The 137,938-nt window shown below is 50.0% G+C and overlaps 8 protein-coding genes across 32 annotated transcripts in view; 2 read left to right on the top strand and 6 right to left on the bottom strand.

Moving 5' to 3' along the window:
• The window catches only part of DLGAP3 (DLG associated protein 3), a 24,611-nt gene extending 4,898 nt beyond the window's left edge, over positions 1 to 19,713 (bottom strand). The window contains exons 1-6 of one of the 3 annotated variants that reach the window (XM_061360813.1): positions 19,536 to 19,713; positions 5,889 to 5,972; positions 2,321 to 3,401; positions 1,260 to 1,465; positions 589 to 703; positions 234 to 468 (exon numbers count right to left, since the gene is read on the bottom strand). In XM_061360813.1, the coding sequence (XP_061216797.1) occupies positions 234 to 468; positions 589 to 703; positions 1,260 to 1,465; positions 2,321 to 3,343 (1,579 nt within the window). In that variant the 5' untranslated portion in view covers positions 3,344 to 3,401; positions 5,889 to 5,972; positions 19,536 to 19,713. Of the gene's footprint in view, positions 1 to 233; positions 469 to 588; positions 704 to 1,259; positions 1,466 to 2,320; positions 3,402 to 5,888; positions 5,973 to 17,405; positions 18,005 to 19,535 lie in introns of those variants that run through there. The other 2 variants (XM_061360816.1, XM_061360815.1) reach the window with 2 other exon arrangements.
• Positions 19,714 to 21,895: 2,182 nt separating this feature from the next.
• On the bottom strand, positions 21,896 to 24,214 carry LOC133216245 (platelet-activating factor receptor-like). The gene is made up of 2 exons (XM_061360817.1): positions 23,697 to 24,214; positions 21,896 to 22,905 (listed from the first exon to the last, which is right to left on the bottom strand). Exon 2 carries the CDS (start codon positions 22,894 to 22,896, stop codon positions 21,898 to 21,900), a length of 999 nt encoding a protein of 332 aa, XP_061216801.1. The 5' UTR covers positions 22,897 to 22,905; positions 23,697 to 24,214; the 3' UTR covers positions 21,896 to 21,897.
• Positions 24,215 to 24,873: 659 nt separating this feature from the next.
• On the bottom strand, positions 24,874 to 25,583 carry TMEM35B (transmembrane protein 35B). The gene is made up of 3 exons (XM_061360886.1): positions 25,431 to 25,583; positions 25,112 to 25,292; positions 24,874 to 25,031 (listed from the first exon to the last, which is right to left on the bottom strand). Exons 1-3 carry the CDS (start codon positions 25,536 to 25,538, stop codon positions 24,901 to 24,903), a joined length of 420 nt encoding a protein of 139 aa, XP_061216870.1. The 5' UTR covers positions 25,539 to 25,583; the 3' UTR covers positions 24,874 to 24,900.
• Positions 25,584 to 27,972: 2,389 nt separating this feature from the next.
• On the bottom strand, positions 27,973 to 42,800 carry SFPQ (splicing factor proline and glutamine rich). Of its 14 annotated transcripts, none has more exons than XR_009726585.1 (12): positions 42,033 to 42,797; positions 41,581 to 41,769; positions 41,183 to 41,484; positions 40,975 to 41,070; positions 39,457 to 39,653; positions 39,079 to 39,163; positions 38,663 to 38,780; positions 38,391 to 38,439; positions 38,190 to 38,311; positions 29,150 to 35,608; positions 28,905 to 28,976; positions 27,973 to 28,053 (listed from the first exon to the last, which is right to left on the bottom strand). XR_009726585.1 is itself a non-coding variant. In XM_061360811.1 (11 exons), the coding sequence occupies exons 1-10, from the start codon at positions 42,789 to 42,791 to the stop codon at positions 29,270 to 29,272; spliced, it is 1,938 nt and encodes a 645-aa protein (XP_061216795.1). In that variant the 5' UTR covers positions 42,792 to 42,797; the 3' UTR covers positions 28,480 to 28,971; positions 29,246 to 29,269. The 14 variants fall into 14 exon arrangements, 3 of the variants coding, with proteins under 3 accessions (XP_061216795.1, XP_061216794.1, XP_061216796.1); XR_009726584.1 differs by having other exon boundaries at positions 28,905 to 28,971; XR_009726583.1 differs by having other exon boundaries at positions 29,168 to 35,608.
• A 10,781-nt stretch (positions 42,801 to 53,581) lies between these two features.
• On the top strand, positions 53,582 to 89,697 carry LOC133216241 (zinc finger MYM-type protein 4). Of its 9 annotated transcripts, none has more exons than XM_061360801.1 (29): positions 53,582 to 53,810; positions 64,327 to 64,369; positions 64,763 to 65,299; positions 66,882 to 66,949; positions 67,544 to 67,714; positions 70,444 to 70,522; positions 70,957 to 71,209; positions 71,827 to 72,001; positions 72,112 to 72,324; positions 72,744 to 72,894; positions 73,546 to 73,661; positions 73,790 to 74,062; positions 74,531 to 74,681; positions 74,946 to 75,118; positions 75,484 to 75,634; positions 77,097 to 77,234; positions 77,515 to 77,552; positions 78,101 to 78,245; positions 78,526 to 78,644; positions 79,016 to 79,187; positions 79,761 to 79,814; positions 79,926 to 80,105; positions 80,879 to 80,973; positions 81,515 to 81,686; positions 83,400 to 83,551; positions 84,794 to 84,905; positions 85,975 to 86,223; positions 86,341 to 86,470; positions 87,893 to 89,697. In XM_061360801.1, the coding sequence occupies exons 1-29, from the start codon at positions 53,769 to 53,771 to the stop codon at positions 88,098 to 88,100; spliced, it is 4,560 nt and encodes a 1,519-aa protein (XP_061216785.1). In that variant the 5' UTR covers positions 53,582 to 53,768; the 3' UTR covers positions 88,101 to 89,697. The 9 variants fall into 9 exon arrangements, with proteins under 9 accessions (XP_061216785.1, XP_061216791.1, XP_061216786.1 ...); XM_061360802.1 differs by having other exon boundaries at positions 53,636 to 53,810; positions 72,747 to 72,894; XM_061360803.1 differs by lacking the exon at positions 53,582 to 53,810 and adding an exon at positions 60,481 to 62,746.
• Positions 89,698 to 93,090: 3,393 nt separating this feature from the next.
• LOC133216150 (interferon alpha-inducible protein 27-like protein 2A) lies at positions 93,091 to 94,527 on the bottom strand. The gene is made up of 3 exons (XM_061360597.1): positions 94,429 to 94,527; positions 93,714 to 93,875; positions 93,091 to 93,299 (listed from the first exon to the last, which is right to left on the bottom strand). The coding sequence occupies exons 1-3, from the start codon at positions 94,493 to 94,495 to the stop codon at positions 93,091 to 93,093; spliced, it is 438 nt and encodes a 145-aa protein (XP_061216581.1). The 5' UTR covers positions 94,496 to 94,527.
• Positions 94,528 to 101,130: 6,603 nt separating this feature from the next.
• Positions 101,131 to 135,084, top strand: NCDN (neurochondrin). Its single transcript, XM_061360799.1, has 7 exons — positions 101,131 to 101,146; positions 131,404 to 131,540; positions 131,920 to 132,906; positions 133,126 to 133,352; positions 133,526 to 133,750; positions 133,971 to 134,113; positions 134,381 to 135,084. The coding sequence occupies exons 2-7, from the start codon at positions 131,445 to 131,447 to the stop codon at positions 134,815 to 134,817; spliced, it is 2,115 nt and encodes a 704-aa protein (XP_061216783.1). The 5' UTR covers positions 101,131 to 101,146; positions 131,404 to 131,444; the 3' UTR covers positions 134,818 to 135,084.
• KIAA0319L (KIAA0319 like) lies at positions 103,895 to 131,172 on the bottom strand. Of its 2 annotated transcripts, XM_061360797.1 has the most exons (21): positions 130,940 to 131,172; positions 129,611 to 129,777; positions 124,624 to 125,309; positions 120,034 to 120,325; positions 119,196 to 119,297; positions 118,218 to 118,315; positions 117,003 to 117,090; positions 116,296 to 116,388; positions 115,675 to 115,807; positions 114,733 to 114,961; positions 113,621 to 113,744; positions 112,964 to 113,096; positions 111,834 to 111,982; positions 111,382 to 111,533; positions 111,065 to 111,203; positions 110,729 to 110,888; positions 108,885 to 109,027; positions 107,924 to 108,046; positions 107,361 to 107,451; positions 106,939 to 107,030; positions 103,895 to 105,564 (listed from the first exon to the last, which is right to left on the bottom strand). In XM_061360797.1, the coding sequence occupies exons 2-21, from the start codon at positions 129,750 to 129,752 to the stop codon at positions 105,377 to 105,379; spliced, it is 3,357 nt and encodes a 1,118-aa protein (XP_061216781.1). In that variant the 5' UTR covers positions 129,753 to 129,777; positions 130,940 to 131,172; the 3' UTR covers positions 103,895 to 105,376. The 2 variants fall into 2 exon arrangements, with proteins under 2 accessions (XP_061216781.1, XP_061216782.1); XM_061360798.1 differs by lacking the exons at positions 124,624 to 125,309; positions 130,940 to 131,172 and having other exon boundaries at positions 129,611 to 129,736.
• Positions 135,085 to 137,938: the final 2,854 nt, after the last annotated feature.

The following is a 137,938-nucleotide window of genomic DNA, read 5'->3' as shown; positions in this document are numbered from 1 at the left end:
GGGGCACAGATGGAAGTGGGGAGATGGAGGGAACAGCAGAGAGGTGCTGGGGGCACAGAGCACCCCCTGACCAGGACTGAGCCAGGAGCAGGATGCTCGCACCCTGTGCCAGGGCTGTACAGGGCTGGGGCAGGAGTGAGGACATCAGCAGCCCCTGGCAGGCTCCCAGCTGAAGGCAGGGAGATGTGGGGGTCCCTCGCATGAGCAAGCCCTCACCACCTCCCGGGACTCACAAGTGCTGGGCTTCAGGATGCTGCTGGTGATGGATGGCCCGGCGGGGGCTGACATGGAGAAGAGCGAGAGGCACTCGTCGTCCTGGGAGCAGCCGGCCTGGATGGCCCGCAGGTAGCTGTGGCTCCGCATGCGGAAGCAGCCGGGCAGATCCAGCGCCTCCACGGCCTGAGACTCCACCTCGCCAAACACCGACTCGCAGACGGCCTCGAACTGGTGGTTGAGCTCGTCGTTGATCTGGGGAGAGCAGCGGGTGAGGCTGGGGGTGCTGAGGTGGGGCTGAGCGCGGCAGGAGATGCTATGGGGAACATCTGCGCCTCCCTGCCCCGGCAGTGCCCCGCGGCACTGGGACCGTACCTGGCCGGTGGTGAAGGAGCGCCCGTAGCTCTGTCCCCGCGGGAGCATTCGCGGTGGCGTGCAGCAGCTGGGACAGTTACAGATATATGAATCAGAATAGTGCCTACTTGCAAACCTAATGAGAGACAGCGGGAATAGAAGGGATCGCACCAAAAGCAACAAGTTCAAGCAGAGCATTTGGAAACGCAGCCGTAGTGATGCTCGCTATGGCCACTACCACTGCACCCACTCCTCACTGCCCGAAACGCTGTCCTGGGGGTATGGAGCCATCACCCAGAAGTGCAAGACTGATGGAGAGGTATGTGCCTGCTCCAGGCAGTGGGAATGGGAACAAGGAGCCAGCCTACCACCCTCCAGGACTGGAGCATGTCCCAGTCTTCTCCTTTTGAATGTGCCTCCAGGACTGGGCACGTTTCAGTCATCTCCTCCTGAACGTGCCTCTTTCCCCAGCCTCTGATGTGGCTGCAGCAGCAGGTCCCACCCCAAGGCCCAGCACAGCCATGCCCATCCCAGCACCCACCAAGGGCAGCCACAGCTCAGGGGCAGGGCTCAGCACCGCTGCACTGGGCTATAAGCAAGGATGCTGCTGCTCATCCTCCCAGGGAGCTGCAGCCCATGACCCCATTGCTGCCCGCAGTGCTGCGGTGGCTCTGGGAGGTGATGGCCCTTACTTGGTCCTGGCCTGGTCGGCGCTGGAGGAGCGGCGGTAGCTGTCTCGCCGCGTGGCCGCCCTGGGCAATACTTTGGCGCTGATGTCGGAGTCGGCGCTGTCCTCGTCGCCCATGGCCTTGATGTAGCTGCCGCTGCGCATCCGCCGGCAGGGAATCTCCCCGTCCTTGCCCACCGCCGGGTACCCGCTCCACTCATCCTGGGGCACCTGGAGCGGGAGGCAAGCGTGGGCAGATGCAGTGGCTGCGGTCCCGTGGTGGGGACACCAACCCCGTGCCTGCCACATGGCCTGTGCCGCCCTGTGCCCTGGCGTGCAAACACAAGGCTGGCGCCTGCACTGGCACAACCCCCTGCCCTCCCCACCGCACCCCAGTGCTCTGAGAGAGCCCCTAAACCCAGAGAGCTGAGCCCCCCCAGCAGCTACAGCTCCCTGTGCCCAGTCCCATTCCTACAACACGGGACAACGCAGCCTTTCCCACCTCACAGCCCCCCCGGCAGGCACGGCTGGGCCAAATCCCACCCATGCCAGCACAGCCACCAGCCGCTGGTCCCGCCGGCACCACGGGGTCCTTACCGGGCTGTGGCAGGGGGATGGTGTCCCCCGAGCCCCATGGGGAGGGCAATGGGGCCAGCCCCCTGCCCAGATGCCCCTGCTAATGGCAGAGAGGGGCCCCGGCCACCCCCCTCCCCTGCCCAGCGCAGTGTTGCCAATCCCTGTCTCCTTCCCCCGGGAAAGGAAGAGGAAAGTTAATTAGATTTTAATTGGAAGGGGGGTGACCTAGAAGGGAGCCGGTGACGAGGCAGGGGAGGCACCCAGCCAGGCACCAGCAGGATAAAAGCCACAAGGAGGGAGCAGAGGAGGGGCCGCCGAGCCAGCAGAGCCCCAAATCCATCAGGTACAGGGCAGGAGGCAGATGGGGGACAGCAGGGACCAACGCAGGACACGGGGCAGAGCTGGAGCATCCCCACAGGGCCCTGGGGTTCTGGGGTCCCAGCGCTGGGGGCACCCCATGGCATCACCAGCCACAGCCCCTGGGGTGGCAGCGCCTGCCCAGCCCCTCACCTGCAGGTACTGGTACGCTCGGTCTTTGGCCTTTGATTCCTGAAGCATCAAGGTCTTCTCGGTGCTGCCGGCGCTGGGGTAGGCTTCCCGTGCCTGGCTGACGGTCATGGTGTGCCAGGCGCTCCTCTTGACTGTCTGGCCGTCCAGAGACATGGACATGCCGGCACAAGCCAGGCATTTTCCTTCCCCGCCGCCTTTTAGACTCTTCAAGGTCAAGTCTCTGAAGGCACTTTCGGGAGCGTCCACGCAGTACTGGGTGCCCTGGTCGGCAGCGTGCCGCCCGGACACCATGTAGCTGCTGTCGCTGTCCAGGTTGTCGTCGGAGCTCCACCAGCCCATCATCTTGGACCGGTGCCGGGAGTCCACCTTGCGGTCCTTGCTCTTGCTGCGCTTGCCGTGGCGGGACTGGTGGTGGTGATGGTGGTGGTGATGGTGGTGGTGGTGGTAGCCGTCCCCGCGGCCGTCCATCTTGGCACCGTTGTATTCCCGCTTGGCCGGCGCCTCCAGGGAGTGGGACTTGGCGAAGAGCTTCTGGACGGAGTGGACGAGGTGGCGGATGCGGCTGGGGCTCTCGCTGCGGGGCTCGGCGCCGCCGGCCCGCGGGTACTGCAGGGTGTGGAAGCCGTCGTGGTGCAGCGGGAGCTGCTTCTCGAACTGGTCCAGCAGCGTGGGGGGCAGGCGGTTGATCTTGCTGGCGGGGTGGGCTGCTGTCGCCATGCATTCGTCGCAGGAGTCGTAGGGCTGCTGCGCGTGGTGCATCCTCGGGAAGGTGCTGCTGGCGCTGGCCGAGGGCAGCTCGCTCAAGGGCCCGCCCGGGCACTCGCTGGCCGCGCCGGGGCTCCGCGCCGGGCAGTAGGGATGCTCCAAGGAACACGGCTCGCTGGGGCTGACGGGGTACGGCGGGCGGCCCTCGGGGCCGTGCTGGATGTAGTCGGCGGGATGCTGGCAGTCCTCAGGGATGCAGCGGCAGCGGTGGCCGGAGGAGGGCTGTACCTGGCTACGCTCCCCATGGTAGCCCTTCATGGTGTCAGCACCCGCCCCATAGCTTCGGCATCCTGCAGGGCCGTCCCTGCGGGCTCATCTGCGGGGATAGGGACAGACACAGCGTCACACTCCCCCCTGCACCCCACTGCCAGGAACACACTGCAGCTTCCCCATGGGAACGGACTGAGAGGGCTGGGAAGCTCCCAGGGCAGGATCTGGCCCTGCATGGGCCCCTGGAATGCCAGGAACCTGGTTTTGCATGGGGCAAGGGGGGCACGGTGCCGGCAGCGGGAAGGGGAAGGCGCCGGCAGCAGCGCCGCAGGCAGCACGGGCCTGCAGACGGCGAGGGAGGACACGCTGCCATCATCACAAAGTTGTTTTCTTCTCCGACACCAAATATTATGAAGTGTTTCTCCATGAGGAGATGGCTCTGGCTGGGATTTTCAGCCGCTGCGATTCACGGAGCTGCTAATGAGCTGCCGCGGGGGAGCCGCGCTCGGATGTCTCCATCCAGCCCATCCTCCCTGCACCGTGCCCAGCATGGAGGGAGACCCACAAGTGTCTGCCCCCCAGCTCCCACCGCCCTTCCAGCCCCACGGATGGGATCCAGGGAGCGGGGATGGCTCAGCTGCGTGTGGGCATCCCCACAGCGAAGCAGGAGGATGGATGGGGTTGAGCCAGGCTGGCCCTGGGGACGCTGGAGCTCTGTGCACCCACAGAGGTTTGTTTTCCTCATGGTCCTCAAAGGCTGTGCCTTTGGTATGACTGTCAATGAGGAAATTACTTATTCCCCAGTGTAGCTCAGCTAATTAACAGGCGTTGTTAATGATCTTGTTACCATATGCAGGCAGGGTGCTGTGGGCAGCCCGTATCTAAGACTGACTGCAGGAAAAGGTGACCATGGGATGGCCCCCATGTACACGGGGTCTGCCTGACATGTGGGGATCAGAGGGACACTGGGAAAGCCAGGAGGGGAAGAGGGCTGGAGGCCCCTGATGGTCGCAGGGTGGGAGGTGATGTGTGTGCTGGTGGCATGCAGCAGACTGGATGCAGTAGTGCCTGGGGAACACATCTGCCCTAATCAGCCTCCACCGCCTCCTTCCTTCCAGGCTGGATGCTCCATCCTGTGCCTCTCCCTCTGCCCTCCCACTTGTGCTCCAGCTCTAACGAGGCTCCCCAGTTGCTGCATCTTCACCAAAGGATGCTGCAGCCTCCCGAGACAGCTGCTGCCAGGGGCCGAGCTTGGGATCGGCAGCAGGATGGACACACAGACACACAGGCTCCGGCTCTGCCTCCACCGCTGCAGGCTGAGCTATCAGCTGCTCGGGGAGGGAAGCTCTCCGGTGATCCAAACACTGCTGCTGCAGTGGGGAGAAGGAGTCAGAACAGTGGCGCAGCCACCAGCACGGGCACGGCGGGGCTCTGTGTGCAGCAAGGGCAGGAGTTAAACAAAGCTGGGCCCTGCCACAGCAATCCCACAGCCACCGGTGGAGCAGGAGACGGCAGAGGACGGGGATGAGCCATGGTGAAGGATGCTGCATCCAGGCCGGAACCAGCTCACCAAAGCCATGCAAGCACCTGAGCCCTGGCCAGGGACCAACTGGTGCCTCTGTGGGCATGGGGAAGGGGTTGGGAGCGATGCTGTGGGTCTCAGCAGAGCAGCGTGGCCCAGGGTCCCCAAACCCATTGAAACTTGAAGAGGGAGGAAAAGCCGTCAAGCTTGCTCCTCTGTCCTGTCCAGCACGGGCACTGCAGGCAGGAGGCTGCCACGTGGGACAGGGGGATCCAGCCAGATCCGTGTCCCACTGAAGGCCACTCACACCGCACATCTCTTGGGAAGGAAGGGATTTGTGCCACCAAAACATGGACTCAAAAAGGGGGGGGAGGGGGGGGCAAACCCAGCCTGGCTGAATTTTGTGCCATTTAACACCAGGGTAATTACCACCAGTGAGAACCTACCGCCCACATGATTATGTGCTAGGGTAAACTGGAAGAGCGTAATTACCAGTGCAGATAACTCACTCCTTGCCTTTATTGCACCCAAAGCCTGGAGAAACTCCCACCGGCGATTCCCCAGTGCCACCTCCCAGCTGACATCTGCTCCCCACACGTCTCTCCCCACCACGAGGGTCAGCACAGGGAGGAGAAGGGCCCCATAGCCCCCAGCCACGCTGAAATCCAGCCTCCTGCTTGGTTTCCCATAGGAGCACTTGGCAGAGGCGGTTCTGCTTCCCAGCAGCCACCCAGTGAGATCTCTGCCTTGGAGGCAGCAACGCACTGGGCCCAGGGACATGGGGCAGCCCCAGCAGGAACCAGATCTCTCCTGGGACCTTGTGGCACCCAGGGGCCCCCCAGCCTTCCTCCAGCTTCAGGACTAGCAGTGGGGAGCTGATGGGACTGCAAACCCCCACCACAACCTCTGGGTGCAGGAAACCACCTAGCACAGGGCTAGGCTGGGTTTTCCAACATTTCCAGGTCAAACCCCAAGAGCTGGGGTTGATGGACCCGTACCTGGGGATCCTGACCCCCCCACTCCACGGGCAGCATGTGCAGGGTCCCGGTGAAGCCCATCAGTGGTACTTACCGCCCTGCGCTCAGGGGGATGCTGTCCTCATGGCCCCAGCCACCGATGGCTCCTCCACACTGGATCTCCTGGGGGCAGCAGGCTCTGGGGGAGCAAGACAAAGGGGATGAAGGCCAGGGAGGAAGAGCAAGGATGCTCCTCCCCAGAACCAGCCTGACCCCACTCCCTGTGCATTCTCACACAGCCCAGCCTTCCCTGCTCCCCGGAGGCCACCCCGCACCAGCAGTGACGGGGACGGCTCAGCCACGTGTTTTGCCCAGCTTAGCCCAAAACCATCCCCAGCCCCATCCTCTTATGCAATTCCCTGCCAGCGGGCGCCAGAGCTGGCCCAGCGGCCGCCTCGCCATTGACTTTGATTTGCTCCGCATCCAGCCATATGCTCCACAAAGCCTCCTCCTGCCACCCGGCTCTCCGGTGGGAGCAAAGGGATCTTATCCCCGCCGCTGGCCCGGCACCGGCGGGAGCTCGGCCCGTTCTGCTCGGCAAATGAGCACAAGGGTTTGGCAGCGCGGGTCCTGCTGCGGGGCTCTGCGGCCGGGGATGAAAGCAGGAGAGAACAAACGCGCAGCGGGAGCGCCCGGCACCGCACACGAGCTGGAGCCTGGGGGACAGGAAAGGGCCCTGAAGTGGGTTTCCCACTCAGGAGCTGAGCGGATCTGAACTAGGGCCATGGGAGGAAAACACATAGGGAATATCGCCAGGTCGCTCCCACTGCGCTCCTAATCTGTTGACTTTCCCCCAGCTCACTGTAAGCGAGAAGGGTTGTGGAAAGCAAACATTTTATTTAATTACTAATTGCTCTGTTATTTTATTAGGCTGTATTAGTAAAATTTACTCAGCCTGGAAAAAAAAATATAAAATGAGAGGGGCTTAGTGAGAAATTGCCTAATTTAGCACAAAATTCTGCGCCGAGTCATTATTTTCTTAAAAGTTGAATTAGCTGCAAGAAGCTCGCTGATGTTCATTGGGCACGTCAGGCAGGAAGAGTGCTTAGGGAGAGGTTTGGTACCCCAGGAACGTGGGGTACGGGCTGGCCAGGGGAAGGGGAGCGAGCAGGGTGCAAAGATCGCAGCAAATGCGCTCGATGCAATCCCAAAATGAAACCCGATTCCTGCTAATAGAAGAAAACCGAGGGGCTGCAGGTGGGAGGGCTGCGAGGGGCAGGAACTGACTGGGTGCCGCTGGCAATAAGGGATAAGGCAAGATGCTGGGCAAGTCATGAAGGGCAAACACCCACTGAGGAATTGTGAAGGTGAGGGGGGTGAGAAGCATTTACTGAGGCTGCCGACAGCGGCTGCTGGAGCCGGGCTGGGGGGACCCTGGCACCCCGATGCTCAGCCCTTTCCCTGCACATGGCTCCTCACTGGGCGCTTCCCAGGTACCAAACCAGCGCCCCCAGGCTCAAGCCAGCGCTGCCTCCAGGCACAGGGATGCTGAGGAGAGGCCGTCGGGCGGGAGGGGAGGTTATCAGGTTATTAAGCACAAGATTAATTTTGGCACTGGCTGCCTGGCAGATCCTTCTCCAGGGGTGGGGAGAGCGAGCGTGAGAGGTGCTGCCTCTGCTGATGCAGCGGTTGGTGGGATGAAAAATCCTGCAATGCAGCACTGCTTCTTAATGAGCCATTTGTCTTTGAGCCTTCTTCACTCATTACCATGGCGGGAGAGGGATGGGACTTGCCCCAAATCCCCTTCTGAGCAATTACTCCTGGAGCACAGCGAGGAAATACGGCCACGACGCGCCCCAGCTGCCAGGGATCCCGCACGGCCGCCAGCACCGGGACTCCCTGGCACAGCGCACGTGCCTCCGGCGGCGGCGGCTGCAGGGAGCAGGACCCCTTCATCCAAGGGCCAGCCCGGACACCCTGGTACCCAGTGCCAATGTCCCCAGGGCAGGAGCCACGCTCTGTGGTGCCCTGGAGAGCCAAAGCATCTCAGAGCTGCCAGGACAGAACCAGTGCAGAAGGGAGCCTGGTGCTGCATCCCTACAAAGCCCAGACCTGGATCTTGATGGAAGAGCCACTTCTTCAAAAGCCCTGTACGAGAGGACGGGGCCGGCAGCCAGAGCCCACAGTGAGGTTGGCTTAGAAGGAAAGGTGGCACAGGGAAGGGGCCGTGCCAACATCCATGGCTGGGAGCAAGTGGAGGCAGGGGTGGCAGGGTGAGCTACACCTCCAGCCCCCTCAGCCCTGCAGCGATGCTCGTCCTGCCCATGGGGGCTGGGACACGACACATGGGACCCCCTGCCAGAGGTGAGACCCCACAGCCAGAACAGCAGAAGCCAACTGGGTTGGGAGACCACCCTGGAGGGACCCCCAGGCCAAGCAAGGCCCTGGGGACCCCATCCCACTCCAGCTGTTGCAGGGTTCATGGGCACTGCACTGCACGCATGAGCACCCCTCACCGGTTATGCCCATGGACAGCTTTCCTCCCATGGATGCACTCGACATCTGCCCATGCTGCCAGGGGCCAGCAGCAGCCAGCACGCTACCCCAGTGCCCCTCCAGTGCTTGGGAAGGGGGGGACACGCAGGTGACCACAGGGAGCCCCATGGGACAGAGAGCTGACACCAAACCAACGTACCCAATATTCACCTGCAGCAAAGGGAAGGGATGAGCAGAGGCATCCCCCTGGGGCTCTGCCTGCATCCCAGGTGGACACCTTGCTCCAGTGCCCATCAAAGCCCCAGGCAGGCAGTGGGCTTTGGGCATCCCCAGGAGTTAGACCTGCCCCATCAGAGGGCCCTTTCCAGGCATCTGGGCCCCATGGCAGCCCCCCCATGCATGCCCCAGGCTGTGCCTTTTCTTCCTCCCTGCTCCATCAGCAGGACGGGCCGTGCTGCCTGGGCTTAAAAAGCCACTTACATCCCCGAACACAGTGTAATGACTTAAGCCAGGGATCACTCCAAAGCCGCTTTGGGAGCTCAGGGCAGCGCGGTGTTAGCACCAAGCACAGCAGCAGTGATGATCTCTGCCCGTTCCTGCTCAAGTAACACCCACCCCCACCACTTCCCTTTGCAACACCATCCCAGCCCACGGTTCTTCTTGCAGCAGGGCTGCAGGGGCCAGGATTTCCAGCAAGCAGGACCTGGGAATGGTGAGGAAGCAGAGCCACTGGTCCTTGTGCTGGTAGGGATGCTCTGGGCCATTGTGCCCCATTCCCAGCCTGCATCCCACCTGTGGGTCCCCTCAGGGCCAGGGCTGGGATGGGCACACAGAGCCTGGGGCCCAGCACAGTCCCCGCTCACCAGCGGAGGACCCAAACTGCTGCTTTAATGGATGGGCTTAATTTGCAAAGCTGATGAAAACCTAAATATTTAACTACGTAATTCTGCAGAATGCTCTTAGCACAGCCCCCACCCAGGGCAGAGCGAGGGGGTGCAGGGTGAGCGGGGGCACAGCAGCGATGGGGAACACTCTGGTGGGACCACGCTGGGTGCTGGCATCCCCATCACACACAGCATGGGCACGGTGCCTGCCCTCACAGCAGGCAGCACAGGCAGGGGCAGTGATGGGGCTCTGCCATAGGCACCAGGTCCTGCTCTATCACCAGCCTCTGAAGCATCTCATGGGAGGATGTGGGGAAAAGGAAGCGTGGTCATGGAATCAGAGAATCAACTGAACTGAAAGACCTTTAACATCACCAAGTGCAACCTTTACCCAGCACTGCCAAGGCCACCACTAACCCATGGCACATCTCCACGGTGTGTGAACGCTTGCAGGGTCTGGGGAGCTGCGCAGGGCTGCGGGACGGGCCCTGCAGGGATTACAGCACTGATATTCCTGTGACAGGAGCTCAGAGATAGAAGAGATTTGCAGGATTTAGCAGCACTACACATGGAATATTGAATCCCAGCTGCAGGGAGGAGCGGGGGCCCAGCCCCAGGGGCACGGGAGCTGTGCATCAAGCTGGGGCTGCCCTGCCTCCAGGGAGGCATTTCCAGCTCTAAGGGGAACAATGATTCCAGGGCTGCCACCAGGACCAGGCACCCTCTGCCCCTAACCCCACCAACGGAGCAGCACAGCTCCTGCCACCACGTGGGAGCTCCCTTGGGATAAACCACCTGAGTGGCTCCAGTGCCAGGGATGCTCTGGGGGACTCAGGGGGGACCTGGTCCCCACACGCTGCCCATGGGCCAGCCCAGAGCCAACACTTGGCTGCTCCCTGCCCTGGCAAGGATGTCCCCAACAAGGCTATCCCTGGATGAGGCCATTTGCCAAGGACTGTTCCAGGGAATGGGCCTGGAGGCAGCAGGGAGGGATGACGGAGCTGAGCACCCTCTAGGATGGGGCGGAGAAACCCCAAAGAGGACCCAGACACCCCCTGTGAGGCCAGTGCAGCAGCCAGGCAGCAAAAACCCCCCCCCCAGCCACTGGGAGAGGATCCCAGCCCCACCATGGGGGCCCCTATGGTGCCACCAAGGCAGGCACCCATCCTGCTTCACCGCGCCATGGCTGGGAGCGCAGCAGCGGCGCGGGTGCTGCCACGGGGCGGGCTGGGGGAGGACAGTGGAAGATGAATGAGGGAGTCGGGAGGCTAATGGCATTGTCTGGAAAGTAGGTCGTGTGCTGAGCACGAAGATATTTATATCAGAGCTCGTTCCCCCGCAGAAGCTCCCGAGCCAGGTGCAGGCAGCACCGTGAGCCCATGGCCACAGCCCTGCACCCCACAGCACCCCCTGCCCGGCCCCACACCCAGAGCTGCCACCCACATCCCCCCGGCCCCAGGGCTGCCCGCCACATGCCAGAGCTGGAGCAGGGACTGCAGCAGCCCTTTGCCTTTTGCTGACCTGGCTACAGGTGCCAGGTGAGGGCTGGCACTGGGTTACTTCTGTTTCCATATAACCTTTGCCAAGGTGCAAAATCCCCATGGATGGGATATTCCCATGGATGCTCCCTAAATGGGCTCAGCCAGCCTGCGCCAGGCTGGTCACAGCAGGTCCTGCTCGTCATGCAGCATCATGGTCCATCCCCCCTTCATCAGCCAGTGGAGCTGATGGAGCTCCATCATCCAGACTTCATCCTGAGAGCCAGTGTCACCCCTGTGCTGAGTTTCGGCCAGGCCTCAGCCTTGTATCAAAGCTGAGCCACCTTGCTTCCTGCTGGGGGGAGACCCCTGCTCCGAGTCCCTTCCCTCGCACCTCCGGCCTGCCTAAAAAGCAGAGAAACCATCCCAGAGAACCAAATGCCTGTCAAGAGCTGTTGCCCCTTCCAGCCATGCTGCCCGAATGGCTGCAGACACAACCCAGCCAGCCCTGCTCTCGTGTCCCCATCCCACGCTGGGCAGGCTTGCATCCAGCACAGGAGCAGGTTCATTTCCCATAATAGCTGTGTCGGCTGAATTTACAGCCTTGCTCTGAGTTATTAATAATAATGGCCTCACTCTTAAGTAGGGCTTTTCATCTGCCTCAGAGCCCTTTCCAGAGGACGTCTGCAGCATTATCACCATTTTATCCCTGTTCCAGCGGGCAGGAGGCTGACACAGGGAAGGGGTTGTGCCTGCTGCTGAGCAGCGCAGTGCGCGGCTCCGCAGGGAGCCCATCCTGAACCCCCCTGGGAAGGCTGGAACACCCCAGCCCGATGGGATGCAGGCACCGCGCTCCGGTTCGCTCTGACCGCGCTGCAGTGATTTACAGCGGCAGCAAGCCCGGGCCCCGCCGCACAGATAAATCCACTTCAGGCAGCAATAAACCAGCGTCAGCGCATCGGTAATCCGCAGCGGGGACAGAGCGAGGGGCAAAGCGCTCCGGCCGCCGCTCGCACGCCCGAGCCAATAAATCCCGGTCCTGCCTCAGCAGAGGCGCTGGGGAGGGCTCCAGGGTGGAAATCCCTGGCTGGAGGGGTGGGTTCCAACGAGGATGCCAGCGAGGGAGACCCAGGCACAGGGCAGCAGCATGGGGATGGCCCCAGCACACGGCCCCACGTGGGAGCAGGGACATCCCTATGTGTCACCCCCATGTGATGCCCACCCGGGCACCGCCATCTCTGTGCCGCAGCAGGGCTCTACCAGCGGATTTATCTCCCCTGTAAAAGCGCTTTGATCTGAAGTTATTTTCTGTTTACTAGCAACAAGGTATTGTAAATACATCCTTGCTGATAATTATAGAGTCTGGGCGCACACCTTCATCTCCATCAAATATCAGATGCTACAATTTGCCTGATTTAATGAGATTGGAGGCTGATAAGGCGCTGAGGTAAGCTGTAAACTTGGAGGGGGGAGGAGGGAAATGATTGCAAATGTGCTAAAACGCCTTCATCCCCCTCCTCCTCCTGCCGCTGCCACGTGCCCAGCACCATAGCCCCCAGCCCAGCGCCCGGGCTGGACCCAGGCTGTGCCGGCAGCAGCTTCACGCAGAGATGGGCATTTAGGGCAAATGGAGCTTTTTATACCGTTTACCTCATTAAAACTCCAGGACCTGAGAGCAGCACCGGGGCCTCACCGAGCGGGTCCTGGGCTCAGCCTCGCACGCTCCGCACCCTGTGCCACGGAGGGATGCACGCGTGTGCATGCCTCATGTGCACCACCGGCCATGGCAAGGACCGGCTGGGGTTGGGGGGTCCATGGTGGAGGGGGCCCAGCCCATGGGGAGTGCACACCCAGTGCCACCCACCTGCACGGGCACGGCTGTGACACCACGTCCCTCCCCAGACAGAGGGGTCTGTGTGGCCTCAAGAGAGGGAATGGGGGTCCCCCTCCTGCAGTGATGGGGGGGCCCTGCCTGGGAAGCAGGAGGCTCCTCCTGGTACCGAGCACCACCGTTTCCACAGCAACCTTAAAGGCCTACAGCATCTTCCACCAAGGAACCTGCGCTGGTGGCGCTCCCGGGGGACACCGAGCCCCGTCCATCACCCCAGGCTCAGACCACGGCATCTCCCCCAACCCCATCACCCCTGGCTAGTGCCTGGGCTCACCCAGAGCCCCCCTCCCTGCAATGAGACCCCAAAGCACAGACCCTGTGCACAGAGAGGGATGGGTACCCCCAAACCAGCCCTGCTCCCACCCGGATGGGCACAAGGAGCCAGCAGTGACCTACAAACGTCAGAGTGATGGGGTAATTAATTCCCCTCTTCCTCAGGCCGTTATCAGATGGAAGAAGACATCACCTGAGACTGTTAATTGGGCTAATTATGCCAGGCTCAGATTTTAAATAATTAGTTACTGCTGTCTCCAGCTTTACTTACACCATTTTCCAAAGCCAGGCGGCTCTCAGCTCCCCAGACCCATCAGACAGGGCAGAGTGGGCTGCAGTGGGGGCCCAAATACACCAAGACCCCCATCTGGGGACACTGGGGACAGCATGGTCCCCCCCAGCACCACAGTGGGAGCCCACCTCATGCTCCCACTGGAGCTGGCAGGAGAGGGCCATCCTGTGCCTTAATGGCAACAGGAGGAAACCAGGAGAAGGGGAGGTGAAAGCACAAAGTAAAGGATTAGGGGCAGGAGGCCTCCTCCCCAATCCCCTCCTGCCTCCCTTCATCCAAACGGTGATGCTAAGCTCCCCCCACCAGACCAAGCCACAGTGACCCCCCAGCAGCACCCCAGGGACCTTTGTTTAAGGTCTGACCCCCATGGGGGACAACCTCAGCCCTGCAGTTTCAGCAATGGGATGTCCATGGGGTTTCCTGGCTGCTCTGCACAGACACAAACACCATTGGCACTGGGCAGGAACCAAACAGGCAACACCCGCCCTGCAAAGGGTCAGGGTGGCCAAAGCCATACCCGGTGTCCATGGGCTGCCCACAGGGGTCACCCTCCAGCGGGGAGGTGGGTGCCTGGGACAAGCAGAGCCAGCGCCTCATCCTTCCAAGGAGCACAGCTCCCTCCCAGCCTCACCCCCGTTATTAATAGCCCTCAGTGGCCTCCTCAGGAGCCATTTGCATCTTTGATTGCAACTCCGAGGCGGGGCAGGGCCCTTCAATCAGCCGCTCCCGCAGCCTCATCTGCATGGCACCAGCGCCCTGCTGGGGTGGGCACAGCGTCCCCATCAGCACCGCCCTGGGCCCGCTGCCCCGAGCCCCCCACCCAGAGCCAGCAGCACCCAAGCCCTCAGGCTCGGGAGGTGTCCCCGGGCGCCCTGCCCCGTCCCCGTCCCCGTCCGACCTGTGCAGCGGGGCAATTACCAGCGCCTGGTGGCGGGCACGGCTCTGGGGCGCTTGCCCAGCCCTGTCTGGAGCTGCTGCACATCAAGGGACAGGGGCAGGCGGGGTCACCCCCAAGCCTCAGCATGCACACCAGTACCGCGGGCTGGGACATGCAGTGGATGATGGAGCGATCACACGTGGGGTAATAATGGGGGGACCAGCACCACTGCCACCATGGCCACCACCAACACCACCAGCACGAACCACACTCAGCTGCCCCATTGCCCCGCCAGCAGCCCCAGGCCAGGGACGCGCCAAGCCAAGCAGCGACAGGAGGAGCCGGGCGGCTCCAGGCCCCAGGCAGACGGGGCCGGGAGCTGTGTCCCAGGACGCCTTCGCTCCCCCCGGGCTCCTGGCAACACTTGGCAGGAAAAGGCAACCCAGGGTGAGGCGTGGGATCGAGCCTGGGGAGCGGGGGAGTGGGGAGAGGGCTCTGCTACCTCCCTCCTTCTGCCTCAGTTTCCCCCGCAAGGAAGCACACCGCACGTTACCGGTTGGTGTCCCGGAGAGCAAGGTGGCGGGGGAAATCCACGGGGAGGTACAGAGGGACCCAACTGTCACTGCAGCCGTGCCAAGGAGGGAACTGAACGCAGGCAGGGCTCGAAGCACAGATGCCGGCACCGGCTGTGCCGCTCCGCAGCAGCGGGGCCGTCTGGCAGGCAGAGCCGGGGCTCCCCATGGGCTCCAACCCTGGGAGCCCCAGCGTTCACAGCCCCAGCACACCGGGAGCCCTGCTCCCATGGCACAGCCCCTAGCCCAGTGCAGCCCAGCGGGGAAAGGGAGGAGAGGGAGGCTGGGAGCTCCCCATCCCGGCTCCGTGTGCTCCGAGGCTGTGCCGAGGCTTGTCTGGGCGAGGGCTGGCCGGGAGCCATACGCTGCACACCGAGACGAGGAGGTGGCTGCCAAGGAGGAGGGTTCGGGCAGGAAGGGGTTAGCAGCAGCTCCAAAGGCTGCCGGGGGGCTCCCGCTCTGCTGCGGGGGGACTCGGCTGCGCCGGCACTGGTGGGGTTCTCCCACGAGAGGGGCTCTGCGGGGCATGGACCCCCCTACACGGAGCCGGACCCGCTCCCATCCCGCCCGGCACCCCCTCTTCCTGCCCGCACCATCGCACTCACCCTGCGCCGCGGGCTGCTAAGCCATCGGGTCCGCCTGGGAGCACCGGAGCAGTGCGGCGGCGGCGGCGGCCGGATGCGCTCTCTCCCTACAGCATCCCTGCGGGCTGCCCATGCTCGGCCTCCACGGGACCACCCCCGGCGGTCACGGCCGCGCTCCCGGGCCCGCGCCGGCACCGTCCCGCTTGCGGCGAGGCGGCGGTGGCGGATCCCGCGTCCCCACGCGCCGGGGACACACCCCCGTGCGCCCCCGGGAAGGGGCTGCCCACGCACCGCCCACCGGATGGAGGGAGGGAGGAAGGGAGGAGGGATGAGGGATGAGGGATGAGGGATGAGGGATGAGGGATGAGGGATGGATCACGGACCCACGGCTGCTCCTCACCGCTGCACCCATGTGCACCGCGCCCCACAGCCCCATCGTTCCCACCCCACACTACCCCCACACCCCCCCCCCCCACTGTTTTCTACGTGTAGCTCCCCGACACCCACAAACCCACTGGCACCCCTGGCGTGGGGCTGTCCTGAGCTCCCCCCCACCCAGAGAGGGTCCAGAAGAGACCCGAGCAGGTGAATGTTGTGACATGAAACACAGAACCCATCGCTGGCACTGCTATGGCAGGGACATCCCCATCCAACACATGCAGCATTTCCCCATTAACAGCCCCATCATCCCCCAACCAGGGACCCCTGGTTCCACCACAGCCCCTCCTTGCCCCTCAGTGCCAGGGATGGGACACCAGCAGGTCCCCCACTGGGCATCCCTCCGGGATTTGGTACCTCCATCTCCCACAGTCCTCTTGCACCCCCACACACCCACAGACAGGCTGTTCTGCTCCGCTCTGCCCACCAGAAACTCCAGCTAATTCCCAGCCCAAACAGCTCCTTGCCCTGCCGAGGAGAGGCCAGGCAGGGAGCGGGGCTCCTACCACTGCCTGGGGCCCGAAGCTGCCTGTTTAAGGCCAAACAAACCCTTGGTGAAACACGGAGCACTGGCAAGCACACCGCAAACATCTGCTCTTCCAATGGCATCATGATTCACAGGCTATTAATTGGGGCTTGGCAGCGCTGGGAAGTGTTTGCATCCCCTGGCTTCGCTCAGAGCCACAACTCGCTGCCGACCAGGTCCTGGTGCCGGGGAAGGAGCCAAACCCAGCACTTGGCTGCAGTGGAACTGCACCAGGATGGGGCATGGTGCCCAGCTCCCACCAGCCCCCCGGGAGCAACACAGAATGAGCCCCAGGAAAGCAGCATCAGCACTCGGCGCTTGCCAGGAGCAGCCGGCACCACCAGCACAGTATCACTGCATGGCAGCCCCCGTGCCCACCAGCACCGGGCTGTGGCTTTGGCTCCCTCCCTGCATGGTTTGTGGGTGCTGGTGATGTTCCAGGCTCCAAACAACACTCGGGTCCCCCGGCACTGAGCCACTTGCTCCCCGGGGCATCAAAGGGACCCACAGAGCAGCTCCCTGCTCCAGCAGCAGCAGACAAAGACGAGGAGAAGCCTCCTCCAAGAGGAGCTTTCTCCCATGTGATGGCTCCTTCCTGCTCCAGCATTTGGGGAGGAGGGAGCTGGATGCGGGGGGCACTGACACAGGAGCACAGGGAAGGGGACACTGAGCATCCTCAGCACCCCTGGCCCCACAGAAACAAGGAAGGTACAAGTTCATTCTCCCTAATCTCATGGGCTCTTGCTCCGCTGCCATGTGCCAGCGCCATGGAGGCAGGGAGCACCCAGCCTCCCTATGGCTTCGCTGCATGGCCGGTATGGCCGGGCTGGTGCCATATGGCCCTGGGGATGAGCTGCTGGGCGCTGGGCATGGGGAGCAGGAGACCAATCCTGCCTGGCTTGGGGGAGCAGAAGGGACTCGATCCTGCCCAGCTTGGGGGAGGTGAGTGTGGGGTGCTGAGCTCACAGCCTGTCCCCTTCCTTGGCTCCTGGGGTGCCCCCCCGTGCTGCTGCTCACAGGGGGACTGAACATCATAGGGCCATTGAGAGGGCCGCAGCCCTGAAGCCACTTTGGCTTTACACCCAGTTCTCGGGGCTGGCAGAGCCCCAAGGCCACGCTGATGGGCACTATGCAGGGGCAGCAGCACCAAGCACCGCTCTGCACGTGTCCCCCTCCTCTGCCACCCGCCGTGCCCAGTGCCCCCTGCACCAAAGGGATGTCCCCCCCCTGCCACCCCCATCCACCCATCACCGGGATGTCCCCAGGACACGTCCGGCCCCCGGCCCTCCCCGCGCATCCCCCGGCTGCTGGCATGTCTCACCAGCTATTCTTAGCTCTCCAGCGCTGCTCTCTGCCGGCAATGGAACCGTGCATTACTATTATTGCTGGCTGCCAGCGTCTTGAAGCAGCAGCCAGGATCGTGGTGGGGCTCCCACCCCCCTGGAGCCCTCTCATTCGGCCCCTGCCGGCTCTGCTCTTCAACAGGCTATTTCAGGAACCCGTTGTGATGGGCAGAAGGAGCCCAAGCCCCGCGTTCAGCTCCTGAGCTGGCTCCAGGCTCCTCGTGGCACTGCTCAGATCCACATTTTACCTTCGCCCGTGACAGCAATAAGGGCCAAGAGTCACCTTTGGCTCCAGATCCAAATTTCTGGCTGGGTGGGATCCGGGGTTTTGGATCAGCTTGTCAGGGAGACGGGAATGCCTGCAAAACCTGGATCTGGAGCCCCAGCCCCAGCCGCAGCAGCACCGCTCGCTACAAGACCTCAGTGTGGAGCCTGATCCTGCCTGCGTGGCTGGGCAGACCCATGGAGACCCACACACCAGCACTGCACCAGCCTGGGGGCTCCTGCATGGGCTCTGTGTCCTGCAGGTCCTGGCACGGCTCTGCCTCGGAGCTGGTGATGGAGAGGCTGAAGCAAGGACCCCAGTAACCCCCAGCCCTGCCCAAGGCTGCTGGGGTGCTGGTGCCTGCTCCTCCAGCCCACACGGCACAAGCCCTGGCGCTCAGGAGAGAGATTCGGGCAGCGAGGGCTCAGCACTGACTCACCCAGCCTGGATGGGGACACCAGGGTTGTGTCACCCCGTTCCCACAGCAGGGATGCTCCTGGTGCCCAAGCTCGGTGCGGTAACAACACCCAAAGCAGCCCCACACGCGGCTCATGCCCACGCAGCCCCGCACCAGTACACTCACCACCCCCACAGCCAAGCGGGTCCCTCCAGCTCAGATGCTCCACAGTCCCTTTGATGGCGATTTTCCTCCCTGTCAGCCCTGCTGGTGCTTGAATAACGCTTTGAAAGGGCTGACGTGCTCCTTCCAGCCTCCCCAGCGTGGCTGTGGTCTCCCAGTGGCCATCCCCACACTCCATCCCGCAGCAGACAGGGTGCCCGAGGGCTGGGAGCCGTGGATGTGTGCGGGAGGACAGTGGGAGCACCAGGAACCGAGGGAGATGGGAAATTACATCCATTTCCTAAAGGAGAACCTGTGCTGCTGGCCGGATCCTGCCCTGATTTACACCACCTGGGGCCACCTGCTCCCAGTCCAGACACCCACAGGGGTAACCAGCACCCAGCAGCCCAGCTCTGTCCCCTCCTGCCTGCTCAGGGCTCCGTGCCCACCCCCGGGAGCAGGCAAGGACCTGCTGCTGGTACCACAGCTCCCAGTGCCCATGGCTCCCTGCACCCCATGAGGGAGGCGACGTGCAGGGCTGGATGTCACGGGATGGAGGGAGATGAAGCGGTCCCAGAGCCAACTTGCTCTGCAGGTTCGGCACAGGGTGGAGGGACCAGATTGGCTCCTCCAGCAAAACCCAACCGTCCAGGGAGGTGACAAGAGAGACACCCAGGCCCAGGCCCCCAGAACGCAACCCCTGCCTGCCAGGCTGGGTTCTGCCATGGAGCCTGGATGCACGGTGGAAGCCACAGCTCTGCCCGTGCTCCAGCACCCGCCGGCAGCCCCAGACCCAGCTGGGACGAGGCTCCTGTACCCAGTGCCAACCCTCCCTGCCTCCCACGCTGGCCAGATGGGAGACCACCGGGCTGGGGAGGGGTCCTGGGCCTGCCCAACCCTGGCCAGAGCCCTCCATTAATGAGGGAGGGCACCCGGATGGCTGTTGTATGGCTTGGGGATGCTTGAGGATGCTTAGGGATGCTTGGGGATGGTGGACATCGCCTCCTGGGGAGGAAGCTGGAGGAACCAAGATCTTCAGCGCCCTCCCCAAAGCCTCCCTCAGCAGGAGATGGGGGATGCCCGCACTCCTCCTCCCGCACCCACCGGCAGATCCTGAGCTGAGCACCGCGGTGCCGCTGAGATGCCCCCAGCCATCTTGACAGCTCCCCCCGCAGCAGCACACGGCGGGGATGGATGGGTTCCCGTCCCGGTGCCCCGATGGGGAGACCCGAACCCCCCGCATCCCCCCGGGACCGGTGCCGCACCGGGCACCGCAGCTCTTACCCCGCTCCCGCTGCCTACATCCTCCGTCCGCGGCCGGGCGGCTCCCCGACGGCCCGGCCCGGCTGCTCCCGGCGGGGCTCGGTTGGGAGCGGGGCGGGCGGCAGCATGCGAGTGGCGGCGGCCCCGCAGTGCAGCGCGGATGGGCGCGGAGCGGAGCGGTGCGGAGCGGAGCGGGGCCGCCGCCGCCGCCGCCGCGGCACAGCCAAGACACGGCGGTGGATTTTCACCGGGAGTCAGAGCGGGCGGCGGCGGCGCAAGATGGCTCCGGTGCGGCTCTGCCGCCGCCTCCCGGTACCCCGGACCCCGGCCCCGAGGAGCGGCGCGGAGCGGGGAGACGGGACGGGACGGGGCGGCTGCGGGGCCGGCAGATGCCGATGGCGGGGCTTGGGGCGTGGGTTCTGCTACCGGGAGAGGTGGTACCCAGCGGTGAGCAGCGGGGGCACCCTGGGACCCGCCACTCACCCGTGCCTGGGGGTACCCGGCCTGCCCGGGATGTGCGGGGGTACCAGGACAGCCCCTGGTAACCGGGACAGCCCCAAGGATGCAGCAGACGAGGGGGGCTCGGTGGCTGCCACCCTCGCCCCACACTGTGCAATTTGCTAATAACAATAATAACAGCAACAGCACCAGTACTAATGGCAATGCGTGGGTTAGGAGTGCAGCAGCACAATAACCTGGCTGATGCATTGCTGTGCGGTGGTGGGAGCCATGGCACGTGCCTGGCACTGGTGTCACACTGGGCATGAAGCTGCCGCCGTGGTGTGAGGGAGCCCCTGCCCCAAGCGCGGTGGGACACAGCCCATGCAAGTGCCTGGAGTGGGTTTTTCATCATAGAATCTGAGAACCACAGAATCATGGACGGGTTTGGTTGGATGGGACCTTTAAAGCTCCAACCCCTGCCACAGGCAGGGACCCCTTCCACTGGAGCAGCTTGCTCCAAGCCCCTGTGTCCAACCTGGCCTTGAGCACTGCCAGGGATGGGGCAGCCACAGCAGTCACACCATCGGTCATCCAGCGGGTCTGGATGGACATGAGTGTTCCCCTGGGGTGGCCTGGGGCAGCAGGAGAGCAGCAAGCCATGGGGAGAGCAAAGCCAAGGCACATCCAGGCCCTGCTCCCAGCACTGCGGCTCTGCAGAGCCACCCACGGCCCCCATCACCGCCCGTTCCCAATGAACAGACCCTTCCCTGGACACCAGAGGTGGAGTTGGGGCATGCAGAGAGCCCCCCCCCCCCCAAGTCCTGCTGCCCCCGGGGAGGGGAACCCCAGCCCGCTCCGGGCCCTGCAGCGCCCTGCATTGCCATTGCATGGTTGCTCCTGCTGCATGCGGGGAGCAGAGCTCTGCCCACCCCCCTGCGCAGTTATATAAAGGGATTAACATTTAATAGGAGCTTCAAAAGGGGAAAAAAGGGTCCAGGATGGGGGGGGGGGCAGGGCCAGGTGTGGGGCAGGGGCAGCCTTGGCCATGTCCTGGCTCTGCTGATGTGTGGCACTGGGGTACATGGTGACAGCTCCATCCAGCTCATCCCATGGGCTGCATGGAGCCAGAGCGAAGTGCCTGGGCAGCACAGGCACCCTGTTGTCCTTGCAGCCCACAGGAAGGTGACTGTGCCATGGTCTTCCCGAGTCACCGTGGTGCGCAATCCCCATGGCACACGGAGACCGTGTCCCCCTGGTTCTGGCCTTGCTCTTACACCTTCGCCTCCCTGCTGGCTGTTGAGCAGCCTTTAATGCCCCACCACTGACCAGCACAGCATCACCCACCCATCCCAGTGCCAGGGACACTGGGAGCTGCCCCCAGCACAGGCTCCTGCTGCAGGAGTGGGACTGAGCTGGGGCTGTACCCAGGAGCAGGACCTGCACCCACCAGCAAAGAGACGGGGGAAGCCTTTGGCTCATTCCTGTTTAATCCTAGCCGAGAGCAGGAGGGATGCGGGTGTCAGGCTGGGGAATGCTGGAGAATGGGATCAGCCCAAGCAGCCCCTTCCCAGGCAGCCGAGCTCATGCCATGGGTGTCCGTGATCACACATGTCCCTGAGGGATGGAGACCCCTGGGAGGGGACAGGACCCCCAGGGTGTCCTTCCCATCCTGTCTCACCACATCCCACCATGGCTCTGCCCCCCCCACCGGGTGCGCTGCTCTGCCAGTGCCTGGGAATGCCGGGGGCAGGATCCACACGTGAACAGAAGCCGTGGGCTCGTGAGCACAGAAGGATGCGCAGTGAGCAGAGCAGGGTGGGAGGAGTAGGAGGGGTGCGCAAAGCCAGAGCTCCCCCCCCGCTGCTCCCCATCCCTATCCTGGCACCGGGGACCCCATCCCAATGGGACTGAGGCACCGGGGCAGGCGGGGGGCAGGACCCCGCTATGAGGAGGCGAAGGAGGATGCGCGGGCGCTGGGCACAGGGGGGGCCGGTGGGGGGAGCGGGAGGCACCGGCCCATCTTGCGCAGGGTCTGCCCCAGGTCGTTGCGGAAGTGCCGGATGGAGAAGCAGTAGACGAGGGGGTCGAGGCAGCTGTTGAGGCTCAGCAGGGCCACGCTCAGCGTGTGCAGCACATCCAGGGTGCCGGGGGTCCCGCAGAGCGGCACCGGGGGCCGGGTGCCCACCCAGGGCGCCAGGGTGAGGTGGTAGGGAGCCACGCACACCACGAAGACCAGCAGCATCCCCAGCACCATGGCACGTGCCTGCTGCCGGTGCGAGCCCGGCGAGGCCGCGGCGGGCACCGAGAGCGCGCGGGCGATGGAGGCGTAGGTGCCCAGCAGCACCAGGAAGGCGATGCCGAAGAAGCCCACCATGGCGTAGGCGTACACCCGCTGCCGGCCGTGCTGCTCGAAGCAGGCGGTGGCTCCGGTGCGGGTGCGGAAGGTCTGGTGCGTGGCCAGGGTGGGCACGGCACAGCCCAGCCCCAGCAGCCAGGCCAGGGCAGAGGCCACGGCGGCACCGCGGGGCCCCGTCAGCGGCAGCTCGCGCCGCGCCGCCCGCACCGCGCTGTACCGGTTGAAGCTGATGAGCGCCATGAAGGTGATGGCACTGTAGGTGGCCAGGTAATAGAGGGCACCGGCCAGGCGGCACGCGGCCTCCGAGAGCAGCCAGTTCCCCCCCGCCAGGTAATAGGGGATCCAGAGGGGCAGCGTGAGGTTGAAGAGGATGTCGGCCAGCGTGAGGTTGATGAGGTAGATGCGGATGGCCTTCCTCACCTTGCCGCTCTGCAGGAACACCGCCAGAGCCACCAGGTTGCCCGGCAGCCCCACGCACAGCACCAGGCAGTAGACAGCAGGCACCAGCAGGAACTGCACCGGGTCCCTGGGCACGCAGTGGTCGGGGTGCGCTGCTGGCAGCGGCTCCAGCGCCGAGCCGTTCATCCCGGGATCCTGTGGACATGGGGGCACGGTGAATGGCACAGGACAATGGCACAGGACAATGGCACTGGACAATGGCACAGGACAATGGCACCAGCAGGAGGTGGGGGGGGTCCAGAGGCAGAACCTCCTGCGGGAATGCCGTCGTCTGCCAGAGGGGCTCAGCCTCCAGCCTCGTAGGAGATGAAGGGGTCTGGAATCCTCTCCCAACCCAGCCCATGCCAAAGGGAGCAGCCAGAGGTGCTGTGCTGGCTCCAGCAGGCAGCTGTGGGGCTTAACAGCTCCCAGCACCCCAAATCCCTCCACAGAGCCCATCCATAGGGAAGCCATCCACAAGCACCAGAATGGAGACCCCTTGGATGGAGGGGTACAAGCACGGTGCTGGCGGCCCCCTGCACCCCAAGCCCTGCTCCAGGCAGGTTTGCCGCTGTTGTTTTGCAGTCCTGGCCACAGAAACCCACCCTGTGCCGCAAGGGCTGTATCCAGGGCTGCAGCTTTCACCTCCCATCACTGCCTGCCCACACCTCGCCGACAGCACTGAGTCACCCAGCGGGTGTTTTCCAGCATGGCAGGGCCGGATTCAGCACACGCAGCACCCAGCACCGGGTTGAAGCATGGAGGGCAGGACCTGGTGAGCATGGGGGGTACCAGGGCCCAGCATGGGGGCTTCAGTTGATTTGCAGAGCCTGCTGAGACCCCCAAGGAGCCCCCAGCACCCTCAGTGGTCCCCCTTCCCTTTCCCCCCCCCACCCCTGTTGGCATGGGGGATGCTCCATCCCGCCCAGGCCAAGCTGGGTACTTACCCACGGCGCTGGCCCGGAGTGGCTGCGTCCCTCCGGCTGCTCCGCACTGTCTGATCCGGGCAGGCTGGGGAAGGCTTTAAGTGCTGGGGGAGGCAGGGGCTGCCTGATCCCCCCTCTGCCACCCCAAGCCCCGGTGGGGTCGGTGCCTGCGGGACAGCAGCGGTGGGGAGAGCACCTGCGTGTGTTTGTAACGGGGGATTCCCTGCTGGAGCCATGCTAAGACCCCTGCGCCGGCTGCTGGGGCCGGGGCATGGGGGGCCCCCCAGACCCATCTCGGACCGATTCCCAGGGCCCTTTTCCCACCCACGCCGGGATGAAAGCGGCAGAGGGTCAAGTTTCCACACCCGGCAGCTGGGGGAAAAGAGGGATGCCCTGAAAGGGATCAAAGCTGGAATCTGCCTCCTCGCAGCTCTTTGTGCTTGTGTTGGCTTCAAAGCTGGATTGAGGGGGAGCAGCACCCCCAGGCCCCCCCCACCCCGGACTCTGTGAGGATCCAGCTCAATGCTTTGCAAGGCCTTGCAATTTGTGGATATCCCTTTGGGACACGCAAGGTGGTTCAGGTCCCGCTGTGGGTACAGGGGGTTATCCCAGACAGCCACGCTCCCCTCCCAGCCATCCCAGCTCCCTGCTGGGAGGTGCAGGGGGTTCAAACACAACCCGAGGGGATGGCATTGGCTGTGTCCATCTGGACCCCTGCTGATGTGGAGTCCACTGCAGCAAGATCCCGTGTCTACCCAAGGCACGTGGGCTGGGGGGGTCACGCTGCTGCTGTCACCCCCCTGGATGAGCAGCAAGGGGCCTGGCACATCGCTGGGTGGCTCTGGGTGGCCGGGGAGGCTCCTGTCCCCCTGCACTCCTCCCAGGGACCGCGATGTCCCCTCAGCTCCCACCGAGCTCCCATGGGGGGAGGCAGAAGCAAACGGGGGAGACAAGACTTGAAAAACAAGAGGCTTTATTCCTAAATACGAAAGCCCCCCCCAGGAGAGCAGCGCCAGCCCCGGCCCGGTGCGGCCAAACCCGGGGGAGAGCCGGGCACCTTGCGCCATAGCAACGGAGTGGCTGGAACAGCATCGCCCCAGCCCTGCAGCGTGGGACCCCCGGAGCCAGAGTCCCCGCAGCACTCGGTGCCCCAGCAGGGGGGCACCGCGCAGGACGCGGCGCTGTCCCCCGTAAGGCACCGTCAGGGCCCCGCTTCCCGCCCGCATCACTCGAACTTGTGCTTGGGGGGGTCCGCGTGCCCGCGGATGTTGAGCAGCAGCAGGAGGCCGAGGCAGACGGTGGCCGGGGCGCACATGGCCAGGGGCTCCCGCAGCACCAGCAGCGTGTAGATGGCACCTGGGCGAGGAGAGGAGCAGAGCGTGGGGACGGGGGGTCCCTACCCGAGGACCCCCCCCCGAGGCCCCGCCGGCTCTCACCGATCATGAGGACGCTGAGGATGAAGTTGCTGATCTCCTGCAGCAGCTGCGGCCCGAACGCCAGCAGCAGCCCGGCCGCCGCCTCCACCCAGCCCACAGCCTGCAGGTACCGGCCCGGCTCCGGAGAGAACCCCAGCGCCTTCAGCGGGAACACCTCTGCGAACCGCACGAACTGGGAGCTCTGGGAGCGGAGCAGCCCCGAGCCGGGGTTGGGGGCACGATCCCAGCTCAGCCCCGCTCCCCAGCCCGCTCCCTGTCGCCGGGCGCCCCAAAGGCTCGCAGCACCCATCCCGCCCGCTCCCCGCGGGACCCTGCTCACCATGTGCCGGTGCAGCTCGGCCGAGAGCAGCTCCGAGAGCTTCGCGGCCCCCGCCAGCAGGAAGAAGAGCCCGAGCAGGACGCGGAGGGCGGTGAACGCCGCCGCCATTGCGGGGCCGGGCGAGGCGGGGCGGGGCCGGGGCGGCGCGGCTCGGAGCGGCCCGGGCACAGCAGCTTCACCCCGCGGGGCTGCGGTCCCCCCCCTCCGTCCAGCACCAACCGCGCCCAGACCTGAGCGGGGGGGAAAGGGTGAGAAAATGGGGGAAACCGACCCAAAACCCGGCAGTGGGGGGTGCGGCTGCTGCCAGCCCCGTGCCAGTCCCCGCACAGGGCCGCCGGCTCGGGGGGGGCTGCGGGGCAGCAGCGGGGTTGGGGTGAAGGAGGCGGCTGCCGCCCTCCCCGCGTTCCTAGGCCTGCGTCAGTGCCTGCGCCAGCGCTGGTCCCGGTATCCCGGGTGCCGGCAGCTCGGGGTTGGGAAGCCGAGGCCCGGGGGAGCACGGGCAGCGCTGTAGCTCCAGAGCAAGGTCTGTTAATGCCAGTGAATCATGAAAGCGCAGGAACCGCTTTCCAAGCACTGGGAATGCTGCGTGGCACCAGCACCAGCCCTGGCACAGGGGCTGCAGGCATGAGGGCACAGGTTTTGCTCCTGGCAGAGCATCCTTCAGGGGCTCTGCTGGGAGAGCTGCTCCCGCCTCTGGCCTGTGTGCTACAGAACAAGGGGCAACAGGCCAGGGCCAGCTCCAGCCCTTGGTGCCTCAGAAAGCCGCTGGAAGGGAAACGGGAAAACAACACAAAGAGATGAAAAATCGACATGCAGCTCAGGACAATGGGAGACACCCGCAGCGTGGGCTCCTGCTCTGCTCCCGCAGGAAGCACTGCAGGTTTGCTGTTAACTCTCCTTCCCTTGGGAAGCTGCTCCCAGCTTTGTCCGCACAGCCCAGCCCAGCCCAGCCGGGGCAGAGGCTGGGTTTGTGTAACCATTGCAAAACCACTTCAGTCTGTTTGCATTTCCCAGGGGCCGCCGCTCTCTGTTCATCACCCCAAGCCCCTCATGGCAGAGCTGGCCCAGGGCTCCCTCACCATCCACGCGTTTATGACCTGCTCTCAGCCTGACTTTTAGTTACTGAGGACCCAGTAACCCAGGGGCTGGTGCCCAGCTGTGGATGGAAAACCTGCACCCCATCCCCTCTCCAAGCAACAGAAAGGCATCAGGAGACTTTTCACTATTTCCCAAAACACCTCCCATTTCAGCACACTGCGAAGGAGTGGTAGGAGGTGCAGTTCAGCACACTGAATGCCAGAAACACATAAAGGCTGGAGCAGTTTCACAGAGGAAGCAGCCAGGGCTGCAACAGTGGCAAAGAAATTGGGGCAAGTTACTGGAAAGTAACAGAACTTGAGGGAAAAAGGCTGTGTAAGCCTGCAATAGCTGTGGAGACAAAGACACCGAAAACCAACCCCTTGCGGTGCAGCCATAGAGAAACCACAAAACCGCTTCTGCTGGAGCCTTGTCAGACTCTAGATAATGCCATGAAGGAGTTCAGAGAATGAAATTCCTCAGTTACCCTGCACCTGACTGCAGTACTGCAGGATGAAGTGAAAAGCAGCAGGCAGCAGCTTTTACTGCACCAGGTCCTGGAGAGGATTTAAAGCAGGAGTGAGTTGTGCTCCAGGTGGGCACTAACCCCACAGAACCAGGCACCCAGACACACCTTAAGGATTTCCTATGACTTTGCCAGATTAAATCCCATGTCTTTTCTAGTTTGGCAAGGCAGCTCTGAGCCAAACAGTCATGACTCCTTGTGCTACCGCAGAGCAAAAACCTTATTACAACGCAGCTGCATGGCCAGAGCTACCGCTGGTGTATTTTAACACACTGAACTACTTCGGATTTGAGGGAAGGATTATATTTAACAAGTGACAGCATGGACTACGTATGTGTGCAGTACAGCTGTCCAAAGAGTCAAATGAAGCAACATGAACCTTGGTAGTGGGGGCTGCAAGAGCCAAACCCAGCACTTCCCCAGCTTCCAAACACTCCAACTTTGGTGTCTCAGGTTTAATTACTGGAATCCTCACCAAGAAAACTATTAAAAACCCAACCAGGCACATGTAAACCTTTAGAATTCTAAGACCTAAATAGACAGGCCTCGAGATGGGGGAAGGAATGGGGGAAGCTTCCAGGAATACTTCAAGTGCCTTAGGTGCAAGTGTGGCTTATAAAAACCAGGAACTGCTGCAGTCACTTTGCAGAGGCGCCTGCGGCTGCACGCTCCCAGGAATGCAGCCAGCCTGGGACTGGAGTTTTCTAACTACAGGAGAAGCCCATGGCACAACCCCAGCAGGAAAAAATACGGTGTTGTGTATCAGTCAGTTCTTACTGGAGACGAGGGGTTTCTCTTACAGGACCCAACAACCCCAGCCCTCCCCATGCAGCACTCCCTTTCCACAGCCTCATCTGTGGCAGCATTCCCCACTCACCCACAGTGCACCGGACAGATTTGCTCCCTCACTGAATACACTCTGCAATAAAACAGAAGCTGTTTATAAAAATATTAAATATTTTATTCTTGGAAGTTGCATGTTCCTGGCTCCTCTTCCCTGCATTCAGACTTCATCTTCATCTGCAAGTGCAAAGCACACAATTAGCAAGAGCATTAACAATGCCAGCAGAGATCACGACACAGAATCAGCACATAGCAATGGGCTGTGCACCCATCAAGTGTTCCCGAGGACCACAAATGCTCATGTAAGATGTACAGCATTCACATTTTCATCTGCTTCATAAACTTCAAAGATCTGAAAGAGCCTTATGTTTACTACCCTAAGAACAAGAGGAGCAGTGAGCAGTCACACAGGATTCAATCTCTCTGGCTTTGCATCTCACAGGTTCAACTGTGGTGTATCTGTTACTTACCTGTGACTTGTGAGTTAAGGTACCTTGGCATGTTGCTTCTCACACAAGATTTTAAGTATCTGAAGTTCCCCCTTGTAGTTTTAGTGGTAAATCAGAGGGAAAAGTTCATTAATTCCAGCTCCAAGTTCATTTATTTCCCTAGTCACCATCTGCCTATGCTCTTGTATGTGCCAAGTTTACATTCCAGGTTATTTAGAAAGTTCAACGTTCACTGAAATATTAAAGTTGCTTTTTACCAGCTTCTAGTTTGATTAACACATGAGGAAGCTGCTCTATTGCTCCTTTTTCCTTGCTGACAATCACCCACCCAGTTCACTGAAGCCAGAATACGGAAGTAGTTGTTTGACCACCAACAGCATTCGGGACAGTTTATTTGATGCTGCATGGCTGAAAAGCACTGAACAATGGTTATACCCTTGGTCTACAAAACAAAGATTCAGAAGTTTTATATAAAATGAAGATTAATCAAGGGCAAATTCCAGGCAGGAACTACATAATACTTCCCAGGGTGCTGGGCCACTGAGCTCCCACAGCAGCAGCAGGACACTAACTACTTACTTCTCTTGATTTCTTGGTCCCTCCACGTACCACTGGGCATGGTGCTGGATGTGCTCATGCTCGGCTCCTGAACTGGGAAAACATTTACATGTTACCCCCACAGTGCTTATGAAACCTCTTCTACAAATCCACACCTAGACAGGTTATTTTAACCACTGCTGCCAAGGTACCAAGCCCAGAGAGAGTGCGGGTGGTTGACCCCACAGCTTGACAACAGGTACCATGTTTGAAGTATTCCCTCGTACCCATTTCTCAATATTCACCGATTCAAAGGTGAAGGTCAGTGCCCAGAAGCCTTCATTACTTCACCCGCTCAGAACAATACCAGAAGTTATGCTTACTTCCCATGGATGAGCACAGCGGTTTCACTCAGCTTTCATCTTCACCTAAAGGATAACAACCAAAGTTACTACAGTAATACACAGAAAATTCTGACCATTTCAATACTAACTTAAAAATAAGTTCTTAAAATATATGGACTCGTTAGTTATGAGGGGGGATTTATAAATTATGCCAAAATACTGAGTGGAAGAATAAGGGGCAGAAATAGGCTAACCTAAACACTTGTGAAGAGATGAAGGAATATGCAGGTAGTTGACTCAAGAACTGCACCTTGTCTGAGCACGAACCGTAAATCACCAGTCTGAGTACAAGAAGTTTGATGGCAGCCAGAGGTATACTATCCCTTATGTGAAGGTATTAACAATTTTGTCAAGCTACTTCAACTCTTTTACCCTAGTTTGTCTCCTGTAGTAACACCCTCTTTCTTCCCCTTCATGAAGGAGGGCAATGTCCCTGGACTCCTAACAGCCCTTAGGTTCAATAGTCCTAGAAGTGCTTCGAAAGCTAAAGGAAGACAACAGAGGTTAGCACTGAGTCTACTACTTTGGTCCTCGGCAACAGATTCTTCCACTGTTAAGACCCAGCCTTTTACTGTAGCTAAGAGGAGGGCAAACTGCAATGCTGAGTAGCCAAGGGATGCAGTACACACCTCTAGTTAGGAGGCAAGTCACACCATGGTCACAATGTGATCTGACCAGGCAGGAAGAAGTTTAGTCTCAGACCCACCACCTGGGTTTTATCATGGCCCTCAGGAGCAGAAGTATAGTATGCACGTTTTGTTTTCTATGCTATAGCAACAAACACCATGCATAAGGGATACTATATCTTTGTGCATCCTTTTAACACTCCAGATTCACTTCTAGCCACGCTCCTCCCAACCCCCCCCCGTTAGCTCTTCAGTACTGGTGTTCAGAAGCAACATTTATAGAGATGGGGTATTCACAGACCACTGCGGGACTGCACAGCCAAGTCCTAACGTGTCAATCATTATCTAGCAGCAATGACAGAGGTGGGAGAAGGCCAATCCTCCCTTTTTTTTCCTTTTCCAGTAAGCAGCTATTTAACAGCCCCACTAGCTGGTATGGAGAGGAGAAGAAATCCGAAGCTAATTAGTTAATTCCAAACTTGCTAGTAGTGGAAGAAGCCAAGGAATTACCCACAACAGCATACTTTTTATGCGTCCTTTCCAACATGCTTAGCCTCATTGAACATAATGAAACAAAACACTGGCCTTCCTGATCATGTCACTGCAGCTGGCAATGATTAACAGAGACATGCAACCCCATTACTGCTGGAGTCCTAAAACTACTCACAGGCCTCAGTGTTTAGCTATGGGGGGAAACTGCAAGCAAATCAACACTTTGTATGCTTAATGTTACAGTGAAGCCCCCATACACCCTGTGCTCTCTCCTGACAGCACCAGTATCTGGATCTGAGGGCCTAGCAGTACGCAGATGTATTCTGACACCACACTTCTGAGCTTCAGATAAGCTTTTGAGAAAAAGTGTATTTCACACACAGATAAAACCAAGATGAAACACAATGCAAGCACTTCAATGTCATTTCTGGTACCCATTTGTTACAGACTGACTTAAGAGCAGACATGACTATTGCTTTTAAGTTAACTACCACACCAAGTTTCATTACTGCCGTCAGAGCTCGTATGAGACCCATGGTTCAGTCCCAAACTGCTTGCTCCAAGAGTATCAAAAACCTGCCAGTTCAAGTACGCAGGACAGGGCAGATGTGCCAATAACCCCTCCACGACATTCCTGCAGGTCAAGTCAAGTATCCAGAGCACACTGGAAAAAAACCCTAGGCAGATCTGAGCACTGGCTTAAGGATCAATAATTCAGTTTTGTTACATGATAGTACACATACTGCCATCAGTTTCGCTTCTCAGTTCTAGTCACAGGTAAGAGTAAGCCATCACAAAAAGCCAAACTGACTCTGTGACAAGTGATGTCACTGCTTGACTAGCTGGAGCTGGGCTACACTTGCCATGGTGTAACCAAAGACCTGCTGCTATTATCTTAAAGTGCAGTTGCTACTTCAAGCTTTCAGTGGAACATGAAAGGACAGCCACAGCAGAGGGCAAGACTGGCCAGCAGATTCCCTCTTCAAGCAGCAAGTCTTGCCTGGAAGGTAACACAGAAAGGTCCAAATGTGACAATAATACCAGAAACAAGTATGCAAGGCAGAACTTTGCAGAACAAGCAGGAAAACACGTTACAACACCTCTGAAATAAACTGAACATCAGACAAGAGAGCTAGATCATGTGCTGAAACAAGGGACCTTAAAATTCAGGTTGAAGAGCTAATGCAAAAGAGCTGGAGATCAGTATGTCTGGATGTCTGGAAACACAAGCATGTTAATTCCGGAGCACTAAAGTCGGTGTTTCTAGTAATTAAGAGTTTAGAATTACATCTCCAAGAATGATGAAATTCAGCATTACACTACCAAGATGACTCCACAAGGCAGAAATACAGAATCCCATTACTGTCAGTTAAAGGCAGAGGAATGCTTGTCAAAAAGACAACTGAGATGTCCAATAAGCTCTATAAGCTACTCACAGCGATCATCGTTCAAGCACTTATTTGTATGTCCTCAAAAATGTTGCAAAAATCAGTCTCAGAGCTGACTCTTAGCAAGTTGAAAGTGACTATCACATACTGCACACAAGGCTAAAGCAGGGATTACTAAAGCATTTCCTGTGAGCCAAGACTCTACAAAGGGATGCACTGTAGATGGGCCATGTTGTCACTGCAGAAAGTTTAAACAGTCCTTTTCTAGGCACAGAGAGCAGTCAATCCTGTTGACTAGGTTAAGCGAGTTTAAGATCACATTCCCTCTTCCCCACAGAGCTCATCCAAGAGTATCTTCGTTACATCAGAACTAAGAAAAATCCACACAAGCCGAGTCGTATGTACAAAGGAATCGGGTCTGAAAATACTTATCTAAGAATCACGGTAAGTTGCTTATTGACTCTGAACAAGACAAAGCTTAAAACCGAAAACCACGCAGAGCTTTGATGCAAGCTTAACATACAGGTATGAAGAGTGCTGCACTGTAATTCCACAGTCAGAAGTGTGATGTCAGAATACCCACAGTATAAGATTACATAGAAAGTCACCAAGTTAGATTATATTGCTTGTTACCTACCTGTACGCAGTCGGCAATGAGAATCTTGGAGCAAGCAGGAATACTACATCCGGGTCCTAATGTCCATTGCCATTTGTGGTACTACGTTCCTCACAGTTATGAACTGCAGAAATGCTGGCTAAGTGCAGTTATGTAGCAGGCCACTAGTTATAAGTGTAAATTGCAGTCTCAAAACTCCAGCAAAAACTTGCTGCCACAGTAAATGGTTGCCAAGGAGAAGCCAAGAATTTTTCTACCACAAAAATACCACAAAATCTGAAAAGCAGTTGCAGTTTCTCATCAGCTGTATAAATGATTAGTGTCATGTGTCTACACCAGAAGATAAAAGATTATTCTGCATTCATTTCTGATCAAAGTGTGAAGATCTCTGTATAACGATACCACTTTCTACATGCTGCAGTTTTTAGAAATCTAAGTGTCAAAATGGGCTCACAAATTTGATTAAGCAAGCTAAATTGCAACAGCCAATGTCCTCCAAGTCCAGTACAAAAATGTGTGACGTGATCCAGACTGTCCAAAAACAGATCTGGCCAACAAAGCACTTTTCTAAACGGTTTTAAAGATTCAATTATATAAATCTGGTTTTATGAAAAAAGTCCAAAACCTCAGAGGAACAGATCAAAGGAACATAACTTTCTCACCTCCCACATTTAGCAGATTTTAAAGTTGACATGTTTGCCAGCTTTTAAGACACCACCTTAAAAAAAAGGCTTGAAAAAGAAGTTGGCTAGTTAATTGTATGCCTTTTTAATACATGCAACTCAAAGCAGAACTTGTTTTAGAAGTTCTGCTTCTGCAGCTCCAACAAAGCTAGATTTAGCCCAACTTTCAGATGTTTTGAAAACTGCCAAATCTTTCAGTAGTTACTCATCATGGTTTTGCAACTCAGCTATTTTTAATACCTAGCAACGGGAGCTTACGTATAATACAGGGGTACCAAAAGACAACCTCTGTAAGGTACAAGGACATCAGCATCCTTCACTCTTCCAAGTTACAGAACTACAAAAGAACATACTTTAGGATATGCACCGGCATCTCTTTAATAAAGAATGACATGTAATCTGAAAAATAAACTGAAAAAATTAATTTAATGTTTATGTTCAGAATTCCCCATCTCAGACACCTTCACCTTCTGTGGGTGTCCCACGAACACCCTCCACAACACACAAGCATTGGTTAATACTACTTCAGTAAAGCAAATTGCATCGGTACTGCTGATTTTTAAACTACGTATCAAGTACAAGTACTCCCAAATACCTGCTATGCCATTTAGGAACTGCCAATTGGGTATTTCCTGAAGAGCAATTCGTTGTTATCAACCCCCAAACTTTTCTGGGAAAATAAGCAGCATTCACCAAACAAGCTGAGTCACTCTTTAGTGCACTTGATATTTCAAGTCAGTGTTACCTGGTATCAACAGTTCCCAACAGGCTATTTTTTTCAGTTAAGGAGTAATAGCACTTGCAGCAAGTACTTCAAGAGGGATCACCTGCACTCTAAAATACTGCAATCTGAAACCAAGTTTTAACCACGGAGAAAATTTAGTATAGAATTTAGAATTAGCCAATGCTCAGCACAAGGAATGGGAAAGATCTTGGGAAGGAATTAAAGCTACTCACAGAATGCTCAGTAGTTGGGGAATCATGTGAAGGTACAGCCAAACTAAGTTTACCTACTTTGTGCCAATGCAGGATGCGTCAACCTGCTTAACACCAAGGTCTTTTACACTGGGAAGTCAGGTTCCCAGCTTAGCTGGTACAATGTAATAATAACCAAAGAAACTACCTTATCAATGAGTCCAGAACGCTCTGAAATTCTTCTGGGGCTTAATAAAATGAGCAGCAAGCTAGCGAATTCATCAGATCTTCTACAAGAAAACCTTAAAGGGAGTTTATTCGTACTGCGAAGTATTAACTCTTGAAACTCCAGATTCAGATACTACTTTTGATGCATTATCTCCAAACATCAATAATAAGAGCAATAACCATCATGCAAGCAAGCTGATTGCTGTATTTTACATAGAGGTTTTTAGGCTTTGCCCACCAGCTACACGATTTAAGAATAGTTCCTGCAGTCCCCATAAAACAAATGATTGTATTCTGAACTAGGCAAAGTAGTCTATACTCAGTTACCATGAGGACATAAGCAAGTTAACCTTCATCACTACAGTAACACTTCTGGTCTTTTTGCCAAGCAGTTTCAGGTAAGTATACAATACGAAGCAAGGCCAGATCCTGTAATCTCAGGACAGCTTAAGAGCATATAAATATCACATTAACAATCCTTTAGTTCGGAAGTCAGCCAATACAAGTCATTCTATCAATTTAGTTTAAAATAACCATTGCTAGTCTTCTGCTTAAATTCTTTAAAAGATTCCAAGCAGTAACTGCCAAGGTGGTAAGTGCTACCATCCCACCACCCATTATCCAGAGCTAAAATAGAAACATGATTACATACTGCACTGCTTGCAGTGTAGCTTGATTTAGAGCATCTTGCAGCACTTGCAAGATTTCCATTTGCTTCCTTATTGCAGCACAATTAATGGCTCAAAAAAAGATCTGCACCTACTGCGAAGTTAGGCTACTATTTGACCCAATCTTAAGAGAGAGGCGTTTTGGGAAGAGATCTCACTCTTCCCTGCAGTTCCACACCCTGGTCTAGTTTGACCTCTGCTCAAGACTCTCAGTTTACTGCGGAAGGTGTGGTTTTTTGCCTCATTATGTTTAACCACGAATGGCAAGAAGAGCTACTACATTTAGTTTTCTATTTATTTGAAGCACAGTAAAAAAAAGTTGGTACACTTTGGGAATTCAGTGGCACAAGGTACACTGCCATCAAGTTAGGGACGTTATACATCAAAAAAAACAGCTAAGTTTGTTTTGAAACACTGCATTACATAATTAAATTGTACTCGCCCAAACAGACCACTTACAAATATTAGGTCAGTAAGTTTTCTAACATCCATAAAAACGTAGCTTTCTTACTAAAATGCAAGAATTAAAAAGTTGGTGTCTAAACAAGACAGACAAAAAACAAACTGGAATGAAACTACAGGTCACATCTAAAATCGGGGCTTTTTGTTTGGGCCTTCATATTCTTCTCTCCCTCTACCATATCCTGTTGGTGTTCCAGGCCCCATTCCTCTAGGACCCTGGCCACCCACAGGCCCCGCACCTCCCTGCCCAAAGCGCTCAGGACGCTATTGGAACAGAATTAACAGTTCATTATATGTAGTTGATGTCCATGTGTGTTAAGTATATATTTTTAGAAGGTTCCGTAGTCAAGGTTCGTCGATACAATCACCATTGAGCCGATCCACAGGTACCGGGAACATAGAAAGGAAAAAAGGGTAATTTAAAAATTAGTTTATTGTAATACATGCCTTGAGGTATGTTCCCACTTGATGCATTCTCATACATCTGTTACAAAGAACAGATCCTCCCTGCAGTGCTAGAAACGTAAGCATTAGTGCAGATGTGAATTAACAATTTTTCCAAATGAGCTCTAGCAATTTTCAATCAAGTTAATGCAAATAGCTTGCAAACTTCTCACCTTTAGTGCAGTAAAAGCTTAGATTCCATCACTGTCATTTCCAAAGAAGCCTAGCCAGAGAACGTATCTTCAGTTCACTGAAGTGTGAGCTGACATTCATAAAATGTCATTGTAAACAGAATGCCTACTCACCAGTTAATGGCATGTGCTGCAATAGAGACCATGTGCTTTTCAAGATGGGGTTAAGACTACGGTCTGCTGACTAAACTGCAGAGGCCTTAGGCAGTAACCAGAAGTGATTGTGAGCACTACTGGATTGCAAGAAGAAAAACAAAAAGTGTGAAAAAAAGCTCGTGACCAGTGATTTAGCTGTACCTAACCACCACAATGCTCGAGCAAAGGACACTTCGGAACTGCTGCTGGAGAATACACAAACGTGTTCAAAGAGCTATTTATCCAGTGTTTCCAGTTACAACTCTGCACAAAGGGTTGTGTGCATCCAGTCAGTATATCCCTTCCCACCCCACCTTCAACACAAGCTCTTGGAAAATTCACAACTTCACAGCACTGAAAGGTTTCACACCAAGATGTAAAAGCTACATCGCCCTGCAATAAAGCAGAGACTTCAGGTATTTTTCACTAGTACCTCTAGTTGCATGTATTTTGTTTAGTTACTGTCTGAGTAGGTGTGATCAGCATTCAACCTATAGAACAAATTATAAACTCAAAGACAGCTTTAAACTTCCACTTCAGGCAATTTTCCCCACTACCGAGTATAGAACAGTGGTAGGTTGGTTGTTACAAAAAGTATCTGCAACTGAAAATTCACACCTCAAGTTCTTGACTTCTGAAAGTCAGTCTGAATCCTTCCAAGAAAGGAACTTCAGAAGGATTACCTAGGTTCTCTCTGCCTAATTCACAGCAGCTTCAGCTTTTCCCCAATTCTATTTAAAAAGTATTGGCCCAGTAACTGTGATATCACTGTGTGGCAGAGATCCCCATCCTAGGAAATTCAAGGCAGTTAAACCGTCTTACTGTTACAGCTTTTGACCATAGCACGTTTTCAAGTGTTACACAAGTTCAGCATGCACCTGTACCATGATTGTACACAGCATTCACCACAGACTGCCTAACTGCTCACGGGAAACTTAGGATCTGCTTCAGTATCAGTAGATTAAATACATAAAGGCCAACAGCATTGAGTCACTGATGCTCTGAAAAGTTATCATTCCGAAGATATGGTACCCCCAAAAAACAGAAGATTCCTGACAAGCTACTATGGTAGCTTACCACATTAAGCCAGAGGCCTAAACCCACCCAAAAATCATTTAGTTCAGCTTGTGCTACAAAGTGTACACCCTTTCAGGAGGGTGAAAGCACAGTCATATTGCCACCTAAGCCAACAGTTTTCCACCCTACCGATAAAGCATTTCTTTAATCTACATCCATATTGCTTCAGTGTGATAACACCAAGCAGGCTCAAAGCCCAGTCACACATATAGTGTGTCAAAAATAGTACACTTTGGAAACATACCTCGGAAGGCGAGATATGCTGCAGCTTTATCAAACTACCTACACAGTCATGCCCAACACAGGAAAAGAATGGGCTATCATCCCTTTGTGAGATAGGAATCACAAAATGGCTACAGTCAAGGATCACTGGAACAGGCCTAAAGCTAAACCCCAGCATTTCTGCTCTTCTATAGCAAACATCAGCATACAGAGTAAGTGATATGCTGTTTACCACTGATTACTTGGACAATCTGCTGCTTAAATAGACGTAAGCACAGATTTTGGAAATAACAGCATACCCATACCAACATGCATCAATCCTAACTAGGCTTGGAAGGGCCAAAATAAATGCAGTGTTACACATCGGAAAGAACAAAAATCTCTCTTGCCCAGTAATACAGAATGTGGAATTACTGAGAAGCTACATTATGTGGTTCCATCATGAAATCTGTCATTCACTAGAATTTATAAAAAAATCCTTCCAAGCCCAACAGTGACGCAGAATTTCCCAAGTCCAATGAAGTCACAGTTAATTGCAAATATGCTGAACAGCACATTTGAATTCACTTCCAAACAACTTCCAACTGTGTAAACTACCATAATGGTTAAGTACTAATCTACCAAACTGCCACTCTAGTCTTCCATGTTAAACACCTGACAAGAAAGCCAGCAGTTAACAGTGACATTACACACCCATCCGAACACTGGTAGAGAATTCGATTCCCAACCACAACATCTCCCTTGTGCTAAGCTAAAGCCACCACAGGATACATTACCATGTCACTTCCCATCATAGAACCACTCATGGCTGGTTGGCCAACTCCTGGATTAGCTTCATAACCTATGCCGCCACCACCTCCAAGAGGTGGGAATTTCTGGGCTGCAGAAGCATAAGGATCTAAGGAAGAGAAATACATAATCATATTCTGACACTTTCTAAGTCAGCCACAAAAAGTAATCATTGAAGAATTCTTTACCTCCCATGTTCATTGTGGTGGCACCACCCATCCTCATGTCTCTCTCCCTCTGCATGGAAGAAACAACTTTGAGCATACATAGGTAACCAACTAATGAATTCTGTACCTTTTCAGGAGATAAAGCACATGTACAGCCAACTACTACCTTTTCACCTACACAAAAGCAACACGTTATCTAACCTAAGGGAAGCAAAATGCATCAGTCTCAAAAATAAATCCAAAAAATTCCTGAACATGATAACATATCCAAAAAACAGTATGATTTCACTTACTGGATCCATGTACCCCATTCTACTGTAATTCTCTTCCCTCTGTCTTCTCATTTGTTCCTCCATCTCCCGCTGACGTATCATCATCTCCTCCTCTCGCCTGCGACGCTCCTCCTCCTGCCTGATCACCCCAAAGCAGACTGTTAAAACCCAGGAGTGTAACACATCTACTCATCAACATCACTTGCATCAGCAATCTGAAAGGCACCAAGTGATTGCACTTAAGCAAAAAGAGATACTCTATGATGCTCAAGCTCTTGAGGAGAAACTTACACTGCAGTTCAATTTCTCATGCACAAAGTGAAGCAGCGATGGTGTTTCTTGAAAAATAAAAACCTCCATATAAGTAACTGGGAAAAAAATAATGAATCAAATGTAACTTTGAAAAAAATAAAGAATCCCATGAAAGCCAAACCAACCTCAGCTGAATTTCCTTGCGCTTCTGCATTTCTTGATTATGGAGTTCTTCCATACGTCTCAACTCTTCCTGACGCCTCATGAGGTCTGCGGAAACGAAGCCCTGTCAGCAGCTATTTCACAAACTCATGCCAGATTTACACTCAGATTTGGGAGAGCTCAGCCCCAGCAGCACGATGGCAGGCAGCCACGTCCCAAGTGTCACTGGTTGTAACAACACTTCATTTCAATGAAAATCGAGAAACTATCAGTTGCTCTTTAAACCTAAAATTCTCAAGTTAGCAGAGGAAGCATGAATTTATTCATGAAACCATCAGCCAGCCAGCCATTAAATCTAGCACTGAAAGCAAAAAGATGATCTAGAATTCACAGCCAATTACCTTGACGCAAGAGGTTTGCCTGATGCTCATGATAAGCATCTTCCATCTCACTTTCAAGTTTGTCCTTGGCATCTTTCATGTTTTTTGCTACTTGCTCTCTCTGTTGTTTTTCCATTTCATCTAAAGATTTCCACCTCTGGGAATATTCAAATTCAAAACTGCCAGGCTGAGCAAAGCGGGGAGGAGTCTCTCTTTCCCTGCAAAACGAAGATGCTCATTCAGGCTGGGAAAACCTGGAATCTGAAGGTCAATTAAAAAACCACAAGCAGAACAGCAGGATTATCAGGAATCAGCCAAGGAGCCCTGAACATACGACCTCAGAGACTTGTGAGAGAATGCTGGTAACAGTGCAGCAGCATTTTACACACTTAAGCAGCAGCATTTCATGTAAATCCTGTGACTACCATGGCAATGATGGAGGCTCCTGCACTGTCACACCCAAGCAGATCTTCCCACTTACAGCTCTACTGCATGCTTATCTTATCTTCTTGCTTAGATACTCACTCCACTGCTAGCAACTGCCAAGGGCCAAATACTCAAACAAGACAGCCTTTGCCCAAGTGCAGAGCTGCTCATAATAGCAGCATATGGAGAGACGGAGTTTTTCAGTGCCAACTTACCCAAAGCACTACATGCCAAAGGCAAATAATAATCTTCACTTAAACAGCTTTCAAACTGCCTGAGGGCCAACAATTCATTTTGTCATATAAAGAAATGGGAGTCAAAGACTCAGTAAGTGAAGGGAACAAAACTTGGGAAGTTCAAAAGCTTTCCATACATTAGCTATGTAAGGCAGCGTAGCATTTTAGGAACACCATACTAACATGCACTGTTTTCAAAGACACTGCCTCTAAACTGTTCCTAGTTTTTGATGAAGGCTAGCAATTCTGAACCCTTTTTCATACAGACAAGACAGACTGGATCTCTTCCTGCACTCCCTTTTAAGGTCCAGGAAAATACAGTATTCTTACAACAAGCACGTTCAATATACATATCCTAACTTAAACCTGTTATTTAGGAAGACTCTTATCTAACCTTTTATCCTGAGCCGTCAGGCTCCTGAGGCAAACCTGGAGGCAGTTGGCTTTTATTAATCATGGAATAAGTTAAAGTTTTACTTAATTCCTCATCTCACACCACAGACATCCATGTATGAGTACTCTATGAAGCCATCAATACGAAATACACCATGAGATGGCAGTTCTCAACAGGCGGAGCAAACAGCTGAAGTCTGCTTTGCTATATATACCAAAACCATCTGCTATTGAGCAGCTATTTAAGCCTTTACTGTTTCTTTGTGATGCAATGTCGAAAACTGCTTCGGGAATGCTCAGTGAATATACTAAGAAAATCTGTATGTTATCTGAAGCCAAGCTACCACCAAAAACCCAACAAGAACTAAAAATACGACTCAAAATTCAAAGGCTGTTCCTGAAACACTACTCCATCTCCTTTAAAGCCGAAGACAATACTACATACATCATCTACATACGCTTAATGCCAAAAAATAGTGCCTACTTTTGATACATTGGATTCTTCTGAGCAAGCTTTTCTGGAAGACCGTCTTCATCATCCAGCTGTTCCAACGGTTCCACAATAACTGGCCTAGGAGTGCTGAACACAAAATACTCGGTTTACTTCCCCATCCGAACCTCCAATCTGAACAACCGATAGCTGACAGCTTGAGCCAGCTTACAGCTCAAGCTCCTCAACGGCAAATACTTACGTTGTCAACAAAAACACTCCCTCGGTACACCGTTCAAAGGCTTTTCTTGCCGCTGGCTTTGACGCAAACTCAACAATGCCTTTTCCTGTTGATCTACCTCGATCATCTACAATCACAACCGCTCTTTCCACTGGACCGAACTGGGAAAACGCTTCCTCCAGCAACTCGTTGGACACATAAGGTGAAAGATTACGCACTGAGAGAGCAGCAGCATGGGTGGCAAACCGAACACGAAGCTGGCGACCCCTCATGGGGGTATCATCCAGTTCTGCCTTCGCAATTTCTGCAAGAGCTCTGGATTCCTAAGGGAAGTTTTAAGATCCGGTTTTAGAAAACCAAGCTGCAAATTACTATTTCGGAGGAATTAAAGGGAGGAAATTAATAGAACGAAAGCCTACCAATTTAATGAATCCAAAGCCTTTCCCCTTGTTGATAAAAACCTCTCCTGGCTCCCCATATTTGGCAAACAGTCTTTTAAAGTCTTCGTCTGTTATATCAGCAGGCAAATTCCCAACAAACAAGCGGCAACGCTGAGTATAGGTCTTCTCCCCGGGTCGCCTCAGCAGAGAGAGGTTTGCTTTAAATCCCTATAAAGAAGCAGACCAGTTCGAGCCATCACCGCCAAGACGCGGCGTTACCCCGCCAGGACACCAGAGCGCCGCCGTTATAACCCGCGCTGCCAGAGCCCCCTCGGGGCCCGCACGCACTGAGGGAACGCGCTCGGGCCGCCCGCGCTCCCCTCCGCCGCCTCCACCGGGCCCCCCGCGCTCCTCCCCTTAAGATGGCGGCTGAGGCGCGCACAGCCGCCGCCATCTTGTGGCTCGGGGAGGGGGAAGGGGCCATGACTCACCTCGTCCGAGAGCTTTTCACCGCCGCCGGCCGGACCCTGCTGCGAGGAAAGGCTCTGCTGTCCCTGGTGCTGCTGGCCGCGGCCGCGCTGCTCTCCGCCCGGTCCGCCGCGGTGCCCCGGCCCGCCCTTGTGCGGCCCGCCGGGCCCCTGCTGCGGGCCACCCGGTCCCTTGGGCCCGCCGCCGGGCGACTGTCCTTGTCCTTTCTTAGGGCCGCCAGCCGGGGTAGGGCTGGGGCTCGGCTTGGGCTGCGCCTGCCCACCCGGGCCGGAAGGAGTCGAGGAAGGTGTCGACACCGGGGGCTGCTGCTGCGGCGTCTGCCCCGAAGGCAGCGCGGACGACGGAGGCGCTCCGGGGCCGGCCTGGCTGCCGGCGGGCCCCGCTGTGGTGGCGGCTGACGAAGAAGACGAGGAAGGTGGAGCAGAGGTCGACGCGGGCGGCTTCGGAGGCTCAGGCTTCGGGCCTCCTCCCGGCGGGCCGCCCGGGCCCTGCGGGCCGCCCCCCATAGGGCCCCGGTTCTGGCCCATGCCCATGCCGGGCGGCGGAGAGCGGAAATCGTGATTGGGGCCTCCGCGGCCACCGCCTCCGCCGCGCCGGTGGAAGCCGCCTCCACCGCCGCCACGGCTACGGAACCGATCCCGCGACATGGTGATGGTGAAGAGAGGAGAAGTGCTCCGGATGCGGCTGCCGCTCCTCAGAGCCCGCTGCGCAAAATGGCGGCGAACTGCAGGGCCTCGCCGCCGCCTTTGTCCGCCCCTCATATAGCTTCCCCGCCCCCGGAAGCCACGCCCTCCGCCCCGCCGCTGCCCCGCCGGCCTCGGCGGCGCGGACCGACTGCTGGAGCCACCAATCGTGTGCCCCTATTCCGCTAACTCCTTGATCCCATTGGTGGGAACCCTGCCTTCTATCAATTGGCTCGTTTAATCGCCGACGAGGCCATCCGTTACCGTCCTGCATGCTGATTGGGCAGTTTGATCGGCGGGAGGCGAAGTCCCGAAAGATACCCGACTTCCGATTGGCTGCTTGGGGAGTCAGTCAGGCGGGCGGGAAGCTGTGCGCGGGCCGCCAGCGGCTCCGCGTTGTGCAGGCCCCGCGGGCAGGACAGGGCCGGGTACCCCCGGGAGCCACTCGGCCGCAGGGCGGACGGAGGCGTGGGGCCTTAGGGCAGCCCCGGCTGAGCCCACACAGGCTCCGGCTCGAACAGTGCATGTTGAAGTAAAGCCATTTGCGTGCTTTCGGCACAGTCGGCAACCCTCGCTCCGGCGCTGACGGCAAATTTGATGTAAGGCACCCTATGTACTCCATCAAGAGGGGCAGTGACACACAGGTCGTTTTCACTCCATGGTGGTTGAAAAGCAAGCTCCCTGTCAATGCTCTCAATGCCGTGTCCTTGGCTGACAAAGGAGGTGTCAGTTCCCCAGAATGTAAAACTCTCAGTAGGAAATCAAAGCAGTTGTACAAATCCATGGTGGTTGTGGTCACTGTATTCCTTATTCTAACACTGAAAACGAGCCCAAAGTGCTCCCCATCTGTTTAAGGTTTTCAGCGCGCTGCAATGGAGACACCAACGTTACAGCACGACGCTTTCATGCTTTCGCTTCAGAAGGGTTTCGCTCCATCCAGCTCCCTAGCTCCTGCTGATGTTTCACATTCGGTTTTGGGTCTGAAGAACCAAACCCCACGTGAAACCCAAGTGAAAGCCGCAGGTTTGGTTTATATACACAAACCCCTGTCACTGCTGCATTGCCCTGGCAAAACACCACTCAAACCTTGTAACCACCTGTGAAGCCCCGGGTTGCCAAAGGGCTGACTTCACAGCAAAGAGAGCTTCCCTGTGGGTAAAACTGTGCTATAGATCGATCCTTCCCCCAAATGAGCACTGTCCCCATGACTTCACCCATCTCCAAGCGCAGCAGAATGGGAGCCCCGCGTTGCTTTAAAATGGATTCTCTCCAGATGTCAGCCCCTCTCTGCGAGCAGTAAATGTTTCCACCACGAGGTGTCTCAGAGGTTAAAGCGCTGGAAGAAGGAATTTGGGACGGGCTCCTGCTGCACACAAACGCGGCATCGCCTCGCTGTCACTCACACCTGGCTGCGCCTGTTCAGGAAGCAGCAAAATTACTGGGTGTGAAAGGGCTGGTTTCGCCTTTGTTGTGTCCCAAGTATAAGTGAACTGTATTTTAAAGAGCTGTTAGTTTTCAGCATCCTTTGGAAGAAATAAAGAGGATAATTCTGCTCTCAGTCCTGTGAAAATCTGTTCAACTCCTCTGAGGTCCACAAAGTAGCTTTGAATTTCTACGTATCTAGTAGAGGCCAGGTTGTGCTTACATGTTTTGTAACTGCGATATAAGAGTTTATCCTGGGCTTGAAATCAAAGGAACATTGATGTCGCTATGAGGACTTTTTAATGACCTCTGGTAACAGTCACCTGTTTTGTAAATACTCACATAAGGCAGCTTGCTGTTTCCATACAAAAACAAACACGAAAGAAAGCCCGAGCTGTTCTCCCCAGCGTGTTCCACTGTAAATAAACCTTGTGTCCAGACTGGAAACCCTTTATGACAACTGTGATGCTCTTTACAAGCAGCTCTGTGGTATTTCTCCATACTTCATATTGATCTGTTTGCAGGGATGTTTAGTGCACACACATATGAATTTAGTTTAATAGGTTCTGCTGGGAGAATGAAAAAAGGAGGGAGAACTCAAGATCTTTCCCTCCTCCAGAATATTAATATCTACTTAGAACACCAATGTTATTACTTCTGAAGATTCTTCATACTGTGCAACTGATCTACAAAAGTGAATTAAGCCATGATAAGAAGAGATGGAGGAATGTATCAAAGAGGGAATCAAGCTGCCACTGAGGTGTCTGAAGTCAGGAACGTCTCAGCTGCCACCAAGCAGAAAGGCATGGATCTCAGCGGGTGGTTGATTTCGATCATTTTCCCCTAAACCTTTTCCTCCTCCTCTCAACATAAATAAAAGACTGGCAAGAAGATATCTGCATTATCTCTATATTATTAATTGCAGATTGCAAGAGGGAAGAGCAGCATGTGTCCAACCTGCTAATTAAGAATAATTACCCCACGAGGGTCTGTAAGTGACCTGTGTACAAACAGTAAAAGCTCATGAATCACAGTAACGTGTACCACCACTAAAGAAGCAATTAGATGAGGAGCGATTAAGTTGTGAAGAGATGCTGTGTCTGCATTCCCCAGGGATTTCTGACTGAGAAGGAAACAGTTTAAGGGCTGTTTGCACGAATCCAGGTATGTCACAGAACTAGAGATGCTCAGGAATTTTAAGAATCAGGAATCAAAGGAAGGAGTGGACAGGGCATGAGAGCAGGGAGGCATCTAGCAGGTGGAGGCTAGCATGCTTACCCTGCTGCAGCTCCACCAGTCAAGTCCATGGTGCACTTGGATAAACCGATCTCTGCAGAACGGCTCCAGTATCCTAGAGCTCAACACATTTTCATGAATAACTGTGTCACCTTTTCTAGAACAAATGAGGAAGTAAAATGCCTCCAGCCACAGTTAGTGGTACCTAACACTGGAGGCAGGATGGAAGGAGTGGCTAATAGCTGCTGTGATGGTGATTCAGCTGCACAGCAGAGCTCTCAGCAACCTCCCTGTGATGAGTTATCCTCTTCCTCCTGCACTGTTTTCACTCCCTCCATGAACACTAAACCTGCTCTCCAAGAGGTTTTTTCTGTATATCACAACGGATACGGCTTTTTTAGTAGGCCCTATTTTAACCCAGATGAATAAAAGTAATGCAGGGCCAGATAAGAGATCAGAGTGAAAGGCAAGTGAATTGATAGGCTGAAAGAAGGGATGAGGGGTTGATTGTCTTTGCACAGTAACATCGTTTATTTCAGTGGTTGTAATCTTGATTCCTAATGGAACACAAGAGATGAGAATCAGACTTAAGAGTCTGCAAAACAGGCAGTATTGGATCTGCAGGAAGTCTGCTGTCTGGACCACAAATTCACAGTTGTGCTGGAGGCTGTGCTCTCTCAACCTGGAAGGGTTAGAGTTCAGGGTTTTCCATTTCTGATGTCTCTCAACTAAATTAAGTTACTAAATGCCTTAAGTAGCAGGAGTTTTGAGTTCTCTGTCAAATCCAAACTAGCATCAAAGTCACTGGAACAACTGCTCTTTCCCTCCCCTGGCTGCCTGTGTTCTCCTCTCTGGAGCTGTGTTCTGCAGTGGGCAGTGATGCTTGCACAAAGTGTGCATGCCTGCTGAAGGCACACTTGAGTATACCAAGTCTGTCTTCCAAGAGGCTCCAAGAGCCCTCCGTTTCCAATTAAGGCAATTACAGTTAAGGGTGCTTATGGGCTTGCAGAAGCACTCAGCATAGTTGTATGACAAAGCCATCAAGCTACACGTTTCCTTGAGCTGTGGAGAGAAACAAGATATGCATCACTGTCCCTGGAAGTGTTCAAAAACCATGTAGATGAGGCTCTTTGTAACATAGTTCAACAGTGGCCTTGGCAGTCCTGGAGTAATGCTTGGACTTGATGATCTTAAAGGTCTTTTCTAATCCAGCTGATTCTGTGATTCTATGACAAATAAAATTTCTCCTGCTGCTGTTAACAGCTTCCATTGCTTCTATTAAGAGAATTTAAAATGTCACTGAGAATAAGTATGTGATGAGAATGGGACATAAACGCTAAAGAGAATCAATCCTATTCTTCAGTCTTACTGATAAGGCAAGAGCTCAACAGGAAACGGATACATGAGCTCTGCAAGAACACCAGCAGCTCTGAACTGCACTTCTACTTAATGTTTGGCTATGCAAAGAATGTGAGTGGAGCAGGAAAAGCGAGTAGCCTCACAATGCTGGATTTCATCAGACTGCATGGGCTTTCTTACCAGCTTCAAAACTGGCAATGTCTTCTCCATGCACTTTTTGGAATCCACTGGTATTTCCAACGCCAAACTCACACAAAGGGGGATCATTGGAAACATACAGGAGACAATCATGAGAAAATTAGGAAAACTCTTTTTGCATTATATAAAAACAGTAGATGTATTCAAAGAAACATTTGGCAAAAGTGAGGTAGTCACAGCACAAAATTCAGGATGGTGTTAAAAAGTAGCAACCATTTGTAAATGGGCACTCCTATGTAACCCACAATAAAGAATCAACAGGCAACATCTGTGATCCCCAATAGCCCAGATTTTAAAAAAGTCTTTATCACCTCTTTTTCCTTTTTAATTGTTTTTTGAATCTTATTATAGCAAGTAATACCCTGGAAACATCACTGTATTACAAATAATACCCTCTAAACAACATAGTATCACAATGTGTGGCAGAGCCTGCAACTGGTCTGAAACAATGTCTCACTGAGGTCTTACTAATCTCACCCTGACTTACAGTGAGTGCTCGGAGGGGGCAGCTTCTTGCCACCACCAACTCTTTCACTGCTGATCAAAGGTGCACAAGGGCTGTGTCACAGTAAGGACATTTAAGGGGGTGGGAGTTCAGATTTTCAGTAAGGAGAGAAAAGCAGATGAAAAACCAAAAGCAGAGACAGAAAAGCAAAGAGAAAAATCATTATTTCCTCTCTTGTGCCATGATACAAGACCCTGCTATGAGCCTTGACCAATAAATCTCTCCTGGTAGCACAAGAAAGGTTTGAATATAGCTAGAAAATAATTAATAACTGTTTACTGCAACAAAGATGAGCTTTCTGCTTGTTCCCTATGCCAGCCTCTACCTGCACTCTGCTATGGACTAAATGCATCAGTGTCTGGAGGATGTATGCAGCTGATGGTCTACAGTTAAACACAATTCTCTTCTCCCTCTGGGTTTTGTGCTTCTGCCATAAACTTCTCCACAACAGATCATTCAGTACAAAAAATACGCTTCAAAAGTACTGCAAGAAACAGTAACTTGTGCATGAGTACTGACAGTTCTGAAGGCTTCAGAATAAAAAAGACTGAGAGTCACTGAGGCAGCATCAGCTGTTCGAAATACAGAATCAGGTACAGAAGTGTAGAAACCATGTTTGCACATGATGGTCACTGTCTGTTTAAATATTTCATGATGTATGCAGTGAAGCTCCTTCCTCCCTGTTGACTCCGTGATTTTAGTAACCAGCATACTTCTCATTAGCTGTGTTCTGGGGTTATTTTCCCATTTCCCTGGGGTTGCACAGTGACAATGGATGAAAACAATTTCCGTTGTACTTATATCCAGATTCACTTTGGAGCTCTGAGTTTCTGAACTGCCATATTTGGTGTGCAACAACTGATGTCTGGCATGTTTAGAAACAAAAGCCTGTGTTATTTAGACTTTAAAAGCAGAAGCAGAATAAATTTGTAATTCCTGTAATTAGAATAAAAGCGTGATTGCACTGAACTTAAATCCTGGTCCAAATTTCATATCCACCCACCCAAATAGAAATAAAACTTCATCATTAATACTGGATCATTCCCGTTACAAAAAGACCCTATTAATTATTAATGATGCTTGGAGTTCTTCCTAGCTGTTTACATCTTTTTACCCTCCAGTTCATGGAGTGCTGAGGGTAATGCAGCGTGTACAAATAAACCCCTCAGAGACATGGAAGTGACTGCTCCTGCACGCAGCAGACCTGCTCCTGGATGTTCTTATCAAGCAAAGTACAGAGGGGCATTTGTTCGCACGACCAGAGATGGAATATTCTCTTTGGAGTTCAGCTTCCTCCTTTCATCCCACCCACCACCAGACACTTCCTGACATTTCTCCTGCAGGCAGAACAAGGCAACTGCTTTTTTTTTTTTTCCTTTCTGCAAGGCTGTTCCTTCAGTAACCTGTGGGTGGTTGGTGGGGGAAGGGGATGTTAATCTCAACAGCAAACACAGCCGAGCAAGTCTGGGACGTGAGGGGGAGTTTGAGGACGAAAATAGGCCTCTGCCAGCCCTCCTGCGTTTGTGTGTCTATGACTAAGCACGCTGAATGCGTCGCTTTCTAAAACTTGGCTTTTCTCTTTCCTTGAGCTTCGTTGTTTCCAAGCCTCCTGCTCCCCTTTGTCCTCACAGCCCCAGGGGACCTCGCAGAGGCAGGCCCCTTGCATCACCAGGGCCAGGGAAATGCAAATCCTGCCTGTGAGCTAGCTCTATGTGCTGAGGGGGACAAAGCCAAAGCAGCTTCAGAGCAGGGAGACAAACCCACCTCGCTGCTGCCCCTGCAACAGCCTGTGTTCCCCCCATCTGCTCAGGCTCCAGAGGAGACTCCACCAGCAAGCTGTTTTCCACTGCAGTACTCACTGGTTTTGCTTATGTCTTTACAGCCATAATGTGTCTGCAGTATGGGGCCATGTGAAACTAGGAGGTTTTGGCAGTTCTGGCCACCTCTGGGACAGAAAAGGCTGAAAAAGCTCTGGATTTGCCCAGGAAACTCCACTGCCACAGGGTTAACAGCACAAAGCACGTTTGCATAGGAACGGCTTGCCAGTATAGCAACCCTGGTCTGATCTATGCTGGTTTCCTAATGCAGTGTCTTGGAAGTGAGGAGGAAGAACGCTTTGCTAACTCCCCAGTCCCATGTTTTTACACATACACTCTACGTTGTTCCCTCCTTGGGCCCCAGATGTGGGTACAACATAGGCCACAGCTGTGTTTCTCAGCCTCCCTGTCCTGTTCAGGCACTCACTGAGCTACACTGGAAAATAAAAGAGATTATTCATTGTATTAATTGGTGCAAAGAAATTACACACAAGAAAGACAAAGCAGTGCTGTCAGCACCTGCAACTGCAGTTCTCTGCAGAGAACCTGAGCTGGAGCAGAGGAAGGAGTGTTGAGATCTCACTATGAAGGGCTGGCAGGTTTTCTGGGTGAACTATATTCAGCTGTGTGTGCCCCTGGGTATGTGGAAAGATCATTCATCCAGTTCATTGAGCTGCAGCCTGCATGGGATAGGAGTTTCATGGGTTCTTTTTTAAATGTCACTGTTTTAAAGACAAACAGTCTCACGAAGAATTGTGCAGCAAATTAGCATATGGGGGCTCCAGGGGTAAATTCAAAAAGCAATTCAAAAACAACACTGTGGAACAATCTTACCTTTTCCCTGCCTTATCCAGGCATTTATCTAGGTCTGTTCTGCACTAGTTATCACCACATTATCTACATATTCTACAGTGTCTTTTTTAGCTACATTAGTACATATGCAGTTCATGTGGAGTCAAAAGTAAGTCAGGTCTGAACAAGCTGGAAAACATCCTGCTCTAATTCAAACGCCCTATTCAGAGAGTGGGCTGAGAGATGTCCACAAAACACACTGGGGCTGATCCAGTTTTAAATAGTTCACACTCACTGTCACCCCCTCATCTATCCATAGCATCAGCTTAAGCAAACATTCCATCAGGGATAGAGTCCAACAACATATGGTAGTACTATGATCTATTTTAATGACAGGATCTATTTCTAACAAAATATTTAGGTTAGTGGTCTGAAAGCATTTTCAGATCCATGTTGGAAGTTCAAATGTTTCCATCAACTCCCTAATGTACTTAGAGGAGAACCATGCAGTGAAATAAAACTGTTCGTTCCTGTTAGCACGCTTGAACAAGTTCCATAAGTTTTTCATTTTATAAAATATTATGGAAATTGAACATGTACCCTCACAAAGTCCTAACAGTTTTGTCAAGTCTTGCAATGCTACTGGAATTCTCATGGTAATTGAGGTTCTTCTGAATGCCTGAGCATGTGGAGTTGGGATTACATGAAAACAGAGGTTTAATTAAAACAAACAAACAACTCCCCACACACACTTTCTAAACTTCAGCCTCATAATGTGCAGGCAGCGCACTTGCTGGCTCAGAAATCAGAGATCAATAAGAAAAAGTAAGTTTGTCCTGAAGATCTTAATTCATAAACCAGCCTCATCTTTTAAGGTCTTCCTCCTGACTTCTGGATACTTGAGTTTCTCAGCACTGTTGCTAATAGTTTAAGTAATTTATAAATATTTATATTCTAAGAGGACTATTGCCTCTTTTTTACTCTTTCCCTCTGGATTTTCTGACTTCCCAGAAAATCTCATTCAGAAACATGTGCATTGTCAGTGTTCAATGCACTGCCCATGCAGAGCACATCAGTGCTGTTACATGCAGGCTTTTAGTGCATCTGTGCCTGCACAGTGGCCTTTTCTGCACAAAATTCCCAGGTCCTGCCATCTACACAGGGCACTATGGATGTGTCCAAGGGAACCTTGACATGTGGCAGCCTAAATCTAGATTATTTCTAGCTATTCAAAACCAATATAAAGTCATATTAAAATCTTTTATTGTTACTAAATTTTGTGCCCATTTAAAATATTAAAATGTTAATTCTTTTCATCTGTGGCTATCTAAGGATAAAAGGACTCTGAATAATTACAAAGTTTCCCATCAAACTCACAGTTTACATATTAACATCTTTTGCCATTAAAAAAATCCCAAATTCTTTAAAGAAATTTCACAAAATGACTCATCAATGGGAATTATTTTATGCTTGAGGACAAGGATTATTGTGTAAGTGAAAAGCATTATTCATAACTTACTAAATTATTACATTAATTACTTCACTGTCCTTGGCATGCAGTCACTTCTGCAGAGAGGCTTGACAGGATTTCCTAAATGAATCCCAATATTATGCATCCAGCAATCGAGGCCGGATGAAGGACAGTGTTTCTATATGCTGGCCTCATTTGCCATTGAAATGCAGCTGCCGCTTAATACCACCCTTTAATTGTGCAAATCAGATAAAGCTGGAAGCAGAGATTTCTCTCTAAGACAAAGTTTTAATTAGCAGTTAGATTATTTAAGTAGAAGGGAGAAGGGAACACATTGTTCTTATGAACTCTTGTGGGTGCTGGTCATGTTCGACACTGTTCGCAATAAAAAAGGCAATAGTCTATATCTTACACATAGTTTCACATATTTTCTTAATAGGCCTATGCCTTGCTAACATTTTGAATGTCTTAATTATCGGAAAGCATGAAAATGAAAGGTAATCTTACAAAGCTTTAAATATTTAGGTTTTAACCTTGAAAGGTTACATTGATTTTTGTAGCCTAAATGTGACCTGCCAGGTATTTCAGGTTACAGAGATATGCAAACCTTCATGGGATTAAGTCCTCAGAGTCTGTAGAAACAACCCTTGTATGAACTTTTGATCAACACCAGATGAGGAAGAATGTGGCCAAATATAAACCATCCATTCAAACCATGGCTGGCTTACAGTTGTACCAGCAGATGTTAAATTAATGACAAAATCACATGGCTCTTCATTCATGAGGGCTACAGCAGCGGCACAACAAACACGAACCAGACGGGTCCGTGCTCTCGGGCTGATTCCAATAAGGGAACAACCCAAATGTGCTGCAGACACTCCATGGCATCTCCAAAACCACCATGCAACACATTCAGCACAGGCAGGGAGCGCCCCTAGGCTCCATGGCAGTACACAATTAAAAGGGAATAGACGTGGGTTTGAAAGGTACATTAAAACCTTTCACCGCTTTATGTGCGGAGCTCGGAGCTTGGTTTCTTTGGCAAATTATGGTTAGTACTTGTGTTGAGTGTCAAACAAAAGAATACATACCCGCTGCAAGGGGAAAGCCGCAAGGCCACCATGTCAGCTTCCAGAGCGCTCCTGAAGGGAAGCTGCGATGATCCTGCTCTTCTGCCCACCCCTGGATCCATCCCTCGGGGCAGCCTCACCGCAGGTGCCAGGTGTCCCACGGGAGCAGGGAGCACCATGTGAGCCTCACACCATGGAGGTGACGTGCCATGGGGTGCGCTGTGGTGCGGGGATGCAGCACAGGAGCACCGTGTTGTGGCCAGAGGCGCTAGAGAGTCTTGGCTTCGTGGAGTGGGAGGTATGGTGAGGTGAGGCGAGGGATAGCGAGAGGTGCTGAGGTGAGCTGTGTGAGGCGAGGTAAGATGTGCTGAGGTGAGCTGTGTTCAGTTGTGCTGAGGTGAGCTGTGTTGAGCTGTGTTGAGGTGAGGTAAGATGTGTTGAGGTTAGCTTTGTTGAGGTACGACATATTGAGGTGAGCTGTGTTGAGGTGTGTTCAGCTGCGCTGAGGTGAGCTGTGTTGAGGTAAGATGTGGTGAGGTGAGCTGTGTTGCAGTGAGCTGCGTTGAGGTGTGTTGAGGTGAGCTGTGTTGATGTGCATTGAGGTGTGGTGAGCGGTGGTGAGGTGCAGCCCGTGGTGCCGCAGAGGCTCACCACCACTATCGCCACCACAGCCTAAGACTGGCGGCCATGCCACGAGGTCACAGCCCTGGGGCCACCATGAGGCCAGTCGAAGCCCGCCAGGCCCTGGCGCACTCCGGGACCAGTCTGGCACCTCCTGCCCGTCCCCGCCGGGGTGCACCCGGGCACCCTCGCCCCCCTCGGGCCTTTGGGTCTCTGAGAGAGCTCCAAGCCTGGCCCTACACCGCCTGCACTGCGCCTGCGTGGGGGGCGCCAGGAGGTGGGGCCGCGCGGTCAGCGCAGGCGCGGGGCGCATGCGCGCTGAGGCCCCGCGCTGGGCTTGTCGTTGCAGCTTTAAGAGGGCTCGCGGCCTGGCGGGTCTGGTCCCCCACTCCCCTCAGCCGCCCTGAGGCAGCCGCGGCTCCCCCCCGCGCCAGCCCCGTTCTGCCGCAGCCCCGGCACCCCGCGGACCCCCCCCACGGCGCCCCCCGGCAGGAGGTGAAGCTGAGCGGGAGCGAACCCCGGCCCCTCGCCCCGGGCTGGGGACAACCGAGGGGGGGCTGCAACATGGCGGAGGCCAAGGAGGAAGGGCCCGCCCCCCGTGCCAGGGTGAGTGGGGGGCGTGAGGGGAGGTCAAAGGGGAGGGGTCATCGGGCGGGAGGGGGCCCTGAGGGCCGGTCCCGCCGGGGCGGGGGCTGCGGCCTCCCCTCGGTGCTGAGCGGCCGGGCCCGGCCGCGGGGGGAACACGGGCAGCCCCCGGCCGCGGCTGTCCGGTCGCTGCAGCCGTGAGCAGGGCTGCCCCCTCCGTGCTGCGAGGCACGCTGCCCCCTGAGGCTTGGTTAGCGTCCTTAGGTGCTCAGTGACCAGTGTCCGGGCATCATTTCCATGGGCATCTTTGCATCACCTAGATGATAAACTTACAGGTAGCTGGGATCCATCAGCACCACCAGTCTCCTGGTCTAAACCCCACTGTTCTTGCTGCTCTCTATAAATTCACTGTGATTGTCCATGTCAAACCATAGTCAAGATGGCAGTTTGATCCAGACTCAGGTCCTCAGGCTGTAACTGGTGTGAGCATCATCAGCTGCTGACCCTGTCACGTGGTCCTCCATCAGCATGGCACTGGGCACCCTCCTCTGCTGGAAGAAATACTTTGTCTTTTAACGAATGGAAGGGACTTTGTGGTCCACACCTTGAAGTAACTATGGAAGAATAACTTTTTAACAGCACTGGATATAATCTTGCAACAAGTGAAGTCCCCCTTCCTGCATCATGTAACTTTGGACTGAAAGCTTCCCTGCAGGAATGAGGTTAAGTTACATTTGTGTGGAAGAGCCCATAGTCCACTTCAAGACTCTGAGCTGCCCACTTCCCTTTTCCCAAAGATGAAGGTGTTTTCCCATTTTCCAGCCTCGAGAAAGACAGGAACACTCAAGTTTTCCATTCCTATACATGAGAGAAGTTTAATTTGGTGAATTTATTTCAAGCAACGTGAAACTTGCGATTGCAGTAAAACTAGTTGTTGCTAAATGGAACAGTTGACCTTCCAGGTTCTGACTGGAAGAGCTGCACAGATGTTTGTCTGCTCTGCAGCTCTAAAATGAACATCGTCACTGAGTTGTCTCAGACCTGTGTCTTTTGGACACTTGCACTCATTTATAAGCAAACCCAAATAATTTTGTGTGACTGCTCACAGATACTCTATAAATATGTAAGTCTTTGGAAGATCAGGATCTTGGCTACCTCAAGAAGTTTAAAGGGAAGAGGCTTCATATAGGACAATAACCTAGGAAATCTGAAACTTCATTCACAGGAATTGAAATGTTAGTGATGTAAGGAAATGCATCATGAGGAGAGTCAAGCATTGGAAGAGGTTGCTCAGAAAGGTTGTGCTCTATTGATGTTCAGTGGTCTCTTCATGCTTCTTGCCATGATGTGCTCAGTTTATCTGTCGTTACCTGGTATTGCCTTTTTTTCTTCTCAAGCTTGCCAATTATCTGCTAAGAAATAGCATAACAGTATTATCAAGTTCATGTCCTCTTTACTGGCCTCAGAACAAATCATTTCTCTGTCGGTTGGCTAATTATCCATGAGGTGGAAAGTCCAGAAGTCTCCATCAGTTACTGCTCCATCTGTCTCTGTACATGATGGAAAGCCTTGTGCTGGTGGCATTGACAACATTCTCCACTCCTGCAGGAGCAGAGGAAAGATCCAGGAAAGTGGAGTTGCCCCACATGAGTGAGGAAAGAGAAAGCACAACTTGCCAGTCTAGCTTGAAGGAAAATCCCTTCCTGGTCCCAAGCCTGACAGTGAGGTTAGTCTTAATTGTGCCAGAAAGGTTCCTGTGAGATTTTAACAGAGAGTAGTAGCACCAGTGCACTGTGTTCTGTCAGTCTGTAACCTTCAGAGCCTGAGAGGTGAATTTCCTCTTCTCTCCTCTCCATTCCAAAACCAGTTTATGCACCAGTAAGTTATTGAGGACTATGGGGAGAAGCGAATCCTTCCCAGCTGATTGATTTACTGATGGAGGCTATGAAGAATGAGGTTAACATACTGCAAATACAGACGCTTGTGCGTCTTCCATTGAAGCCATAATTAATGAGGTCTTGGAAGACCCGTGTATCCCATTTCTCCATAGCTGTCCAGTTCCCATTCTACAGGAGGTCACAGTGATGGAGTCTCTCAAATCCCGTACCTGAGGAATAATGAGCATTTCTTATAAAAAACCTGTTTTCTTTCGTATGGAATAAACAAAGACTAATTTAATAACTTCTCTAGAGAGGAGCTGAGCAGGTGCTTGTGTGTTCAGGATTGTTCTTTTCACTATTAAGATCTTTGGCAAATATTGTTATTCCAGAAGCGTTTAGGCTGGAACTGGCTCTTTGCCAGGCCCGTTGTGAGCAGTTGCTGTGTTTTAGCTCAATCCACCATAATGAGCCACAAAGTAAAACAGAAAGTTTTTGCCAGTGAAAGACTGACATGGAGGTTTTGTCTAATTTTGATTTAATAGTATCTACAAAGTTTTTATGGCTAAATTTGTATTTTAGAGAAGGTTCATTTCTGCCGCTAGTCAAAACTTGCATTTTTCTAAGGAAAAGACACCAACATATTTAACTTTTCATAGTTGCAAAATAATATCAAGATTAACTTGGAAGGTGCTTGTATGGGGTTTTTAATTAGTTTATACAAATATTTGTGGCAATTCAACTTTAATTTGCATATTGAATAATATACAATAATATCCTTGTCTTGAACGGTTGGTACTTTGAATAGAATGATCATTTATTTACGCCTGTAGGAGTGCTAACTCCTGTAATGTGACACTCCAGCTCTTGGAAATGAATTTGGTGTGAATAGGTGAACACCCGGTGGCTGCCTCAATAAAACAGCTTTAATTTTGCATGGCTTTAATTAAAAATTGAAGGATAGCCTCATTTAGAAAGGTTTGTGACAGAACTGCTCTCGAATGGTACAAAGACAATGATGAGAACATTTTTCTGCAAAGGCTTATGCATCTCTTAGAGGATGCTTTGATGGCAGAAGTTTTGAATTCACCTTCTAAAGACCAAGTGTAACGGATCTCAGTTTTTCCCATGAGGACTTCTCCCACTTTATGAGATACAGAGAAGTCAAGTCAGCTCTTTATGCCCACCTCAAGGCCCTTTGCATGATGAGGATAGTGGAAATTAATTCTGACATTATCTCTACTTTTGTCTTAGGTAATGACTGTTGTATCCCACCATTCCTTCCAGACATCCCAATTAACATTGGCTTTTCCTTCAGTTTATTGCAGTTTTTTGGTAACAAAACCAAAACTTAGCTTTTACATTTGGTCCTTTTCCCTTTTGATAGCTGGTCCAGATTCAGAGAAGTGTTTGAAGTCTTCTAAGAGGTTGGAGAAGTTCAGTATCAAAATCTGAGTCTTGGTCTGAGATCAGGGCTGGGGAGGGTGTAGGAATAATTGCTTTCCATTTGCAATCTTTTTGTGCTTTCTGTACCCAGATAACAGTTACCTGTCTGCTCTCACCTGGGTTCTCTACTCTTTCTGCCATCAGATGGGAATCTCTGAAAGATCCTCTGCCCAGTCGTGGGGCAGGATGCATTGCTGCTGCAGGAATCTCTTCATTTCCTTTGGAAAAAGAGGAAACCTGAATCACTTGCCTAATAAACTAATGTTTAGTTGTCTAAATTTAGGTAAGAAGAGCCTGAGACAGAATTAGCACAACTGTACAGAGTTATTTCTACCAGAGAGATTTTGGAGTACTTTCTTTCTTTTATTATTTTTTTAATAACTTCTGTGCTTTTTTGAATCTTGGTATTTGTTAAAACAGTCTAAAAAGCATTTCATCTTTATTAAATGCTTTATTTGCCCAAGAAATCCTTTATGGAATACAGTTTAGCTAATGCAGACTATTAACAGGCCTTTATTATGCTTAATATTTCCTGGCAAGAGTTGTTAGAGTGCTCTGCAAAAAAATTAAACTTTCTGTGTTTTTTGGCAAAATATCTGCTATCTCAAAATTGACTAGATTGGTTAAATATGTTTTAAGACATATTGGGGTGAGGATTCCAATACAAGGCAAGCATTAGCTCCGTCACTTACCTGCAGGCAGAAGAGTGAAGCAGAGGTGGCTCAGTGGTTGGAACTGTCACTCTGATGCTGTTCAAGTACTTGCAGGCATTTTGTGCAGTCTTGTTTGTTCATAGAACAGGGCAGTTCTTGAGGCTGCATGAAGCCGTCAGTCACAGGTGCTCTGATCACATAGTACCAGTGGCGTTTCTGTGGGGTTTTACTGGTGTTCAGGCAGTTCATTCTCAAGAGCCTTGGTTACTTGTAATAATATCTGCAAAGGTGAAACACCCAACTGAACTGCCTGTTGTATAAGAACCTGTTCTTCACAGGAAATAGTAAAAGCCAACCAGGGCAAAAACTACAAATGGGGCTGGAGCTGTAGGTTTTATGGGAGTTGGCAGCGAACTCTTACAATAACGGAAAGACTTGCAGAACCTAATGGTAGATAAGCTGATTCACCAGTGTGGGCTATTAACATCTAAACCATTCTGTGAAGGGGGGCTGATGATCCCTGCTGTGTTTATCAACAAGCAGAAGGTACTATGTTTGTCAATTTGCCCAATTTGCATGAAAACCATCTTGTAGGCTTCCTTTTTGGGGACGTTATAATGAAAAGCAGATGACTTCAGCTTATACCTTTCACTTTCTTTAAAGATCAATTGACAGAAGGTTGGGGGTTTTCCCCTTTTAATAACATAACTATTAGGAAGCAGTTACTGGAGATGGTTCATTATCCTCTTGGGGGAGACATTGAGTAGAGGGATCTTTCTGTGGTTATAGTGCCGGTCCTGCACCCCAGATTCTTACCCTCACTGCTTCTTAGTTGTTTTATATGGACTGGTTTTCCCTTAAAAGATGTGGTGATGGCTCTCTCTTTAAGAGCTACTCAGCTTCTGAATTCAGTGGAATTAAGGGGATTGCTTGCTCTGTAGAACATGATCTTCTAAAGAGCTATACTTCTGAAAGCTTGGCCAGAAGTATACATTTGTAATCTGGGCAGTGCTCTTTTCCTTGTGGGATGCTAAAATATGGAACTAAAATGAAATACTTGGCTTGGAGTAATTACCCGCTGAGTATCACGGAAGAAACCTCCGTTGTTATGATATGGACCCTGCTCTGATTTTGGTGATTTTTACATCCAGTTTAGTTTTTCTGACTTAGGCTGTGAGAAATGGGAATTCCCTTTATTTCAGCTCACTTACAGATTTAGTGTAACCGAAATCCCAGTGTCAGTGGTGGTTTGTAGTGCCTTCAGCAGTAGGAAAGTTCAGTGCGTAGCCATAGTGAGGTTTTGAGGAGAGAAGTTCTTTGTTTTTAAAGGAAAGCCTTTCTTGTGGATGTCTTGGTTTGATTGCTTGCTTGATGTGTGTTTTGTGTCTGGGTGTGTTTGCTAATTGCCAAAGCCCACACATCTAGCAGGCTTCAAATCAGCACATCGAACTGATGTCTTTCAGAAACCCATTGCAAGGTGAAGCCTTCTTTGTGGAGCTGCTTCCTTCTCAAATCCATGTTTTGTGAGCAGATGGGAGAAGGACTCTGGTTTTTGTAGGTAGGTTAAAACCACTGATCATTCAGAGTAAGCAAGGCACACTGTAACTTTCTGTGTGTTGACAGGCTCATCTACCTGCTCCTGTATAGGTTGGTAACAGGCTGCATCCTCTGTATGCATGTTGGGTGGATCTGAAACCATGAAGTCAACCGGCGTTTTGTTTGGAAGTGGCCTGTAAATATTCAGGCAGCTCGGGGATGCCTGGAATAGCTGGGGGCAGACAGGGCAATACGCTGATGTGCTGAACCCTGTGCTGTCTGGTGAATCAGTCAGTATCCGAAAACCACACAAGTGAAGGGCACCAGCATGTGCCTGAGACTTAAAGATTGAAGATGCAAACTGACGGTGAAGTTAGTGAGATGCAAGGTACGAATGTGTTTCTTGAACAGAGAGATAGGGAGCCACAAGAAACTGAAAAATGCCTACCTTTGTCTCTTTATGTGTAGAGATGGGTGTTTAGGGTTTGCCTTTAAAAACGCCCGTCCCGGTATCAATTTCATTGCTCTTAGCCTCGATTAAAAATGATCTCTTGAAGCCTTGAGCGTGGCGCAGGTGCCCAGGGAAGCCTCAAGGGCTCAGAATCCTCCAGCCTCCCTCTCGGAGTCTCCCTGCCGGCGGCTCCGACCCCGTTCTCCCCCGTGAAGAGCCACGCGTGGTGCCCAGGGGCGCGGGGGCGGGCCCCGCGCTGGCCACGGCCGGGGCTGCTAGGGGGCTCTGCAGGCCCCGCGCCGCACGCCCAGCTCTATGGCTAGCCTGACCCCGCCGGGTTCTCTTCCTGCCGCGGCCGCTCTTTTCCTGTAGCAGGTACCTGCAGCAGGCTGGCTCTTTGTTACCCTCTGCTCTTCCCTCCCTAGGCGCTCCGCAGGTAGGAATCGGTAGCGCTGGCTGTGTTTCGGTAGGAAGCAGCTCCGGGAGAGACCCGCTGCTTGATTCCGCTCGTACCGTGGAGCTTTCCTATAGCAGAGGTGCAGCGCGGCTGGCTGCTGCCTGGCATCCCTTCCAGCAGTGTCATGTGTAAAAGGTCGGGATGCTTCCCGGGCCCACCCCTCCCGCTTCAAGAATAGCGACTACAGTTTTGATTACTTTTTTCTTCCAAGTTGTGTCTTCCTTATCAGTTTAATGATTTCTGAAGTTTGGGGGTGGGGGGAGGGTTGTGCTGTGTGTACAGGGACAAGGCAACTGTACAGACCAGAAACCGAGAAGCATCTCTGACTAATATTGTAATTGCAGTTTTCTTAACATCTGCTTCCTTTCCACAGTTTGCTTACGGATGCAGTAAAACCTAGGATTAAACTTCAAAAGGCCTGCCAGAAAAATACATGCCTGTGTATGTAAAGTTGTGGTGCTGTTTTGTTCATTTTAAAGAAATCCTCTGGTTTGCAGTCAAAACAGGGTTGTAGCCATAGGCACCTTCTCTCTTTATATTGCACCAAAATAATGCAGCAGTTGCTTGATTTATGGATGCTGTGGCACCATCCGAGTATTGAACAGGCTTTTAGTTATTTCCAATTAGCACATTAGATTCAAGTGTAAACAGTGTCCTTCTGTCACCTGCTCCAAGCAAAGCCAGGTTAGTGCTGAGGATGTAGCACTGTTCCCCTGGAGTCCTATATACGGTTGTTAAAAAATAGCAGCATACCTACTGGATTATTATTTTTTATATAAAAGCAATACTGTCTTTATATAAATAGTCATCTAAAGCAAAACACATTTATTCCGGGAATACCTGACTGCTTTGTCACCATTTCTGTATTCTTGTTTCCTTTATTTAGTGCAATCTGAGTGCTAGTGAGACAGTCAGTAAGGAAAATGTATCCTAAACCGTTTAATTTTGCTAATATCAAGCTTCAATTGTTCTGTCTTAAGCTCTTAGGGAATGTTCACTACCTAAAAGCACTAAGTATTATTAAGCTATTCTCTGGCAAAATACTAGCCAAAGTACTTGAATTGAGGTGTTTTAAAATATGATGTCCTGGAGTTTTGTTATACAACCACAAGTGCTTTTTGAGAACTGTGTTGAGGAGTTAAAGCTTAGAGTATTTAAACAAAAATCTTACTATTCTTGAGCCTTTCCACTCTGTAGTTATTTAGGACTTAATCTGGGATATTTGAGTGCCTTGTCTTAATTCTGTCAAAAGGACCCATAGGGAATGCCATCCAATGGTTCAGGTTCGTGTTTGCCTCGAGGGTACTTTTATTCCACTAATGACCAAATCTTTAAAAATCTGAGCAGAAGAAATAAAGGGAATTAAGAGTGATGGCACCTGACCAGGACTGGTGAGAGAGGGAATTGCCTTGGAGAAATGAAATAGAATAATATAGAAAAAGGAAGGTGGGCATTATTGTTTACATTTCTGTGTAATACAAGACCAGTGAAAGCCAATTTATGCGACTGAGTAAGGTGATTTCATGTAACTATTGCTGTACAAAATTTCCTTCTGAGATGGCATTAAACAAGATTGTAATAGGATTCAGGAAGGGAAAAGAAATGTGTGTAATTGAGGGACTATCCCACACTCATTCAGAAAAAAATATATGAGCCCTCATCAAGGGCTTATGCCAGTTATAGACTGCTATGGAATGAGTAATTTATGAGGGATATATATATATGTATATATTTATGTGTATGCAAATACATACGTATCCACATAGAAGCATACAAACACTTCCCCTAGTTTCCTCTCTTTGGTTTTATACCGTGTGGGAGTTCTGATGCTGTTCACCATCAGAAACTAGATGGTGGTTAGATAAGACTGCTCATATTATCAGATGCTGAAGTTCCTGTTATATAAATACTTCTAGTGAAAGCTTTTGACCACAGACATAGATCTTCCTCTGCACCTAAAACCTCTGAAAGGAAGAAAATATTCAAGATGATCTCTTTATTCTGGCAGCCTCACAAAAGAAAGAGAAAAGAAACAAAATAGGGTGGGGTTTTTTTCTTAGGATGACCTCATGGTTGGGAAGTGTTTTGGATTCCTTCCAGGTAGATTGTAAATGTTTTCCAACTTGTCCAAACTATTTCTGGTAGTCTCTAATGTGCTCTTGCAGGTGCCCCCCTGTGCTGACTTCAAATGAAACAGAGAGGTCCAGACTGCAAAATGTATTCTTTCCCTAATACCGGTGTTTCTGGTCTTGTCACCTATTAGTAAAAGATCTGTTATCTCCAGAGGAGGAGGAATACCCAGGGCTTGGATCTATAAGGTAACCAGGACTGTAGTAGAACCTGGAATGCTTTTCCACAGGTACTCTGGATCTCAAAAGAGTTAAAGAACTACTTTGATATAAACCTACTTCAAGAAAAGGATGAGCTAATGCTTCGTCTCAGCTGAAAACTTCTCTTGCTTGACCTACAAATTGTCTGAGACTTTTCTGGAGAAGAAAGAGCATTACTGGCAGGAAGCAAGAAAAGCATCAGGGGAGGTCAGTGTAGAGAAAAGGACCCAGGCTATGTTGGTTTTGCCTCCCAGGGCTTCATTTTCTGATATTATTATCAAATGGCAACAAGTTCCTCTTTCTGTTCTTCTACAAAGCTAGTACAGCACCACTGTGTGTGTCCTCAGCACCTGGTGTTAGCACAAAGTATATCCACTGTTTATGGGGATTCGTTTTAAAGTGGTGTAACCTTGGATGACTACAAGTGGACTTCCAGGTCAACATTCAGCTTGCATCTCTGGAGACATCCAAGGATCACTATAGTTGTAGCAGGACTCAGGCCTTCCTGGAAGGTGTTTCCATACTTTTTCCCTCAATTTCACAAACTGACTTGTATCAGCCTTGTAGAAATGTGTAACTTTCTTTTTTCCCTTGGGTTCTGTATTTCACTTTTTCAGCCTCAACTGCCTGTTCAGAGAAGCTGGAAAGTTTTGGTGAAGTATCAAAGTGTCTTGATCTTCACAGTGCTCGCAGATTCTTGCTATTCGATGTGTGTCATATTAAGCTGAAGCAGTTAACTTTTCTTGTAGACCTGGAAGTTATAGTAGAAAGAGACTGATGGGCTTTTTGCTGTCAGATGAACCTTGGGAAAATATGTTGTCATCCTTTCCTGGAGCTGGCTGCTGTCAAACTGATAGTTCCCATCACAGTCCCGTAGAATATTGGATTTATCAACTAAATGACTTGAGTTAAATGAAATTAGAGATCATCCCTTTGCTACCAAATCCCATTACTTTCCTTAAGATGGCTTAAGAATTGAAGTGTGAGCAGGATCTACCAGAACAGCAAGTGTTGAGCTGGAGACATAGAGAAAGCAGAGATGACTTCAGTGAATTGCTGTTATCTTTTAGGCAGAAGGGAAGGATGCTAATGAGTTGGACATTCTAAAGGAAACTTTAATTATGCTGGGTGCTCATAGTTCTTCAGACAGCAGTGCAGCATGCCATCAATTTTAATGTCTGGCAGAGAATACTTAATGTAAATGGATGTTTTGCACTGCATTCAGCATTGTCAGCTGGTTGTTCTGCAGTTACACTCCCACTGACACCCATTGTCTTGTTACTGTCAGGAAGTTAACCATTACATTTCACTGTTCCTGGAAAGGGGACATTCCCTGGTAGGGAGATGAAACCTTAGGGTCTGTGCAGCCCATGTCAGTGGCAGCTGGATATGCTGCTGTTCTGCCATTTATAATGTTCAGAGAAAGTGAAGGATCACAGAGCACCAAAGGGGGAAGAATCTATGATCCTGACCTGGTACAAGTATGTCACATAGAAGTGCAAATCTTGACATGTCCTTCCCTCCCTTTTCTCCTCCACCTTCTCTGGGAAGCAACGCTAACTCTGAATTGTCATTTGTCCTTTTTTTTTATGTACCTGTGAATCTGTTAGGGTAAATGTGACTTCTCAGTGATGTGGGAGTCTTAATCCATAGAACTTTGCTTGGGATGAGAAACGAAGGAGGAGGAGTTGTGACCCTTCTTGTTGGTTTTGGTTTTCATTGGGTATTTTGTAGCAAAGTCCATGGCAGCTGACCAAGATAATGATACAGTGCTTTCCTTTTTACAGTTTGAAGATAAATCTGATGCGGTATTTGATATTACAGAAAAATGTAAGTATCTTTATTTATTTATATAAGGCCACAGTTTCACAAAACATTTCTTAGAAGTATCATTGCTGCTGAAAAAGACTGTCTTGCCCTTCTCCATGCTCCTGCTGCTCATTCCCTTCATGCATTGCCTTCTCCACAAGTGTTACAGATGAGATGTGTTTAATGGGGTTTTTTGTTAGTTTTACTCGGTTCAGCTTCTGCTTCACTATGTGGTGAGTGGGACGGAACTGTTCCTTATGTCAGCAATGTTTTACCAGTAATGTTGGCCCAAGAAGGTTTAGAGTATTCGAGGAATTGCAGCATCAGACAGATTAGCAAAGGACGCTTGCCCTCGTCCTTTTTTACATGTCAAGTTGGTGAATTTTCTGACTGTTTTTGGTTTTTTCTCCCTAGGTGGTGAAATTCTGGATGCAGAAATGTCAGAGGACACTGACAACAACCTAACGCCTGCCCTCGACAGCATATCTTATGGAATACAGACTCGAACAGGATCTGAAAACTCACTGCTGGATGATGATGATGATGATGATGATTTCTTTCTGAACTCGGGGGATCTTGCAGGCATACCTGTTGTGGGGAGTGACAATGAAGATGATCAGAATTTCACTCCAAAAGACACTCTTTCTTCAGCGATTTCTGATGAAGACCATTTGGAAGAGGGCAAGAGAGTTACAGATCATGATTTGGACAGTGAAAAAGAAATTCAGGTTCAGAATGCAATCCAAAAGGATCTCACTTCACCATTTGAGCAGGGCCCTGTATTTAAATCAACTCGAAAAGATTTTAGCATAACAAGAGATAATGGCAAAGAGACTTTTTCAGCAAAGGACAAGAATAGAGAAGGACAGTTACAAGAACGTGAAAAACGGTTGGAAAAAGTCCCTAAAGATACGGATTCTAGATTGAAAAGCAGTTTTCTTGACAAAGCAGGTAACTGTTGGCATCGTAGACCTGGCTACCCAGCAAAGAGGAAGAAAGAACTAGACAGAAATCAGCAATAGGCTAGATATTAAAAACACCATCTTGTTGAAGACAATATGCAGAGCTGTACTCAGGGAAGCATTTCATAAAGAACCCTAAACCACGGTGAACTCTGGAGTAGAACCATGAGTTGCAGAAGGGCCTGGCAGCATTAGGGGGTCTCATCTTCCACAGCTTGTTTCAAAGCCTCAACATATCCTTTCTTGCTGTGGTTTTCTAAACCAAGCTGGGTGACAATTCAAGCTTCCTTTTGTTTTGTCCTCACTGTATTTTACAGACCTTGGGACTCCTTAAAGGAAAAGTTGATGAAGTTTAGTTGAAGCTGATAGCTGGGAAAGATTTTTTTTTGGAGCAAAGTACCGATTCTTCATGAATGTGCACATATTTAAAGCAGCATGCATTTGATAGCATCAGCACGGAAAGGCTTGCTAGAAATGTGTTAGTGTCTTCAGGAAGTCAGCCAGAGAGTAGCTTGAGATCTGCTTTTCCTGGGAGAGTGCTCTCCTTCTGCCTCAGATACTTGTGTCTTGGACTTTGTCCAGCCAACATGGAGAGAAGCAGAGATGCCTGTGATCTGTTTCTCATTTGAGGGAGCCTGACAGTCGCCAGTAGTGTTTCTGCCCACACACTTGGTTTTGACTTCCCAAGCTCTGAAAGTTACAGTAGAAGGGTGAATGAAGGAGTTAAGAATAACCAGGCTGGAATATGTGATTTAATTGTATTCTGAAGACTGTATGGAGAGAGGGTTGGTCAGCAAGTGAGAGCCTCCTGGCTTCTTGTTCAGATTCACAGCTTACAGTTCTGGTATTTAAACTTTGTATGTCTAGTAACAGCATCTTAAAATCAGTGCTTCCAGGTGGCACAAATGATAGAGAAGCAATACAGATGTTTTTAAAATAAAGAAGAATTAAAGATGTCTCATTACTTTTACCTTCAGGTGGAAATCAAGTGAGGAATATTTCTGTGCAAAAGACGTATTTCAGAAAATTGTAAATAGCTGCAGCTACAAGGTTGTGGCTGAAAGCTGTGCAGCCTCAGGTAGAGCACTCAGCAATTGAAATAGAAACAGTAAATGCTCACAGGCAGCATCCAGGATCCGGAATTTTTACAAGATATGTGCTAAAAAAGCTACTGTTTCCTGGGAAAGAGGACAAAGGCAAAAAGGAGTAGAACAGGAAAGAAAAGGATGAAAGTTGTTGCTCTGAAAGATATTCTGTGATTTAAATGTTGAAACCCAGGAGAGTTCAGAACCCACAGGGGTGCAGAAAATTCTGAAGGAACAGTCTGCCTCAGAGTATCACAGCCATTTTTCTGGAATAGAAAAATAATGACCCAATAGAATAATAATAAAATGTCAGTTCTCTTTAAGGAATACCATCTTATTTGCAGGTAGGAGAAAAGGAAGTAATTTAACACTTCTGAGGTGCTGCCAGACTATGGGGTTGGGGATCAGCATGAGACTCTAGATAGCTTTAAAGGAAATGCATTGGACTCTGTATTCATTTATATTTAATGTATATGTTTTCCTCAGTTCATAATCAAGTAGAAGAAACATTACGGACGCAGTTAGCTCCACAAACTCCAGAAACTAACTTCAGGGTAAGCTATAGATCTTTCAACCACTTTTGCAAGTGCAGCAATATACTGGAATAATTCAAAATTCGTATTTTGTATTTGAGTGTAAATTTTGAGTATCAGGAAAACTGATCTTCTGACTCTTAGCCATCTTTCCTACTTAAGCAGTTCCTATTATTTTGTAAAAGTTTGCTGACCCTCTCTTTGGATTGAGGATTCTTTTGGTAGCCACTTTGCTGTTCAGCATGGTCTGACTGACTGGTGAGCCGAATCTAGACCTGGATGCATCCATCTGGCCTGCTGCCTTTTTTCCAGATGAGACAGGGAACAGCTTTATCAACAGGAGACACTGCCCAAACAACTGAATGCCCCTACTGACAACCAACTTAAAGAGCTGGGTGGCTTCTGCTTTGTCCAGAGGAGTGAAAAGGATCGGGGGTGGGATGACAGAGGGTGCTGCAGGGAGGTAGAGTCAGCAGCTTGCTGCCCATTGCGTCTCCCACCTTCCAGTGGCAGGACCCATTTCTCTTGGTCTGCAACAGAAATTCCCCTTGGTAGCAGCCCAACTCCTAATGGCAGTTGCAGGAGGGTGAATTCTTTTTCATATTATTGTTTCAGGAGTCTAGCTACCTATTTTCTAGTAAGGAATCTATTGGACAAGAGCTGGGGAATTCCTTTGCACCAAATATTAGAATTAAGGAGGAGCCTTTGGAGGACGAATATGATAAAGCTATGGCCCCACAGCAGGGACTGTTAGACAAAATTAAAGATGAACCTGATAATCCCGAGGTAAGTTTCCCACTGCATTTCTCATTTTGGTCTGACAACTGACCGCATAAGCTGGATGAAAATTCAGCTATTTATTTGGTTTGTTGACCCAAATTTAACTAGTTTAGTAGAAGGATTTTTCCCTCTTAAGCTGCCATGAAACCCAGACCCCCAACTTTTTGATGTCATGTTACCATGTCACTGAAAATGTTTTGCTTTTCAGTTAGAGACAAAGCAAAGTGCCGTAAAACTTTCATGATTGAATCTGTGTCAATATAGACACTTTATCTCAACTTGGTCTCACTAGGAATTAAAATGCAGGTCATGTTTTACTGAACACTTTGTGAGTAGTCAGAGAGATGTGTAGTTGAAACGACACATTGCTGCTACTTCCCTCTTAAAGGTTCTCTTTGCAAGCACAGTGGTTCGTTGCTTGTTCTAAGTTAACACAGGTCTTACCTCAGCAAAGCATTTAAATATGTATAGGTCAGTGAAGTCAATTTAAGCATGTGTTGAAGAGACTTTCTCATTTGAGACTGACATTTTTTATGGTGATATAGGGGCAAGTCCACTAATTGCAAAATGGAGAAAGTCTGGCCTATGGATTGAGTGGTGCTGGTGAGGATTGCTGAGCTCTAGCTGGTCTCTTTGCCACTGGTTTGCTGCAGGACAGCAGGGAAATGATCTGTGTTGCAGTTCCTGTCTCCTCACTGCTAATGTTTGGGTTACATGCCAAACTTCACATGGAGTTAAAGGTGTGCAGATCTTCCAAGAACATCCCACTTGCATCAGCACGAGAGTGCTGGTGTTCTTGTGCAGGCGTTAGTTTTTCTACCATCAGTCTGTACTTCTGCTAAACCTCCTCTACTCCCTGGGCCTATCTTCCCAATGTGTTCTCTTCTTTTCCCCTGATACTCTTGGTTTAATAAAGAAGCAAACAAAGTGTTTGAAACTGTTGAGATTTCGCTGCCCTTCTGATTTGTTCAGTGTCATGAGGTTGGGTTTATTTTTCCATGTTTATAATGTGAAACCACACGTAGGTGGGTTAAATCTCTATCTTTGTCCTCCCAGGATGGCATCTGTTGTGTGGATTTGTGGGGAATGCGATGCAAGATGTCTGTGGTTATCAAAGATCATATTAATAAGTAAAAGTGAAGACTTGAAGGATTAAAATATCTGTTGTGGTTTAGATGGACATTATCAAATACTGTGTTGTCCAAAATATTAAATCCTGGAGTAAAATCCTGGAATCATCAACTCTGCCTGATACAGGAGAAGTATGAGAACAGATGAAGGTTTTGTTTTGCTTTAGATTGGAATTAATGTGGGGGGTTGTTGGTTTTTTTGTTCATTCTGAAAGCGAAGAGCATTTCTGGCTGTGACCAGTAGTTGGAGCTGAACTTCTTGGCTTTCAGCACAGTTTCACTGCTGTAAAACTATGCTTGATCATGCACAGTTGATGTCAGGATTTGCCTCTTATTGACTAAGGATAAAACTGCAGTTAAAATGCTTAAAATCCTGTCTGTCTGCAAAGAGCTGGTTTTTAAATTGTTCTATTAAAAAAATGGTGCTTTAAACCCCATCACAGCATGCGCATGCACAGTTTAAAAGCTTCTCTCACTTGAGCTTGAATGTTTCAGTCTGATGGTGAATGGATACTGTTGCCTGTGCTCCTGGGAAACCTGTTGAGAAATAGTTTGGTAGCCTTAGTATAGAAACTTGTCATTTCCCCACAGGAGTTAAGAGAAGCATGTATTACATGGATGCTGGTGTGTGATTTTAGGAGGTGGCTTAAACTGAGGGAGCAGCTCAGTGCCACTGAGAAGTGAGAGCTTAACTTTGCTCAGTGATTTTGAATTGGCTTACCTTGCAGCCAGACAGCAACTGTGAATTGAGCTCAGTCATAACATGACATCATGCCTCACTACTCTCAGATGACTGTAAGTAGGTTAAATCTTACCATCTCTGGAGTTCCAAGAGTATGCTTTTCAGCCTATTAAGATTTACATGTAGAGTGTTACAAGCTGCTTGATGGTTCACATTTCTACGGAGAGCATGAAGCATGGTGTCAAAGTATGAATAGCTGCTGTGGAGTAAGCTAGTAATTTATAGCATGTCAGCTACTCCACAAGCGACTGCCTGCAGGGATTTTCTCATCTTGCAGGAAGTGTAAGGTTATTCCCCTCTCGCTGAAGCCAGTCAGAGCAGAAACTGTGATGGTCTGGCTGTAGTGGTGCCAGCTTTGGTCTGCTGAGAAGCTTCACCTTAGGCTACTCTGAGGTACTTAACTCATGATTGAGTACCACATGCTTCTCACCATCTAAGTCCCAGTCTCGTATTTCATTATTGTCATCTATTGATGTGAAGACAAAGGCTGTTTCACAGGATAGGAGCAGGGACAGCAGAACACTTCTAGATGGGAAGTTTTGTGATGGAAAGCAGAGGATTCCCTTAAGCTTTGTCTGGTTGAATTCTGAGATGTCTTGGAGTACAGCTGGCAAGGGGACTGCACCAGCAGCCGTGCTTTTCTGTTTCCACATGAGACCCCAGGTTGTAGTTTGCTGTGAGCCTCTGGGCAGGTTCTATGTGTGGCTGTCATACAGCAACATCTGTAAACCTGGCATTTGGAGGAGGCATAAGGGGACTCTCTTGTCCTTAAGATTGAATACAACACTATGAAAGAATGGAAATCATGTAACCTGTTTTTACATGTGTGTATTTGTTCTCCTTTTCCTTTCCTTTTGTTTTAGGAGTACGGCCAACAGCCAAAATCTCAGGAAGGGGAGCTGAAAATCAGTGCCGTATTTTCAGTCAGTGGCAGTCCTCTCGGTAAGGAATAGCCAAGACTTAACTTTTATTTAAATCTGTAAAATATGTCACCTTTGCAAATAGCTTTGCAGTTTATTCTAGACTTCATTTGCTACATCTGACCCCAGTAGGAAACAAGAACTAGTTTGTTTTAGAAAGAAGAAAATTCAGAAATTATGAAACAGTTGTATTTGAGGCATAGGAAAATTGACTGGTTTTTAGGGATGTTAAAAGTGCATTCTCAGTCTTAAGAGTAATTGAAACAATCTACACAGAAAACGAGCACAGAGCGTGTAATTATGGAGAGTTCATCTGCTATTTAATTCTCCTTTAGACCCTGACAACCCACGTGAAGTCATAAGCTTTGTGCTTGCCCCCTGCACACAAGCGAGTTGTGTTTTAATCCATCTCTAACAGTTACTCTATGTTTTCTCTGTGTGTTTTTTCCCTTTTAGCTCCACAGCTGTCATCAGGTTTCCAGCCTGCTGTGGCATCCTCTGGCATGAGTAAAATGCTTCCTTCAGTTCCAAGCACAGCTGTTCGGGTTTCCTGTTCTGGCTGTAAAAAAATCCTGCAGAAGGGGCAAACCGCATACCAGAGGAAAGGCTCTACCCAGCTCTTCTGCTCCACACTGTGCCTCACTGGATACACTGTTCCAGCTTCTCGCCCACCAGCTTCTACCAAGAAAACCTGCTCAAGCTGCTCAAAGTAGGAGGGGGCTTTAATTTGTTGTAGTAGTAATTTGAAACTTCTCTGCCAGTGACTGTTTCAAACGAGAGAGACTGTTTCAAGGAGAAAGTTCAGTTTGTTAAATCTGGCAACAAACAAAACTGTAGTGGGAGATAAGAGATGGAAAGTTGCAACACGAGTCAGACCGTTTTGGACGCAACTACCTGGTGATTACAAATTGTGACTTTTTTAGTCCCCTACCCCATTATCATTGGTATTTTCATTGGTAAAGGGGGTTATTCCACCCATCCTGCTTTCTAATTTTATTTTTTTTTTAGTAGAGACTGTAAAACCAGTTCCCTTTTCCCAGTTTCTTTTGAAAAGATTTAATGACACTGCTCGATGTATTTATAGGCCACTCCTAAGTCCAGGTGCAAAGTGGTTCACAGAATATCTACTTGAGAATTGTACTTCTTAGCCATTTTCCTAATAGGCAAATAAAAATGAAGTCAGGTACTTAACTCAGCAAAAACAAAAGCTTTAAATTAAATGAATCCACCCTCTTCTAGAGAATGTTTAGTCTGCAGAAAAGGGCAGCAAGTTGACATGAAGCCAACGTTAATTCTTTATCTGTTTGTTTTTCTTTTTATCCATAGAGACATTCTCAATCCAAAGGATGTAATCACTGCCCAGTTTGACAATACAAACTTCAGTAAGGATTTCTGCAGCCAGTCTTGTCTTTCTACGTACGAACTGAAAAGGAAACCTGTTGTTACCATTCACACTAACAGCATTTCAAGCAAGTGCAGCATGTGCCAGAAGAATGCAGTGGTAATTGCAAGCTTCTTTTTAATTTCCTTTAGAGCAGGACAACTGGTTATCTGAGAGGTGAGCATACATATTCTCTCTATCTTTGTTATATATTCTTTCTTTTCTTCCAGATTAGACACGAAGTGAATTACCAGAACGTTGTACACAAGCTCTGCAGTGATGCCTGCTTCTCCAAGTTCCGCTCAGCTAACAACTTGACTATGAACTGCTGTGAGAACTGTGGAGGATACTGCTACAGTGGCTCTGGCCAATGTCACGTGCTTCAGATAGAGGGACAGTCAAAGAAGTTCTGCAGTTCAGCATGTGTGACAGCGTACAAGCAGGTATATGTTGATAGAACACTAAAAGTATGTCTTTGATTAGATTTTGAGGGTTCCAGGAAGTGCCCAACTTATTAGTTGATCATTTTGGTTACTGTCTAGGTCTAAGATAACTTCTTTTGCCATTCACTGCTTAATCTTTGCCCAGACATGTTGCACTCCCTTACCACTGAACCGACTACCAGAGTATTCCAGTGTGAAAAGACACACTGGGCCCACTCAGCAGCAGTCCACTGTGACTTCTCTCAGTCTTTGAGGTGCTCCCTGGTTAAACATTCTCTACTAAATTGTAGCATTTGAATTAAGTGGAGAGGAAAAGTAATAATCAGTTGATAATTATTATGTTCATGTCAGTGATTTATTTCCAGGTTAATAAAGACACTTAAGTTCAAAAAGAATGACCAATTTTCGTGTTTCCACAGAAGTCAGCTAAAATTACACCTTGCACGCTGTGTAAGGCTTTGAGATCGTCAGTTGAGATGCTCGAGAGTGCAAATAACTTGGGAAAAACTGAACTGTTTTGCTCTGTTAACTGCTTGTCAGCATATAGAGTAAAGATGGTTACTTCTGCAGGTAAGTTTATCCTTTCACTTCTTTAGAAGCACAATTTCACATAGCTCATGCCTAAACTGTGTTGGAAGTTAAGGCTGATAGTCTTTCCTAGGAGGGTGGGAGGTGGCTTTGTTTTATAAAGGGAGGTGCTGAGGTGGGATCTTAAGGGCTTTTGACTATAGATAAACCTAACAGTGATGTTACAGCCATTTCAGCTTTGCTTTTAGAGAGTTTAAATATGACAATAAACCTTAATCTATTTTCTTCTCTTGCAAGTGCAGCTGGTATGTTTCCCAGCTAGACAAATCCACTCCTGTGAACGTATGCCATATCCCTGCTGTGACTGTTCAGCTCCTTGTTCTCTAGGATGATCAGCTTAGCTACCTCTGCCTAATGTTGCATTGAGCTAGGCAAACATGTTCTCAGCTGTTTTTCTTGTAAAATGGAAAAATGCTTACTGACATCCTAGGGATACTGGGAGATTAATTAAAGGATCTGGCAAGCAACAGGCACTGCAGCTGCAGTGTCTGCTTCTGTAGAACTTCATTTTGAGCTTCTGTATGTACTTGGCTTGTCATTCAGATCCTCTGTTCTTGTATGCACAGTGCGACATTATGTGCAATACAACCTGATGTTGCATCCATCACTTTTTCTTCTCTGTTTCACCCTCAGGTGTTCAAGTTCAGTGCAACAGCTGTAAAACCTCATCACACCCTCAGTATCATTTGGCTATGTCTGATGGGAGTATACGCAATTTTTGCAGCTACAGTTGTGTAGCAGCTTTTCAGGTATGACATTTAGGATTTTTTCTTAGCTGAATTAACAGACTAATGAATTGATGGTGGAAATATCTGGGATGTTGGGTGAAATCTGTAATTGTAAAATGAGCTCTATTCCTCAATGTGCTTTCCTGCAGAATCTGTTCAACAAGCCCGCAGGAACGAACTCCTCGGTGGTACCTCTGTCACAAGGTCAAGTCATTGTAAGCATTCCCTCGGGGGCGATGGTATCTGCAGGTGGAACCACCTCAACTGTGTCCCCCAGCTCCATGAGCAGTTCAGCTGCAGCTGGTCTACAGAGGCTGGCTGCCCAGTCCCAGCAAGCCACTTTTGCCCGCCCTGTTGTAAAACTCAGGTGTCAGCAGTGTAACAGATTGTTTACAACCAAACCAGAACTGCTTGACTACAAGGTAATGAAAATTAGGGCTTTTCAAGCTTGTATTTAACAGAAACCCAAGAAATTGTATATGCAGTGGCCTGTCAGTACTGCTCTGTCGCTTGCTGTGACCTGCTATGAAGGAATTTGGAACTGATGTTGGTATCATTTAATGATTCTTAAAATTGATACTAGCTCTTTGATCTTAAAACCAGGAAAACCTCTGAAAAAAACCCAAACCCTATGATAGCCTGCTTAGGCAAGCACGTTCCTGATTCTTGATCCCAGAGATGATCCTTTTAATGCAAGGACAGAGCATGTTGTTGAAGGCTTTCTGCAGAAAATCGTGCTGTATTTGTTATAAAGCTAAATGAGGTGGCTTATTTGCTGGTCGTTGTTGATTTCCAAGGGCATGATTATGCTTCTGAGCTTTTATTAATGATTAAAATGTATGATTTGGAATTTGAAACATTAAACCCAAAACATTCTGGCTGTGGTGCAGGGTAAAATGTTCCAGTTCTGTGGGAAGACCTGCTGTGACGAATACAAGAAGAAGAGCAGTGTAATGGCAATGTGTGAATACTGCAAAATTGAGAAGATTATCAAGGAGACAGTGCGATTCTCAGGCGTAGACAAAGCGTTCTGTAGTGAAGGTAAGGAAGGGCAGCACTGTGTCTCGCACAAATCAAGTCAGAAGGGTTTTGTCTTAAAATTACTGGTGATAAGAGAAACCTAATCTTTTTAGGTTAGAAAACTGGGAATGTTTTACGTTTAGAAACACAGAACTTTGTCCACACTGTATGTTTTAATCTTTCAACATTATTACAAACATAACTAAACACAAGAACTAGAGCTGCTGAGCAAATGTCATTTTGATATTAAAGGATGTTTTTTGTTTTTTTGCTATTTTCTTTTAGGTTGTAAACTGCTCTATAAACATGACTTGGCTAAGCGCTGGGGAAATCACTGTAAAATGTGCAGTTACTGTTTACAGGCTTCCCCTAAACTGGTCCAGAATCTCTTTGGGGGGAAAATGGAGGAATTTTGCTCTGAGGAGTGCATGTCTAAATTCACAGTTTTGTTTTACCAGGTAAGCAATATTCTCCCATAGCAACCTCTAGAAAGAAATGTGTTAGTAAAAGAACATTTGTGCATCAGGAACTAGGTGAGCTACCTGTAGCTGAGTTCTGTGTCCATGGGATTATGTTGTATGTATGTGAGAGATGGGTAAATCCTTCTAAACTTTTGAGGACCAGTTTTCTATGTAGAGAAAACGTCATAGAGGTTGTGGGAAGATAGATACTGAATGCTATGTTGCTGTATGTTACCCTGCAAAAGTGATGCACCCTGACCCATTTCTTCACACTGTATTTGCTGAGCAAGGTGCAAAGGAGTTTTAAATGCTTTGTTGCTATTCACAAGTGTGTTTAATTTCTCCCTCGCTTTTTTTCCTAGATGGCAAAGTGTGACGGTTGTAAGAGACAAGGTAAACTCAGTGAGTCCATGAAATGGCATGGGGAAATCAAGCATTTTTGCAATCTGCTTTGTATTCTGTTGTTCTGTAAGCAGCAAATTGCTTCTGACCCTCCACCCCCAAACAACACAGGTAAAACATACTGGGGATACTGTTGTCTTTTGGTGTGCATGGTAGTGATATAGAAATGTATTTAGAAACTGGATTCAGTGAACTTTTAAAGATGTATCTTTTACTGGGGGGTTGAGAAGAAACAAAAGCACTTGCTTTTCAGACACTTTCATAAAACACAGTTTATGGGTAAAACGTACTGAAACCTGTTGAAGACGTATTAAATACCTACTTGTCTCCTGTACTCGACACCACATAGCCAGATATGGTAGAATGTTAATGTTCATTCAACAACAAAAAAATCAAGTGGAGAAATTAGTAGACTTAATAGTTGTAAATACAGATTTCCATCTATGCACTTTAAATAGCCAGTTCTATGTAGTCTGTAGGCATATGAGGAGTTACCACTTCTGTGTCAGTAAGTGTTGATTCTTGAAATACCAATGCCAAGATTAATGTGTGCAATAGCTGTTTCCTTGCTCATTATTTTAGCAGATGGCATGGGAAGGAGGGTGGGAATGAAGCCCACAGGAATAGGAACTGTGAGTTTCTGTAGGGAATGAAATGCAAAGGGAAGAAAGGAAGAAAGGCCCATAAAGACAGGAAGAGGAAGCGAAACAAAGGGCAGAAATAGCACTGATCCTAAAGAGAGACATAATCTCCCACTGAGTGATGGTGACTGCAACAGTAAGGTACCAACAAGCAATAAAGAATATTAACTGAAAGTTCATAGTGTGTACCAGGCCATATTCAACTCTTCGGCTTTGTGCATATCTGCTGCTTACATTAGTGGGAGCTGTTGTCCGTGATTAAGAGTAAAATATATAAGTAGCTTTATACTTCCAAGCCATAACTGTACAATGTGACATTCCTGATCTTGTCAGTACATTTGGCTGTTACTAAGGAGAGCAAAATTCCTGCTTCTGCATAAGTGGGCCTGCGGCCTCAGCTGAGGCAAGTGCAGAACTGGTCTCCAGGCGTCTCTCTATCCTGGGGACTTCCAGGGTGATGGAGTGCCTCAGAACAGTATTGTTGGATGAAATGTGGTGATACGTTAATGAATGGTGCTTTCAAATGGAAAGAACCTAAGAATTCCTGTGAGAGGCTCATAAAATTCACCTCATTCAGTATTTGTCAGGATTTCAGCTGTCTCCTGTACTACTTATGTTCTGTACCAAGCACAGTGAGGCATCCAGTCCTTTTATCTCCTGAGTGCTTCTCTAATACACATAGTATTAGAAAGAGAAAGCCACTTTCATCCTATGGCGAACTTCTGAAATGTTCCAGTGACTGGGAACAGCTGAAGTTTGCCTGTGGAGCCAGCTCCTATTTACACTGGAACACTGTGGTTTGACACCTGCATTCCCTTCTCATGCAGCAGGCTTTTTCATTTGGAGATAAATCTGGAGGGTGGGTGTTGTTTCAGAAATGCTCTTTTATGGATTATTGCTTATTTTAGTTTTCTTATGCTCATTCTGTCCAGCAAACCTTTCTATGGCACCAGCTTCCTCATCAGGCCCTCCTTTGAGAAAGGACTCAACTCCTGTCATAGCACATGTGGTGTCCCTTGCAAGCACCCCTGCTGCCCAGCCTACAGTTAACTCCAACAATGTTTTACAGGGTAAGACTGCTGCACATACATGCATTTTTAAATCTCTACTCTTGAACATTGATATTTGCTCAGGGATCTTTTCTAGCTGAGGACAAGAGCCACTTCATTCTGCTTCACATCAGTGCAGACGGTTACAGTTTTGTCTTTCCTTATCTAAATAACGACTTACATTTATGTACATACACCAGGGAATGAGGTTTAGTGGGAGTTCTTTTTCTTGACCTTGGCAGAGTATGGGTTATGGTCCTTGATGTACACAGGCTATTGTATGGTTTTTTTTCCTTCACAGGCGCAGTCCCTACTGTGACAGCAAAAATAATAGGAGATGTAAGTTTTACGAGAGCCTCTTTTTCTCACTTTCACCCAGATTGTATCAGTAACAAATAAAGTATCCAAGAATGTTGCACTGACATTTTGTAACTGCTTTTCCTGGTTATGACTGGAATTTAAAAGTCATTCAGCTTGCAGGTGTGCTTTTGAAATAATGGATAGAACTTGTACAGTATAAAAGTCTTTCTGTGTACTGACAGCCTGGTTAGAAGTTTTAAGACAAAGCCTTGTCAAATTGTAGCTCTTGAGATGCCTGTAGTTCTCAAGCAATTCATGTGTGGCTTCTGTACTGGAGGCCACCTTCAGTGCCCAGAAATGGGATGTGATGTCAAGAGGAATAGCGTAGGAGGAAGGGGACCAGCATAGGCTGTTGGGGCTTGAAATACATCATGAGCAAGCTGGGTTTGCAATGGTTTTTAAATTATCATTTTTATCACCAAGGGGAGTTTTAGATTGCCCAATCTCCCATAGTAGAGAGCAAATACAAATCTTATGATATCCATCAAACCAATATTGACTCTGTCCTCATGTATTTTTCCAAACAGGCCAGTACTCAGACAGATGCCCTAAAGCTGCCATCATCACAACCACCTCGGCTTCTCAAAAACAAAGCGTTGTTGTGCAAGCCAATCACACAGACTAAGGCCACCTCATGCAAACCCCACACACAAAACAAAGAATGCCAGACAGGTATGTATCTAATCTACCTGTTTTATAGAAGTCTGTATTGCAGTTGAGAGAGCAATGTGTGATTTATGTAACAGAGAGAGAGTATTTTAAACTGTATTTTAAAACCTTAAATCATTTTCAGTTTGTTGTATGGTATTTTCCAAGTAGCAGTTACAAAACATTCCCTATTCATCGAAATCCATGAAGCTTCGTGCGTGATGAGTCTTCTGCACGCTCTGGAGTGTACCTGGTGGTCATATCTTTAAGCAATTTTTGGTTTGTTCTATTTTTGGTATAACAGAAGAAGAAGTTGTTCAACCCCAGATCATTGTGGTACCTGTTCCTGTGCCAGTGTTTGTGCCAGTGCCCCTTCACCTCTACACTCAGTACACACCAGTTCCACTTGGGATGCCAGTACCTGTAAGTTATACTTTAGTTCACGAGAGAAGTTGTTACAGTCTTGTTCCTGAACAGGACACAGAGCAGTGTCACTGGGTTTTGAGACTAGCCATGCAAGTGGTATTTGAAGTCCTTGAAACCATTTTCTTTCTTTATCACGTCGTGTTTGGTTGATCATCATTATACAAAACTACCAGTTCGTAGGGCTGTTGCAGAAATGAAACAAGTTGTCCAGTCTGGAATGGTTTTAAAGTTAAACCCAGTAGTCTTAAAATATGTGTAAGATTAAATGGGAAGAACCTTCCTTGTGTATTTGCTGTTTCCCTTCACCCCCAAACATGTTGTCTAATCAGTCTAGTCTATCAGTCTAATGCTTTCCATGTGTTCCATAGGTACCAGTTCCCATGCTCTTCCCAACTACCCTGGATAATGCTGATAAGATCATTGAAACTATTCAGGATATAAAGGAAAAGATTCCCACAAACCCATTTGAAGCTGACCTCCTTCAGATGGCAGAAATGATTGCAGAAGATGAGGAGAAAGAAAAACCACACTCTCATGGTGGTACGTGATGTTTTTAAAAGGTGCTGGATATAGTTGCACCTTCCTGAAGCTTTTGTAATTACACAAAGGTTTGTCAGTCAGCATTCAGTAGTGATACTTCTGTTAACAGTAGCAGGTTGCTAGAGGTATTATCATCATCGAGCATTAGGAGGAGTCAAAATCAAGAAGGCAAAGCATCTGCATGAAAAGAATATTTTCCTATCAGGCTTCTTATGGTGGATTCTTGGAAGGGTGATGCAGGTTAGACTGTGTTGGACAGTGGTTATCCCATTTAATAAATGTGGAACAAGCTGAAAAGAAACGAAATATCTTGTCTAAAATGACTCAAATAACAAACGTGGAGGGATGGAAATGTTTGGAAAAGCAAGTATAGGTTAGTTCTGCATTCCCGTTTCTCCCGTAACAGCATGACCAAGGTAGAAAGCCGTTAGGAGAGCTGTAGTGGAGAAGGGGACACATCATGTGTGTTAGTGTTCTGACCTAATACATAGATTTTTGGTGTTCAAAGTATTTTGTATTAGTTGTGTAAGCTGTCAGGCATTTGTAGATACAGATTTTCTTCTTTTTCCAAAGGATCTCAGACGTCTGAGCACGAGCTCTTCCTGGACCCCAAGATATTCGAGAAAGGTCAGTTAGATTTTTTTTGTAAATGGATTTTGATCCTGCAGTATCTTTTTTTTACAAACTCCTCTTTTTGTCTGCCCTTACCCATGATATATCTGATCACTGTTATTACAGACCAAGGTAGCACTTACAGTGGAGATCTAGAATCAGAAGCAGTGTCCACTCCACACAGCTGGGAGGATGAGTTGAATCACTATGCCTTACGATCAAATGCCCTGCCAGAACCAGATCCAGAACTGAAGCAGTTCTCCAAAGGTGATGTGGAACAGGACCTGGAGGCTGATTTTCCATCAGGTCAGCATAATGTGGATAAAAATGCATTGTTGTATAAAAGTGCACAGATTTTCTGAGTAAGCATTTTACCAGCAGCCTGCTTGTGCAGGATTTGAGTTTTCATGTAGAAAAACTGGATATTTAAAGCTGCAGTAATATATCAGCCCTGCTAAAAATTACTGGATTTAAAATGCTACTGTTGTCTTTAAAGATAGTGTTCTACAGAACCTCTGAGAGGAGTAGCAGGTAGCTTTGCTTGACTTCTTTGAATTTATCCCTTCTGTGTCCCTAGATAGAATCCTAGAATGGTTTAGGTGGAAGGGACCTTAAAGCTCCCCCAGTTCCAACCCCCTGCCACAGGCAGGGACGCCTTCCACTGGAGCAGCTTGCTCCAAGCCCCTGTGTCCAACCTGGCCTTGAGCACTGCCAGGGATGGGGCAGCCACAGCTTCTCTGGGCACCCTGTGCCAGCGCCTCAGCACCCTCACAGTGAAGAGCTTCTGCCTAAGAGCTCAGCTCAGTCTCCCCTCGGGCAGGTTAAATATAATCTGAGTGTTGCATAAGAATGTTTGGCTGAATGGGTACACCTGCTGAGGAGACCTTTTCCCTTTTCTGTAAATTTACTTTATTTATACAGAAGGTACATGGGTTGTGTAGCTGTTCAAAGGTAAATCGCTATTTGGACATAGAGGTGTGATAGTCAACTGTAAAGTACTCCATAGTATCTAAGTGATAGTTCTACCTGGGCTGTTAAATCATACAATTAAACTCTTAATGGTGTTGATTTGACTTCAGACTCATTTGACCCTCTCAGTAAAGGACTGGGTTTGCATTCACGTTCACGAACAAGACGGAGACATAGAGATGGCTTCCCACAGCCAAAAAGACGGGTAAGAAAGTACTTCTAGAACACAAGTTCCTTCCATTTGAAGTAATATCATCCTGTGTATGCTTATTCTCAGAAGTAAACAAATACTGCTCCAGGGTGAAAATGAGAATTCGATTTAACTAGGCTGTATATTTTTTCTTGTTCTGCTATATAAAATTTTCTCCCTCCCCACAGTTGGTAGAATAAGTGCTCTTTTTAGTGCAGAACATTTTTTACATGTTTCAAAAAATGCCAAAAGTGATGTCTTCTAAGTACAGTCGTAACCTACAGGAAAGACTCAATTTTTGCTTGTGTAGCTAGAGCAGAATAGATTTCTGTGCATATTTATCACAACGAGTATTGTATTTTATTGCACCTTTTCTGTCAAATGTGGTTAATATTTGTCCACATAGTAAAAATGTACACATACCCATTCAGATTCTGTCATGAGAGCAGGATTTTGTTATCCTGTCAGCATAACAGCCTTTTGAAATGAGATCAAGTTAAGCATCCATAGACAAAGTGCTTACTAAATGTTGATTTGTTCTGGCCTTTGCCTGTAGGGTCGAAAGAAGTCTGTAGTTTCTGTAGAGCCCCGGAATCTGATGCAGGGCTCCTACGCAGGATGCTCTGTTTCTGGGATGACCCTGAAGTACATGTATGGGGTAAATGCCTGGAAAAACTGGGTCCAATGGAAAAATGCACAGGAGGAACAAGGGGACCTGAAGTTTTCAGGTAAATTCTCTCTCCGTGGAAAGAAATACTTAGCTGAAGAGCACTTGGCATGGAACCTTGCTCAAATAGCAGTTGGGATTAGGTATTACTGAGCTTTAAAGTATCCGTGGGTGGAGGAAAGATTCTATGGAATTCTGTCTTATGTCTTCTTGTGCATTTAAAAAACATGGCTATTACGTTCTTAATTGATCTGTTATCTATTGTAACAGGCTCTAAAATACCAGATTCCTTTTCAATATTAGAATTGTTACTCTTTTAACCTCCACTTCATGTTCATTTGAATGTAGTAATTCTTCAGTTGTAGAAGGGTTGCTCTAGGCAGCTGCAGAGCTTTAGTCAGTTACTATCAGGCCATAATTCTAAGTTGACACCACCACCTTGGCTCCATCTTTTCCTCTGTAGCTGCACAAATACATGCACAAAGTATTTGTTTGTCAGCAGAACGGTTTGCTGTAAGAAAATTGTGTGCTGCAACATGAAAAACAGCTTGTTTCTGGGCTTTACAACTAGAAAGAACCTTTCCAAAGTCCACCTAATCTGTGCTGCAACCTGGCTGAAACTAACTTTAAAAGGCACAACTTGTCCTTGTGTGTCACGAGGGCGATAGATGATAATGGCAATGTAAATGTCACTTTGGTTTTTCTTTATACTTACGAATTTCTTTTTCCTTACACAAGCCAGCAGTCCTGGGACTTGGCAGTGTCCAACTCCTTTATTCCCCAGTCTCAAATCCGTTTTACGTGTTTGCCCTGAGAGTTTTGTGGGCACATTTTTCAGAGTCAAGCAGAGAATTTCAGTGAGGAATATAATGGAGCTTCTTGAGGATAGTGGGGAAGAGAGCAAACCATATTAAATACTTCTGTAGTGTGCAGGACTGACTGTGGCAGGGCTTATATAAGAAAGATCCCAAAGGGAAAAATTCGAGTTAGAACGAGATCTGCTTTTTCCTCTTACATGGAATTTGTGTTGTTGTTACATGAGAACAGCTGGGTTTTTTCCCAGAAGAAGAGTAATCACATGAGTTACTGTTGTTTTCTTCTTGTGGCTAAGGAAGCAAATAATTACAGTCAGTTCCAGGGAACTGCGTCCATCATAGCCTCTCCCAGAAAGGTTCCCTTGTTAGTCCCAAGCAGGCACTTCTGTAAGTTGTGGAGTGCCCAAACCTGGTAATTTCCTTGCAGATCCTTTGGTCAGTTCCCTGGTTGCTCTGTTTCTCTTGCCAAATCCCACACATGTCCCATTAAATTCTTCATTCCATCTCCCTGCACTTAACTCATGTCCAGAACTATTAGGAAATACTCAAGATCTTGCTCTCACTCAGGATTCCTCTGAGTCCAACTGCAGAGGTGAAACCTACTTATTAACCCTCTGCTGCCCGCCTCAAGTGCATGCAGTCATTGCTACGCTACGTCTTTGGGTTCAGCACACTGCCTAACTTCAGCTTTAAATACCTGCAGCCTTGTTACTCGCTTGTAGTGTTCGTGGTGGTTGCACATGCATGTGGTTTGGCTTTTATTGGCCCAATCCTCATTCAGTCATTAACCCACAGATAGGAAATAGTTCACAAGTTTACTCATACAAGGTACAAGACAGAAGATTTAATAGTTCTATACTAGAAAAGATTTAATAGTTCCTACAAGAAATAATAAGGAATGTGTGAAGATTTAACCTGTTGAATGAAATTAATTTTTCTAACAACTTTCTTGGCCACAGTTCGCCCTGTGAAGCTCAAGGAGGACATTCTCTCATGCACTTTTGCTGAGCTGAGTTTTGGCTTGTGCCAGTTTATTCAAGAGGTGCGGAGACCAAATGGAGAAAAATATGATCCTGACAGCATCTTATACTTGTGCCTTGGAATTCAGCAGGTAACTCGGACAATTAGGGTATTGCTGAGAACACACAGAACTTGCCCTGGTTATTTATGCTTTATATTCATAGTCCCATGTAGCTGCTTGGTTTTTGTAGAGGAAGCAAGAATGTATCTTTTTTGTGCTTTATTCTTATCTTAATCCCGCATTGGACTCATTTGTCTGGATGTTTTTGTGGTTAAAATGAACAGGCTGCTTCTATACTTGGGAGGAAAGTGGCATGGAGGGCAAGGTGTTTCTACCTAGGCACAAATCTTTAGACTTGGTACCTTTTTGATCGTTTTTCATGTATAGGAAAGATTTGGTCCTCAGAAATACTTGCTTTATGATGGAATGTTAGATCACAAAGAGCTGCTCTCTTAACATGCAAGGAAGAGGTTACTCAGCAAAGACTGAGCTCCTTCAGTGGCCAGACAGGTACCTGCTGTGTTGGCAAAATAGAGAAAAAGTACAATGGGAATAAGTGCACTGAAATTAATGAATGCTGAAAGTCACCTGCTAAGTCCTTACTGTCTGCCTTGAAACAGTTGCAGGACAAACCTAGTATAATATTAACATCTGTTTAAAACTCAATATTCAGTAGTTTTCTGTTAATGGCTTTTTTTGGTTTTAGAATAGTCTGCTTGTTCCTTTCCTTGAACACTCATTTGGAAATGAGAACTCAAAAGCTACTTCTGCTGTAAAACCTATCATTTGACTAGGCATTAATAAGGTCTGGGAGGATCAGCAAAGTTTATGTGTTCCAGTTTTCATGTATTTATTGATACAAACTCCTGAATTGTAGAAAACATCTTTTAAATGCTGCCTGATAAGAGTTTAAGGGACTTTGTCGATGCTGTAAGTTGAGCTGTTCAACAGCCTAGCGCTCGGCCTGTGTCTGTTGTCAGGAGGTGGTAGCACATGAAGTTCTTTTCAACACATAAATACTCAGTAATTCTTCTGGGTTTTCCAGACAGACTTTTTCAAGAGTATTTAACAGAGGGTGATGATTTTTCAGAAAAGAGCTCTAGAGCTTGGAATATTAACAATAATTCTTGCTTAGATCTCTCATTTCATACTGGGGAGATCCTGCCCCTGCAGAAAGTTTGAGTTGATATCTCACTGAAGACTTGAGTAAAGATTTTTGGACCATGAGACGCTGGGACATAAGAAAGGAAAAGACTCTGATGTCCTGTATATTCTCTGCAATGTTATATATAAAATCACAAACTGTGTGTCTTCCTTTTTTTTCTCTTGTAGTACCTGTTTGAGAATGGTAGAATAGATAACATTTTTACCGAGCCCTATTCCAGGTTTATGATTGAGCTTACAAAACTTTTGAAAATCTGGGAACCTACAATTCTTCCAAATGGTAGGACAATTATTTTGTTTTGTGTAGCTGCATGACAAAGCCTTATGATAAACTAATATTTTCTCAGTGCCGTGAAGCAGCATTCACTCTAGTCTCCTCTTTGTCCACCATGTACTTGTTTGTGGTAGACTAGCATCATGGATTTCATGTCTGTCTCTACCAGCCATGGACTACACTTAAATGTATCTCTGCCTTTGATCAGTCTCTTAACTCCATTGAAAGAAAAGCTTTCCATTCTGGTAGTCAACATGCTAGTTCTTCTCTTCCCTCAAGTTTTATGGTCCATGCAGTTTATCAAGTTGGACACCAGCTCTATTAGTATGAAAGATCTTTTTTCATAGTACCAGTGAAACTTGAGTGATGTTGGCAATTCTGTACATGCATCCATTTAGAAAACAAACTTTTTCTGTAGTACAGAAATAATCCAGTTACTCGTAGAGTGCTGCATACAGTGCTGGGCCTTGGGATTTTTTCACTATGAATGTCTTATAACCCCCCATATGTCCTTTTCCTAACTGACTTATGATAATCACAATGGGCTATTTGTATATAAAGATGGTACAATTTAAACTCATGCTACACATCTTAGGAATTACACATTTTGCAGTTGGCTGACTGTGGTTTAATACAGTGAAAGCAGAACTTAGTGAGATTCTGCTAGTGTCTGCAATCTTCCTTTATAGCCTTATCTCCATTCCTCAGGTGTTGGAAGATCATGCTGTTCACAACTTGGTTCTCCATGCTCCCTCTTATGTTTGTGCATGCAGTGTTTTGGGGTTTATTGGTATTAATTGTTTATGATAGGTCTGAATTTGCAGTTCATTTAAGGTGGAAGATTAGCTGAAAGAGGACTTGCATGCATCTTCTGGCAAAATCTGCCTCCTCAATTGTACTCATTTCTGCCTTCCCACCCTGCTCGTGTATGATGTTTCCATTGATTTGGGAAAAAGTCTGAAAATCTTCTAGATTAGACACAGCCTGTAAAAGCTGTTCATTTGTAACTGAATGTAAGGACAGCCTAAAACTGCATAAATAACGCTCTTCTTTTCTCTTTGCCCACTGTTTCCAGGTTATATGTTCTCAAGAATTGAAGAGGAACACTTGTGGGAATGTAAACAGCTGGGTGCATATTCCCCTATTGTTTTATTGAACACGCTTCTGTTCTTCAACACCAAATACTTCCAGTTAAAGAATGTCAGTGAGCACCTGAAACTGTCCTTTGCCCATGTTATGAGGCGCACCCGAACTCTGAAGTATAATACTAAGATGACATATTTACGTTTTTTCCCACCCTTTCAAAAACAAGAGGTAGAATCAGGTGGGTGCTTTCTGATCGCCTCTGTTTTGGCAATTATATTTGTGTTGTCTGTTCCTTTTTTTTTTTGAAGGTGCTGTTTTTCACTGAACTTCTGTGATGCCCTTTTTGTGTCTCCAGATAAATTATCTGTAGGCAAAAGGAAACGCAGTGAAGATGAGGAGATTCCAGCAGCAGTGGAAATGGCTGAAAATACAGATAATCCCCTGCGATGTCCAGTCCGACTTTATGAATTTTACTTATCAAAATGGTAAGTGACAGAACCTGATTTTTGATCTGTGTCTAGATTAGAACAGGCATTTGGGCAAAGATTCCACTCAGAACTTTTGTGCCTGTGCTGTGGGTTCCTCTCTGCAGTTCCTGGTCTCTCGGTGTGAATGGAATCATGGTGATAGCACTTCCAGCATCAGCACTGCTGTTAGACTCAGCAGTATTTGTTACTAGTATTGAGTCAAGAGTAGAGTTAGAGAGGGATGTGTTCTTTAAATGCCTCTTTACACATCCACTGGGTATAAATGTAAATGGGGGGCATTACTACAGTGACCGTGGCATTCTTACATCCTTGAATTCCCATACAGGATTATTCTTTTGAGAAGTTTCTAACTAATATCCTGCCATCATGTGAAAGAGGGTAGGAAAAGTGTGAATTAGGTAAAACTGCTGATTGATAGCTTTTGCCTGCTGAAATGTGAGATTAACTTGTATTTAGAAGTTAGAAAGAAGACTTTATAGCAAGGACACAGATAGGAGTCGCCTCCCTCTATGTAAACTTCCAATAGATCATTGAGCAGGTGGAATATGATGTTCTTCTATTTTCAAAGAAAATACACATGAAAAATGAAACAGCATCTCATTAGTGTCAGCTATAATTCAAATAAATCACCATCAAAAATGCAGCTACTGAGCTTACTACAGATAGTTCCATTACTTAGGAAAGATGTGCATAGCAGCTGTCCCGACTCTTTGTCTCCCTCTTCTTACCTCCCTTGGCTTCACTTGCATATCATTAGAAACTCTTAGCTGTCCTTGGGCTGGGAAAGCATTATCATGCTCCTCATACATTACAGCTGAGCCTCTGCAGTGGTGCAAGCAGCAGTAAAAATTCACTTTGCTGTTTTAATGTGAATATTCCAAAACCAGGCAGGAGGGATCCTTGCTCTAGAGGGTTTTGTGTCTTCCTACCAGAGCCTGAAAGCTGCCTCAGAGCCAGTCTTTCAAGCAGATGGGCTTACCATTCCTCACCATGAGCAGGCCAGCGAGGATTTAGTTTTACTAGCTCTTGAACATTCCCTGTGCGGAATTGCACAGCAATTCTGGAAAACTAGAACCCCTTTCGTTCAGAGATTGACTGTCAAATGCATCTGTCAATCATATCAAGATGCTAGTACCATTAATTGGATGATACTGTCATTGAAGAACCACATCTGTAAAGGAGTCTCTATAATTTTCTTCATTTCTAATGCTAAGTGACTTGGAAACAAGTTAACTGTTCCCTACATAGAAGGGGGGAAGCCAAGTCACTAACAAGGAGATTTTAATTAGGCTGTTCAGATTAGTGTCATCATCTCAGTGTAACTTTCATTTTCTTTGCTGTCTCTCCTGCACGTTTTTGTGAGCAGGACTCTTGATGCTGCCTTTCGATAATGTGCTCCTGCTTTCTTTATGTTGACAGTTCTGAAAGTGTGAAGCAGAGAAGCGATGTATTTTACCTTCAACCTGAGCGCTCCTGTGTACCCAATAGCCCCATGTGGTATTCCACATTGCCAATAGACCCAGGAACCTTGGACATCATGTTAACACGTATTCTTATGGTGAGGGAGGTACACGAAGAACTTGCCAAAGCCAAATCAGAGGACTCTGATCTTGAGTTATCAGACTAACTGAGGTGGGGCATTTTCCTTTGACTACACATCAGAAGCACCAAACTGTGAATACGTCCAGCCTTTGGAAAATGTGTATCAAAAAAAGCCAAGATAATGTCACCTACAGGCATATTTTGAATCACAGTGGATGTACAAACTGGAACTGGAAGGAAGCAAGCTGTGTAAGCTGCAAAAACCAACATCCTGTGGCACCGCTAAATCCTCTGAACAAATTCCAGATGAACTAACCTATTCGAGTGGTGCATAAATCCATTATCTGTTCAGGATTTAAAACAGTTGTGAGATATTTTAAAGGAAAATGGTTGTGTGAAACCTACCATAACAATGTTGGGCATGGAGAGCTAGACTGTGGCTCACGTGACTTCTCAGCCTGGTGGCTGGCAGTCCTTGCTGCCAAAGAACGCGTGGAGCTCCTAGAGCTCTTCACGAGGCCAGGAGAGGAAGTGGTGGTGCTCAGGCAGACACCTTCCATTATAAATACACCTACACATGCTTTTATAGTTGTTTTCGTTTGGAAACTGGGATCAAGCAGTAGGAAGGCAGAAGCCACTGGCTGTCTAAATGGACAACTGTCTGGCTGCTGTTAAATGGGTCACACGATGCCAGAATCTAGCTCTCGGTCCAGGCCAGTTCCAACTCTTAGCTGTTTGGTCTTTGACGTGGAAGAGGTGCTGTAGGTCCAACTTCAGAGCGATCATGTTACGGGATGAACATTTCTGGGGTATGTACAGGAGAGTGACTGTCCTGGGGTATGTGCAGAAATCCCTTCCCTAGCCCAGTAGCTCTGCAGTCTGTTGATATAACCTAGCAAATACTGTGGTGCGCGGAAATTGTTTTTCCCTTAAGGCAGCTTTCCTTTCTCCTCTTTCCCTACTCCAATGGTTTTGGTTATTTTATAAGGCCAATCTGGAGGGCCTTGTCATTTCAAAGGAAGATAAACTCTTTTCCACCTTTGCAACGCCTGCAGTGTTGTGCAAAGGATGCAGTATTACTTTTGACAACTGAACTGTGGTAGAAAATTACCATGTGTGTTATTTTCCCACCCCACCCAAAGAGATTTAGTCATAGTGTTGGAAATCATGAGAGATTTTTTAAGGCTTGGCTGTTACTGCGTCTTTTGGAAGAGAAAAGCTCCCACATTGTGTTTGGAGGATAGGACATTATCAGATACCGTCTGTAGCTCCCCTTTTCTCAAGCTATAGATGTGTGTTTCTGGTGACCAGTGGTCACAAATTCACTGGAAACCCAAACTATTTTTAAAGAAGAGAACTGTATGGTTTTGATGTAGCTGTGGTCAGTGACCCATCTTCTGTAACAGGGGTCTGATATTTGATCTTGTCACTAAAATTTCAAGAGATGAAAATCAACAGCCTTGAATTCTGTTTCCTTTTTTTTTGTTTGGTTTTGTTTGGTTTTTTAATTATTTTTTTAGCAGTAACAGAAGTAATTTAACAAGAAATAAAATCAGAAAGTAGTCTATTGACGTCGTGTACTCGGTAGTCCTGTCCCTGCCTGTAACAGATTTCACTGATGTATTTTTTAATACAGAAAACTATGTGAAAAGTAAACCTGCCCCTGATTCTGTCTGATCAAAGCCCATCTGTGTCTGTCATTTCTGATCAAAGATGCTGCTTTCGCCATGTCCTGGCCTAGCGGTCCATAATACATACCCTGCCAGTGAACTACCCAGGCTCTTGGAGCTCAGGGATGCTCCTGCAGGCTCGTATGTTGTTCCATGAACACTAACCTGTCCCTCCCCAGAGTTAAATAGTGAAATAGGCAGAGTGTTTGGGATTGGAGTGGTTGATAGAACGTTTCAGGGAAAACAAAAGCGTTCTGGAAGGATTCGTTCGCATGTCTGTAGGGGACTGAAGAAGTCTGAGCTGTGTCTGTTGCACACGAGCTTTGGCAATAGGAGAGGAAAGGGATCTGGGAATTCCATACTTCCTGGGCATCCCTTTGGCTGTGTTCTCGCTCCCTTCTTCCCTGACATTCCTCCCCTCCAGGGAATGAGCAAGGGAGCAGTTAGGATAAGCTGCTGCGGGGGCAGGCTTTGATTGGGTTGAGATTGCCTAAAAAACAATACCACATCTGAGTTTTCACTTACTAGACATTAACAGGAATATTCCCATAAAGTAGTATATTTGTATCTTATGAGAAACTCACTCATTTTCTTCCCCTGAAGTCCCTCACTCTGTGAGCACTTTCACGTACATCAGTTTTTTCCAGGTACTTGGAATGAAAGACATTTGCCTTTCATGCTCTCTCAGCAAGAAAAGATAAACCACTTTTAAGCTTGAGTGGCTGAAAGCAAAGCATTGTGCTAACTGCTTTTACGTCATGGCTCCGAGCCGAGAAGGGGTTCAGTTCAGTTCAGTGATACGATTAGCAGAAGGAATAGTTTCAGTTTCATTTCCCTGGTCAGATACCTTCTGCTTGGAGGCCCTTTGGCCACAGTGTTTGTTCCCCAGGGTGTGCTTGGGCTATTTTTGCCTCTTGAGGAATTGCTGCTCAGCCTGGCTGGAGTTCACACTGATGTACAAGCTGGATTACCTTGAAGGATTAACATTATTAATAGAGTTTTGCACACAGGATCAAAGTTCTGAGCACTTAAGTTGTTCACAATCAATAGATCCCAATCATGTGCTGACCATGCAACAACATTTATTATTTGAAATATTCTTTTAAGGAGCAAATCAGGCTGTAGTCTCAGGGTAGGCAGAGAAACAAGAAAGAAAAACAGAAGAGGATGCTTCCTGCTAACAGGGTTTCTATCTCTGTGCTGTCCCACTGCAAGACACATGTTTGACCCCTTCATGGCACAGCTCTGCAGCCTGGTTTGGGAGCCTGGCAGCGAGTGTGCCACGTTCCTCCTCACCACGCGTGTTCTCAGTGCTGGCTCTTTGGATTGTTGCAGAGATCTTTGTTTAAAGTGCTTCTGGAATGTGGCTGTTCCCTTTCCAACCCGAACTCTTCTACGATCCTAGTCTGTGATTCTATGAGCTGGCAGTTCTCCCTGCGAGAGGGGCTCGCTGCAAACCTGCTGCTCTCTCCCGGCTTCGGTTGACTAGAGGAGGAAACGGCGCATGCTCAACACCACAGAATTAAGTGCAGGTTGAATTATCTTACAAATTACTCTGCCAACCACTGTCTGAAAGAAACCCCTGGATTTCTGTGGCAGTCACCTCCTCAGAGACTTGAAATGAAACAGCAGCAAAGGCTCATTTCGTGTTTCCCCAGGGTGTGCTCCCGCAGCGGCGAGGCTCCACCGGTGCTGGTTTAGTGCCAGGGGCACAGAAGGGACTCTGAATGTGCAATAAAGTCTTCAGGTTCTGGTAACAATCTCAGTAACTCTTCTCAGTCCCTTGAGCAAGTTTCACTGTTGCCTTAAAAACAAGCAAGCAGAACAAAGGCTCGTCTCTAAAATCCATACGATGCTCTTCTCAACCCACCAGCACCGTGCTCACTGTCTAGGTTGGAGTTTTGCTTCCATCAGCACAACGGGTTCTGCCCTTCTTTCTTCCACATGTCATCTGTTTTGAACATTCCTAGCAGAGCTGAGTGCTAGCTCTAGTCAAGGGAGAGTTGCAGAGTTGTGGAACGGTTTGTACAGTCAGAAAGGCTCAAAGGAACTTGGGTATCTTGGATTCTTCTAGCTGCAGAACTTAGTGTGCATTGGACATAACATCCACTAAGCTGATGGTTTTTCAGCGGAGGTATGTTTTTTGTTAAAGAAATAAACCCTGAAATAGCTGAGATTATCGCCTGCTTGCAGGGAGAAGGGAGTTTATTTCAATTAAACAGTCAAGCTAAACAAAGCATCAACCACCAGATCTCAAAATGCATCCCGAGTGACCATTAACACAAATCCAGCCCAGCTTCCCGGTGTTCAGACTTAGGGATGGGGAGGCTGCAACAACCACTTTAGCCACAGCAAGGTTAATGTTGTGGTTCATAGCCAGCTATCAGCCACACCAACAAACAGCACACCTAGGGGACTTAGCTCTGTGAGCTTTGGACTCTCTATTGTCTCTTCCACATCTGTAACACAAAAAGCCAGACCTTTGGAGAGGCCGTTTTGACCTGCTGGGAGCCCGGCTGCTGCTTTTGAGAGGAGGGTGTGGGTGGTGACTTGTGACTTTGTCCCCACTTAAGCCACCAACTCACCCTACAGCCCAGGGGCCAGTGGGCACTTCACTCCCGTTGTACCAGTGAAGCCTCATGTTCCGTCCCTTGCCAGTCTGTACCTCGGTTGCACCCCTCTGTAAATTGGCCAGACTTTCCTACCTCGTTTGGGCATTATGAGGCTAAATTCTGTCGGATGCTTTGCAGCCCCGTGATGAAAGGTGCTATATAACTGCAAAGTGTTACTTCAAAAGATTTAAATAGGTCACCAGTGCATCATAACATATATTAAAAAAAAAGGAAAAATACTTTTTCTTATATGAGAGTTTATAGAGTTCAATGTATGGTATTAATAAGTGAACTATGGAGACCCCAAAAATAGTTTTTGTTTGAATCGTATCTGTATTCTGGAAAAGTGATTAAAAACCTTTAACCTTAATAAAAGAGTACATCCTCATTTCCTGTATCATGTTGGAATCTGAGCTTAAAAGCAGACTTGAAGGGATTTTAAGGGTGGGGGGGTAGTTGTTTTTAAGGAGAAAAATTTAAGGGAAAATTGGAAGTGCAATGAAGGAGGATGGTGTGTGAGGGGCAGAAGCAGGGGGGCAATGCTGTGGCCACCTCCTATCTCAGGTCATTAACTCCAGAGAAGAGCCACTGAAACCCAGCTGGTTGCCGTTGAGAGCCTTGCGGGAGAGGAAGTGTAGCACTATAAGAACTCCAGCTGGAATCTGTGCCTGGACCCCTGCAAATCCTGAGGCACTTGATGGGTATGGGGATGCTGACCCCACACCAACCACCACAACACCCCTGCCTGCAGATCATCTTTATTGGTTTCATTGCTCAAGCTTAGGCACAGCTCTTATGAGGGTGGGCAAGTTGCTGGGGTCTCTGGGGGCTTCCCAGTGCCTTCCATGCCATCAGAATCCTCGTCATCATCGTCACTGCTGTTTTGACTGTCATCACCTGGAGGCTTCTTCCCCTTGGAAAACATGGCACCAACTGCTGCACCTAATGGCCCTAGGGTAGTTGTCAGCCCAATTTTGGCAGCAAGAGGCAAACCTGCAGCTCCTGCAAACAAACAGTGAGGTGTGATGCTCCAAGAGCATTGATGCTGCCACTGAGGGACCCAGCACAGGGCAGAGAGAACCAAGGACGTCTCTGGACTATGGAGCGCACACAGCTCCATGAGGGCAACCAGCCCCTTTCTGCTGTCCCTTTCTGGCTCTGGCCAGCGCCCTCGATGAACACAAGCGCTGATCTTGCCAGAAGAGCAGGTGCCTACGGCACAGCCCTGAGCCCTCAGCCTTGGTGCCGTACCCAGCACATCCCGACTCTTCCCACCACATCGTGGGTTCTTCCCTTCCCCACGGTTTTGGCTGATTTCACACCAGCAATGGGGGGAGGTCTCCTGTGGCTCTCCAACAACCCCAGCGCATACCCCTGCCATGACCCCAGCGCAGGTCCCCTGCCCTCCCCACTCACCGATGGACTGCAGCACAGCCACGGTGCTGCCGGCAGCCACCCCCCCGCCGTTGGCTATGGCAGCTGCTGACATCATTTTGGCAGCAATGGAGCCGGCGGCGATGCCAGCTGGTGTAAAGCCCAGTGCACCGACGGCCAGCGGGATGCCAATGAGCACCACTCCTGCAGGCAGGACACGGCAGGCTTAGCATGGCCTTGGTGACCGCATCCCCTCCTGCCACCAGCGCCATGGATCCGGCCTCCCAGAAAGCAGAGGAGTCAGGGTAGGGAGAAGGGGCCCGGGGTGCAGGGACACCCAATCCTCAGGGAGGACAGAGGAGAGGGACTGGGAAGGGAGAGGGTGCTCAGGCATTGGAACAGGCTGCCCAGGGCAGTGGTGCAGTCACCCCCCCTGGAAGTGGTCAGAACCCGTGCAGACGATGCCCTCAGTGCCACGGGTCAGTGGTGGCCTTGGCAGTGCTGGGTTGGACTGGATGAGCTGAAAGATCTTTTCCACCGTAGCTGATTCTATGAGAGGAGAGGAGAGAGGAGAGCGAAGCGGGGGCAGAGGGAGGCGAGGTGAGGCCCGGCAGTGCTGCGGCAGCGGGTGCAGGCTGGTTTCCAGGCACAGGTCAGTGCTGCCCTGTCCCTCGCAGCCCCCCCAGCCTGACCCCATCCCTGGGGATGGGGCTGGGCAGCGACCCCGAGCGTGGCTCCTCTGACGCCTGCCCCTCACCTGTTAAGGCCGTGGCTCCGATGGCTGCTCCCTTCAGTTTACTCACCATGGCTAAAGGAGAAGGCATGGGGAGGGCAGGGGAGGGCAGGCAGCTGCAGCCACCCCCAGCCCACCTCTTCCCCCCTTCAGCTGCCCGCGGGATGGGCAGATACCAGTGGTGAGGCCAGCAGCAGGACTGGGCTGGGGAGAAGGGAGATGGGAGAAGGGAGGTGGGAGAAGGGGAGATGGGGGAAGGGAGAAGATGCAAGATGGGAGATGAGAGATAGGAAAAGGGAGATGGGAGAAGGGGAGATGGGGGAAGAGAAATGGGAAAAGGCAGGAGATGGAAGATGGGAGAAGGGAGACGGGAGATGGGGGAAGAGAGATGGGAGAAGGCAGGAGATGGAAGATGGGAGAAGGGAAGCCCCGCGGGGTGCCCTCAGCCCTACCTCCCACCCTGCTGCTGCTCCCCTACCCGCCGGTCCCGAAATGGGCCCCTGGCAGGGCTGGAGCTGGCTCCTTTCCGTGCCGCCCATCCCCGTCCCGCCCCGGGGCCGTCCCCGGCGCATCACGGGCGGGTGGAGGCGGAGTTGTGCGCTGGGGGGGGTTTATTTGGGGGTCAGACACAGCCGATGGAGGGCAACTATCGGGGCAGATGCAGGGGTCACAGCGTGGGGAAGGGTTGCGGCCGGGTCACGGCAGACATCGTGAGGGTCCCGGTGGGCATGAAGGGGCTCAGAGTGCAAAAGCCCCGATGAGACCTCCCAGCACTGGGAACACGGCCTTCACAGACATGGGGAGTCCTCCTGACCCTGAGAAAGAGGAGGAGAAGTCAGCCTGAGCCCCCCCCAGCCACGGCGTGGGGTCTCCACTGTGCCCCATCGCCCCCCCAGACCTCCCAATCCAGCCTCCCCCCGGCCAGCACAACCAGGGGGGCCGTGCCAGGCACCCCGAGCAGATGGAACCCCAGGTCCCCCCGCTCCTGTGGCAACCCCAAGCCCTCCCCACGCTGCTGGTACCACCCAGGGAGGCCGAACCAGGCCCGGCTGCCCCCCAGCACCGCACCAGGAGCACTCACCGAACGACTGCAAGATGGCGACCAGGCTCGTGGCACTCACGCGGCCCCCGTTGGCGATGGCAGTGATAGACATCAGCCTGGCGGCCAGGGATCCGGCCGCGATCCCACCTGGGGTGAAGCCCAGCACGTACAGGCCCAAGGGCACCATAGCCACGGAGAGCCCTGCGTGGGACAGCAGCAGCTGTGACCCCCCCAGGCACCCGCGTGTCCCCAGCCCTGAAACGAGGGGTGCTGGAGGCAGAGCGCCCGCTCCGCCGGGGCAGCCCAGAGCCGTGCAGGGTCCCGTGGCCAAACCTCCCTTCCTGGGGCATCAACGGGCTCCCTGGGACAGGCCAAGGGGAAGGGGCAGCACCCCCGAGAGGGGTCTGTGTGTGCAGAGCAGCAGCGCGAAGCCGCAGGGAAGTGGCTCATTTCCAGGCAGCATCACCCATCCCCGTGCCCCCGGTGCCTTACCGATCCCCACGGCCGTCCCGATGGCAGGGCCAACAAGAACTGGAACAGAGAATTGAGGGCGGTCAATCGGCGGGGCTGGCAGCAATGGGCAGCAACACCAGGGGCTCCCGCACCCCTAGGACCCCGCACCCCTGCCCACCGGAGCATCCCTATGCCCCCCCCCCGGATCCCACCTTCCCCAGACCCCCCTCGCCCACCCCTGAACCCCCTGTGCGCGCCCCGCGTCCCCCCGCCCGCAGCTCACCCATGGCTGGAGCGGGAGCGGGGCCGAGCGCGGTCCTTCGGGCAGCGAGGACAAAGAGCCCCTTCCTAAGGCAGACAAAGCGGCCTCGCCCTGCGCGCTCCCGGCCACCCCCGCCCCCTGCCCCGCCCCCCAGGAGCCCCCCCCCCCCGGGGGCCCATCCCGATGAGGGGTGGGGGGGAGCAGCCCCAGCTTTTGGTCCCCGCCACCCGCCCCCAAGGGGGTTTTGTTCCCATCGGGGGGTCCCAGCGCCACGGACCTGACCCTGTCCCTGCGCCGCCGGGGCTGGGGCCGGGGCCGAGACCGGGGCCGGGGATGGGGTCAGGGCCGGGGCGCGCGGGGCCGCGCCTGACGTCACACAGCGGATTCCCAGGGAACTGGTTTCGGTTTCCCCAGTTCCCGGCCCTGGAGCTGCCCCCAGTTCCCGGCCCTGTTCCCGCAGGGGCTGCCCCACAGGGACCCCCCCCACCTCCTGGGCCCCACCGTGGGATGGGGCCGCGGGGGTCGCAGCCGGGCCCCCCCATGCGGGCCGGTTTCAGCAAGGGGGCAGCGGTGCCGTAGCGCATGCGCCGCCGCAGCTGGTTGAAGGGGACCAAATCCAGTTGCAAGTTGATCTGGTTCCTTTTGACCAGCCCCAGGGACGCACCGTCTCTCCGGAGGCGCTGCCCGGGCCGGTGCTGCGGTGCTGGTGGGGAAGGAGCCGGTGCGGGGGTCCCAGCCCAAAGATACATACTTCTTAACATTCCATAACGCCGGCCGACTCCATATGGGCATATGAAGAAGTATGTAGGGTTGGGAGGGAGGGGTGGGCAGCGTGGGGCTGACAGGCACCATCGGCTCCGGGTCATGGGATGCTGGAAGGAGCCGGTGGCCGCGGTGAAGCATCTCCGGACCCCGGGGCATCCCCCCTTGGTGGTGGCAGTGCCCCTATGGACCCGCAGAGCCCGCAGCCACCCTGGAGCAGGGGGAGCTGCGTGTCTGGGAGCAGGGCAAGGCCGTGGCCGACGCACGTGCCCGGGATGCAGCTTCTGCACCGGCCGGAGGATGCTTAGGCTGGTGATGCACGCACTGCGGGGCGGTGGCGGCCCTTCACGGGTGCTGGGGTGCTCCAGGACGTGTCCGAGGCTCAGCTCTCAGGCACTGGGGCACTACTGAGGAGATGGGGCTGTGCCCTGTGAGCCTGCAGAGCTGGGACCCCATCGGCCCTGGATCTTGGCAGGGTCCCCACTGCGGCTGCTCCAGCTGCACGCCCTGCACCCTGCAGCACCCCCCACAGCACCCTGTCCTCCAGCCCAGGCACCAGAGCAGTGGGTGCATCTCAGTGCCTCTGAGGCCAGCACTGCGGGCACCCACCACCCTCTCCCCATGCTGCAGCTCTGCGCAGAGGGGGCTGGAGGTGCCATTGCCCATGGGAGGCTCAGCTGAGACCTCAGGGGCTTCAGGCCCTATTGAGGCTGCAGGAGGCTCCCCAGCCCCAGCACAGTGTCCAGGGCAGGGCGATGGAGGGGACGAGCATCACCACAGCCCAGCCACGCTCTGTCCCCATCAGTCCTGATCCCACTGCTGCCTCCACCCCTATGCCCCTGGCTGGAGCGGTGCCATGGCGGTTCCCAGGCCGGTCCCCTCGCAGCCTGGGGGAGCAGGACCCCGGCAGGGACGCACCGTGGCCGTGACTCAGCGCTGGGGGCTGCGGCCACGCGTGCTGCAGCTCCCTGCAAGGAACCGGGGGGTGCCAAGTGCACGCTCACGGCACCCACAGGCAGCAGAGACGCTGCTCCGTGGGCCCCGGAGCCACCGGACGTCCCCATGGGGCACAGGGCTGCTGCCAGCACAGCTCCAGCCCCAGGGATGCTCCACCAGCACCCCAGGACCTCCCGCACGGGGACCTGGCACTGGACCCCCCCGGAGATGCAGCTCCCAGGACTCAAGTCCCTGGTGCAGGGGCAGAGCCTGCCCGGGTGGAGCAGCCCCACGGGCCCCGGCTGACCTTGGGCAGCCTCCCAGGACGGCAGAGCTGCGGGTACCAGTGCTCAGGGGGGTCCGCACGGGCCCATCCCCAGCGCACGGCGCCTGCATCCCTCGGCCGGGCTCCCCTGGTGACCTTGGGCTGCACCCAGTGAACGGGACTTTGCTGCATCCAGGGCGCCCATCGCCCATCTCCCCCAGCCCAGGCCACCCCGGCCCTGCCCCGCAGCTCCCCCCGCCTCCCCCGTGCCCAGCCATTCCCTGTCACCAGCACCAGCCCCTCTGCAGCCCCCAGCCCCAGCGCTGCCCTCAACGGCCGCAGACACAGCCCCAAGCAGGGGCCCTCCCGCAGCTCCTCTGTGCCCCTGCTCCATCCTGCACCCCCAAGGGCTCCGGGCAGGGCGCTGGGGGGCACCAGGGGCCCTTGGCCTTGCAGGGGGCAGGCAGAGGAGCCGGGGGCGCTGCTTGGGGCTGGCTGCGGTTGCACCCGGGAGCCTGCACAGCACCCAACAGCCCCAACCTGTCTATAAAAGGAAGCAGCTTTTCCCCCTGCTCCCCCCAGCGCCGTGCTCTGCAGTCGCTGCCTCGCAGGGGCCTTTCCAAGTTTCCCTGTTGAGCGCTGCCCCCCCAAGCGGCTCCCCCCGGCTCATCCATCCCCAGCGAACCCACTGCGGCAGCCGCTCAAAGCAGCACCGCAAGGCCCAGCGAGGAGGAGGGAGGTGGGTGCGAGGGGAACACTGATGGAGGGTGCCTGGGGAGCACCCTGGACCCTGCGCCCCTTTGCCTGCAGGCATTGCCCGTTGCAGCACATGGGCCGTGGAGCCCTGGTGCACCCCGCCATGGTGCTCAGGCTTCTCTTTGCCCACGATGCTGGGGTGCCCGGGAGTTGGGCTTCTCTTCCTGCCCCATCCCACCGCCACGGGGTGCCCCTGCTTTGTGCGGCCGAGCCCCACTGCAGGGGATGACCCACGGGGGACGGGCCAGGCTCTGCCCCGCTGCCTGCGGACACAGGCACCCAGCCCCGCGGCCGGGACCTGCCGGGGGTGCCCCCAGCCCCGCAGAGTTCGCTGCTGCCCTCACTCCTGCTCCGGGGCTGGCCCGGAGCTGCGCTCACCCCGGCGCCAGCGCTGCCCTCCCTGCCCACGCCGAGCTGCAGGCAGGAGCCGGGCGGCAGCGGCAGCCCCAGCCCCAGCCCCAGCCCGCGCGGGGCTCGCTGAAGGTTAAACGCTGCCGGCGGGGAGGTCCCCGCTGCCCCCCGCACGCCCCGCGCTCACTCACGGTGCTGGAGGTGACCCCGCCCGGCTGCGGCTGCGGGGACACCCGGCTGGAGCGCGCTGCTCCCCCGCTCGCCTTGACTTTGCCACAGGACTCCTCGGGCTCGTCCGCAGGAGCTTGCAGCATCCTCAGTTCAGCGGAGAAGTTCCTCGCCAGGGAGGGAGGGAAGGAGGGAGGGATTTAAGGCAGCCCCTGCCTGGGATGCGGATGCCTCCGGGTGCAGGTGAGGACCCCCCGCTCGCTGGGCACCCCGCAGCCCCCTCCTCGCACGCCCCATCCCGGGCTCGGTGCCCCAGCGCATGGCTCCAGGGATGCTGCACGGGTGAGCCCTGCGGAGCTCCCATCTCCCTGCTGGACCCGGCCGCCGCTGCCTGCCCGTGTCCCCTGCGCCACGGAGGGGGGTCCTGGAGCAGTGCCATGGGCAGAGCCGGGCCCAGCACTCGGGAGGGTGAAACCTGTGACTGCTGCAGCCTCAGGGGCTCCCCCAGCCCAGGGCAGCCGCACAGGGACGGGCATCCCCGGGCTGGTGTCCCCAGCACCCGCGGGGCAGCGGTTTTAGCATCCGGAGCAGCAAAGCCCGGGGCTCCAGGGGTACCCCCGCTGTCCCCAGGCTCCCACCCAGCCTACCTCTGCCTGCAGAGAGCCGGCGGGGCGAGGGGGACCCCGGCTCGGGGCTGCAGCGGGGGCAGGAGCCTGGGAGACACCTTAGAGCGGTTCCCAAAGGGAAAAGCCGGGACAAGCAGCGGCGTCCCTCCCGCGGCGGTCCCGGCGGCTCCGCGGCGCCCTCCCCACGCCGGGTGCGCTCTGTTTGCCTGCTATTTCTGGCCGCCTCCTAAGAGCTCCTCTCGGGCTATTAATAATGAGAGTGCGAAATTCGTTTGGCCTCTCCTATATAAGGGAAGGTAGAGGCTTAGAGGCAGCTAAATATACTGGCGCGTGCGGGAGCAAGCGGGGAGGCTTTGGCACCGAGTGTGGAAAAGAGATTGTTTGAACAATGGAAAGACGGACTCAGGCGGCGCACGGGGCCCTGTGCGGATGGACGGACCCGTGGAGGGATGGGTGGAGGGCGATGGCGGCCGTGGGCCTGCTCCGCAGCGCCCGCATCACAGCCCGGTGCCCCTCAGGGCCCTGCTTGGGCAGGGTGAGGCAGCGCAGGGCACTCCTCCAGCCAAACCCCGGCCGCTCCTGGGGCAGCTCCCGCAGCCATGGGGGCCATGCCGGGTGCCAGCGGTGCCACGGTGTCCCCAGGAGCCACCGGCATCCCTGCAGCGCCCACATCCATCAGCACAGGGCTCTCAGTCGCTGTCACCCCAGGTGAGGTGGGGGAGCTCCCGACGGCGCTGGGGCTCCTGCGGGAGGAGGTGAAGCAGCAGCAATTGAGGGGATGCTGGTGCCAGGAAGGTGCTGGGGAGCGGTGCCAAATCCACACGAGAAGCAGAGCGGGGAGAACGTGCTTGGGGAGAGGAGAGGGCGCTGAACCCACCGCATCCTTGTGCCCCCTTCCCTGGGCCGCTGAGCACCAGACACCGGGGCAGCCCCGGCAGTGGGGGGCAGCGTCCTGGAGCTGCTGCTCCTGCCACGGGCACCACGGCCTCAGCTTCTGGAGCTGTGGAGCTCCTGACACCAAACCTGCCCCGGGGGAGCAGCCTGGGGGTGCTCTGAGCCTCCAGCCCACACCCAGACCCAGACCCCGCCTCGGGGAGGTGACGCTGCTGAGGGCAGGAGCAGTTCTGTGCCCTTGGGGCAGTGAGAAACCCTCTCTCCCTGTGCTTGCCCTGGGGCCGGTGCAAGCGACACCCACCCCAATCGAGCAGGAGCTGGTTGGAGCCCGGGGAGGGTTGGGGTGGCTTAACCTGAAGGGAGCTGCTGGGGGCAGGATGGGAGCCCGGCGGATTTGGTTTCTTACATCCTCAGGTGACATTGAGCAGCGTGAACTCCAAGGGCTCCGGCACAACCCGAGGAGCACGTGAGATGCGCAGTGGGCAGAAGGGCGGCTCTGAAGGTGAGTCTCCTCCTCCCCCTGAAATATCCATGTCCCACGGTGCCATCAGGTCCCTTCTGGCTGCCGTGGTGCTACCGCAGCCAGGCACAGGGACAGCTGGGCAGCCACCTCTATCTCCTGCAAGGACAGCAGATAAACGCTCCTTTGCTGCATGAGGAGGTGCAGTTACCCCAGGTGTGGGTGCAGCTTGAGCCCTGCTGCTGCTGCTGCTTTCTTTTCCACTGAAATCCATAGTCGGACCCTGCCTTGGTGTCGGGAAATGGCCCACAGAGGCTCAGGAGGCGCTTAGCGGGACACCAGGGACAAGAGCCCTTGGGCTGAAGCAGCAGCAGCGCATTCCGGTTGTGCTAAAGCAGGGGCAGGCAAACAGAGCAGGGGTCAGGACACAAGCAGGGGGCTGCAGCCCGCACCTCGGCACCTCCTGCTCCCGACAGCGAGCGCAGGCTCCAGCACCAAGTGCAGGCTCCAGCCCCGAGCGCAGGCTCCAGCCCCAGCACCGAGCACAGGCTCCAGCACCCAGCGCAGGCTCCAGCACCGAGCGCAGGCTCCAGCTCCAGCACCCAGCGCAGGCTCCAGCTCCAGCACCCAGCGCAGGCTCCAGCACCGAGCGCAGGCTCCAGCTCCAGCCCCGAGCGCAGGCTCCAGCACGGGGCTGCCGCATGCTTGGCTCTGTGTCAGGGGAGCTCTTGGCAGCCCCGCTCGCTGCGCTGGTCCCAGAGCCCCACCGAGCTCCAGAGCTGGAGCAAAGCCTTGTCCCCAGCGCCTGCCGGGACCCTGCGGGCGAGGGGAGCCCCCAGTTCTAACACAGAGCCCGGCGGCCCAAGGAGCCGTCCCGCAGCTGCAGGCGCAGCGCAGCGCCTGCCCTGGTTACCTGCGAGAAGCGCTTGGCTCTAAAGACTGACTTTCAGCCTCGCTGCAAGCACCGCTGCGACCAGCGCCACTGCTAAACCCGCGCTCAGGCTGAGCAGCACCCCCAGCACATGGAGGAAAGGATTTAAGAGCAAACTATCTATAAACTAGACTGGATTTGCCTCAAGCATCCTCAGCCGGCGCTGGAATATGCTGAGAACAAACCCAAGCGGAGCTGGTGGCTCATCCGACGCCTCAGCTTCTAACTTCCTTCCACACATGGGGAACTCATAGCCAGCATCTCTAATTGTGAAATCACCGTGCATAGCAATGCAGAAACCTTCCCCAGCAAGGTCAGCCCCGCTCATGGCACTCAGGTAATGAACCAGCAGCGCTGTCAGGGATGCCACAGGGAGAGGGTGCCAAGGGATTCCTTCCAAGGCAAGGCCTATGTGGGCCTGCCTTGGGAGAGGTCTGTGTTAATGGTGCACTGAAGTCTGCTCCGCTCCCTGGGTCAAGGGGTTCCTACATTGGACCAGAAGTTGCTGACGTCAGCCTGGGAGCATCTCCTTGCCTCCAGCAGCTTCCCAGTCCTCACGCTCCCATGGGCCAGGATGCAGTCGCTGGAGTATTCCCTGTTTCATGCTCCTTGGCACCGAGGGTTAAGATGTGGAGCGAGGAAAAGCACTGCACAGCCAGGGAATACTAATGGGAGCCCAAGGTCTTGCACTGCGCTGTCACAGACCTGCACTGGGTGATGACAAACGACTAACGAGTGAGGAAGTCATCCCCGCATCCTCACTGACCCCTAACCAAGCCACTCAGGGCAGAGGAATGCCACAGCTCCCCCAGACCCCAGCCTGCCCACGCAGTGCCCCCAGCTCAAGCACCCCAACCCAAGAACCATTACCCACAGTGGAACGCAAGCAAGGAAGGAAACAGGCTCAGCTGAAGGAAGGTGGTGGTGGTACCAGGTTTTAATTCCCTCCTCCGTAACAGGAAGCTGGGACGCAGGCCCTGCACCCCGGCCAGGGGACCGCTCCCTGCAGCGATCTCCAGCGCACCCAGCCCGGGGCTGCACAGGGACTTCCCCAGGAGGGGAAGGAGCAAGAGGCTCAAGAGCACAAGCCCCAAGGACTGGAATCAGCGAGAGCCCAACAGCTCCAACAGCACAAACTGCGCCCGGGCACAGGCCCAGGGCCAATCCCTGCAGCTTCCACACCCTCATTTTGGTGCTTGTCCATCCGACACCCAACTGAAGGGACAGGCATCAGAGGGTGGCATCACCCGCAGTTAAGCAGCCACTGTACGGAGCCAGCACTGGGCTCTGCCCCCTTCCATGGGCAGCATCCTGGCCTCAGCCATCCCCTGCATGGGCCCAGGTGGGCTCAGAGGGAAGCAGCCATTGGGAAAGCGGGTGCAGGAGCTGCCTGGGAAGGGGAAGCCTGGCTTGGAGCAGCAGCTGCTGTGACACTGACAAGGCTGAGGGTGGCCCTGGCTGTGACGCAGGCAAGAGAGAGACAATTGCACAGCCTCAGTCCTCAGGAGAGCTGCAGGCTCCAGTGCTGGTGCCTGAGGAAGGCAGCCCAGTGCCCAGGCAAACAAACTTAGCAGCAGCCATGACTACATTCAACGAGGGAACATTCCCTCTCATTCAAGAGTGTTTAATCTTCATGTCGCTCAACACAAGTCAGTAGTGCAGCAATATAAATACAACTGAGGAACTTCCACCCTTTCGGCTCTTGTAGCTCAAAAAAAGCCAATGAAACAAGTTTCCAGTTTTTAAATTAAACACAAGGAAAAGGCAATCAACTGCCCACCCATCCACAGAGGAGTAGTGGCGTCCTTCATGCCAGCAAGAGGCTGATTTCTGCACCCCACAACAGCAGCACAGTGAGATAAAGGAGCCAGGATGGTCACACACCTGCCTCCCAGAGCCCAGGCAGTAGAGACACTGTCCCTTGGTGCTGGCACTCACCATGGGATGCCTCTGGGCACTGAGCTCCCTTTTCCACCGACTAAAGGACACCAACACGTTGGTAGGAGCACAAAGGGCTCTTCAACCATAACATGAGGCTGCTACTGCCAGCCAGAGGGAGCAGCCAGCTGCTGGGAACTGAAGATACCAACCTCTGTTAGCCTGGGTTGTGCAAATCTTAAGACACCCCCCCCCAAACCCAACCCCCCTGGTAAATAGCATTTCAGAACTGAGATATGGTTAATGTCCAGACTCACGGACGGCCTGGCGACCAACAGAAGCTGCTGGGGCCACTGAACAACATCTCACAGCTTTGGAATTAAGCCAGACATTAAACACAGGTGGGCACAAAAGGTGGGAAACCCAGGCTCTGGTACCCAGGGGGAGAGCTTGCTGCAGGAGGGGGTCTCCTAGCCCAGCCAATTACCACAGACAGGCCAGCTCTTCACACCTGAACAGGCACCATGCCATCAACACTCCCAGTGTGTAATTTAGAACAGCTACAAACCCCTCTCCTACCTGCAAGTCGAGGAGTGTGACCATAGTGTTTAGATTCCCCCTCCTCTACACTCCAAAAGCAGCCAAGTGCATGTGAAAGGACAAGTCTATATTAAAATAGTGCTTAAACCATTAGGGAAGGTGGGAGTAAAAGAGAAGAAAGCTGTTGGACAGCACAAGTAGCCCCTGGAAAGCTACTGGAGCATGAAAGGAGCTCAGAGCACAGCTCAAAGCACAGCCTTGACCTTCCTTCTCTGAGGAGCTCCCGAGGAAAGAGAGCTGGAAGTCCATGGGTGTTTCCTCCACTGCAGTCTGAGGTGGGCTAGGAAGGTCCTGCACATTCACAGTTGCTCCAAGTGGTTCTGTCCTGCTGCTCTCCAGACACCAGCTCAGTCCTTTCCTGATGCCTCACCTGGGGCTCACAGCTGCCTTCTCCCTTTGATCTCCCTTGAAGTTCAAATTCAAGTACAACCAGATTTAACTGAAAAGAAACCCACAAAACCAAAGGTATTTTCTGTGAAACGAGTTAGCAGCGTTGTCCTAATCAAAGTGGCCTCCAAAGGCCCTTGTAGGATAGGGACGGGAGCGGCCTTTCCCACTGAGCTCCAGCAGAAGGCCGCCTGAGGGGAGCTATAGGATTTCCTCCCTCTGGTTCTTGGGTTTGAGCATCACTTGTCCATTGCGCAAGGAGCCGTTCTGGCTCCGCAGCAGTTTCCCTTTCTCATGGTCAGGCCATGTGAAGATGGCTTCATCGCTGTCCAGTTCAGACTCCGAGTGCATCAGGCTAGTGTTGAGGACCTGGGATTTCTGTCTGCCACCTTTGAAGGAGAGAGATTCTCAGGTCAGAAATACTTCTGCTACTGGTCAACAACCTCACCTGACTCCATTCCCTTTAAGACTCTTCCTATCATGTCAAAGGAGCAGCCTAACCAGACTGCCCTGTGCAGCTCAAGCCAAAGCGACCCTGTTTCAGATACTTTGGCATGACAGGGATCACAAGACTCCAAGATATTGCAAAGCACAGCAAACAGGTAGGAAAGCAAATGACATTACCAGAAGGGGCTGTGAATATATGTGAGAGCTTGTCTCCCTGACCTTGCTTGGGGCATTGCCTAGAAAGCTCTCTGAGTGCTAAAGGCTGTGGTAAACAGAATATGCAGGTGTGTGAGAGAAGATCATGGTGTTCTTCCTACCCTCTGTACTCTCCTCTCTGCACCTCTTGCCCAAAAAGGAAGAGAGATAAATTAGCAGGATGAGTTTAGATTAAAGCACAAGGACAGGAGAGAGATATTTACTGTCAGCAGAGAAAACACTTAAATTGAGCTTTTCCTTAATGGAGAAATGCAACATTTCCTCTGTTTGCAGAATGCTCCCTGGACATACCTAGCAAGGAAAAAGACTTTAGTCAGCTGCCAGCCTCAGAAGCAGCAAGATGAGCTCAGTTACCAGAGAGCAAACAGTTGAGACACATTTGCTCCAGCCTGGAGAACAATAAACCCTTCATTTAACAGTGCAGCTCTTGTGTGCAAGGTGACAGATGCTCAGATTAAAGCAGAGCTGGGTGCTGAGGGAGGAAAACACCCAGGTTTTCTTCAAGGGTATCTGTACGTATGCAGCTGGGACAGCCCGGTTCTCAGAGGAATTGTCTGATCAGCTCTGTCGCTGCAATGCCCTCCAATGCTGCTCTTGGGTTCTGTTCACTTTGCTGCAACACCATGAAATGGGATAATACTAGGAGGAGCAGTTATTTTTCACTAGCAAACAAGGATCAGGGACTGTTTTCCATGCACACTTACCCCCCCCCCCCCAAACAAAACCAGGGTGCACGCTCTTATTAGAACCACACATTTCAAACTATCAGAACCCAGTGGAAAACTTCAGAGCAAGAGAAGTTATAGTCAAGACCCAGGTTTGGGCTGCCTGGGTCAGGCTGTTCTGCACAGCTTACATACATCCACTTCCTACTTCTGTGATACAGAGACATTAGGACCAGGACAGTTTAGGCTCCAATTTCTAAACCAAAGGGATAACTTGACTGTATTCAGATCTGAAACAAACTCTTAGATCTTCTGAGACTCATCTGTCAGTGCCTAGCATCACGCTTGTTTCACTCTGTGATTTTACGTCCACTGAGGAAGAGTGTTCTTAGTCAGCATTCTGGCAATGCTGAGCTCTTCCCTCTCACGTTTTACCTGCTTTGGGATTTGGTTTTAACTCCAGGCTTTCTTGATCCGTGGCATCCAAAATCTTGTATTTGCTTTTTCTCTTGGCTTTTCCTTTTCGTCTAAAGGGGAAGAAAAGGAATCAAGAGACAGTCCATTACTAAAAAAGGCTGAATAAAAACCAACTCTGATCTTAAAAGCTTATTTCAGATTACCTTCACATCAGGAAATAAAACAGTGAAAACATTTCCTTTGTTGCACATTTTTAGGTTAATCCAAATCTTGCTTCTTAACTGAACCCAGACTTCTAGGACTTCAATGTTTCACTTGAAACACTAAGTGACAAAAACTAGAGTCCCAGGGCTAGGCAGATGACCTGCTGGGTTTGAACCTTTCACCTAATGCAGCTCCTAAAGCACTGATACAGTGTGGGGTTATGGCCTCAGTCCTACCTTTTGCAACAGCAGATCACCATCCAGGATAAGATTCCAAAGGCAACCACAATGACAAAAGATGCAATGATCACATACAGGACACTCCACTCTGAAAGCAAAACACCCCAGAGATAAAGACGGTTTAGCACCTCATACATTTGATGGTGTGCACTTCAGATGACTATTTTTGCAGAGAGAAAAAAGGAAGGTCTGACCCTTTGCAGAATTAGAGGCTACCACCCATCACTGACAGCACCACTAACTCATCCATGGAAGCCAGCCTCGCTGCAGAAGGGCAATGTGTGTTAATTAATTGCTTTCTCCTGGCAGGAAAGCCTCTGTAGGGGCATGACAGAAACAAGGGGTGATTTATACATTAAGAATGGACTCAGATCTTAGGGAGTGCTCAGTGAGAGGTTCTGAAGAGAACTCCCTTCCCTATCCCCTGCCTAGAAGGTTGTGTTGTGAAACTGGGGCAGGGACTTGGTGAGAATCATGTCAGAGATACTGTGAGAAAGGTGCCTGCTACTCTGCCCACCCTGGCTTTCAAACACTGTTTGCTTTCCCCAGGTTGCACATACCACAGTTGCTTTCACCATCTCCCATCTGCACCCTGATGAAGTTCTCCATCCAGAAAGGGTCACAGATGCAACGCTTGGTGAAGGAGTCACAGCGCCCATGCTCAGAGCAGTTCAGCTGACACGCTATGGACCAAAACCAGCAAGGTGAACTAAAAGACTCACACATGAGGCAAAACCAGGACATTACAGTTCAATAAGGACAATTCCCATAGGCTCTATTTCAACCTAGTCACTCATAGACTAGATTCATAGCCTAGCCATAATCACAAGCAGTAACAAGTGCAAACATAAGCATGTAGGCTCATCCCTAACTAAAAAGTCCCACTTGACTAACAACCTAACACACATAATATGCTAAGAAAACTCTGCCTAATAAATCATGAATTTGATATGAAAGTTATGGAATTCATATATTTGTAATGGAAATGTTTTTAAATAGGGTTTTGATTTCCAAATTCAAACCCAGCCTGCGAAACAACCAACAAACAGATCCTTTAAAAGGACCAAACAGAACTGAAGAGAGGCTTTTGAAGGCCACAAAACCACAAGATTAGAAAGTCATGAAAATAATTACTTTACATAATTCTAGTTTAAAATATCTAACTGATCAGCAAATGATCCTCACAGAATGGAACTCATGAAAGAAAAACAGTGCTAAGGCAAAGCTGTAACAAAACGATGGAAAGGCAACATTTCCTTCAGACTGATGTATGTGCTGCAGAGGAAATGAGTATGTTCACAGCTACCAAGATCTGCAGTTCTATTGTTTTCAGTATGACACTCATTTTGTTGGCTCTATTCCATTAACACAGGATTTTAGTTTTATAAGGATCAATCTGCTTTTGATTTTGCAAATTTTTATCTTCCTAGCAACACAAGTAATCATTTACATAAACAGTGAATAGACAGAGCCAATGGGTAAATAACTGATTAATGTGTAGTCTAACAGACTCTTACTTACTGACTGTGTTAATTTCCAATGCTCTGAAGATGAGGAAATCTGACTGTTGTTTCCTTAGTTCGTTTTTTAGTGTCCAGGCTACCTCTCGTCCTTTGAATATCTGATGGGGAGGCTGGTTCTGCACAAAAAACACCATCTTCGTGCTGGAATCAGACAAAAATGATCACCTGCTGCTTCTCCAAACCTCAGGTACAGAGACATTCTCCCCAGTCTGTCATTAGAGGGACTTATTCAGCATCCCAAATTTATTTGAGGATTAGACGTCTGGTTCCATCTTGAAAGCAATGATGGTAGAGCTGGTCATACAGCACAAGACCCTTCAGGACATCTGAGCCATCCATATTCTCAAAGGTAGGGCTGGACTGTTCTTGAGTTTGCTTATCACACACATCTTTGCATGCTCATGCTAAGCACACAAATCTCCAAACTTTAAGGTCATCCCATTTTCATAAACTCCCTCCCTTAGACTTTACTACACACAGGACCTGGAGGCTCATTTAACTGCTCAGCACAGAGCCCCAGCATCTGAGAAGACAGTGAAGGTTTACAGTCTTTTGCAAAGCTTTGCTTAAATGCACAAAGCATTCTAGGCAGAAAAAAACCCCACAGGTGTAGAGAGGATACTGTACTCTGCATCTTTTAGTGCATTAACTTTATGACAGAAGAACTTGCTCCCCTAGGCTCACTCGCCTTGCAGAGCCCTGTGTATCCTTCAGATTCACTGAAGGATGCTTCACATTTACTATTACCAGTGAGCCTATGAGTCAACAGCATGTTAGCAAAGCCCTCAGAGTATGTGAACAGCAGCTGGGGGAAAAAGATCTTTTTTGAACAGTACAAGCTACTTTGAAGGTTGAGGCAAAAAATGGGATCTTCAAGCCATCTGTCAGAAAATAATCTGCGCTTTTGTAACACTTCCCACTCTTTTATTTACTTAATAAACACGAAGCAGATGAAGTGTTCATTGCAAGGATCCCTTACTTGCCTTACTCAGTGAAGAGCAGTGGCAACTGGCCTGGTCATGGCAGAAATAGAAAGGTAATATTACAACAGAAAGTGCTGGCTCTTCTCTTCTGAGCTCTTTAGGTTTGCACGGATAATGAATTCTGATTTTACTGCTACAGCAGGCAACGTGGACATGAAGGAATCGATACGTTACAGAACTCAGGAAAGTGTAAAGTACAACTGCAGATTTATTGCTGACTTGCTGCATCATTTCAAGCATGTCCCTTAAATCTTTTTCAGTGCTTTATCTACCTTAAAGCTACTCAACTTTAGTAAAAATTAAGTGCAGTGTTGCACTTATTTCAACAGATTACCACTCTGCCCTTGATAAACTGTTGCCATGCCACTCACATGCATGTTCAGGCATCCTCAAACACCCCTACAGCAACGATGGACCACTGTCAGTATGGCGATATGTCCAGCTGCTGTGACAATGCTGTAGTACCAGCAGCTGAAGTTTTCTGCAGAACAGTGCATTACCCTAACCAGCCACTTGTGCAGAGGTAGAAACATCCTTCAGATAGTCTTCACAGTTTTCAAAACCAGGTAAGATTAGTTCTTAATGTAATTAGTTCTTAAAATACAGATTTGGGGGGCAAAGACTTCAGCAACAGCAAACAGTTTTTAAGGACAATGCATCATCTCCAGAGGGGAAGATGCATCTCCAGAGACCTGCCTGGCAACACACCTTCTCTGACCCAAGCAAGCAGGAATATCACATGTTAAGCAACATTTCCACACATTCCACTTGTCCAGGCTATTTTCCAAGAGAAAACAGCCCTTGGTTTACTAAACTCTCAAGCAATCCCCCTCCAGGTACAGTCCCAGATGAACCCTACCTTTGCTCAGTGTATGGCTGGATCTTTTGCACAGTGATGTCGGAGTCGAGGACCCCCAGCAGAACGCCTATCTGTCGGATGAACATCCCCTTCTGCCTCTCCGTCAGCTGGCTGACATTAACATCCAGAATTATCTCCACAAGGTTGTTTTTCCTAGGATCTAGTGTGAATGTAGATAATACAGATCCTTAGAACTTCTATTTAACAGTCTGGGGACAAGTCAGGTTTCTAGTATCTCTCTAGAATGTTTCTGCTTTGAACACAAGATTACAGAATCACATAGGGCTTGCTAGTTCAATGCAGGCAACTGTGCTATAGCACAAAACCCAGACTCACCAGGTTTGACTTCCACTGTGGTCCTTTCCACATCACTCTCTCCTTTGGCATCTGTTACTCTGAGGTGGAATGTGTAGGTCCCTTCTACCAGATTGGACAGAAGGAGGACAGGGTGATGGTCTGAATTATTTAAGACTTCCTGAAAGGCAGAGCAAAATAAGTAGCAGGAAACAAACTAAGCATGATATCTCATCATGCCTGGGGATAGCACTACAAGGTAACATGCACAACGAGCTTTATAGTTGCTCAGGAGCTGTCAGTGCTTCTTTCACTGAGTTTGTGATGCACCAGACTGCCATTTAAAAAAGAAACCTCACCCCAGCTGCAGGGCTCCCCTCGTCCCGCGTCCACAAGTAGCTGACAATTCCCTTATCATCAGAGGACTTCGATCCATCTAACTCAGCTGTACTGGTGGGCAGGGTGATGACAACATTACCAGCAATCTTTGCAACTGGTGGCTTGTTTATTTCTAAGCAAACAGAAAGGAAGCAGTTGGAGTAAAAATCTGGTAACATCTAATAAAAAACTACTGCCTTAGATCTCCACTCTACGCCAGCAATCCTGGCTAACCCTGAGAGAAGGGAAATTACAAACTGCAGGATTCAGCTGAAGATACTGTCCCTCCAGAAAAGGGTAAATCCCTGACTTAAGAGAAGGCCATTTCAGCATCCTCCACATTATTTTGCACCCATTCCTTACTCTTACTGTGCCTCTGAACTGCTCAGAGGTAACCTGTGTCTTGGGCAGCTCTGCTCATGGCTGGACATACCTTCTTTGACAATGACGTTGACAGAGCTTTGGCTCTGCAAGTTCCGCTCATCTTTAACTGTCAGAGTAAACTCATACGTCCCAACCTGAAGGCCTGTTACAGTGGCAATGCTGCTGTTGGCATTCTCCAGCTTGACACCATCCGGGCCCCTAACCAAAGCACAAGAGGATCAGTTCAAGCTTTGCACAGACCACAAGAGCTCACACCAAACAGGAGGCTTGAGCTCAAGCAGAGTATATGGGGATGCAAACAGACATTACCTGGAAATACAGCATCCTTGACAAAAGCAAAATTATTTCCTCCAGTTACAGCAAGATAATCAAAAGAGGAAGTGCAGCATTCAGAACAAAAGTATAATTTCTGGTGGTTTCGTGTTTTGGTTATTTTTAAACCAGGAGAGCACTGACACCAGCATTCAAGTAGGGTTTAAAAAGTGGTACTTTCAGCAGAATTGGCTTGAGAATTGCACAATAAGCCATTTTTTTTGCAGAAAAAGTATACAGCAGAAACAGTTCATTTCTAAGAGCTTCACACACACTTTGCTTTAGCAAACAGAAAAAGCTACTGCAAGTTGCTCACAGATGTTTTCCTGGATTCCCTAAAGCACTTCAGTGTATTTAGAGTCTGAAAAGAAGCGTGACAATGAGAACACCACTGCCCCATTCAAACATTCTGCAAAAGCATCAATTTGGAAAGCCCTGCTGTTGTTGGATAACAAGAGTCTCCTTTATAAACCATAACCACGCTTCATCAGGCCTAGAGATGAAGGCAAAGCTACCTCTAAAGCTCAAGCACAACTCCACCTCTCTCTAATTAAAGATAACATAAACATCATTCTAGTCACTGGTAAAGTTTGTCAGGGCCAGTGTGACCAGGATTTAACACAAGTAGGAGGATTCTTGTTGTACATTAAAGCCCCAGCAACATGCATAAGAACAAGTTGGAAGAAGGTTGGTTACTCAGGGAGGTTGTGAATGCTCCATCCCTGGCAGTGTTCAAGGCCAGGTTGGACGAGGCCTTGGGTGAGATGGTTTAGTGTGAGGTGTCCCTGCCCGTGGCAGGGGGGTTGGAACTGGATGATCTTAAGGTCCTTTCCAACCCAAACTATTCTATGATTCTATGATACCCACCGGGTTTTTTCCCAAAGAAAGGAGACTATCTTCTGGTCATCTGAGCTCTTGCTGCCATCTAGAGTGGTGCTGTCCACAGGAAGAGTTAATTCTTTATCTGGACCAGCATCTGCCTTTGGGGGTTTATTGTTCTCTGAAAAAGGATGCAGTATTTTTCATACACACACCACAAACCCCAGCAATAAGATTTTTTTCCATGATTCCTAGTATATTTCTTGCCCATTATCTCAACCTTGCACTCAAGTGATGTTAAAAGCAGTCAGATCAGTGTTTCACTCACACGTCTGCAATAAAGGCAAAACAAGATGTAGAAGTTCTGATTTTTGCTCTCATTCTCTAAAGACTACTCCACTTTTCCTGCTCCTGTCCTGGCACCTAGCACTATGGGCAGAGACAGCTGCTTGGAAATACAATCTTGCCATTACACTGGGATAACATCAGTTAGACTACATTGTGTAAAATAAGAGAACAGCCTAGAAAGGCAATAAATCAACAAATATGAATATCAGCAATATACCAACCCAGAATGGTCCTAAATTAGAGCAGCTTTTCTGAAGGCAGCACAAAGCTACCATAAACTCCAGAGTACGTTGACAGATTGATGCTCACCTTTAACCTCTGGAATGGAAGTGCCAAAAGCAGCTAATGGCAGCTTACCTGGCTGGACTATCACAGTGACCTCTGCTGTGGACTGGTGCCCAGCAGAATCAGTCACTATTAGCTGGTAAGTGTAATCCCCTTCTTGCATTGCAGAGAGCTGCAGCACTGGTGTTCTCACCCCCTTTGAGAAAACATATTCATGTATTAAAACAAATCCTTATGCAGATGAAAACAGAGAGAGAAGAATCTGCTTCCAAAATAACTATTATCAGCAGGTTTTAGGGGCTGATTACTAACTCCTGCTATGGGGCCAGGAGTCTGTGCCACTTGAGCATACAAGGCACTTACAGCTAAATTTATACACAGCAACACAAACACTGTTGTGGAACGTAACAAGAGTAATGCCATACAGGTGCTCACAATGTCTGAGATTCAGTAGTTAGCAACTCAAGCAAACCCTGTGGGGAGCCCTGTGCAAATCATACACATCGTGAAGCTGATTCATGGATTTTCTTATTCCATAGATTTGACAGTAGTAATAATCTTTAACAGAAAAATGATGACATGGAAACAGGTTCCATCTTACACTGTTCAGGACTGAGGAGTATCTGGCCAGTATCAGCAAAATTTAGAATCCAAGGCTCAACTCAAAAGATCCATCCCATTGCATTTGCTCAGCTTAGGAAATGCTTCGCCTGGTACAGTGGGTTATCCTGTGTGACTAAATGCCATCCTGACCAGCAGATACTTAAAAGGGTCACACAGTCTGGCTTCCACAGCTGCTTAAGAATCCCTGCTATACCATCTCTGATTCAGCTACCACTGGTGTTCTGAGAAGTCAGCAAAAGAACACGCTTCCCTAGCAGCCACACAGGTTCAAGTGAAATCCATGGGTGTGATCAAGTTATGCTGAGACCTGTTGTATGGCATTGCTCAAGAAAGAAAACAGGATGCCAGTGAAAACCTGTGGCTAAACTGGTACACAGCTGAACCACTAAGCCAATATCAGCTTCATGCTGATTTAGTTTTAAGTATATATTTAATCGTCACATGCTTGCTCTGTAGGATTATCAAAGACATTTGCTAACAGTCAATTAAAAATGGTTTGATTTTAGAGAAAAAGCCAGTTAACCAGTAACCCAAATTGAGTCCTGGAGACCTGCACTGACCTGCATCTCCATCACCTTCCCTTTGCTGTTAGGGCTGAGCAGCCACTCATAGCTGACAATGCTGTGATCATCTGTGCTCTGATTCCCATAGAGGGTGATGGAGTTCTGAGGCAGCGTGATCACTTGGTTTGGGCCTGCATTTGCCACTGGAGGATAATCCACTGCTTTGTTCACAGTCAAGTTTGCAGTGGTGGAGTTACTGGCACCATCTGAGTCCACGACTGTTAGACTGAAGTGGGAAAAGTAAGAAGTGAGAGCAGTGAAGAGTCATAATCATCAGAGCTGAATACAAAACACTGGCTGGAGTGAAGTGAAATCGAATGCAGGTAGTACTACAAAACAGAACTGCTTTTTGCTAAATCTAGATGTGGAAATCAATCTGATTAGTTCATATATCAACTGCTTAAGAGGAGACAAGCATTCAGCTATAGGTACTCAGGTTTATTTTATTTTAAATAGATCTGCTGATGCAGGGTATGGACATCACACCAAAATACAGAAGAAAGGGAAAACACAGAACAAACAGGAAAGTAAAATCAGTTACTCTTTATTACTCACGTATGTGAATAAAACCATTAGGCCTCATTCACTTATCTGGGACAAACACACTGCATTTAAAAACTGGATTTAAAGCCTGCATTTCTTCCTAAGTCTCTACTCAAGCAGTTTAGATTTGATATTTCAAGAGACATTTTGTAGGGCTGGCAGACCATTCGTTCCCTTCTGCCATCATCTTAAACCAGTGCTACAACGTAAGAATAGAAAGTAGCTGAATAGCTTATCTCTTCTGAAGTGAAAAGCTATAAACTACCTGAAAGTGTAGAAGCAGAGAGAGGACATCACAAAATAGAGTTCTCTCCACGTTGATTTTCTTTTCAGGAATCTTGTAGGTTTTACTCTCAAGGGATGAGAACTGATCAACTTTTCCAGGGAATAACCTACCTGAATGTGTAATTCCCGGGTACCAGGTTGGTCAGTGTCAGTATGGCAGTATCACTAGAAACCTTCTCCTCTCGCAAAGGACCCTTTAGTTCTTCCCAGTGATAGCTGACAATTTTATCATCATCAGTGCTTTCTAATTATGGAAGAAAATGCACATACAAGGAGTTGGGAAACGCTGCTTCACAAACCCCAGATGTTCAGTCCCCAAATTCAGTACTGGTTTAGTGGGCAAAGGCATTTTTGGTGCAAGCCCAATTCATGTTTATGAAACCAGACTAACACTTCAGGAATCTCTGATGCACAGATAACCCAAACTGTGTGCTCTCCTCCACCCTGTTTGACAGGTATACTCAAACACCCTTAATCCCAGGTTTCTATGTGTGCTGGGGGAAAACCCAAACCAAAGCACTTACAAAATAAAGCTAACTGGGAGTAAACCAACTTAAAATTATTTAAAGGAACTCTCCTCTTCTGGCAGGAGAGGCTGGTTCTTTTCACTAATGCGTGTTTGACAGTGTCACAGTTCCCCTTAGACTTGTTCCAAAGGGCCAACCCAGAATCCAACACACAGAAGCCAGGCTTGTTAGACAGACTGCTGCATTTAAAACTGCAGGTACTCACGGCTGCCATCAATAACAGTCGAAATGGTTGGCAGTGAAATCTCCTGGAACTGTGGGGACACGATGGCAACAGGAGGCCGATTCACCCGAGGCTCTGCAATGATATCCAAGCTGTTAGAATGACATCTACAGGCAGATCATGATAAAAAGCCCTGGCCAAGGAACTCTACAAGTAAAACTACTCGGCCTTTGTGTGCCAGTAGCAAACAGAATATGTACTACACATCCTCTTTCATCTCCCCAGCCCTATCTGTACCCTCAGTCCTGCAGTCAACGAGTCCAGGAGAGGAGTCCAAAGTGTGGAATTGCTGCGGCCCACAGCTCCAAGACAGCCAAGATCAGACTGACTGCAGAGAACTGCACAGTCAGTGACAGTGATTCATGCTTTCAGCAAGTTAGACACCAATTTGGGGAAACAGTGTGAACAACAGGGATTTATGAAAGCAAGGAGGTGGACTGCCATCACATTAGTTCTCTGAAGATGGCTGCTTTGCATCAGTTCTCCCATACTGGTCAAGCATACAAGGACAGACAACAGTTTCACACCTCAGGAAATGCCTTAATGCACATACATATATCTTGAGTTTACAGCACAACGAATTTTCACTACATGAAACCACTGTCCAGCCAAATAAGCCAAACACCACGATGCAGGTACTGGTTTGTCAGAGACAGGTGAAGTTAAAAGACACAATGCCAGTGACTCACTTGGATTCACCGTTACGTTCACATAACCCTCTCCACGTGCATTCTCCCCATCAACGACGACTTTGAATTCATACAGACCAACAGTAAGCTGGAAGGAAGCACAAAAGATTATTTACCTTCAGGATGGTCAGGAGCTATTAGAAGATTGAGTTACCATGTTTTAGCACACTAGCAGCATAAACCATGGGCAATTATACTTCAACCTACGCACACACAGCAAAGGATGGTTTCCAAGCCAAAAGGGTATTACGTATCTTTCAATTTACAATGGGCTATGCAGAAACCAGGCTAATATTTCTTTGCACCACAGGTGCTTGTCAGTCAAGATTTATTTTCTAGCAACAAGAAGAGAGATAAGATTAGTTCAGGTTGTCTGGTCACAGGAATCTGTATGAGTGGACTGCATTTGAGATGAGGAAGGCTGAATGGAAGAGAAGAAAATCTCTTCTTGGGTGTTTTCACACAGGGAAGTATTTCTTCCCTTCCTTTCAGGTGACATGGATCAGACAATAACCCCTTCATCATTAACTGTTGAACCAAATGAGAGGGTGAAAGAGGACTATGCGCTGGACAATGATCGTGATATCCAAAAAGCTGAAACTCTGAGAGAGACAGACATGCTCCTTTTGAAAGGCTTCCATCTGCATGATATCGCGACTAAAGCCTGTAGGTGTCTTCTGAGTGCAGCAGAATCCAAGATGCTCAAAGGAATGTCTCACAAATACAGAACTGCATATTCACACAACATTTAAAGCCATTTCCCTGTTAAGAATCCTTTCAGTGTTAGAGCTTGTCTAAAAGCAGCAGCCAGGGACATGCTATGAGAAACTTCACAGCTCTCGTTAATGGAGTCAGCAAGTCCCTCTTTCAGTGGGACTTCAAGGCTTCAGACCTGAACAAACCACCACACTGCTTCAGAAGCAGAAATATTCACAACCCTTTGTTAATGCTAAATTGTGTCATTTGTATGGCTTGACACACTGCTGTAGGCAGCTTTTAGATCCCCAAATCAATTTCTTCCTTCCCTCATGCCAGATCAATCTTGTTTTTAGAAGAGACTTAGAAGAGGGCTTGCAGTCAAACGTTGGCTGCCTGCCCATCATGCAATTTCCTATTCATCTTGAAATCACACACAAGTCTTTCCTGGCTGCCAGGGTCCCCATCTTCTCCACTTAGCATTTAACACAACAGGATACGAAGCAGCAAAAGCTTTACCTTAGACAGCTTGAGGGTCTGGGAGTGTTTCCCTTCCATTTCTCCACTGTAGTCTTTTGGATGAGTGATCAATTCCCACTCATAGGAATAAGTGGTTCCTTAAAAAAAATAATTAAAAAGATACAGACATCTGTTTTTAAAAGGCTGTCTTTCTGCCATGATTAAAAAAAAAAAAAAAAGCAAAGGTATTAAACATTTACAAGGCACATTCTGCCACGCTACGGAGAAATAAGACAGCTTGGAGTTTGGGCTGCAGCTTTTTGGGAATATACCCAGGAAAAAAGACAATCTGTGCTTCTAAACACATGTACTCTGGAGCCAAAACCCATCTTTCAGCCTCTAAGGCATTAAAGAGCTTTGGAACAATCACAGCTCCAGGATAATGAGAGAGAAAAGTTGTATCATATCCTCAAGTCCTGCAGACACAATGTAATGTCAGTTTTTGAACAAGAATGCATCTATCCCTGTTGCTGTACAATACATAACATGCTCACTTTTCCCCTGCAGCCTCCCACTGCCACTGTGGACAGAGTTATAGATATGAACTTTACAAATACCTGTGAACAATCTGCATGATGAAATGAGGAGTGTGATGAGCAGAGAAATGTGTTCCTCAGTGTGCCAACCCTCCCAAATCAGATTCCAAATCACCAAATGAAAGATCACTTGCTAAGACAGCTTGTCACCCATCAGCAAATATCCTGAATAGATGCTGAAGATCCACTGCTTCCTCAATAGCACTCGAGAACATGCCATCTCCCAAATCTAATGACTTTGTAGCACTTTCAATGTTTTTTGTGCCTGGCTATTTTCTGCGAGTGGCAGCATATGGTAATAGCACAGGATGAAAAACTTCCACAGGAAAGTGTTCCCTGACAAAAGACATTTTCAAGACCATCTTTATTTAATGCCCTATATAACACCCATTTGCCATTTCACCATCACAAGCCCTTAGCAGAATTCCCAGGGAAGCCTTACCAGGTGGTTGCTCAGGGAGCACAAATGCATTCAGCTGAACTTCATTCTTTGGCAGGGTCACTTCAACGCTGTCTCCAGCAGAAACCACCAGTTCCTTCATAACTGAGAGGGAGAAACACAGAATTGAAAGAGGAACAGGGAACATAAATAGGTACATCAAAACCACCTTGGTGTCAGCGTCTGTGGAATAAAAACCAGCTACAAATGGCTGTATTTTGTAAATATTCCATCACTCAATATAGCTCCCATTTCAAGTTTTGCTGTCATTGTTAATGCAAAAGCACTAATAGGGTTTTAGAGTTTTAAGACAAGCCCAAAATGGCTCAGTCACCTCTCCCTCTTTGCAGGCCCTGTGCAGCTCCTGCTCCCTTTCTAAAGAGCTGAAACATGACCTCAGGCCCTGTACAGGGGAATCTATTCACCCAGGCCCAGCAAGATGGAAAGGGTTTTACCTGACAGGTTTTTGGCGGTGAACCCAGCTGCAGCCCCATGACACAGCAAGACAAACACTGCTGTTTACCAACCTGCAGCTCTAGACCCTCATAAATAGATGAAGAATCCATGGTATTTCTTTTTTGAAACACTGCCTGGGGGCTGAGATTTTTTTTTAAACTGCATAACTACTTCACTGAGTATGGAACCTCAACATTCAGTCCTGGTCCTTTTGTATTTTCTTTTCAATCCCTGTCTTTCCATTTCATTTCAAATAAATTGATAGGTTGTTGTTAAAGACTATGGGGTGAAGACTTGAAAACTACAGCCAGTGGCATTTTTCTTCTTGTTTGTAGCATTAAGTTAGCCAGAAAGTTGACTGCACTTCGGGTGCTCAGGTTCTCACCTGGAGTGGTGGCAGCAGTACTTGGTGACACAGCAGTGGTGGTCTGGGTTGTAGGAACACTGCCATTTGTGGGAACTCCACTTGGCACAGAAGTAGCTGTCTGCATCTTCGCTGTGCTTTTCACTAGCACAGGGCTGACTGTGGGCAACACATCTGAGGAGTGAGGATGGATCAAAGAATCATCTGGCTGCCCAGGCTTCTCAGTCTTCCCTGTGGCTGTCAAGCCCTGTGCTACAGGACTGGAGAACGTAGCCAACACTGATGGTTCTGGTGCAGATGTTCCTGTGTGGATCTGTAAAGCAAAAAGCTGTCTTAGTTTGACTTGAACACCGAATGCCAGTTTTATTTCCTGTGTTTAAGCTCACTTCGCCTCCTCCAGTTAGAGGCTGAAAAGTCCCTGGTTTGTTTTTCCCAGAAGCAGGATATTTTATGGCTTCCTCTTTTCTCCTCTGCATTGCTTCTCCATGTTTTTTCTCCACAGCAGATAGGCCATTTCTAGCTCAGCCGAGCACTAGTTAAGACCACAGATTTAACTACAGCACCTTAAGTACCATGGCTGCTCATGTGGCAAGCACAATGAAAGATCTAGGCTCATAATTGCAGTGAGTGCAGCTAAAAGAGAGGTGGGGTAAGACAGAAGCATGAAACAGGGACCATTTGGTCTATTTTGTCCATGTATTCTAAAGCCCTGCAGTTGGCAAGCAGGGAGCAGGAGGATTGCACTGGCATTTTTATGGAATAATCAAATCACTGCAGCAAGAGGAAATTCATTTCAGAATCACTCTTCAAAGCAAGGTGAGCTGCCCCAAGCAGCTCCCTGCGTGCATGCCACAGGAGATGCTACTGGGGCAGAAAGCTTGCTCACATCCATACAGGATGAGGCACTTTATTGAAAACAATCAAAGTGTCAGGAACTATTTCCTTCCTTTCATCACAAAATTCCTTTTACAATACCCAGCCCCATTCTAGTTGTTAGCCTGCCAGGCAATACTCTTGACAATTTGCTTTCCATCATGAAGAACATGTGTGCAGCAGATTTTGTTGAGCTAACTCTATTTTGAGAACATCTGCTAAATATTTCAAATGAAGGCATTTACCATCTTAGACTTGGGAAGTGTTTTGGAGCTGAACTACCCACCCCTAGAGGAGCTGATCAAAAGCTCATACTAGAGGAAGTATTCTCAAGCTTTTACACCATGCTGTGGGGCATTCAGGCCAGGAAACAGGCACTGGAAAACGCTTTAGACCATAGTGAACAAAACGATGCTCAGTGAATGGGCTGGGCTTCAGAAAACACTAAATGCCAGCTGAAAAACTCAAGCCATGTTGCATGTATTAAACAGCCAGCCAAGAGTAGCAACAAAAGCAGCACAGGCTTCTCTGCAAGAAATTCTTTTTGCAGTTGGGCCAACTGTTTTCTGTCCCATCTCTCAGCTAACTTTCCTTCCGTCACCAAATATAAAACATCTCAATCCATCAGTAGGTTTGATTAATATCGCAGCTTTATGGACCAAAGAATCAAATGCTATTTGCTAGTGTAACAGACACGAGCTGGTTTTCTCTATTTGCTTACTTGCTGATGGATTTCTTTTATCTTTAACAGAACTATGGATTCTCTGGAACAAAGATGCAGGCAAAATCTGGCATACTGCTCCATGCTGCTCTCCATTGGCAGGCTCAGGACTGTGGCTGTTCCAAGCAGTATCACCTTGCACCCATTCATAATTCTGGTCAGCTCAGGATACTGTCTCCCTTTTACCCAGGTTAGAAATGCTGGCATGAAAAGAGGAGCAGGAACTCAAGACAGACTCTGCACGGGAGCAGAAGGTCTCCTTGACTTCATTCCACTATGGGAGACCACTTTTTGCTTAGCAGACCAGCATCTACCTGCTGGGCACAGCAGCCAAGGCTCCACTTTGGTAACATTTTCGGCGAGTTGGATACTTCCTTGACTTACTTTTTTAATGCTTAAAATAACCCACTTCACAGTTAAGAGAGATCCTCTCCCTTCCAGAAGTCTTTGGGATGAACTGACAGCCAAACGTCTGAGAAGAGCTGAATTAGATAAGCTTTGCCTGGGGCAAAGTAACAGTCAAAAATGCCTCAAATGCTTGCAAGCTGAGACATTTCTTATCTTTACTCCATAACCCTGAATTCTTCAAAGCACAGAACAGATTTCATTCTTGGGGATGAAGGAGGAAGAGACTAGAAGTTTGCCAGCTGTCCTACCTCATTAGCTTAGAAAGTAGAGAGAAGTAGCATATTGGCCTGAGTGAACATAGGAGTATCAGACACTTCTGACTCCAGCTGCTAACTGCCTTTGGCCTGGGACAAGTGACCTGGCGTCTGAAACTCCTACATGTGTAAGGTAGAACTCAACTACATGCATCAGAACCCACACTGAACCTGTGAATTGAAAGAATAATATCTGCAGAATTTTCTTTCATGTTTTTAATTTAAACGGGCCTTACTTTGCTACGCCTGGTCTGAATTTACAAAATAGGCTCTTTTCAGCTTAGATTGTGTCCTAGATGAGCTGTTTGTAAAGATCCCTGACACAAACATGTGGTTAATGTCACAAAGCGTGTCAGAGTTAGTGCTGGCTGTGAAGAGAGACCTTTTCTCCTCCCTCAAAGGGTAAAAGCACCCAGCACTAGCAGGAAGCAGGACACCAAGAGTCAAACACTGGGCTTGCTAGGGCCAGCGGTAGTCAGAGCCGAGTGCAGGAATGAGCTCTCTGGCTCTGCTGTAGCAGCTCCACTTTAAAGGCTGCAGCCTTTCCCAGTCTGCCTGCAGAGCTGCTGCAGTGCTGCAGCAGCCCTTCACATCAGCAGTGCTGCACTTAAATACTCCTGCTTGGCTATCAAATGCTGTATTTTAAAATTGACAAGTATTTCTACAACAAGGCAGAAAAAAACCTGGTGCCTGGAAAATGTCAGTCACTTTAATGGAAAAGCACAAATTCTCTTGCTTAGTTAAGGGCTGATGATCAGGGTGTGCTCTGGTTCATCCTGGTACACTCTCCTTCACCCACCTCTGGTTCCATAGCATGGGTACAGTAAGACCAAATGTAGCCCAGGTGAAGTTGTACTGATTTCAGCATGCATGTAACTTGCCTTATTTTGGTCCATCAGCAACACAGCTTGGAAAACTCCCTGCTTTAGCACTGACCTCCTGCAGAGGCTGGCCACATCCCAAGTACACAGCCTTGAATGTTATCTCCTTGGCCTGAATTAAACTGCTCACAGATCAGAAATGCAAGGACAGCTGCATAGCTTGCTGTGTAATTTTGCAGGTGAAAGTTGGATGGTTCAATAAGCAAGGAATTAGCCCAGGGCTGGAGAGAACCAGCTTTAGCTCAATACTCCTGTTAAGGTGGAGTTTTTAATTCTTTCTCCTCCACAAAGCCTCCATCCTAAACCTCAAAAGCCTGACTGCCAGGAATTCCATCACAGCCAATGTATTTTACTCAGATGTTTTTATTTAGATGAATCTGCATTTTGTCAAGAGATACGGACTTCCTTCACAGCAAGAACCAGTAAGGAGAAGAAAAAGATCTTGAGTCAGCCCTAAAAGCTGTGGAGTTCTAGAAAACCAAACATTTGTGTGGCTTTAGTGCATGATTTCACATGCCACCCGGGCTGCCCTGGAGCTCCCAGCAGTGTCACTTGGCTGCTCTCCACATCCTGCTCCACAGGGTGGTGGCTCAGACCAGTCACAGCCCTACCTGGAACCAAGATTTGAATGCAAGGGAGAGAAACAAATTCAGTTAAGTTTCCACAACAAGAACGTAACTACACAAAAGAGGCACTGGGCTTCGACGGTGCCAAATCCTAGAAACATGGCAAAAGGTATTTAAGGAACAGTTTCACAAAGCAGAATTCTTTCTACAAACATCATTTAACAATGTAAACGTGCCAATTTCTCTTTACCATCTAGATTTACTAATTTAACATTGTACTTGTTTGTAATAGACTAAAATGGTTTCATTCAACCAATGCCAATGTAAGCTTTTGTGGATTTGAGAACCTGAAGCAGTCTTCAACAACAGAAGAAAAACCATAGCATTAAGATGCCAAGCCAAGCAAGCAGCTGATGTGAAAGTACAGTGGAAACTCCACGCAGGAGTCTATAAAATACCATATTTAACTGCTTCTATTCAGCACTCAAAGGAAAACAGCTTATTTTAGTTTTGTGGGTCTAAAAAGGTACTTTTACAGGTAACAGTTTGCAGCTCCCAGGCACTTCCCACTGACATCACATCTCGCTTTTCCTTCTACCTGGCAAATACACCATGTGATTATACAAGAGATTAGCATTAGCATTATCATGACCTCCATCTCTGCTCCCCTTTCCAAAGATAGTTTATCCTGGCTAGGAAGAGGGGGAGAGAAAAAACCCTACCACCCAATAAAGCAAACAAAAACCCCAACCCTTGGCCTTGCCTTGTTGACAAGAGGCTCAAAAAAGGCATCCAGAAAGGTACCTTATCACTTAAGGGCTTTTAAGTCAAAGTCTACATAAAGCAAACTGAGCAGAAGGGTGACAGTTGTCCAAAGCAGCCCCATTTCAGCCCCAGCAATCCCTTACCTGTGCCAAGCCAGCACCATCCACATCACTTGATCTGTTCACATTATTGCTTTTAGGAGGGAACAGGCTTTTGGGTTTCTGCTCTCCTGGATTCTGTCCATTTTTCTTTTCATTTGGATGGCCTTCAGGAACAGGCCTGTCTGCCACTAAGCGCCTCAGTGCTTGATCCTTCAAGAGCTCTGCTTCACTTCGGCTGCTTCTAGATTTGCTGTCTGATGCTCTGGCTGCAGCCTCCCTGCTGGGGCTCACTGCTATATCCCTTTTCAGGAGTTCTACCCTGTTACCTGCCACGCTCTGCTTCTGCAATGACCTCCGCAGTCTTTTTGTCCTCTTGACAGGGATGCCCCAGTGCAACCACTTGTCAAACCAGGTCTTCACATCACCTTCCCTTTGAAACGTTAAGAGGTGCTCTGTGCTTTTTGATTTCTTTAAAAACACCAAAACAGAGTCAGAGAAGCCAGTCCTGTTTGCCTGACACATGCCAGGGACAGTGCAGTTCACCTGGATGCACATGTTTTCCAAGAACCAAAAGGCATCACAGGTGGGGCTCTGGCAGCAAGCAGCCTGACAGGAGCGCACGGTGTGAAACCCTTCCAGCAGCTGTAAATGGTGATCTTCCCACCATCTCAAACGGCCACCAAACAGGATCTTCCCTGGCTCACATCTAGATCGGTTCCAGTTTGCATCTGGGAAAGAGGAGGGAAGACAAAGACAATTCTCAACCCTTTAAAGTAACAGGCAGTAGATACTCATCACTGTTGTCAAGATTAATTTAGGGCACAGGAGTAATGCAGAGAGGGAGGACAGGACAACAAAATGAAGGCTTCTCAGAAATTATACCTGGCCTCGGGACTTAAACAAAGTTTTAAGCAACAATCTGCACCTCCTACCAAAGGACCACCCCCCTTTTTGACAGTAATGGACAGTAAAGTCATTCACAGCCAAAGAAGTGAGAACAGAAAGGTTCCTGTTTCAGAGAGGACTGTGAGGCACAGCCTGGACAGCGAGGCTGAGGCTACACAGTGAGTTAAAGAGGCACAAACTGATAACACAAATTAGGTCAAACATTTTTAAAAGTCAAGTCATTTAAGAGCACAGATCAGCACTAAAGCAGCAACTGCTTTACATATTTTTTCTACATTTTTCTTAGCATGAAAAAAAATCAGAATGCTTGCAAGGATCAATGGATTAAAGGCTTCCAAAATTCAGAGCTCTGGAGATTAAGGACTCCCTAAAAATAGACTAATGAGCTATGAGGCTGTTATGCTGTGCTGTGTTCATCATCCAAGGGATAACAGGTCACTGGAAGATTACAAACTGTCGCTGGACTCTGAGTAGTGCGGATGCAGATGCTCCAGATCCAGCTCCCTGTCTGGCGAAAGTGGAGTTCTTGAACATAACACAAATGGGAATCTTTTTTCTCCATTAAAATAGTCTGAATTTCAGTTCTAATACCCTTATTCCCATTTCTTGACAGCATATAAAGAAAAGTTCAGTAACATTACTATCCAGTAACCCTGAATACAGACTTCATGTTGCATTATACCCACATTCACTATGTTTGGAACTAAACAAACGGGAATGGATGTAGAGACTACTGATCCATCTGTCTCCGTGAGAAGTCTCACCCCACTTCTCCTGTAACTTCCAAGTTACAAACAAATTAAAGATGAAGTATATTGGGGGACAGGAGAAAGACTGCACAGACCTCCACATCTCATAAACCAAACAGAAGTGATTTAGTGATGGCTCTGTGGTGTGTTTCATGATTCTTAGAAGACATCATGCAAGGTCCCCACTGCCTGGCACTACTTGAACCATTTGACTTCAGGATTCTAGCCACAAGGACACTTAACCTCACACTACTAAGATAGCAAGGAACTCCAATCCTCTGAATCAAAGTGGTATCAAAGTGTTATCACTTTGACCTTAATCCTGCACCATACCTCAGGGGTATGGAAAGTTATAGTACTTTTATAACCTTTTGTGACCTGATTAGCATTGTATGACTGAAGAAAGCAAGTGGAGAAGATTTTTTGTTGTTAATTTTTTTTTTGTTGTTCATTCAGTTATCCCAAACACCAAAACAGGTGTAACAGTTTCTGTACTCCTGGTCATTAAAGATAACACACAATGGTTTTTCTCACCCAGAATGGATTAGCCAGTTTTTTGAAATGAAGGAAAACGGCCATATTCACCTACCTTTTGTGTGGAATCCTTGCTACACCAAGAATTTCAAGTCAAAAAAAGGAACTAACACCACCACAAGGAAAAGTCTGGTTTTGAAACATCAGAAAGCAGGAAACAAAAGTGACATTTATAACTTACTGCGAAGCCAGCTCAGTAAAGGCAGTTTGAAGACAAGGCTCCAGAAAGCTAGTATGAGCTGCAACAGAATGCACCTGGGATCTGTGACCAACTGATGGGGGACCAGAGCTCCCTGCACGTGTCTGAACCCACAACTGTGCAGAAGATGTGGAAGCTCTTCACTCAAGCAACATCCAGCTGCTTGAGTGTGTAAGTGAAACTTTGCATATGTTCGTTCCACAGAGAGCAAGTTTGACATCAGCACCTTTAAAGTCATCACCATCCTTGTCACACTTCATGAACACACAGCACTTCCTTGGAGAGCAAGCAGACAGGCAGCCTGCCTGCCCAGGGCAACAACCGGCCTCATTACACTCCAGAGTGCTTGGACTGACAGTCACCCTGACACAGGGACAAGCACCTGGCACTAACCTGATGGGTCTGAAATTAGGACAGGATATGGGCTGGGGGAGTGTACACACACAAAAGTTGTATGTATGTGTACACACACACTCCAGCCTTAAAGAAACAAGTAGCTAATGAAAGAATAACACTATCACTGGGAATTTCAAAAGGATCTTATCCATTCAAGCTCAGTTGAGTCTAAAAAAAATTAACTTCCTATTAAAGGTGAAGCACTGTCCCTAACATATCCCATGAAAAGAATAATGTACTGCTTCCTACATCCCCAAAATGCCTCCTCCTCCTTGCTCAGTGCCGAGATGTCAGCCCTGGCTCATACACACTACTCAAATTATCAACTTGACACAGAACCCAGTGAAATTCAGCAGCAGCTTTCCAGTAACAGGCTTAGAACTGGGGCACAAACAGAATGGGCCAAAAGTGTTCCCAGGGAAAATTATCCCTTGCGAAAAATCTCCACATAACACAAGTATTATATTAATTCATCTAAAATGTAAACCCTGAATCCTCATAAGCATTTCTCCTAAGCATGCCAGAGCCATGACTTTGCCCAGATGACACAACACCACCATGCTGAGAGCATTCTGCTTCTCTTTTAACTTAGTGCTAAACCAAGATGCAGAGATCTGAATTATATTTTTGGCCAGATTTCACTTCCAGAACTCCGCTAATGCCCACAGAATCTGGTGCAGCACCTGCACTAGGTGGACACAGACCCGCACCACACAAGAGGGCAGTTCCAAATACAAGCAGAGTTACTAACTCCTCCTTACTGAGAGCAGTCTGATCTATTTCTTTCAGTTCCTTGTGCTGAAACCACACACAGCAGGCAGATACAAGAATTCAGAGGCTGGGTCAGGCCAGTAAATCTGGTCACTGATAGCATCAACACCAGCAGCTTCAGAGAAAAGCACAAGAAATGTGTCAGCACAAACAGCCCTGAGCACGAGTTCTCTCCTAAGCCCCAGCAGCCAAGCCAGCCTTGCACAACACACATCACAGGATGCCTGCACAGCGAGTGTGCTTAGTCACTTCTTAACATTGGCTTTGTCATTTTTTTTATTCCCTAATGTATCAGTAGAAAAACTGCTGCTCTTCTTAGGACCTCAGGAGTTCCTGTGCCAGCAAAGCAGCTCACAGCAGGGAAACAGAATGGACAAGAACAGTTTCTATTAATATGCTCAGGTTCATGGGTTTGCTCAGGCACTTAATCCCTCCTGATATCAGATTAATGATTAAAGACTTGACTCTATAGACTTTTTAAATCCATCACATGTAACCAATTATGTCAACACAAGTTCCTTTTACACAACTCCACAGCCACAATTCCTCCTCAGCTTATCAAACTGTTGCTAAAGTGACACAAACAAGACCAAAAGAACAAGCACTCTAGAATGGAAAATGTCCCCACATTGGGATAATTATGTCACATAGATACACTTTCCATATACTTCATGGCTTTAACTCTCCCACGCAGACCAGCCCTCAAATAGAGCAGCACTCTCCAGAAGACACTCCTGGAGTGACACTGGATCCACAGTCCTACACCTCTAAGATATTACTAAAGGCAGGAAATGTCACACAGGGAGTCCAGTCTACGAGGAAACCCACAATCCACCCGACATACCATCCAAATACACAGTGCTGAGTGCCCTTTGCTAGACCAGGAATACAAATACATCTTCCCTGGTTCTAAATTAGCTGCTTAAGAATCAGGTCAGGATCTGAACTTTAAAAGAAAGCCAAACAACAAACAAGCAAAACCCCACACAATCCACTACATGAAAGCCTCATACAAGCCACTAACTCAGTTATTTACTTGAGCAAGACGTTGGTAACTCAAGGTTGAACAGGAAATAAAAAAAGCAAACACAACTCCTCATAGGCAAATACAGACTATTGACACAGCATTTGGGGAGAGTGTTAAACATCTGAGGGCTGAAAAACCATTCCTGCCTTCCCAACTTGCTTTGAGTAACCCTCAGATGAAATCATTTTCCAGGTATTTTCCACTACAGTAGCTGTGGGACAGACAGATCTCTGCTGCTGACCACCTCAATATTCAAAGTAACAGGTCCTTATCAGAGCAAGTTAGGGTTAGAAGAAGAAATCCCATTACACCCCACATCTTTCCCACCCTTCCGATGGCTCATTTAGTAACTGTAATAATTTCACTTTCAGAGTATATTGAACAAGTGAGAGGCACGATATCACAAAAACTACAGGCAGGATCCCAGAGAGAACAGGAGACTCTCACCTGCTGAGGAGCACAAGGCACACAGGCAAGCGCACAGGTAGAACAGCTGCAGACTTCTCAGCTCCCTTGCAGCTTTTCCCAGGCAGTATTGTGACAGAAATTGGGCGCTAATGCTGAGCTTGGCTTCCAGCCTCTTCTCCATGGCCTCTGTGGGCAGCAGCAGGGCTCTAGAAACATGCAAGATATGAAACACAAAACATCCACTAGTAGTTGGTATGTTCTCGCACTGATCCCGGCGACACTCTAAAGAGCACAGAGCATTTGCAGAAGTAAAGGAACATCTTATCTGCTGTGACTTAGTCCAGCTGCTGCTCAGTAACTACCAACATCTGATACTGAAGCAAAATTTGTAGTAGCAAACTTCCCGGTGTTGAGCCACAGCAGGCTACCATGGAGCCCTTCCCCTCATCCTTGGGATTTCCTCCTCCAAATTCCACCACTTTCAGTGGCAAAACTTCCTATATATCTACTATGCAGTCTGCTGGATTGCAAAGATACCTGTGAGAAATTCCAGTTCCAAATACACCCCAGGGGACGGACACCCAGGAGCAACACGAGCATAACACAGGCTCTGATGAACCCAGCACATCTGCTGGAGATGTCATCGCCTGCACATTGGTGCAGGCTGGTACCAGCCAGAAACAAAGAGAAACAAGAATACAGCAACATTGAGAAACACAGCACTAAAGACGCGCTTTGCCTCGGGTTTTGTTCCACAGGGCAGAGATCACAAAACCACTGATAACCCTTCCCAGCCTTCCTAATGCCAAGGGCTCTTTTATAGCCTCATATAGTACTGAAATGTAAATTAGCTTTGAATAATGTGAAATGAAAGCATAAATTATTTCACAAGTAATCGATAGTGTCTGATGAAGCACCTTTAGTCACAAGCAGTTAAACCTGCCATTTCTAAAGAATGAAAGGGAATATTGTTACAGGGAATACTGGGGATGTTCTCACTGACAGCCAGACCCACCAGCCCGCTGCTCAAACACTCCTGTTTGTTAAACCCCAAGGGAATTTCACTCCCCGACCGGCAACAACGAGCGTGAGCTGCAGAAAGGACACACACGGGAGGAAAACTTGGCGATGGGAGATGGAAGCCCGCGGCTGTTCTGCCAACGGGTCGGTAACGGAACTTCCCCTCCCGGGCTCTGCTCCGCCGTCACCTCGCTCCCACAGGGAACGGCTCGGTGCAGGAGGCCTCGGGAACAGCCGGGCTGCCCCGCTCCTGCCAGGCCGGCGGGACACGCCGACAGCGGAGGCCCCAAGCCGGAGCCGCCTGTCAATGCCCCAGGACCGAGAGGAAGCAGCGCAGCGGGTACGTACCAGGGGCGCATGGTGAGGCGAGCCCAGCGGCTCCTCGGCAGCCTCAGGCGGGCGGTAGGACCGGGCCGGGCCTCCAGCGCGGCGGGCCGGGGGGCACCGCGGCCTCCTGCCCCGCGGCCATGGCGCCAGCAGCGGGCACCCGCTCACCCTTCACCCGGAAGCTGAACCTTCGCTTCCCGGAACCGGGACGGCCTCCGCCGGCGCCTGTCGGTCGGTGCCGGAGCTGCAGATCCGGTTATCCCGACGGTCCCGGCTCTCTGCGGGGGGGCGCTCCCTCAGCAGCGGGCCAAGAGGCCGCGCAGCCACAGCGGATTTGCCCACAGGCCGCGCGGGGGCGGTGACTTCAGGGACCGCCCAACAAGGTGGCAAGCGGTTGGGCTGTGGCGCGGAAGCCGCGCGTGGATTGGCTGGAAGGCAGAACGGGGCGGGGCATCGGTGAAGGGCGGAGCTGAGGGGACGGGGAGCTACCGGGTGCGCCCCGTGTCAGTGAGGCGGCCGCCGGGACATGGCCGAGGCCGCGGGGAGCTCGGCGCTGAGGCGGTGCCTCGATGTGCTCAGGGACGCGAGGAACGACAGCGAGCAGTTCGCAGCGCTGCTCCTGGTAAGGAGCCGGGGCGCAGGGGGGCGGTGCCGCGGGCGCCATCGCGTCAGGAGAGGGCAGGGGGAAGGCGAAACCCGCGTGTGCGAATGTCGGGGCTGAGCGGCGTTGGGAGCCTCGGGGCGAGGCGCTTCAGCGCCCTCATGGTCCCGTCAGCAAGGCAGGAAGAGCCCGGCCTTGTCCTGATGCACTGAGGGTTCATGCGTGCTGCCACGCTCCCAAAGCCCCCTGGGAAAGCTCCCGTTAGCACTTAAACCAAGTGCCCAGCTCGGTGGGTGCTTCTCTGCACTAATAAAAGCTTCTTAAGGCTTCTTACTTGACTGTTGAACCCTGTAAATTCAGCAAAGCCGCTTGCAGTGCTCACCCCCGGTTTGCCTTACAGGTGACCAAGGCGGTCAGAGCTGGAGAAGTAGATGCCAGGACCCGTCGCCAGATCTTTGATGCAATTGGATTCACGTTTCCCACTCGCCTGCTCGCGTCTGGGAAGCCCCCACCGGGCTGCCCCGATCACACCTTCCGGGCGCTGGGCCTTACTCTGCTGTCATGCTTCTGCACCGATCCCGAGTTAGCGGCGCACTCCCAGATCCTGAACAAAATCCCAACCTTCAATGACATCCTGCTCTCCCCCTGCAATCCGGACAGCGCACCCATGGTTGATGATGTATACCAGTGCCTCAGTGCTGTCATGGCCACAAGCAGGGGGCCCAGAGAGCTGGTGACCAAAGGGACAGTGTCTGCCCTGTGCCAGGCCTATGTGAATAGCAGTTATGGCTCTGAGCGTGCGTTGGCTCTGCTCCTGGGGCTCTTGGCCATAGCAGAGGAGAAGTGCTGGCAGAGAGATGCTCCACACCTCCTGGCCGTGCTGAGCAAGCTCTCTGAGGATTTCCTCAAGACTGAAGACATGACCAAATTTGAGCTGTGCAAGGTTCTGCCTCATTTCATCCCCCTGTCACCACCGCTCACACAGGACCCGCAGGGCTCTGAGTGCCTCCATAGGCTTTACAAAGGGCTGGCTAACATCTTGGGCAGTAAACTCAGCCAGTCGCAGCGGGACCCTGCCCTCAGCCTCGCTGCCTGCCTCGTGCAGGCCTGTGGGTCAGAGTGGATCCCAGCAGGCAGTGCTGGAAGCAAGTTCCTGGCCCTGTTGGTGAACTTGGCTTGTGTGGAGGTCCGCCTGACTCTAGAGGAGCCAGATCCCTTGGAGGTGGAGGGGAAGAAAGAAGTGGTAACAGCCTGCTATGTCCTTATTGAGATGGGGATCCAGGAGTGCCTGAGAGAAGAGAAACCACTGCTCAAGGAGGTGCAGAAAATGCAGCTCATGAGGATCATGGAGGAGGCATTTGGAGCTGTAATATTCTACCTGAGACAGGTAATGCAGGGTTTGCAAGCAAAGAGTGTGGTTTTGTGTGTTTCTTTGGGAGGCTTTCACGGCTGCTAACCAGGATGCTTACTGAGTGCTCAGCAGCTCGTGGCTGTAGCTGTGTAGAGCAAACTGTGCATCTGGGCCCACTGCAGTTTTCGTATCTACAGCAGCTCGATAGGACAGTGGCTCAAACATCATTTTCTGTCTGCTTGCTTCTTCATGCAGGTTAAACAGGAGGAGCTACAAGATCCTTTCATATTTGCTTCTGTTCGAATCCTTGGAGCCTGGATGGCAGAAGAGACATCCTCCCTCAAGCAGGAAATCTGCGAGCTCTTGCCTTTCCTTGTTCTTTATGCCAAAAGGCTTTTCAAAGAGGGCAGCTCAGCTGGGAGTCCTCCCCAGCCAGAGCTGGTCAGCACAGAGGGCTCTGGCTTACCCCAGGATGCTCTGAGGTATGTATTTTAAGCACAGAATTGATGCATTTTAGCACAAGCCTGCTCAAATCTTCCCTTTTCCATTCTCCCCTCCGTGCCAGTTCCATGATTCCTTTTTGCCCCCACACCTGGATTAAATGCAGGGCTTAGAGCCATTCTACCTCATGCTCCCAATTTCTTTCCCCTTCCAGGCTTCTGCTACCTGGCTTTTGCCATTTAACAGCAGAGGACAGGCCCCGGGACATCCTCATCTCAGAAGGGGCACCAGCACTGCTCTGTGAGTACTTCCTCCATCAGTGGGAGGTGCTGACCTCCAAGCCTGGGTCCCCAACTCCACTGACAAGCACTGAAATGAGTCTGCAGACCATGTGTGGGATTTTCCTTAACCTGGTTGTGACAGCACCAGACCTCATCAGGTAATGGAGCCAGAAGAGCTTGCTCCAAGATTGCACCCTCTTTCTTCCCAATGGTGTTGTGAAGTGAGCTTACAGAATCTGTTAACACAAAGCTGAAAAAGGGATGTCCCTTTTCCAAAAGCAATTACATTACTTTTTTGGTGCTGCATTTAACCTTGACATTTCCAGGTGCTTCTGGCTCTGCTCAGGAAGCACATCTCAGGTTTTGCTTTCTCTCTAGGCGAGACAAAACCTTTCCCTCCTTGATGGACACGTTGCTGAAGTCTCTTCCACTTCTGCTGCCCCAGAAGGATCACCTGGTTCTATCAGCAAACATTGCCACTCTGGGCCTGATGATGGCCAGGATCCTTGCAGATTCCACAGGTAGGAGGAGTTCCCACTGGCAAATCAGACACTGGTTGGGCTGGAGAAGGCAAATACGAGGGAAGCAGGTCCAGTTTATAGTTGGAAAAGTGGCAAAACCAAAAGCCTGGTGGAGTAAGGAATAGGCAGGAAATTAGGCAGGCTGATGCACTGGGATTAAGAGATTTCTCAGGCAGGAGGGGTATCCTGCTCTCCCCAAAAGCCCTGCTGCAGACAGAGACACTGAAGGGTGCTCTGTATCAAATAATTAATTCCTTTTTCTTCCAGCTCTCCAGGGGACACAGCATACCAAGAAGTTCTTTGGGGCTGCCATTTCCTTCCTATCCCATGCCCATACTGCCCAAGCAGAGCCTGGCAGTGACAGCTTGACCTTGGCCATTTCGCCTGCCTACACGAGTGCCTGGGCTGACATCAGTGAGCTCTGGTTCCTGGGAATGCAGGCCTTGGCTGGCTGCATCCCGCTTTTCCCCTGGCTGCCACAAGCCGTGCTCCAGGCGCGGTGGCTGGAAGGGCTCTCCGAGCTCCTGACCCGTGTTGCTGCAGCCTCGGTGGACTTTGAGCTCATCGCTGCTTTCCAGGGGGTGCTGGTGGAGCTGGCCAGAGCCAGCAGGCCCTGCAGGGACCTGATCCTGTCACACCACGGCAGGGAGTGGGCCAACCTCTATGGTATGGCAGCTTTGGAGCAGTGTCTGTCTGAGCAGTGAAGAGCCAGCAGCACCCTGCTGTGGGGAGCAGTCAGCACAAGGTCTGTTCAACATCTGCCCCACACCCTTTGGTGCCGGGTGGGGACAAACCCACACTCAGATTACCAGACTTCCTAAACACGGAGCGATGTAGCAGAGATGAGCTGCCCAACCCGATGCACAGAGCTGTTGCTGCCTCAGAATGCTTCAACATACACCTGCTTGACCCTCTTGCTCTATTTCTTTTCAAAAGCAGTCTGTGTATTATTAAAGATGTTTGTCTGTTTTGTTTTTCAAACTCCTGCAGTGTTGGGATTTATTTCTGCCCAGGGCCCTCAGAGGTTGCCTGCTTCTGCCATTAACACACTCCCACTTTTGTCACAGCAAGGATGTCACTTTAAGTCAGAGGCTTGCATGTGTTAGCATGTGAAGTAACTTGGCACTACACATAGAAACCTGCAAAAAGCAGGAACAGGGACAGCTTTAATACTTACTGATGGCAGTGAGAATAACGCCCTGTGACTTGGCACAGACCTGCCCCCTTCCAATGGTTGCTGTAGAAACGTGCTTGCACCATATGGGACAACAACTCCCTGTTTGTATCTATGACTGACACCAGATCATCATTATAACTCCAAATGTATGTTTAGAAACCCTTCACAGCACACTTGAAATGGCCCTTTCTTTCCTGTTAAGCATCCACACATGGCACAGCCGCAGGGATTTGTATTTCCCCGGGCTCCCTGGCTGCAGGGTTGGGATGTAAAGGGATTTTCCCCTCTTGCCAGGCGATGGCTTCAACTTGGGCTGCAGCTTTTCCACCAGGTGTCAGTCGAGGAACAAGTTGGGAGCAGCAGCCTCGCCGGAGCTGGATCTGCCAGGCCCAGGCACTGATCCTCGCTGTCCCCAGAACTCCTGCAGGGGGGCTGCGGAATCGTTTGGCACAGAGGGAATCAAGCAAGGAGCTGCCTCAAAAGGAGAGCTGAGCTGGGGGTATTCCTGCTTGGTACCAGACCCTTAGCTCTGTGAGAGCAAACCCAGCTGGAGCAGAGGCAGCCGCTGCTGCTCAGGGAAAGGATCTTTCTGATCCTTCCAGCTGAGCTCGGAAAAGCTCCTGCAAGTTGGGACAAAGGTGGGTGCTCCCAGAAGGCAGCGATGTAAGCCAAACACACAAATGAGCCTCCTGGCCTCGGAAAACAGCACTGAGTGTGGGCTGGGAGAGCGTCCCCATCCTGCCAGGAACACCCCAGCCCTGCACCCAGGGAAACAGCAGTGCATTGGAAGGGTCAGAAACACATTTCAGATTGCCAGAAAAGCCACCCCAACCCTCAAATGCTTTACCTTCCATTCTTCCTGGTCCCATGTGCTCTTCTGCCTCTGGTCAAAGGGTGTGGAATTCCTGTTAAGGAAAGACTCTCATTAGTGCTAATGAGAGATAGGCACCTTTATCAGCAGGAGGGTGCCCTGCTCTCCTCCCTCCCAGCACTGCACTGGGCTCCCTGTGGTTCTCCATGCTGGCTTGGCCATCCTTCATCCCTGCAGGCAGTGGTAGGAGCTTCCACAACACCTGACCAGAAATCCAGCCTGGTCCTGAGGACCTTATCCAAGATCAGAACAGCCCCAAACCCAGAGGCCTTTAGCTGCTTGTCTTCAATTCCAGACAGGCTAACTGGGAGCAAACCAAAGCCCAGCAAAGTTCTCCATTTTATCCTTCCCCACATCCTAGGGCACTGGGGTTTGGCCACCAGCAGGTGCCTGGAGAACACCTGACCCTCATTCTCATGCTCCTCTAAGGAAAATCCCATCAGGTGTGAGAAGGAGCATCCCAGAGAGGCTGTTGTGTAGGTGGGGGGGCTCCTTGAACACTATCACAGAATTCCAGGTTGGTTTGGGTTGAAGGGACCTTAAAGCTGATCCAGCTCCAACCCCTGCCACGGGCAGGGACCCCTTCCACTGGAGCAGCTTGCTCCAAGCCCCTGTGTCCAACCTGGCCTTGAGCACTGCCAGGGATGGGGCAGCCACAGCTTCTCTGGGCACCCTGTGCCAGGGCCTCAGCACCCTCATAGTGAAGGGTGGTGATACCCTCCTATCACCACCCTCTTGTGCCAGGACACCATTTTCCAAGCACATTCTAGGACTGAGCACCCCTAAAAGGCCATTGTCCCCTCCCAAAGCCCCTGGCTCTCACAGCAGGAGCACAGCATATTCAGGTGCTTGTGGAGGCCCCCTGCCATGTGGGTGCCTCCTTTGGCTCTGCTTGTGCCAGTCTGCAGGCCCTGGCATGCCCAGCATGGCTCAGCCCTGCACTAGGGAAATGGTGCCAAGGCTTCAAAGGCTGTGGGATGTCTCCTCGGCCACCCCAAGCTTTGTAAACCCAACTGCAAGTTCTCCCCTGGCAGCATCTACCACTGTGGCATTGATGCTCTAGTGCCAGAGAGGCATCACCTAACATCCCTTGTCACCCTCACCACTTTGAGATCCCAGCACAGTGGAATTGCAGCCAGCAGCACCCAGAGCAAACTGTGCTTTATCTCCCAGTGCATTTTCAACACCAGGACAAGCCCTCCAGGAATAAGGAGATCGTTCATCAGGCTTGGATAAGGTGGATAAGCCCCCAGAGGAGCAGATGCGCATTCCATTTCACTTTGACAGCTCAAATGTCCTAACAGCATTGCAAACCCCACCACAGCGTGCATTACCCTGCACTGTTTATTCACATCACCCCAAAAGCCGTGGCAATAAAAGTATTTCATAGGACTATTATGTGGCTGCTAGTGCAGCCCCTTCCCACAAACCTCATGCAGTGAGATGTGTCAGGGGTGAGAAGGAGCAGTAAGGTGCTGCCCCCTTCCTTACCCTCCCTTTGACAGGGTCCCCATCCTTCTCCCCAAAGCCCTGCCTGGCTCTCCAGCCCCATACCAAGGACCTTCCTTCCCCACCTGGATTCCCAGGAGGGAGATGTGGGGAATGATAGGAGCAGCCCACATTTCTCCCAGGTGTTGATGGGAGCTGGGCTCCTGGAGTAAAACCAGTTCACTTTTGGCTGGGGCAGGGACCTGTGCTCACGCGCTCTTGCTTCTGTGTCCCTGCTGCCCTGCCCTGCTCTGCAGGTAGCTTCACTGCTGAGCCCTGAAAGCAGAGG

This window comes from Neopsephotus bourkii, unplaced genomic scaffold (assembly GCF_033783945.1).
Source record: "Neopsephotus bourkii isolate Nb327-2 ecotype Australia unplaced genomic scaffold, CSIRO-AGI_Nbou_v1 NB_1036, whole genome shotgun sequence".
Taxonomy (NCBI): Eukaryota; Metazoa; Chordata; class Aves; order Psittaciformes; family Psittacidae; genus Neopsephotus; species Neopsephotus bourkii.
This window is presented reverse-complemented; position numbering and strand designations above follow the sequence as displayed.

Coding starts and splice junctions, on each gene's coding strand:
- TMEM35B (XM_061360886.1), bottom strand. CDS start 25,538: ATGGCGGCGGCGTTCACCGCCCTCCGCGTCCTGCTCGGGCTCTTCTTC. Junction 25,293..25,430: donor CCGAGCTGCACCGGCACATG/GTGAGCAGGGTC, acceptor CTCCGCTCCCAG/AGCTCCCAGTTCGTGCGGTT. Junction 25,032..25,111: donor CCTCAGCGTCCTCATGATCG/GTGAGAGCCGGC, acceptor CTCCTCGCCCAG/GTGCCATCTACACGCTGCTG.
- KIAA0319L (XM_061360797.1), bottom strand. CDS start 129,752: ATGGAGAAGAGGCTGGAAGCCAAGCTCAGCATTAGCGCCCAATTTCTG. Junction 119,298..120,033: donor TACTGCTGCCACCACTCCAG/GTGAGAACCTGA, acceptor TCTCCCTCTCAG/TTATGAAGGAACTGGTGGTT. Junction 115,808..116,295: donor GACTGTTATTGATGGCAGCC/GTGAGTACCTGC, acceptor TTCCATAATTAG/AAAGCACTGATGATGATAAA.
- LOC133216245 (XM_061360817.1), bottom strand. CDS start 22,896: ATGAACGGCTCGGCGCTGGAGCCGCTGCCAGCAGCGCACCCCGACCAC.
- SFPQ (XM_061360810.1), bottom strand. CDS start 42,791: ATGAGGGGCGGACAAAGGCGGCGGCGAGGCCCTGCAGTTCGCCGCCAT. Junction 41,770..42,032: donor GTGAAAAGCTCTCGGACGAG/GTGAGTCATGGC, acceptor GCTTCTTTATAG/GGATTTAAAGCAAACCTCTC. Junction 39,654..40,974: donor AAGAATCCAATGTATCAAAA/GTAGGCACTATT, acceptor TTCGTTTTGCAG/GGAAAGAGAGACTCCTCCCC.
- LOC133216150 (XM_061360597.1), bottom strand. CDS start 94,495: ATGCCTTCTCCTTTAGCCATGGTGAGTAAACTGAAGGGAGCAGCCATC. Junction 93,876..94,428: donor CGGAGCCACGGCCTTAACAG/GTGAGGGGCAGG, acceptor TCCTGCCTGCAG/GAGTGGTGCTCATTGGCATC. Junction 93,300..93,713: donor GGCTGTGCTGCAGTCCATCG/GTGAGTGGGGAG, acceptor GTTTGTTTGCAG/GAGCTGCAGGTTTGCCTCTT.
- NCDN (XM_061360799.1), top strand. CDS start 131,445: ATGGCCGAGGCCGCGGGGAGCTCGGCGCTGAGGCGGTGCCTCGATGTG. Junction 131,541..131,919: donor AGTTCGCAGCGCTGCTCCTG/GTAAGGAGCCGG, acceptor TTTGCCTTACAG/GTGACCAAGGCGGTCAGAGC. Junction 132,907..133,125: donor TAATATTCTACCTGAGACAG/GTAATGCAGGGT, acceptor TTCTTCATGCAG/GTTAAACAGGAGGAGCTACA.
- LOC133216241 (XM_061360800.1), top strand. CDS start 64,282: ATGGCAGCTGACCAAGATAATGATACAGTGCTTTCCTTTTTACAGTTT. Junction 79,815..79,925: donor CCCCAAGATATTCGAGAAAG/GTCAGTTAGATT, acceptor CTGTTATTACAG/ACCAAGGTAGCACTTACAGT. Junction 83,552..84,793: donor TGTGCCTTGGAATTCAGCAG/GTAACTCGGACA, acceptor TTTCTCTTGTAG/TACCTGTTTGAGAATGGTAG.